This window comes from Strigops habroptila, chromosome Z (genome assembly GCF_004027225.2).
Source record: "Strigops habroptila isolate Jane chromosome Z, bStrHab1.2.pri, whole genome shotgun sequence".
NCBI classification, from domain to species: domain Eukaryota; kingdom Metazoa; phylum Chordata; class Aves; order Psittaciformes; family Psittacidae; genus Strigops; species Strigops habroptila.
The window spans coordinates 74,323,766-74,456,543 of record NC_044302.2 but is presented as its reverse complement, the minus strand read 5'-3'; the positions used below and the strand labels follow the sequence as shown (position 1 = coordinate 74,456,543).

Below are 132,778 nucleotides of genomic sequence, written 5' to 3'. Positions count from 1 at the left end.
TACTTGAGAATTATTTCTACAGATAATCTTTGCTTGCGTGTAGGCTTTACATACATATTAGTAACTCAAAGACAAAACATCATAGTGATGCTGTAAATAAACTACATGCTAGAAACTTAAAGACCAAATAGCAAGGGTGTTGTAGTGTCAGATATTAATATTGTATCACAGAACCTGTAATAACCAGATTAAAACCCATGTGATTTATAAGTTGGCAAATGTAGAATTATTGTCCACTGAGGCATAAACATTAGTTGCTACAATAATGAGAATATCTTTCCAGGAATTTTTGAAGATCTAATGTCATTCAGTCATTAAAAACCTTGCAAAAAAATGGCTGGTAATCGGCTCAGTTAGCAAACATATTAGAGCAAATATCAAAAAAGGAGACCCCAAAGCCAAACCAAAGTTCTGCTGAGATTTGCTACTGCTACCAAAGGCGATGGTATCCCACAGTGCAATGGACACAAGGGAAAGGATGTGGGCACTTGCAACACACTCCAATCACCCATTGTACTTCTGATTCAGTGGCACATCCCAGCCTGGAAGGGGCAGCTGAAGACTGAACAACAGCATCAATTGTCATCTGCTTTTTGGAGGTCAGGAAACTTTCCTCTGCCAGCTCCTCCCAGTGCTGACAAACATACCAGGCCATCGTCAAAGGTTTCCAGATGCTCTCCAGGGATGTCAGGTGGGGAGCAGCCCCGGCCCTGCTGTGCACTGGGATAATGGCTGCTTGGCAGGAGCCAGGGCTGCGGCGTGGGGGTGGTGGATGGTGGTGAAGACAAAGGAGCAGCAGCTGATCCTGACAGGAGGCTCTTGCCATCAAAACGTCCAGGGCACAATGTGAGATCCTAATAATAAGACAGTTATTATCTACCTCCGTGTGATTATCTTGTTATTTACAAGGAAAAGCAGGCAGTGCATTTTTCTGCTTTAAAAGAAAGAATATAGTTTTTTATTCATCAGCCATTCATCACATTGTTCCCTTTTTAATGACTGCCAACTGAAAGGGACTACATGAAGTCAGGATTCCCACCAAGAAAGATAGCAGCCCCACACTGGATTTTCTGTGGCTTTTGTTTGACATCTGACCAAACACTGACATACGTAACAGCAGGAAAGCTCACCACTGACATCAGCATACAGTGGACACGTACTGTAAATACTGCCATGAAACAAAGCAGCATTACCGGTAACAGAAAAAAAAATTTGGTTATATAGTTGTCTCCCAAATCTCAATACTTGCCAAACATTATTGTAATGGAGCATTTTGAACGTGGTTTTTCTTCACCACTCTTCGAAACAATGAGTTTTGCAGTTGCAGATCTCTGTTTCTGCACTTCGGATAACTTCATGGACATGCTTGGATCCAGACCCTGCCTCCTCCTTTCTTTTCACGACTCTCTGAAACAATGAGTTTGGCAGTTGCATATCTCTGTCTCTGGACTTTGGATAACTTCTTGGACGTGCTTGGATCCAGACTCTGCTGTCTGGTTCACCTCCAACTGGATATGGGTGAAATATCTCATATTTGGTCTGGATTTCAGCAGAAACACAGTTTTTTACACTCTCAGATTTGTTTAATTTTCAGTCTCCTGCTGATGCAGTAGTAAATGTAGTCAGCAATTCCTTTCTTTAAACTGACTTACTCAGCCAATAAATGTCACTGCACAAGATATCCCAAGCTTGACGCAAAATTGGAAAGAATCAGCAAGCAAAATCTCATCAAGGAGTGCTAACCCCTGATGGTGTTTGGGACTATGGTCGCAAAAACGCTGGTGACAGGTGCCCTCCGTGCAGAAAGGCCAGAAGCACCTGTGCCCTGAGAGACTCCCCAGAGGCTGACTGATAGCCCTTTGGAGCACACCCCCAGCCCGAAACCTGGCACCTCTCCACAGCCTCTGCCTGCACAGTGAAGGTGATGCTTAATGTAATGTGGTGGGTTGACCCTGGCTGGATGCCAGGTTCCCACCAAAGCTGCTCTATCACTCCCCTTGTCAGCAGGATAAGGGAGAGAAAATATAACGAAAGATAAGGACAAGGAGAGAACACTCACCAGTTACCATCATGGGCAAAACAGACTTGACATGTGGAAATTAATTTATTGAAAATCAGAAGAGTAGGTTAATGAGAAATAAAACCAAATCTTAAAACACCTTCTCCCAACCCCTCTCTTTTTCTTGGGCCCAACTTCACTCTTGATTTCTCTACCTCCTCCCCACTGAGTGGCACAGGAGGATGGAGAATAGCAGTTGTGGTGGTCAGTTCATCACACCTTGTCTCTGCTGCTCCTTCCTCCTCACATTCTTCCACTGCTCCAGTGTGGGATCCTTCACACATGAGACAGTTCTCCACAAAGTTCTCCAACATGGGCCCTTTTCATGGGCTGCAGTTCTTCATAAATTGCTCCAGTGTGAATCCTTTCCGCTTGTCCTTCCTATGGGTGAAGTCCTTCAGGAACAGACTACTCCAACGTGGGCTTCCCATGGGGTCACAGCCTTATTCAGGCATTCACTCACTCTGGTGTGGGGTCCTCCACAGGCTACAGGTGGATATCCATGGAGGATGTGGACCTCCATGGGCTGCAGGGGCACAGACTACCGTACCATGATCTGCACCATGGACTGCAGGGGAATCTCTGCTCCAGTGCCTTGAGCATCTCCTCCCCTCTTTCTGCACTGGCTTTGGTGTTTGCGAAGCTGTTGATCTCACATAATCACACTCCTCTCCTTGGCTGCAGTTACTCTGTTTTTGTTTTTCCCCCTTCATAAATACATTATCCCAGAGGAACTACCACCATTGCTGATGGGCTCAGCCTTGGCCAGTGGTAGTGTGTGCATCTTGGAACCGGCTGGCACTAGCTCTGTCAGACATGGGGGAAGCTTCTAGCAGCTTCTCACAGAAACCACCCCTATAGTCCCCCCTGCTACCAAAACTTTGCCATGCAAATGCAATGCACGCAAAGAGAACTCATTTCTCAAAGATGCATCCAGGGGCACTGTGTGGGTAGCTGAAACACTCTCTAGGAGGTGACAGAGGCAGGACTGCGATATGATTTCTCTTTCTTCCTGTGATGGTGGCTACTAACATTTTATACAAGAAAGTAAAGGGGTGGTGCTTGAGAGTTCACTTGTTAATGCCAGGGAGGCAAGATAGGTCAATGTACCATATAATTTTGTGCAAACACAAGCTGAAAGGGATAAAGCAAAAAACCAACTGTTTGAATTTCTGAAAGCAGACAAAGCAAAACCAACCGAGCAAGGAAGAATTGCAGGCAGCGTTTAAAATGACCAGGCTACTAATACAAGTTACAGTATCTTGGGAATAAAATGTCAAAGAAAACAGTAAGCTCTTGCTGAACAGAGATTTTGTATTAACTGCATTCACACAGCTGTTACATGTACTTCTGCAGCTCTTCTAGTGCTATAAAAAAGGTAGTCACTCCATTAGCTTTGAAATTTCAGGTCCTTGACACATCTGGTTATACCCAGTCCCACTCAATTCCTCAACTACTAAGATCTTAAAAGAGTGCTTCAAGATCAGGCTCAAGACAGCTGTCAGGAACTGCAAATAATGAAGAAATATTTTAAATACAGAGATTTTGTTAGCAATAGCAGTTTTTTTAATGACAAAGATCACAGTCACATGATCACTAGTTTAGAATAGTTCATCGATACAGGTTTATCAGATTATCAAAGTAATGAATTATCAAAATACTGTTTACCTTGTACCTATGTGTAAATATAAGAACACCTCTTACAAGTGCAGACAGTGTCTCTGTGCAAAATGAGCAGAATAACATGAATTTTTAAGTCTCATGTATGCAAGCATGTGTGTCAATTTTCAGAATGGGCTACTGAAATATATTATTAAAATGCTAGTTTTTGTTATTTGGCTCTTATGATTTAAAATAACCTATCTGACAAAACTTGACATCACCATTATTTGATTTATTATGGATCTAATCCAGGGAATGAATAGAATAGCATGCTATGGATCCAGGTGTGGGATCCCTCATTAGAATCCCCTTAGAAGCTAGCCAAAGGGAAATAACGAACTTGCATCAATAAAATGGCAGTTTGATATATTCTAGTAAATGCATGTCTCAGGAACTTTGAATGGTGGGTTTGGATGCTTATGTAAACCTCCTTCTTTCTGTCCCTGCTCAAAAAATTGACTTTTCATTGAGTAGCTCAATTTCTTAATTACTGGCAATGCAGAAATACTGGAGCTTTATTTCCTTGGTACATTCTAGCACCTTTACATTCCAACAAGATGAGATGAGAACAAGTTAGATGCAGAGTTTGCATCGTTTTTACACATTTCTTGCAATTATAAAACTTAATACCAACATAAAAATAACAATACATTACACAGATGCAAAAATAGTAATGAAAGACAGATCATCAACTGCTGTCCATTTCCATTATTGCATGAAAATAATATCTTCCCTTAAAGAAAAACGTTTAAAAAAACCACCATTCAAAGCAAAACCATTTTACCACAGCTCCACTAAGCAGAAATGAAAATCCTAGAGTGAAGATTTCTGACTATCACTGGTCATGCTTTGCCATGACAGATGATTTGTACTCCATGGAGGGTGTTCCTCATGAACACAAGATTCCTGTTAGGTTTTCATTGTCCTAGCTATCACAGTCCTTCCAAACTCCTCTGTTTCTTAAAGGGGATTAGTTATAGGAGGAAATGCACCAGAAATCTCACTTTACAGATCCTTTGTTCTATGCATTTCAAAAACACTTCAGGCAGAGAGATATGTTTTTCTCATATTTGTCCATGTTTATGTCGTGCTAAGAGACACAGCCACATGCAAAAACTGTGTTCTGCATTTAACTGAAAGAAAAAGTACTCAAATGTCAGCCAGCTACAATCTATACTGTAATGGATTCAAAACAGTGACACTGGCTGGAAAAAGTAATGGAAGATTGATGTTCCTACTATTAGCGTATCGAGAAAGTGATAAATGATCATCATCTGTCAGATACTTATGTTGAAGGATATTTGTGTCCGAGTAAGCAAATGCAGAGTCTTCCTTCTAGAGTTTTTCTGTTGTTGCTTGATGTTGATAAAGCATTAGCTCTTGGAGCAAGCCCCAAGACTGGAGGCAATATGTCAATATACAGAAAACAGCTAAAGAATTTTCAGTCCTAAGGCTAATTTTAGAATATCTCTAGTTGAAAATATTTTTGATTTCCATGCGTTTGCTTGTGGATTTTCTGTCCACTCAGAAAATCCAGTACAAAATGAGAGGGGGAAAGCTCAGATCTTTTTCTGACTTTTATTTATAACCATCTTCATCATTACAGGTCTCTCTAGGTTTTAAACTGATTGTAGGTGAGTGTTTTATGTTTGACTGCTAAACTGGCTGCCTGATTTTACAAAGGCCATAATGCCTCTCTCCCTTGACATCATCACCCTTTGCAAGCCAGAACCCTGCCAGGCTGATACTTGTGGAATGATCCTATGACCCACTGAACGGAAGCAGATCCTGTCCCTAGCCCATGTTGCTGGTGGTAGGTGTTGATCATGAATATGCCCCATTCTGCTTGATAATCCATAACTTGCTTCCTCCGTTGGGTTGCAGGACAGATAGGCACCAGTCATTGAAAGGGAGAGAGTAACAAAGTGGGAAATCAGGCAGAAGCTGGGAGAAAAAAGTTAGCTTGAAGGTCAATGTTTATTATTGTTGCTGCTCTTGCCAATGAACCTAGCCATGGAATTAGGTTGGAATAAGCGAACTAATTTCAACAAAAATTTCCTTCATTTTTCTGTTTTCAGCCTTTGAGACAAGTGGGAATCTTAAAAGCTCAGGCTTTAGTAAAGATTAAGCACTAAGTAGTTAAGTGCCCAGCACTAAGCCCACTTATGCGGTGGTAGGTTGGTCTCCAGGGGCTTTCCTCTACCTGCCCAAGTGTGAGATGGTGTACAGCACTGAAGAACACGCCAACGCTTTTTGATGCCGACTTGTTCATTACTGCAGTCACTGTGAAGCACCTTTCCCCTAGTCTACAACCGGTATTTATCAGCAAATGCTCATATAGAAAGTGGAAAATGCTAGGTGATGTGTAATAGACATGTAATGCCTCGAGATTGCAGATCATTTGCTAGTTTATGAAGAGACTAACAGGTAGAGCTTGAGGTAAAAGCATATTAAAACAAATAATTTTAGAAGCAAATGCCAAATCACAAAATCTATTTGGCCTCCCAAATCTCAAAAAATTGGAATGGGATCTAAATGTTGCTTTGCCCTAACACGTCTTTGCAAATGGAAGATTATCATGCTCTGAATGAAAGAAAGTAGCAATGTGTCAAATTCAGGGCTTTGAGCAAATTTTCTGATAAATTTCTGAAACCTTGAGGAAACCTTTCCCAATGTGAGCCCATAAAACGTATTGTCTTGTACCTATTATTTTATTCTATTAAACCAAAAATACAAAAATAATATCATTCCGTAGTTTCCATTTTAAACATAATGAGCCAACTTTTCAAATGAAATCAAAAGGTCATTTGCAAAAAAATACAGAACAACTCTGTGGCCAATTGTTGTTCAGTTACCTTGACAGCATTTATATAGCAGGTAATTTTTCTTCCAGATGGGCAATTATGTATCACACAGATACAGAAATCCAACTGTTACTAGACAGACTGTAGCTCTTAGGGATTTGGTACCTTTCTAACTAGAAACAAAAGGCGCAATAGAAAACTGTCTCCCTACTCATCTTTTACTATTAAACCATACATGAAATTACCATTATGAGTTTCTTCTGAAATCAGCTTTGGCTCTGGCAGTTCCTACCAGACAGAAGAATTTTATCCAATAACATTTATTTTCTCAGAAATTCCACTGAAATTCCACTGCCAAGTCAATCATTCTCACCAATATGCTTCTATACAGATCCTTCTCTCTTTTCCCTATAAGGAGTTTCTTCAATTTTGTTTGATACCCATTGATCAGAGCGGTATCAGGCCTTACAAAAAACCTGTAAACAATGCTGTGTATTATTGAGCAACACCTTCTGCTACAAGAACTCCATAAGCCCTGCAGCTGCTGCTGCAGGTGAAGTGCACGCACTCTCATACCAGCAAGGCTTTCTTAAATAGCTGTGAGGGCACACAGGAACAGCATGGCTTCTGCTCCCCATTTGGGGCAGACAGTGATGCTACATTCACTAGGTACACCCGTCGGCCTCTTGACTTCTCCTGAAGCTGCCAGTGCCACCATCCTCACCCTTTTTCAGCACAAGGGTGTTACATGCCTTTCAGGGAGTATTGGGAATCACCTCCTTCTGAGAAATAGCACCTTTCAAGTCACATTAGAAGCCATCAAAAGAAATTTGTTTCTGCATCGGTTGCTCTCTGTTCTCCCAGGGCCCCTGGCCAAGGCTGCAGAACCAGCTCCTTGCATTGTGGGTCCTTCCTGCACTATCTCCAGCCCACTAGGACAAGGGAAACACAGCCTCTTCAGGCTGCAGCAGCTTCCTGAGTGCTAATGGCACAGCTTAGATAGAAGATCCTCTCATCAAATGTATTTTCTACTTTTCAGACAAGCAGAATTGGCCCATTTTCTCAGGACAAAGCATCACGCCATGCATCGTCCGTATAGCAAGCGTTTGCTAACATGGTATGCGTGGGTCAGCAAGTCAGTTATTCTCTTTCCTCCCTAGCAGCTCATTTATAATTAATCATTTAGAATGCAAGAGCCAGAAGGGAGCAAAGGCTCTCTACCTGGCCATGAAGCCCCCACATGCTTGTCCTTTGAAGGGAGGAGGGCAATGGCAGTGACCCTGTTCCAGGTGAAGTCAGTCATCAGAGGACTGGGGGTACACACTGATGCAATCCTGGGATGTTCTCACAGCTGCTGGCACGGAGCACACTGCAGAAGCAGAGATAGAGCTTGGCCCAGGAGCAGGTTTGAGATTTGCCCTTCTGGGCAATAAGCACTCGGCTCCGGTTATAGGAACGCCTTTTGAAGAATTTCCAGAAATTAAATGAATAAATAATGTACAGCAGTAGATTATCATAGCAGGTGGCAGACACGCCACAAAGAACTGTCTAAACCCACCTCTACACTGGCATTGCTGGGGCTTCACTAAAAGCATTCCTTCTTCCTCCAATATTTCAAAATTGCCTTATATTACAGTCCTCGCTGATACTGAAAGGGAGAAAATAATATATATTTTTTAAATGTATTTTTGCTTTGGCATCTAAAGAGTATCAAAAGGCAGAATGAAATCTGCTGCCCAGCCCCTACAGTACCAGCCATTTGGAGGGCTGACTATTTCCAGGGGCAGAGAAGTGCAGGGAAGATGAAGCTGAAGAATTAGTAATTAGCATGGATAAGGTTGATAAATATGCTGAAAATCTAAATGGCAATATTATGATACAGATCAGTTCTGCATTTATGCTGATTGCAGAATCATTCCCCATGGTTTTCAGCCACTGAGCCCTGGCTGTGGGGAAAGTGCACTGCCCTGACTCTTGATGCTGCAACCCCAAGTCGTCTGGAGCACCCAAAAAAGCAGAGGCCTGACAGCAGGGAGTTATTTCTTCTTCCTGGTTATTTTTTTTTATGGTTAAAAAAAGACAAGGAATTCTTCACTTGGGTGAAAGGCAGAGGTGGAAGCCGGTGCCTGGCAGCATTGCTCTGAAAAACAGGCAGAAGGTTTAATCAGTGACCGTTATGTGTTTTGAAGCCCTTTAATTTCTATTTTTTTTTTGCCCATTATCAGACTTTAGAGCACCAAGATTTTGCCAACAGTGTGTGATATCAAAGCAGGAAGTTCTGTCAGAGGATTTGCTTGAAGGCAAAAGGAAGGAGGGCAGTGTTCTTTAATTCTATGTCTGAGAATGAGCAGTTTATAGTGTCTGCATATTTAATGTATCTTGCAATGTTCCTGCTTAATTCCAGCCTTGCTTTGGAAGCAAATACAGGACTGATCATCTCAGTTGTGTTCAAAAGGTTTCCATTTCTTGACACCAGCTGACATTTTGTGAATTATTTACAGTGAGAAACTGCAGCATGCACTACATCCCTCCTAATATCTTTTCAAGATGACGTCTGGCTTTCCTGACATTGGAACAACTCATCCAAAGACAGGATGCAGAAGCCGAATTTGCCTTATGGACCCTGAAATCAATTGCTGCCATTTTATCAATCTACAGAGACACAGACAATGCAATAAAGCACACTGAACCTTTGAAAATGAGTGAAATCCAAAGACTAAATTTTTTCTTAATTATCTGATCAGGAAACTGCCAAGCTCACAGTGGAAAGCTCTAGAAGACAAATAGGTACAGGCTCTGCTGTGAACATCTTCCTCAAAAGCTTCAAAGCTTCAAAACTGCTGTACCAGAGAAGACACAGCCTGGTTCAGCAGATGCCCACAGTCACGCTGCTATATGACTTCCATGAAAAAATGGTGAGCTCCTATGGGAGACGTGGACAGCACTGCCACGTGAGACACCAGAACATGTATCAAATAACAACAGAAACCCAAGGGTTGCATGCTGAGGCACAGCACAGATTAAGGACATCTATCCAATGTGGCAGGACTCCATCCCTTGCAGCTCTGTCGAGCAGCCTCTTGGGCCAAACCTGGGGGCAGCTGAGCTCCTGACTCTTATCCACAGTAATTCACTTACAGGCTCAAGGTGAATATCATCTTGTGAAGGTGGCTGCACAGTTCCTTGTGTATCTATCTTGCCAGTATGGATCACAAAGATAGACCTAATTATTTTTGTGCTGCTTTTCTGCAAGGGTGAAGAAAGTTTTGCATAAGAGGGGATTTGCTGTTAATATTTTCTCTTGGAAGAGAGAAATTGCATAAGGTTAATGCTCAACCATGCCTGACTTCAAGCAGTCACTGGAGCATTTAAGCACAGATTTTCATGTTCCTTGTGAGACTTAAGCTAACAGAAGATTGCCGAGCATACTTTCCCAGGTCACCCAGAAAATCCATGGAACAGCTGGGAGCTGAGCAGTGAGCTATTAGGTCTTTATAGACATACAGGACTCTCCCGTTCTAAATACATGTGAAATCCTAATCTGGAAGCCCATTTCAGGCACATGCTTTAGAAATACAATATTTTGTGAATAACTTGGCATTACATGTTGATCATTCAAAGCTTGCTATGCCCTGAAGAAGACGTGCTGTGCAGTGCAGCAGCAGCAAAGGGCATTAAGGTCATATTGATTTTGAAGTGGTTCAGGAAGGGCTGAGGTGCAACAGTCACTGTGCTATTAGACCAATAAAACAGACCAAGGTATAGGCAGATTGCAAGCCTTATCCCTTTGAGGTGAAGATGAAGGCCAAAGCAGGAGCTTTTTGGGTAGCTATTGCCTGTCATATATGAGAATCTGGGAAATCAAACTGCACATTTGCCAGAGTAAGCACATTTGAGAGGGTTGTTCCTTTGAATAAGACTGGTGCTTTGGTGATTTTGCAGCCTGTTAGGCTACTGTGTGGGAAACTCTTGTGCTCAAACTATACCGATTCACTCGTATCATCTGTAGGTTGATTCATGTGTATCATCTGTAGGTCAAAAGAATAGAAATTCTCATCAAGAAGGTTCATCTCAGCCAATATAATATGAAGAACAGAGTGAACTACCTGTCTACAAAAGACCACACAATGTTCTTAAACCTGCCTAAAATGCATGCACAGCCACTATCGCTGTGGCATCTGATGACACTTGCAATACTACTTCCATCACTTAGTCCTCTTCTACAACCGGAGAAACTAAGGCATTGAAAACCCTCAGTTACAAGGGAATATCAAGCTTCAACTTTAGCCAGCAAATAAAAATACACAGTTACTTCCTTTATAAACAGGCATTTGCCTCATTGGAAGCCAGCTCTTTGGAAAATAGATGCTTTTTTAAAATGATGCCATCAGTGCCTTGCTCACAGTGATGTAGAAAGTCGCTCATGACACCTGCAGGTGTCTGAAGGTACGGGTTACCATTTTACTCCAGGCCTCTGTTCTTTTCAAAGTGCCTCTGTTTTCCAGCTGATAGCATTTGCTTAAGTCCCAGTTCATGGTGACTGAGAGGTTTAATGGCTGAAAAAATGGCCTAAGGGTCAGAAAAATCCAGCTTGGCCCGCCCTCAGTCACTGCATTGATCTGAGACTGCGGACAAGAGCCTGACCTCTCCAAGCTGTTTTATGCCCTATAGTGAAGTGCAAGTATTGTAATTGATGCATCGTTTATAAATATAATCAATTTTAAAGAGCTCAGAGCCTCTTGGATGAAGCCACTAATAGCAAGCAAAGCTGTTATTGCCATTCTAAATATTGCTGAAACAAAAGTAACGCTATAAAGAGCAAAGACCTACCTACCAGTCTGACTAGGATTTCTTTTTGTACACTCCTGTTCAGAAAACATAAATGAAAGTTTATTAAATTTATACCTTGCTGAAGCAATAAGTTGAGGCTCTAGTGACAGCATAAAGTGAACACTGTCCTATATCCACACAGAAGAATGTATGTGTGTGTACATGTGTGTTTTCTATGTACCTGAACACAAAAGCACATGGGTGCAACAAAGCAAATGTACAACATTCAGCACAGGTCAGATACCAAATTTTACACACAATATGCAGGTATATAAGGAAAAGGGAAAAAGCATTAAAGAACCCTGAGCAATTTGGCCAGTAAAATGTGCTGTGGTCTTCTGGGCAGTGTTTCAGAGAGCAACAGAACTGATTTAATTGGTCAGCCACCCACACAAAACTTTAAAAACATTTTCTGTTCTTTAACTAGCATGTCATCTGTAGACCAGTTCCTTTCTGGTGAAGTGCAATCTGTGACAGTCCCATATTTTATGCATAGTAAACCTCCTGTCTTTCTGTAAATCTGTCCATCTGGTACAAATTAGAGACTACGTGAAGGGAAATTTTGTCTCGGTTTTTTTTATTCATGAGGGAAGAAAACATAAATATACTTTTTCTTTTTTGAAACTGGACAGGGACAAAATAAGGCAAAGCAAAGAAGGGAAAAGAAAAGCACAGCATTAAAACTAAACACAAGTGAGGAGAGAAAAAAAGAACTAAAATCCTACCATCTCACACAGCACACAACCAGAAGCCATTTCACATCTTTATATTCTCTCAGCAGCACAAATACATTTCACATACAGAACCCTGGGGAGAAATTACTAGAGAGAAACTCCGCGGAGTTATACACCAGCTTACCACTTGGCTTTCTGATCTGCCAAAGTGACTTTTTCAGTATCACCCATCACGAGACATCAGATGCAGATTTAATGGCCCAAGCCCCAGCTGTCGCCACTTATGAAAACAGGATCGGGCTCTGCACATGTTATAGTGCAGGCTGCAGAACCCTGGCAGCTCACTCCCATACAGCAGAGCTATGTAAAGGAGCTCTATATCTTGGGCAACTCAGCAGAAAAATCAGCTTTTTCTGAAAAATGTAGTCTTTTTTTTTTTTTCCCCAGAATAGATATCAGTAAAGTGCTAAATGATGTTTTGACAACACTGTTAAAGGATTGCTTTAAACCAACTGTTTATTCCACCGACTTGCTAGGCCTGGAAATAGAAAAATTTGCCTGCAATTTCATTGTATTGGTAGCCTATCGCCTCAGTCCAGCAATCCCTGAGGAGCACTGAGTTGATACTGCTGGGCTAAGCCTTAGCACTTGAGACATACCCAGACACTTCACTGATAAACGCAATCAGCCCACAATTATATTGATTTCTAATGCTAAGGACATTGCTGTCACTAATACAAGTGCCAGCATCAGAAAGTTACCGAGCATCTCAGAAATAATTCATGCTGATGACAATTTGCTCGCATTGCTACAATCTGCTAGAGGAAATATTTCAGGAGCTCAGAGCTGGCAGAGGAGATGGGGACATTGCTCCCCCACAGTGACTGCGCCAAGAGCTGCCAACGCTGCTGCAGTGTTTCACTGAGGAATTAATGCCTTTTTCCCTTTCAGGCAATGCAATCATCAGCTCTCAGTGTCTGTCACCCAGACAGGGAGAACAAATACCAGGCTTTGCAGAACAGCTCTTGGAAAGGCTAGCCCCGAACACGTGTGCTCCGTGGGGGAGTGGGGCCTGCTGAGCACCCAGTGGAGCTGTAGTAAAGAAAGGGGATGGGCTTAAGCATCTCACATGTAGCTCTTCACGAAGCACACAGTGGGGGAAACACCTTCTCATGAACACACAGAGCTCTCCAAATTGTACCAGGCCATATATGCAACTCTTTTTCTGAAGATTCTAAAATCAGGTAGGGACACTGAGAAGTACAACCAAATTAAAAAGGTACGATGAAGAATGGCATTCTGAGTATGAAAACATCAACTTCTGTCCATATGGGTCTCATGGGTTTGATTTCTTGCCCCATTGCTATTGGTAATTACACAAACATAACAAGCGCCAAAGCTTGTGGAAAGCTGCATTTATTCACACTGCTGTTTGCTGAGTTTGGTTAGTTTGTTTTGCAGTTTTTTTGTCCCAGTGTTTGACAAACAGTATTGCAATTGCCAAGGATTCTGGTGAGAGCCGCAACAATGCTTCTGCAATGCCATGCAGTGTAGCCAGTAATGGTATTAGTTTCATAGACGAGCATTTAACTGCTGCAGTGCCCTTTAAATCAATGTGCTGGGTACACACATTAATATTTAATATTGAAAAGCAGTAAAACAATGTAGCAATGCTGAACATAAATAAATGCATTTAATTCAATATAGTTACATCAAAGATGAATTTGGCCTACTGTATTGACTTTTGAAATTAAAAACAGAAGCACAAATAATCGAACTGCTGGAAGAAAAAACAAAACAAAACAAAACAAAACAAAACAAAGCAAAGCAAAACAAAACAAATATGGTGCCATGGGATAAATAAACCCAAAGACTGAAAGGATCACTATATGAAAGGGAAGGTTAAAACATGAAATACAACACACATATTTTTGTGTAGGCTAAGCTTTTGGAAAGTACTCATAAATGATGCTATGGCAGTACTTCACTTACAGAAAGATATATGTTGAAGAAGGACGGCAAAAGCCAGCTTTTGATAAGGTGGGTAAATCTCAGCAATAATCAAAACAAAGTATACCCAGCAGTTTGAGGCTTTTGTTTTAATAAGCCCACTGACCTTGGAGTTTCACAAGCGCTTGTAAATTAGCTCCGCATCATCTCTGCTGCATGAGGCCAGCCTGTGTGTGCACCTATTACCCACATAATGAATGTCAGAGAAGCAGAATTCAAATTCACACTACAGCCAATTAAAGCTGGACTGGAAGACGTGCCAGGAGACTGTGGAGCCACTGCAGCTCCCTGCTAGTTATTGGCGAAACCTTTCACCCGTGGCCTGTGCTTTCAACTGTGGGCCCACATGCAACCCCCCACAAGTTCCCAAAGCAAACGCACTGTACACCATGCTTTTTCCCCATCAGGCTTCACCAAGGGCTTGGTTTGCCAAGTGCTGCACTCAGAGGGAACGCAGACCACAGCACAGATGAAGCACAAGATGGCTTCTGGGCAAGCTGGTCCCAGCCCATGAGCACTTCCTGCTTGCTCGAATGCTCAGCCCCAGGAGAGAAATCCTGTAAAAGTCAGTTTGCACTGAAACAAAACCAACTCAAGCCTTCTAAAAAGCCTCAGAGTCAATGTGTTCAGAAATAAACCTGAGGATGCCTCAGTTGTAACCCCTGCATCACCACACACCTTCACTTTCATGCTTAATACCTGTGAGCAGGTTCCTCTGTTTAAACAGTGAATTACTGGGAGACAGAAAGCCTTTCCCTAGTCAAGAAAAATATTCATATCCATCAGCTATATTACAGTTTGCTTCCCACAAAGTTAACAACCCCTCAATGTAACTTACATGTGCAAGCTTCCCATCCCCAGACACCATGCAATATCTGCAACACCAAACTGGTCAAATATTCCAGCTGCTCCAAAACATTCAGAATTTAACTCACAAAAGGCACTGGGGTCTTTGCATTCATGCTAGAGCTTTTCCCCTGCAGATGCTAGAAGGTTCAGTGACTGATGAGAGTGGGATTGCAGAACTGAGCAGCAGCAAACATGAAATAATCAGTGAAGACAACACAGTAAGCAGCAATCTCTTGTAAGACTGGTTTAATCAAAATGAAATACCTTCTCTGCTCCAGACGTAACACTTGATCAAGATGGCATTGTGCATTTGGATCACATTAGGGTGAAGGAGGGAACTGCTAGGGAGTAAGCATCCCTTTCCCTATGGACTTTTCACAGGGAAATGTCATCAGTGACTCTTCTTCTACAGCTATATTTCGCAATAGTCCAAGCTGTGTTGCACAGGTTGCTTTTCTGAGGAAGAAAACAGCAGTACAAAAACAGTACAAAAGCATCCAGGAAAATCAAGGTACTTAGAGTTTCAGATTTCATGTCCCTGCATTATGATTCAGTATTTCCCACGAGACAGGATAGTGATGCCTTACCCTGTGGAACACGAGCAGTGACATCTCATGCTCAGTGACAGCTAGAAAAGTAAAATTTGCATCTCTTTCATTAACAGCAGCCAAGAGGAATTATGTACAAATGGATAAAGGCACATTCAGCTTGTATTGGAGACTAATACGTCATTGCTTTCTGGCTATATAATCTCCTACTTCCATATGTCCATCATAGCCTCATGTCTATACACAGCCCCAGCAAAAGTTTGTAATGCTTGGCATTGCTCCTCACTAGGAAGTGAAATTAAAGGAGTATTGACACCTGGACAATGTAAAGAGGGTGGTCAGAAGTAGACTTGGAGGCTGCTGAGAAAGGACAGAGAGCAGAGGATAAGAGCTGCCTTTCTGTAGGCTACTACTGGGAGGAAGAGAGTGTTACTCATTGCCTCAGACATTTTAATGCAAGTGTTCTTTTCTGTAGCCCCCATAAAGTTTTAATATCTGCTTCACTTAGAATGACCACTGGGTTTTGGGTGGACCATGGTGGTGCCAAGGTTGGTGCCCAAGCATAGGATTTCCCATTTTTGGCCTGTTCTAACTGAAATGGAGAATCAGAGAATTCACCATGAGATAAGAGCAAAACCAAAAGAGATCTGTTGCCCACTCATGCACACCTGTGAGGCCAAGGACTGCCCAGGGCTATGGGCAGACACTTGGGGGTAGAGGAATGTTCTTACTTTATCATCTGCAAAAATAATGTTTCCACCCCTATCTCCACAGCTTTTGGCAGCACTTTTGCTGAAAAAGAAAAGCCTCTCTCTAGTCCTGCTCTATTCCCACAGCTTCTCTGCCGGTTTAAGGACCCTGATGTGTGGCCTCTGAGGCCGACCCTTGCTGGAGCACTGGTAGCAGCAGCAGGCCTGGGATGGTGATGGTCTGCGTGGTCTCACCAGGTCCACCTTTGTGGCATAATGCTGGGGCTGGCATATGAAGGGGGCAGGGAATGACACAGGAGGCTCTTATCTCGAGGATGTTCAGACAGTAGCTGGGGAATGAAGTTAGCACATCACTGCAGAACCATGTTGAGTCCTTTATGCATTGGCTGTATGAAAATGATATCACAGTTTTTCAAATCCAAAGCTTGTTTTCATAACTTTGCAGTTCCACACTGGCACACAAAAAATGTCTTCATCCTAGGCCAACAAGCGGGCCAGATGCCTTGACTCCTCCATGTGCCTCTTCCCCAGGAGGAGCCATGGTATCATACCCAGGATCATCAGCTGTTGATGCAGTCTACTGTGTTTTGGACAAACTTCGCAGAGCCGCAACACACAGGTTTCCCAGTGCAGGCGGGGACGGAGATTTTCACCAACGAGTTTGCTGTCCTGTGTTATTACTTCCATTGGTGCTTTCACTGATCTTAAGTTACTGTATTTTTGCCCTGTCAAAGTGCAGTGACCCATATTAACCTTCTGCATGCAAATCAATAGTCTACTTATTTCCCTCTGTGTGTGCTGCCTTCAGTAACAGATTGGTAATGAGGACAGTTACATAGACAGAAACAAAATGATTAGGTCTTCATCTCAGAGGGCACTATTGTATCTGGCCCACTTTTCTTCCCTTTATCTCTGTTCTTCAGCATTGCCTTTCCCAAGGATCAAGAAAAAGGAAAGGAGAGGATAAGACTGTCTTTCTGAAATCTGGCCCATTGCAGAGTCTATGCTAAGGCTCAGATACAAACGTAATTTCCGGTACTCACACACAAGGCTACGTTGCAGATAATTGCTTGATTTAGGTTTGACTACTATACCTAAATGATTTCCTAAACTGTGTCGTGCTGTGGGGCCGTGGTGCCTAGCATCTGTTGGCTGGACATGCTTGAGCACACGCACTTTGGGAGTGTCAGATTTTAAATACGCCTTTCTCTCCAGAAAAGGAAAAAACTAAACAAAAAATTGCCTGACATGGCAACGAAACCTCAGAAAGAAATCTTCTGGAGGGAGCAGTGCAGAGGGCAGAGGGAAGGTTAATGAAATGTGTGAGGCAACAGAAAGAATTTTGTGTGTTTCCCAAGTGATAACTGGTCATTTACACTGAAGCAAGTGAAAAAATTCAAAGGGAATAAAGCCTTAGACACCAGACATTAAATTAGAATTACAATGGTGGACCAGAGTTGTCTCACAATGAAATATAATAGAAGTTAACCATCTGATTGCTATCAGGGCAGAGCACTGATTCCTCACAAGATTTCTCTCTGCAGCACTGCCCCTTTGGTTCATAGGTTGTCTAATTCACAACTATTATCAATGGGAAAACAGCCTTATGCTCTCATTATTGTTATTTTAGTGCACAGACTTGCACTCCTCCTTCAAGGCGCTGGTGGACAACGAAAGTACACCTATTGCTGCATAATCAGGCACGATGTCCTTGTCTTCACAAATACCACCTTTCTTTAATGCTGTCAACAAGAAGTGCAGGTCTCATCTAAAATGTGTTCTTCAGAAAAAACTCATGAAGTAATCTCTGCAAACGATCTTTGTTCTCATAGAGTTTGTATTAGCTGCTGCGCATTGAAAATAGTTTTTGCTCTGTTTCACCTGGCTAATGAGCCCAAATCATTGCTTTGGCCACAGCAACGTTTAGACTCAGATTGCTGGAGCAAATTCATTCATCTAATGTCAAAACCAGTTTCCCAACACTGTGACAGTACAGTGGCACAATCCCTGTACTCTGCAATGCAGAGCACAACCTCTGTTTTCAGAGTCAAACAGTGCTGCTGTGACCCTGTGACCACCAGGGAGAAGCCATGGCAGCCCATCTCAAAGCCACACAGAGTGACCATCACTGCCCCCACCTTGGGGACCTCCACTTAATGGGCCAGCAAGACTGCTGCAGCTGAGGAGAGGGAAAATGGCGTTGACAGGGGTTGTCCAGCTGTCACAAACAAGAAGGAAAGCTCAAAGCTCAGCTAAGGGGACACTTGTCAGACCCACGGTTTGGGGCTGTAGGGTGTCTCAGGACCAGGCTGAGAAAAAGTGAGACACTGCTCCATCTACCTGGCCTCAGATGGCCAAATACAGAGCAGGATCATCCACAAGAGAGACCCAAACATGGTGGTAACACATGAACTCTAATACTTCACAGGTGCTTTTGGCAGTAATTTCACTCTCTATGTTTTGTAGACAATCATGCTGATTGTCTCAAGAAAAATAATTGAAAACAAGTGATAGATTCAAGGAAGTACCAAAGGAAGGCTAAAAAGAAAGAAGGATAAGATTTTCTTATTATTCCCACATACGCTTATATGAAGAATGGAGTACTTTAAATTGTGAAACCATTTCCTAAGCACAGTTTAGCTCATGAAACTCATTACGCAGCTTTAATATTTAATAAGCATCATTTTTAAACTAAAGTTTAAAAAGGAGAATATTTTAATTATAGCAACCTTCTTTGGAACTGTTTTGAAATTTACTGGAAAAAGACATTATAGAGGAGCTATGTGTTTCTCCACCATTAAAGGACAGAGCTTTGCAGGATCCAAAACAGTAACATTGTGAACACAGATAAAACGGCAGTCACAGTGAAACATTTTATTCAAAGAGCCATGAGTTTTGGCAATGTTGTAAGCTTTCATTATTGAGGGCACATGTGAACTTCCCATCAAATAGGATTATAAAGTAACACCTTTTCTAGATAATTTAGCACCCGGACCTTTTCATCTGTGCCTCAAAGCTTCTTCAATTGTCACTGAATACTGGATTCAATGAACAGCCCATCTAATATGGCAATTCCCAAGCACCTATTTCAAGCAAGTACATTAAAAAGGAATGCAAATCCAACCTAGATTCTGCTTAAAGAAGCTGGTTTTGTTTGACTTATTTAACTGTTCCGTAATAGTAACTATAGAAAATCATAGAATCATAGCCAATAAATTCTCCTTCCTTTGCCCTGAGAGTTGGACCATCCCAACATGTAATTCCCTAACAAGAAGGTTACTTTCAAGGTATTAGTCAACACTGAACATCCATTTAGCTTAACTACCTAATTGTATGATAGCTCATGTTGTTATCCATGTAGCTGTTACAAGATGCTTGTCTTGGTCATGTGAATGACAGGGAATGTGTGAGAGCTTTAGTTGTGCTTCAATCTTCAGTTCTGCAGAAATTTGAAAAATGTGTAATAATAAAAATCACACTTTCTTTGATACTTGAAAATTTAACACTGAACCCACGAAATCCTACTGGCAAAAATGGATAATGATCAGATTAGTTCACCCAGAACAGAATGCCTTTATTAATGTATCCAATCACACAGAAATGCTTAAGCTGAATATTTAGTCGTCTGTATAAAGCCTCTGTGTAAAGCCTTCATAAACAATTCCTAGTGTTACATTCATTACTTCTACCACACAAACCATTTAATTAGTGTTCTAGCATATGTCAAATATTTAGAAGACCTTTTAGCTTTTGCAGTGCTATTTCTGCACAGACATAACTATCACAGAAAATACTGCTTATTTTACTACATGCTTAGGACAGCTGCTTTTAAATTTCATAAAGTAAAACACTCCAAGAGCCATTTAAATACATTAACATTGTATTTAAAACATATAATTTCTCTCAGTTTATACTCTTCTTGACCTGAAGTAATTTTAGATAGCTTAAAAAAAAATGAACCTTTATTTTCAAATTCCATTCTTGAGCTGGTAGTACATGGATTGTACACATTTCAAACAATTCAGCTCCTCATTATTCCTGAAGGCTACTCCTCCACAGCAGTCATTTTTTTCCCCAATTAGTGCCGTGGTGTGGCAGTTGTGCTGGTTGGAACAATGAGCCATGTACTATTGTAATACTGAGCAATACTGAGCCGCAGTGCTGCTCCTCTTGGTGCTGGGATCCATGAGAGCTTTGCTGTCATTTGCCTCAGAGCGTTCTAACTTCCATCATGCTGTGCTATTGGGAAAACACAGCAACAGGGATTTCTGGGGTGAGACCCCCAAAACCATTGAAAGGTGTTGGAAGAGGGTGGAGAGAAAGAAAATTGTCTGAGGAAATTAATGAAGTATCTGCACTACATTTTATTATTTGCTGTGTATAAGTTGTAACTGTCTTTACAACTTGGTCATCAGGAGTTTAAACCTTTGTTCTGCTTGCATATGGTTTTAACTTCATTGTAAGTTTTATGTGATACCCACATAAGGGAGCCTAAAGGGCAGATTGTTTTCTACAGCAGCACTGACAACAGTGTTTGGAAAGTTTGGAAGCAGGGATATATTTGCCATCAACTTAAAAAGAGTCAGTTTGAAGTATGCTGGTGGCAAACCCTAAGCTTCAATCGGCAAATGAGTAGTCCCTTTGTCTTGAGCAATTGTCTCCTACTTGTTGGATTTGTTTCTTACGATAAAAAATCTTCACTGATAAGAAATTGTTTCCCAGAGCAGAACTAAATTGCACATCTGAAATGAAATCTTCATGTTTGAGATTTTGGCTGTTCAAACTGCTTTTGCACCTGTGATGCTCATAATGAAAAAGTATGCAGTGAAGACTTCTGGGATGGGTCACTAGTGGCAATGTGAGTACTAGGGCCTTGTGGATATGGGCACGCCATTGAAATGACTCAGACAGAAGGGTGCCAGGCAGGACTGTGAACACCGCTGCAGTCAGCTGCTTCCAGCAGGCTTGCAAGCTTTTGGGGAGAGACCTTCCCAGAAGTTGATGCAAATGTTTGTCCAGGAGCAGCAGCTGAGTAGCAGAGGAGAGCTGGAGCCACAGGCTCTCACCACTGTCCTGTTACACTGCTGTCATATTGCTGGGCTGCAAAGTCAAACTGGGGGCAGAGGGGTGAGCTTCCAGTCTGTGCAGAGGTCTCCGGTGAGGTTCAGCCTAGGATGATGCTAGGGTCACAAGCAACTGTGGGCATACTTCGTACAGGAATAACTTCAGTCTCCAAAAACACCCAACATCTGAAAAGGATTTTCCAAATAGTTCCTGCCTGCTGAAAATAAATCCCTGAGGACTAATCTATATAATTCCACCTTTTCACATCTCAGGCTAGTTATATCCCATACATTTATCCCGAACTTAAATACTGCTTGCATTAAGCCAGTAGTAGTTCGGTATGCTGGGTGTAGAGATCAAGCAGAGTGAGAATGACCTACGGTTAAACAAAAGTTCTATTTATATATTATCAAGTGACCAGGTTAATCTGTGTGTACATTTTGAATGTGACAGTCATTAGTATGCCATAGCAGTTCAAACTAACACCTTTAAAGGAGGTACCACATTTTCTGGAAGGAGCAGAGAAGTGATTCTGCACAGATCTATGAGGATGACAATAACTGCCATGAGGCTTTACTGCAGCTTCTCAATTATAAAGCACTATGAAAATGGAGCAGATTATAAAAGACATTCCAGCCTAGCTTCTAGCAAAGCTTGTGAATGGGTTCCTGCTAAGAAATGTGAAAATGCCGAATATGGCAAAGTGACTAAAGAAGAAAGAGTGGATTATAATGCTACTCACAGTCATTCCCTTGGTGGTTGATTAAATAATTTTTTTCGAAGATTTGCACATAGATGTACGATACATTTCGATAATACACTTCTTTTACATGTTGCCTATAATTTAGTACTCCCTTTTTCAGCTGACCATAAAACTAGAGACTTGAGTCAGGTGCACATAGTTATCTCTGTGGTCACAGTTGTCTGAAACTCTGGAAGTAGCCAAGTTTTTTCCCTGTGTGCTTCTTATTGCAGAATTAAAAAATAGGTGGTCAAAGGGTTTGGGTTTTTTTGAGACAGGAGAACTGAATTATGAATTTTTGTATTTGCAGAAATTTTGCTACAGCCAAACAGTTTGAACTTTGACAATATATGCAGATGATTTTGCAACACAGTGTGAAGAAATACTTTCCATTACAGATTAATAGCAAAGTGGGGTAAATTTGTTTCTAGATAACTGTTCTGTTTAGATACTAAATTATGCAGCAAAATACACCATATATAGTAGTAATTTGATGCTAAAGACTGTAACAAATTCTGAATCACTTTAACAGAAGAGTTTCAAAGTTACGAAAAATTAATTTTGTCAAACGTGAACATGTACAAATACTAAAGCACTCTCTCACAAGCCAGTTATGTCTACATCCTGCTGCTGAAAGGCTGAACATACTTACCAGCTATTATAATTTACTTCTGAATATCATGTCAGTTAGAAACATCTGGTCTTACATGCACTAACATATACAAACAATACATTTACTTCAGCATATCATATGATATGATTTGTTCTATAGTCAAGGAATTATTTGCCTGGAAACTTAATGCTCAACAGGGAATTAGAAAGTGATTCCATTCCATCATATATTTGATCTCAGGCCTGATAGCAGATTACAAGATTGAATTAGCAATTGAAACAGGCTAATCTTGCTCTATTTTTCTCTTATTCTTTATTTTGCAGAAAATTATGGTAGCAGTTTAAAGTCTGAAGTTGACTGGCAGTCTAGATGGCATTTTTTTAAGATCAATGGTATTGTAGGCTGAGAAACATACTAGTGTTTGCGCATGCAACTTTTAAGACCTTTGTACCTCTTGTACTCCATTGAAGTACTATTTTAAATAATAACCTGAAAATTACAATGATTGAACTTTCATTCTGAACAGCAGAAAGTTACATTGGTAAGATGTGCCTTGGAACAGACAGCAAGCAAGAATTGACATTCACCTTAGAACAGATGACATATAAAATACATGCATTCATTCCATCACATTCAACATGGGACGGGTATCTGACAAACTATCCTCTTCTCTGATCCTGTAGCACCCACCTTATGGCCAACCAGGGCAGACATAGTCTAAATTTGATCAGTCCGCAGCAGGAACTTGAAATCTGCTCTCCAAACAGAAGGGGTAAGGTCATGATTCCCTCACCCAGAAGCATTAGGTACCCCTTTTCTGTGGCTGGGAGACATGGCCTTTCCTCCCCTAGGCAGACTGCAACCCACAGGCTCCACCAACAGCATGCTTCTTCGCCCATGAATGTTTCCCATTTCTCTTCTTCCATTAACACCCTGCTGGAAGCCAGTGACAGGTGAGATAACTGCAGACTGTTGTCTTGGAGCATCTTCAGTTCCATACAGACCTTTACTGCATCAGTTATTCTCTGGTGGCACGTTCCCAATTTCCTCCTAAACCCTGTGGAACAAATACCTCTCTTTGAAACAGAAAATGCTGCACTAGTGCACATCAACAGCAGTTGAAGGCACTCTACCAGGCAATTACTGGGTCCTGAGAACTAGAACTGTTAGTAAATATTGCCTTGTGCTTACCTCAAAAAAAGCTCAATTGACTCAAAATTACACCTGAGGATCTGGCCTGTGGGCTTTGGGTCAGCCAGCACCTCAATCTTTCTCCCAGATGGGAGAATCTATAGGATTTTACTACCTGCAAACATTACTTCTTAAGTGTTTCCACAGATTTTGCTTTAACTGTAATCTTTCCAAATGCAAAACTGTGCACTCATGGTCAAAATCATGCAGAAGTTTACAAGAGAACTGCACAGCAGATGTGAGGTTACAAAGTTCTTTCTGATACAACACTGCTTGTCGCCAGTAGACATAGTTCATTCATTTATGAATTTTATAGACATAGGTACATTTTCCTATGGAGATTACCATGACAGGCTTTTTCCCCCACCCTCCATGAGACTGCTTCCAGTGGCCAGCAGTGGTGCTTACTGCCACAGTGATCACAGCCACAGTCACTCATCTTTTTCCTAGACTGAATTTTCAAAGTTTGTCCCTGAAGGGGACGTCTTCGAATAGCTTAGTCAGAATTGAATTCAGCAACTCACTTTTGACCCTGGAAAGTAGAGGACTTGAGTCAGCAAGTCTGTAGTGACCATGTTCCTACTGACTTCTTCACTTAAAGCAAAGTTACGGGCAGTGTGATGTTAGAGAGAGTTACTTAATCATGACATTAGAACATCTCCCCTCACTTATCAGCAAACAGCTTGGCAAAGACCACAGCTGATGTTGCAGTTACCTTATGAGCTTTCTCTAAAGCTAAAGCAGAAATTCAGGCATTCTTTTTCTGCTTTAGATGTAGTGGCATTTTAGAAACAATGTTCCTTCTCTGACAGTATATCAATAGATCCATTTGTTTTCCCTGGAGGTTTGTGTTACACCTAATTTAAAACTGAATTTTTACAGAAACGATGCCTTTCTCGAGCAAGGGAAAGACGAACTTTGATGCTGGGGCTTTTCTACGCTATTGCTATTCCCTACAACTCAGTAATGAGAAGCCCATCGTAGCCAAATCCGAACACTACAGCCAAGCACAAGCTGTTCTTTTGTTGCTGCTGTGCCCCTTATATTTTGAGCTGCACTACTGCCCAGCACTACAGTGCATATGCCCACACAACTGCTGCCAGCTCCTGAGTCACTGGGAAATTAAAAACAAAGCTGTGATTGAGCAAAATAACAATCAACCCAGAGAAGAATATAATATGCAACACAGAGTAAACCGCAAGTAACTCAAAGCCCAAAGGACAATAAACATCAAAGAAAACCACCACTTTTCTGCAAAAGGATATTCTTCATTAAAATGGCATCATCCATCACCAGCTGTTACAGCAGTTAAAATGAAAACAGCTATGAACACATTATTATTTCAGATGCTACTGTTTCTTTCTTCCTACACACAAAAAGATTAAACTAGGTAACTGTATTAGTGCTTGATTTCCACAATGCATTGTACCTGCCAGCCCAAGATTTAAGAAACTCACTGAAAGTTTCTTAATGTGCAGGCTTCAATTGAGTCTGGCTTTGGTCAGCCTGTCAGCTACCCTGTGAAATCTCCAGCTCAGAGGTTTCAGCTCTTTCGTGATTACAGATGGCTTCCAGCGAGCAAGAGAATTTTAACCCTCCCCTTCTCTGGCCATCTTAGCAAAGCAGGAGAGACCAAGGAGAGAGGGGACTTGTGCAGAGCATGTGGTTTATCCTTCCTCTCACAGGTCGGTTTGCGTTACCTGGGGAGCTTCCTTTCTGAAGACCCTGAAGGAACCAAAAGGGCTTCCACCCTCACTGGGAACATGCCTGGCCAGACCGGCCTGCTGTTCCCAGCCATCAGCTTCTTCCACCGCTTCCTCTTACTGAAAGTAGCACAGACGTCACCTCGTACAGCAAAACATAGGAATTTACTCTCACACGCTCTCTAATTAGCCTCAGTGGAGAGTGAATCTCAAAATGTCAGCTCCTTCAAGCAGTGCTGACCTATGCCAGCTGAGTATCTGCCCTCTAAAGCCTCTCAACGGGACATTAATTATATCCGAATGTGACATTCTCCATCACAGCTGCCTGTTCAAGGAGAGTTGTAGAGTAAGGGCTGAAAGGGGAAGTAAGTGCAAGGTTGAAAAACTGAGTTCTTCAGTGTCTAAACATCATGTTCAGGATATTTCTGTTTTAGCAGGTCCTAAGTCAGGAACTGGGAGCCCACTGTGAGACACAGCTGTTTCCCACCCAGGTACAGAGCAGTCTGTAACACTGGACATACAGCTCTGGTATTTGATGACTGTCTTTTGAGCTATTATGTTTTGCTTAGAGGTTTGAGTAATGAACTCTAAGATGGGACAACCCCCCTACTCTGTCCAGAAAGAGCAAAAGAAAGTAATACATAAGGAAAGCATTTACAGGATTGTTCCTTTATTTTTTGATGTACATTTCAGAAGAAGAATCTCCTCTCAGACCTCCTTCATGCCACATCTTGGTGACACATAGCTTCCACTGGTCCCAGTTTTGCATCAGCAGTGGCCATCACCAGATGCCCAAGCCAACAGCAATTGCTGAAAGCCACAGCTGGGCTCCGGTACTTATTACCCAGCTGACTCTGTTTGGCTAACAGCTCTTCAGAGTTTGCCAGTCTGTCGTGCTTTGCCACTGTCCATATGCAGAACCACCATGTCCTTTTGGATCATGCTCAAAAGCATTAAACAAGGACTCTGCTCCAGTGATCCTCTTATAAAGCATATTCTGCCAGGAGCTGGTACAGGCAATGATACCTTTTCTGTAGCATCTTGCACATTTCCAGCTGCCGACCAGTGCGAAGAGTTTCTCTGTATTTTCTCCAAAACACAGGCAGCAGGGCTCAGCCGTCCCTGCATCCCTCTGTGTTCAGCATCCACCCTGAGCAATTGGGTAGGGAGAGGGAAAAGAAACCTGTCCCCCGCCCCGCCTCTGCAGTAGGTCCATGCCTGCCTCAAGCTCAGTAACAGCTAGGTGGCACTCAGCTGCTTCTTGGTGTGCCCACAGCATGACTGTTGGCTTACAATGGGAGACAGACCTGAATGAAAGAGCTCAAAGCGAGAGCTGAATCCCCCAGAGACCATGGAGCCCACTGGCCTGGGGGCTTTCTCCCATGGTGACAGCAAGGCTGAAGGTGCTCTGCTGCAAGCTGAAGCTACAAAGGTTGGCAAAGACCATCATGCTTCTGAAATCAGCTATCTTCTCTTCCTTGACTGGAGAAATTAAGGAGACAATGCAGGTTTTAAAAAAAGAGAAACAGAGAGAAGGAACTTCAGTGCCCCGGCAGCAGAGCTAAAGCAGATGGTGAGATCTGATGGGGCGGGAGATAACCATGAAGATGTAACAACAAACCATGAGCCCAGACTCCTATAGAATAATTACTGAAACAGAATGATCAGTCTAAAATCAAGCAACATACTCACTAAGGGTGCTGAGAACACAGGCCCAGCAACCATCAGGAAAGAAGTGGCTGGTTAGTTTCCATGGACTGTATTTAAATGGATTTTTGGTGTCAGTTTAAAACCAGTTTAAAACCCCAACCTATTACTTCCAGCTTGTGGAAAATTAGGCTGGATAATGGCCATTTATGCTAATACATGCACAAATCCCCTTGCAAAATACAGAATGCCCACCCAAAACCACCTGGACACCCTGCTGGGGGAGCAGCAGCAGCAGATGCTTTTCTGTTCAGGACCTGAAGGCTCAGAGCATTAGCAGCCAAGATTTGCCTGGGCCCCCATTCAAGTAGGGTAATTTTTATGGGAATCGTGCCCTCTGTTGACGGAGGTGAAACACTTCACCGAGATGCTGCTGCTAGCTGCAGCGTGGATACCTTAGTACGGCGCATTCTTACTTGGGAAGAGGTTGGTTTTGTTCATTTGGTTGGTTGGTTTTTAATGGTAGTTTTTAAGTAAACCCATAACAGACATCTCCTGACAAAGGCTGAGCAGGAAAGCACTAACCTGAATAAAGTTTTTCTGATCACTACTTACTAATATTCCCTGCTGCGATGAGCAAAAGAGCAGGGCCATGTGTCTACCTTCCTCTGGTGTCCAGGCACCTGAGATAAGACAAGCAGTAGCTTGAGAAAGCATGAACAGACAAGGCCATGCGCTGCTGCATATGTGAGTTGGTGCATTTGCAGGGTTTCAGTGTCTGAATTAAAAAATGGAGCAGGAATGAGAACAATAATAACAAAACTGAATTTATACCATAAAATGAACTTCACAAAGTATCTGCATTTTATTGTTCTTTCAGACATTTGTCTTTTCTGAATCATGCTTTAGAAAGCGTGATCAACAAATCAACAAATACTGTCTTCCAAGAGAAATCAGAGGCAGTGAAACTGTACTTGTCTTACCAAAAGAAATATGCCATATTTGGCATACAGAATATGCCAGTACGGCAATACAGAATACCCGTTACTTTTCCCTTAAGCAGTATTCTTTAAGTAAGGATATCTAAGCATACATGGTATCCCTCTGTTGTTTCTCACTCGTCTAACCAGGAGTGCAAGACTCCATCTTGCCTGATGTCAGATGTACCGTTAAGCCACCGGGGCAGCCCCTCCAAGCACTCTTTTTGGCTTTCTGTCCTGTAGCTTTTTCTCTCCAGACCCACGTGGTGTGCTCATTAGGGAGGTTTCTAGTGGCATTCACCCCAAGGTTTTTTAAAGTCTTGCTGTTTAGTGCTGAGGTCCTCTTTACTAGATTTTTTTTCATTCGTTTATTCCAGTTACCATCACACCATCATTTTCTTTTTCATGTTTGTCACACTTGCTGTAGCTGTAAGCCACCCTTCCCAGCAATCAGCCATAGATGATTTATTTACTCTCCTCTGACACCTCTTTTTTTTTAATTAAAAAATATTAAAGAGTATTGCAAGCACTGATTTCAAATCTTGATGCAGTTCTTTGATTTGAGTTTCAAGCAGATTGGGCGCAGATTATGTACACACACTCACACTTGCATGGAAAAAATCTGAGGAGTTTTGTAAAGACTTGCTATTTCCATCTCAGAAGTGAATAGGATATTTGTTATCAGAGAACAAGACATAAGACTTGGGGAAAAGCTAATGTGGGTCAGACTTACAAACTTTAAAGCCAGAGACTCTGTCATCTGCCCAGTAACAATACTGGCTGATGCTCAACAGAAAGGGAAAAGTCTTGTAAGGATCCAAGAAACTTTGGAAATGTTAATTAAATGTTGAAGTTAAGATTCTAAGTCAATGCACTTAGCCTGACCCCTTGTTTACATTGCTGCCTGTGCCTACCAGGTGACACAGCTGTCTGTTGTGCAGCAACAATAGCATTCACAAACCTCAGCATTTCTCCATAAGGAGATGATATTAATCACTTAAGCCTACATGGGTTGTCCATAGAAGGAGGTTAGCAGGGAGGCCAATACCTTCACTTCTTTCACTTCTTGCCTGCCTTGTGCTGGGGTGGTTGGGGCTGCTGCTACGTAGCTTAGGGACAGGCCCTGCTCATCCTATTCAGAGAAAAAACACCAGGCATCACTAACATGAAGGGTGTCATATTCCTGCAGGTTTGCCATAGCCTGAAAGGAAAATGAAGACTGATTCCCAACCCTTAGACACTGCAATACATACATAGTTATGCTAGATCACTGCATTACAGGCAGAAGTGTACACTGTGATGACAGCTTCATTTGGCACATAGAATGAAATTCAAATGAAAAAAGGATCCTAACAGGTCACCATTGCAACAGGATGCTGCAGTACTGCTGACAGCCCCATTAGGAAGGGCCTACTGCTCTCAAACCACCTCCAATGTCATAGGTGTTTTCAGAAGTGGGACAGGAGCACAGTAGGAAGGGATTTGTCCATAGGAGACTATATTAAATGCAAAATTTCTTGGTTTCTTTCTCAATTTATAGAATCATAGAATCATAGAATAGTAAGGTTTGGAAAGGACCTTAAGATTATCTAGTTCCAACCCCCCTGCCATGGGCAGGGACACCTCGCACTAAACCATGTCACCCAAGGCTCTGTCCAACCCGGCCTTGAACACTGCCAGGGATGGAGCATCCACAACCTCCCTGGACAACCCATTCCAGTGCTTCACCACCCTCACTGTAAAGAACTTCCTCCTTTTATCTAATCTAAACTTCCCCTGTTTAAGTTGGAAGCCATTACCCCTTGTCCTACCACTACAGTCCCTAAGGAAGGGTCCCTCCCCAGCACCCTTAGAGACCCCCTTCAGATACTGGAAGGCTGCTATGAGGTCTCCACGCAGCCTTCTCTTCTCCAGGCTGAACAGCCCCAACTCTCTCAGCCTGTCTTCATACGGGAGGTGCTCCAGTCCCCTTATCATCCTCGTGGCCCTCCTCTGGACTTGCTCCAACAGCTCCATGTCCTTTTTATGTTGAGGACACCAGAACTGTACACAGTACTCCAAGTGAGGTCTCACGAGAGCAGAGTAGAGGGGCAGGATCACCTCCTTTGACCTGCTGGTCACGCTTCTTTTGATGCAGCCCAGGATACGGTTGGCTTTGTGGGCTGCAAGCGCACACTGCCGGCTCATGTTAAACTTCTTGTCAACCAACACCCCCAAGTCCTCTGCAGGGCTGCTCTGAATCTCTTCTCTACCCAACCTGTAGCAGTGCTTGAAATTGCCCCGACTCAGGTGTAGGACCTTACACTTGGCTTGGTTAAACTTCATAAGGTTGGCATCAGCCCACCTCACAAGCATGTCAAGGTCCCTCTAGATGGCATCCCTTCCCTCCAGCGTATCAACTGAACCACACAGCTTGGTGTCGTCGGCAAACTTGCTGAGGGCGCACTCAATCCCACTGTCCATGTCGCCAGCAAAGATGTTGAACAGGACTGGTCCCAACACCAATCCCTGAGAGACACCACTCATTACAGGTTTCCAACTGGACATCGAGCCATTTACCACAACTCTTTGTGTGCAGCCATCGAGCCAGTTTTTTATCCACCGAGTGGTCCATCCATCAAATTGATGTCTCTCCAACTTAGAGAGATGTGTTATCTTTTATTTGTCAAGGATGTGTATCTTTTATATAAAAATGTATATAATAAAGTAATATATTCACCGTCAATAGTTATTACAGAGCTCACCTATGTTTGTTTAGAATAGATAATTACTATATATCATGGTATATTGAGCACCACTGAACATATACACAGTCAGAGTAGTCACCTCACAAATACACATACTGCTCTATTTGCGAGAGTTTGAAATGAGAAGAATATTTAGGGTGGGTGTGTGCTAGAGATAAAAAGTGATTCCTCTAAGCCTTTGCCTGAGAGGAGTCTGATGAAACATACTTTCCGTATTCTGTAATACCTGGCTAACTTCTTTTAACCTCTAAAAAATAAGATCATCTCTGGAAGTCTAAAGATCACATACATTTCATTCACTTAAACCTGAATTTTCAACCCCAATTTCTAATCACTTTCAGGAAGTTTGATTTTAAAGTAAACTATTTTCCTCTCTAGCCACTATTTTTCTCTCTAGCCACAATTCCTATTCAGGCCCTATATCAGGAGCAACAACACAGGCAGAGCACAAAACACCATGATTTGTGCTGCTTCCAGCTCAGCAAAACCCAGGAAGCAGTGGGTTTCTCTAGGGACTGGGCCACCCGTGAGGCTGCCAGGCCAAGGAGATGTGGTTGCAGATGGAAAAACAGGATTCTTCGATACTCTGTATTTTTTCAACACAGCTTGTGCTTTTTCTACACAAGTACTGACCTAGTCCTGCTTTTGCATTCCTTAGTGGGAAAACACAGAGGAAAAAAGCTAGTCAATTTATAAACCTTATTGAGAAAGGACTGCCTTTCTTGTACTTTCATGCAGTACCAAGCAGGCTGTCAGATCTGAAACACAGTATTCAGAAAGAGGTAGTTGTATTACCAGATACATATAAAAAAACACATATGAAAAAAAATAATCTCATCTTTCACTCAGGGCCCTTAATGATTCAGCACCCTCCTCAAAAAAATATCCCAATGATTTTAACACTGGGTTATGAACATGGGCCTCCTCCTGTGTTTAACTTAGAACAGGTAAGGCTTCTCTGCATCAGTTTTGCACGCTGCTGCCTGTGTTGTAGATGCTGCAGGGATCAGATCCTCCCACCTTTTTCAGATGTCACCATCACGATTCCTCAAAGAAAAAAAGGTAAAAAAAATACCTACCAGTATTACTAGTGCTCATCATTTTCAAGAGGAGATGAAAAAGCTGACTAAATCACTTCTGGGACAGGTTTGATCCAAAGCCTTTCTGTTTTCATTCTCTGTGCCCTTTGCTGACCACACAAGTGGGTGAGCACATTGAGAATCACCAGGTACAGGGAGCCCTTGCCACCTGCTCCCCATTTGTGTGAAGCCAGGCTGGCTTCGTGGGCCAACACGCTCCTGGGAGGCACGAGGAACAGCCACATTCCTACGTCAGGGACTTCCTGCCCTCACACCCTGAATAATTACTTACATTTTCCTTTGAGAAGGAAATAGTCTCTTGGAACGACAGTAATACACACCAATGCCCTCACTGACACATGATGGGAAATATTAAGTACCAGCAAGCTTCTCAAAATGTAGCTCTTTCTTTCACTTTAACTTCATTAAAAGCGCAGGTGAGTAGCAATGGTGCCCACTACACAGTGTAGCACAGACAATATGTTAGGTAACCTTTCAAAAATGTTCACTTTCCAATGTCACCACCTAATCATGGTAGCTCACGTGCCCAGTTAAGTAACACATAGAGATGCTGCGGGTCAAGTTTTTGTTTTGTTTTCTTAAGGCAGGCAGAGATCTTGAGAAAGGTCAAAACAAGAATTAGTCCAAATTCAAAATGCTGGTCTCAGAAACCCACAGAGTTAGATCACTTTGGGATTTGGCCTCAGTTTGCACTAAAGCTTGGTCTGTAACCTAAGCTCTGCAGCAGCTGAAATGTTTACTTTTTCTCTGGCTGGCCCTTATTATAGCAATTTGGTCAAACACCAGGACAGGTGCAACAAGAGCAACACATAGAGGTGCCTTGAGCTGGGATTTGATCACAGACATCTGGTGTCCTCCAGCCTGAACTCTGCTGTGGCTGCAACACCACCTTCTCGTTCTCCACATTGCTCCAGGGCATTTTTCTGACTTGATTCCCAAGCCACCTTCTGTAGTCTCCCCTGACACGCATTACCTGTGCTTTGGTGTGATGTCCCAGCAGCACATCACCAACCTTTTTGTAGCAAAGGCTCATCAACAGCATCTGGAGATAGCAGGGTCTCTCTGTTGTCAACTCCTTGGTCAACATCCACAAACTATAGGGCTGGTGGGCAGGGGTAAGACAACATGGGGTTTTGGTTTGGAACATGGGGTTTTGGTTTGGCTTTTTTTTAGTTTAGGAGGGGTTGTTTGTTTTTTAAGAAAAAATGCTGTCTTTCTAACTGAATTTGGCAGCTACTAGATTCCAAGGAAGAAAAATACCATCTTCAAGCTGTAACAACCCAGGAGCTAAACTTGCTTCGTTCTGTCTTCGTAGTAAGAGCTCAGTCTGGGGCTGAGGGCAGGCAGCTCCCCCATCTCCATGGCTTTCTGGCTGTGCTTCTGCTTCTTTTTCCTTTGTTCAGTTTCAGGTGTTCTTGCATACACATTGCTGAAACTGTTAAAGTCACCAAATACCCCCTTCCTGCCCAACCAATCTGCCTTTTCTTCTTTCAAGCCCTCCTTTAATAACCCCCTTCTCCATGACTCCCCCATATCAGCTTATTCCATGACCTACCTCAGCGCCTGTCTCCTGAGATACTGCTACCTGCTGTGTTTTAACTCTGTAGAGCTCAAAGAACTTTTCTTTTTAGCCTCACATGCCAGTATCTCTGGTTATTCCTATTTGTCTTCACTTTCCACAGTCTCCACTCCTTTTACAAAGTCGTCATGAGAAGTGCAGATAGTGCTTGACCTGAAGTTGTGCCACCTAGTCCTCTTCCAGAACTAATGTCTTCTGAACAGTGATCTTCAGGGGGAAAAAACATCACCTTACCATCTCCTACATGCTTTGGACTACTAAAACTCATAGAGCAGATGTTTCAGTGAGCTATCCACAATGATGCTCAGGTCAGAAAACTGTAATTACATTCCAGATGTATGAAACATGCATAGTAATTAACTTTGACAGCTTTTTGTGGATTAAAGTAATTGGGACTTATCATGATGTTTGCTTAGTTTTTCTAACCATCTAGTTTTTCTAACCATTTTTCTGTCCATCAGTCAAGTTCTGGATAAGAGGAAAAATCAGCTTTCTTTGAAATACCCAGTTCCTTTCTTCTGCAGGCTTTATTGAACGATCATCATCGACACTGCATTACTTAACTCTAAGATTTAAAAGTGCAAAAAAGAAAAAAAGAATGGATACCCATCAGATTTTGCAAAGGAGCTTTAGCAGCTCCAGAAACATCTGTTATTACTTAATGTAGTGGCAACAGATATACCTGCAACTCCATTTTGTCCTGCGTATCGGTAAAGCTTCTATGCATTATATGCTTCTACCAATTATTCAGTTTGCAGTTGCTACTTCAGAAAACATATCTAGGTAGTCATAATATCAAGGAGGCATTCTGAAGTGACTTAAAAGGGCCAACACTTATGTTATATTTTTATATACAATGAACTGTTAGGTTCAATAGGCCCATGTGCTGCTCTAGCAATCACGTTAGCAAAAACTACCTCTAACATGCAAGCCAGCTACTTATAAAATGGCAGCACTGCTTATTTGGGCATAATCTAGCAGTGATGAGCTGCAGTTTCAGTGTGATTCCATACAAACTAGACTTTTGGTTTCCTTTGAATTTGGTTGTCTCACTTTAGTGCCAAAATTTGCCAGACACAGAATTAATTCCAGATTGATTTATGACCTGAAATAAGTCGCAGAGCCCAAATAAGACTTCTAAGCTGCTGAATGTGGCAGCTCTGCTACATAAAGGGCGTGAAAGTGTACCTCAGTACTGCAATCCGAGCAGATATCTCAGTGAAGAGCTATCCCACCTCACAGTATTATTCAAGCTAAATGAGAAATTCATATGGTATAGAAAGGCACCATATATATGTGATATAAGTGATATAAGAGAGTACTGCTCAAAAATTCTTTAGTATAACCAGACCAGGATGGATGAGGCTTTGAGCAACCTGGTCTAGTAGAAGGTGTCCCTGCACATGGCAGGGAGATTGTAACTAGATGATCTTTAAGATCCCTTCCAACCCAAACTATTCTACGATTCTATGATAACCAGAGGTGGTAAACTCTGGCATTTGATTTCTGTGGACCACTTCCTATAAAGATATGTTGGAAAGACAGGAACATTTTTCCATATGCACAATGAAGCATAAATGACTATAGAAGCACAAAATGCTAAATTTTGGTTCAATCAGCAATGTGTGCATACAGACCACACAAAGGACTGGGGAATGCCTTCTTTTTAAGCTGTAAACCATCAACTCATATTTCTATTGACATTCTTTTGAATTCTTAGTTAAAGAGTATTACCAGTGCATTTGCTGTGCCTCTCGTTCTGGATTACTCTTCACACTCCAGAAAAACTGTAAGAAATGTGTATTAGGACTACACCATACATGTACAAAGAGGTTATATATAAATCACAGGTACTGGGGAAGATTTATTCTGGTCTCCACAGCATAGCCTTGTAAACCCACAAGTAAGAGCCTTTATTTAAGGAGGAAGGCACTCTAACTGTGCCTTATATTGTTGTTTCTAATATATTCAGAAGTCAGAGTGATTACTGTCATTATGATAATAGGTTACTTCAATGAAATCACGGAAGTGTAAACACAGCATGTATTTATAAAGTACTGGGGAGGTGTCCAAATTAATTCAGGGCAGGGCAACATTTGAATAAATTTTATCTGAACACTTAATACCTGATATTTTAAGTAGTTACGGCAAAATTACATGAGCAGGTTCTGCTGCCATTCAGTGGTAGTTACTGGTATAGCACTGAAATAGCATGTAGAAAAGGATGCCAACACTGCCAGATAGGAAGAGTTCCTGTGAGAGAGGTCTATATCTGTTTTAGAGTCTCGAAGAAGACTCTAGGTCTAAAGGTTTAAAAGAAAAAAAAACAAGTAAGTGTATGATCAGGGTCTATTGCAAGCAAAAAGAGTCCTACCACAAAGAGATTTTCCCTCTCCCAAGCTTTCCCTGACACAGGAAACATGAATCTTCTCACAGACCTGCATCTATTGAAAGCCATGAGGATGCATGTCTCTCTATTGATGAAGTAGCAAGGCTGCACAATTAATCTTTTGTGGTCCGAAGAAGATCACACAGAAATGCAAAAGAACTGTGGCTTTCTGTTCCTCTTATCCCTAGTAGGTCAGGCACTACTTCTTTCCAAAAGACCACAGAGGTTGCTTCAACACTTAGAAAATTTAGAAAAGCTTGTTTTCTAAATTCAGAAGTTTAGAAAAGCTTGTTTGTCCAGGCTTGTAACAGAAAACTCGCCATATGCCATAGGGATGGCAACCATCTCATTCCAAACCCACTGCACTGCACAAATTTGCAATAAAGACACTACAGATCAAACCTTCAACAAAGCACACAAATCACTCTGCAAGAAGAACAAGGAGACGTACTTTTGAGACAAGGAAAGTTATTACTGCAGCTAACCAATTTGACCCCAAATGATTGTCAAATGACCCTCTTCCCAGGTTTGGCTTCAGCTGGAGCTAATATTAGAGCAGAGCTTCATATCGGGGCAAAACTGGTCTTAGAGCTGTTGACTTATCAAGACAATCAAGAAAACTGCAGATGACAGAGCAAGGAAAAGAGAAATATTTCCTAATGTGCATATGCCATATAAGTATAGCAAAACACAGTAAGCCATAAGTGGTGATACCTCACATTGGTGGCTAATGCACCTGCTCACTCGCTCCTTTGATCCCAGGAAGTCCATGGCCAGGGGTAGCCCTCATTGGTGGGAGACACAGGACGTGGCTCCTGGCTCTTTTCTTTCTTTTCTTTTGACTCTTTTATAATCCTACTGTTGATTACGCTACTGTGAAGTAATGGGGGAAACTAGAGACCACCACCAGCACCCCAAATCCTCAAAGTTGCGTTACAATATTAAAGAAATCTTAGGGTAAAATGCAGCTGCTACTCCTGGGGTGGAATGCAGACAACATGCACAGAATCTACCCTTCAATAGTTCCCCAGGCAACCCTGGGACCTTTGCATCTGCTGTGATAACCTGAAAGGAGAGTGGAGTGAAGACACTGCAGCCGGGCTCTGGGTTTCTCTCTGCAGGTATGGGAACATGAAGACACCATCCATGTACTGATAAACCACCTAGCAGCTGACAGACAAGGGAACCAGGTGTTGCATCCTCATCCCATCCCTCTGTCCTGTTCAGGAGTCAAAGCCACAGTTAGGCCAAAGACAGCTTGTTTATGGGCAGCAATGCCTCATGCCTTTCTACTCCAACTAGAAGACACACTGCTTTGCCCTGCTTTTGCTCCTGTAAAGCACATGGCTACGGTGTGCACCTGGAAAAAGCAAAACCCCTAAATCACTTTGCACAGAGCATTCTCCCCTTCCCAGACGTCAGTGAAAGACAAATATTTACCTTGCAAGTTAACACATGCCACCTCGCCTTCATCACTGCAGTGCCATGAACCTTGCACAGAACTGAGCCCTTCTCAAGCAAAAGTCTTTGAGAGGCAGGATACTCTCATCCAGCCAAATTGGGAGCTGAAATTCCTGGTTTTCCAGAGTTTAAGAGCCTGCGTGCAATTCTGCCTTGTATCCACAGATGTCAGCAAAAGACCAGCACCTCTGAGTTTTACGGAGGGAAAAAAACACGGCGTTGGATTGAGGCACGGAAGTGTAACGTAGCTGAACTCCAGGGCTTTAACCCATCACCTGGAAAGCATGCAGTTGAAAAAAGATTTCAGAAGACACAGTTTCCTGCAAGCTCAGGAAAGACAATTCCTGAAATTAGGACAACTAAACAAATCAGCAGGGCAGGTCCCTTCCACAACGACCTAAGCCTTTCCTTTGTGCCATGAAACTCTGCCTGATTTCTTTTTACTCGTCAGGCAAGACACCTCCAGCTTCCCCATCCTGTGAGTCCTGCCACGCACTAAATTCCTAGTGTGCTGTCCCTTCCCTCCACTGGACCCGGCAGGTCCAAGCTCAATTTCTGTCAGCACTAGATAACTTCTGCCTTATATGTGTTTTTCCACACCAAACACATAAAGCTTCTACTCAGTTAAAAATATACAGAGTGCCTTCAGCAGCCCTTCTAATTAGGGCTGCCCAAACTGTTATTGCTACTCTGAGAGCTCTTACAGAGTGAGGGAGAGGAGAGCTCATGTATGAGATGAGAAGTGCCTTAGATGCAGGTGTTTCACACTCCCTGCTCGCAGCACACACTTGCCCCTTGGTGGCACCAAGACAAGGCAGATCTTAAGGAGGACTGTTTGCAGCAAAAAGAGGGGTTCATGCTTGCAGCTGTCCTTGGGACATGCAGTCAACCGAACTGCTGCACTCTCCGTGGAGTCTGCCTGTGCATGATGTTGTGGAATTTGCATCTTTGTGATCTCCATCCAGGCATGGTGCTCCTTTGGAAACAAATGCAGGATAAAGCATCCCCTCACAGGAACAACCTGGGGCCATTTGGAGATACAGCTGTATCCTGATACACAACTCCTACACAGGAGCTACAGGTGTAAAGCAGCTCCTTGCTGTGAGGGATAAGAAGGAAAATAGTCTTTCCCAAGATGATCACTGCTCTGTATTGGCCTAGCTGTATAAGCAAATGCTTACTAATTATTTACCTGTGCAATAAAACCATGTCGTGCACCCCTTCCCAAGTGGTGTGCATGCACTCCTCATCACAGCTTCCCCACATAAAATCCTCTCTGACAGGGAACACGCTGTGGTGCTGAATCACGCTCCCTTGTCAGAACAGAGCCACAGGTCAATCTGGGAGGCAGCTACATGGCTGCTCCGGCCATTTTACTGGCAAAGTTTTATGTCAGAGATGTTATTGCAGGAGATATTACAGATCCTATTTTGGTTTGGTTTGTTCAGGAATCATTAGTCAGGTATAAGGAGACTCTGCAGTCATCTACACACAACGTAGAAGCACTAGGTGATCTTTTTTTTGGCTAACACCTGTGAAAAGCATGTAGGATGTAATGAGCTGTTAAGCTGAGCACTAGAGTGCTCACCACCTTGGGGGGGCAGGATGGGCAGGCAGGTACCTGGTTCTCTGACCTGTTAACAGTCCTGTCTCACCACCTGGCTGCCTGAGCCAAGGCTATGCAGCTGTGATGTACCAGAGCTGGGACTTGCATCCTTGGCAGCCAGGCAGCAAAACCTAGAGTGGGAGAAGCTTACAAGAGAGAGACAAGGCACTGCTTCTGATCTCCTACCTCTGGGAGGAGTAAAAACTTTACTAGTGTTTGTGTGGGGCAGAGGGTTTTGGAAAGTACAGTCAGTACTGCTTCTGCGGCAGATGGCCTTTGTAGCTACTGTGCTTGCCAGTATCTGAGCAACTTATTACTTACTTGAACTGAATAATAAGTATTTAAGGAGTTATAACTAGATATTTTTGGTTTTGTTTTAGCAAGCTTTCTGTATAGCCGATCTTGAAGAGAAAGCTACCCTGAGTTCTGCAGGAGCTGGTAAATACTGTTCAGCCTTGCTTATTGAAAGGATGGCAGTGTTTTTATGTTTTAGTTCAAGAGGTCTCTGGACTCTGCACTTAATCAGACAGGGTTTCTTTTGAAGTAAGGACTGAGTTAGGATTTATGGGTTGTCTGTACATAGGAGGAAGAGATAGTGGAGAATCTGTCAGCTACTGCTTCCTTTTGCAACCCATGAATATAAGCCAACCTGACAGCAGGCAAACGTCACCTCTGTGTAGACAGGAGGCATATGAGCAAAATAAATTATTTTGTGAAAATATGGTGTCATTTATTTTGCATTCATGTCTTGGAAAATTGTTAGTACATGCATGTCAGTTGCATTCTAAGTGTTATGGACATACGCTTTGGGGTACGAAAGAAATTAAGTTCAAGTAACTTTCTGCTGTGCTCAGTTTCTAGTGCTGCTTTTTTCCAAACGATATGGTTATTTGAAGGCAATAGTTTTATTGATGTATGTCTGTGGATGGCTGTCAGAAGAAGTCATACACAATGGCTTTGCACTGAGCTGCTGCACACCAGTGCTGATATGCATGATCAGAGATGAAAGCACAGAGGTAAATTTGCTACAGTAGTAGCGCTTAGACGCTTCCTTTAGCAGCCTTCTGTAAATGCAATAATGATTATTACCTGCTCCTGGAAATATGCAAAGTATCTGGCATTTATGTACCAGACGGAGACTTTTTGTTGATTTTGAAAGCAATGGAAGTACATTTCAGAACTCTGAAAGCATAATACTTCATGGTACCGAAATAGCGAAGGGAACAATAAAAATGACTGTTGCCAGTTTATTAACAGAGGTGTTTGTTCATCCTAGGAATTCACAGAAGTGTTCATCTCCTTTTTGCTGAAAGTGTCCTGTGGCAATTGCTATGGACACAGGCTGAGAGAGCTGGGGTTGGAGACTGGGAACACTTTATTGTGGCCTTTCAGTGCTTAAAGGGGGCCTTCAGGGACAAACTTTTTAGTGGGGCCTGTTGTAACAGGACAAGAGGTAATGGTTTTAAACTGAAGGAGGGTAGATTCAGACTAGATATAAAGCAGAAATATTTCACAATGAGGGTGGTGAAACACTGGCACAGTTTGCCCAGAGAGGTGGTGGATGCCCCATCCCTGAAGACATTCAAGGTCAGGCTGGACAGAGCTCTGAGCAACCTGATCTAGTTGAAGATGTCCCTGGTCATTGCAGGAGGATTGGACTTGATGACCTTGAAATGTCCCTTCCAACCAAAACTATTCTATGATTGATTGGTGCTATGATTCCAAGATGGTGCAGCCCCCAGCACTCTATCCACTGCAGGAGGCTGTTGGACAGTACAGTTGGGCAGTACAGTTTTGCTGGGGTTTGCTCCTCACCATGTGGCCAACATACAGAGCCACAAAATTTGTATTGTGAAGTTAAAAGGGTTCTTAGTGTAATGATGGCTAAAAGTGTTGTTATAGAAGCAAATGTTCCTGGCTGCTGACACAACTGCTGATGCTCTGATGAATAGTTCCATGTCCACCCAGCCCATACCTTTCAGCCGATGGGCAAAGGCAGATCCTCCACTACCACCTGGCCTCTCCATTTGACACTTTGCGTGAGATATAGTTTGTGATTCATGGGCCCATTCTTTTAGTTCATGTAGTACTTTTTTGGGATTACATTAGGTTCTTTTTCTTATTTGAAACAAAGAGTTCACTATTGGGTCCCCAATCAACCAGTAGGGTTAAGTTGCCTAACCCAGCTCACAGCTTTCTCCAAAATCCTATTTCAGATTTAGTCTGTAAGAAGTGGGTGAGATATAAGCTGATCAGATTCAGCTGCAGCATTTGTTAGCTCCAGTCCCAAGGCTCTGCAGGCACACTAGGTCAGAAAATTAATTTTTCATAATTTCTGTTACAAGTGGAGTAAGTGGAAACGAGATCCTCTGTGGACTTTGAGGTTATAATGTAGGGAAATTTTCAAGAATTTTTAAGAATTACTATGAAAAGCCTGAGCCAAAGCCTGCCTAGTTAACAATAGTCTTTCTTCGCATTTCAGAGATTTAAAAAGCAGCATCCTCATGCACATCCTAAGCAACCCTGATATTATGAATCATACACTTCTAATGTATCACTAACATCTGTTTAGTTTTGTAATAAGGAACTTGACCAACAGAGCACAAACAGGATCTTTACCAGCCAAAAATATACAGGAAGTCATCCGCACGGGAAAAATAAAAAAAAATTAAAAAAAAAAAGGAAAAAAAAGAAAAAGTCTACCATATAGCCCAAAAGCTTGAACATGGACACACTTTGTAGTAGTCATCTACTAAGATTTCTCAACCAGCTACGTACAACTTACATATTCCAGACATCATCTGCCTGATTATTGTGAAATAAAGGGAAAACAAAATTCAGACCTTTTGTATCCTACACTTTTCCGTTTTATTTTAGTAGCACATAGAATTTCTCTTTTAGTCCTTTTCTTGGGGCTTCTTTATTTCTTGCTTTATAAATCATTCTTAAGGCTAACCACTTGGTTTCATCTTCTTTCCTACCTACCCGCTTGCTCTATGCAACTTAAGTACACATGCTCCTTCACAGTTAATGAACATGGATGTATTTTGGTGCCGAAAACCCAGTATCACGAATTCAGTCTCAGGTTAAAGAAACTCTTTTTGGGCAGTAGAACGTAACAGTGTCAGCTTTGCTTTCTGTGGGTGGCATGTGCTTTTCTGCAATCACAAACAGCAAGAGGGTGGAAGAGAACTCCAACTTAGATAACATGTATTTTAGGACTATTGGTTATAAGCACAGCTCTCTCACTGTTACCGTTCTACTCTCACTTATGTACTACATGCAGCTAAGGTGTTTTATCCTGTATTTGGTCTGTTGTCTCTTCTGTTCAAGGATATTTTTTCACCTCATGTTTGTGCAGTGCCTCACACTATTCATGTGAAGTCAGAGTTATCAGCTGGGAAACTGCACGGGGTGAAAAGGTGCCAGCACTGTATGGAAATATGGATTGAGAAATGAGGACTTCAGGTTAGTAGGAAAGATAAATAGATTGAAAATTTATCAGTAATTTTTTTTTTTTTTTTTTAAAGAATATTATGACCTTTTCTGGTTGCTTTTTAAAGATGAGGACTAGGACTGTGAACTGAAACCTTTAGAACAGACATAAACTTCCATTTATGGAACATTATAAAACGATTTAACTCTCAATTTATTTCACTCACTGCAGAAGATAAAACATTGCCATGTTCAAGTTTTTCCAAAGCCATGGATTAAGGCACACTAAAACAGTCTCTTTTATTTTTTTCTTTGACCTGGAGCATTTAGTTTAATTTCCATCCTGCTAAGAACAAAATCTTAATTAAAATGAGAAACCTGTTATGGGGGAAGGGCTTGGTTTACAAGGCTGTATTCTGCATACAGATGAGTAATTAGACTGTACTAAATATAGTGGTTTGCTTTTATGCCTTTACCAGTGCAAGATGACTTACTTTCATCAGAGAAATATGCAAACAGAGCCTTAACATTAAAGTTGTCACTGACAGTTCAAGTTTTGAGTTACATCAAAGGAAATAGCTCCCACAGTGAGATTATGAGTTGCACAGTCCAGAGCTTGGCTTTGTTATTGCACAGCTGAGGAGATGGGGGGAAATCATTAAACTTGCATTAGAGGCAAGTAACAACACAAAATTTCATTTTTTCTCTTCTAGACTGATCCTCCCCCAGTAAAAAAGAACTGAACAGCAACAAATGTTCTTTAAAAAGAGTATGTTTCGTTCAGCAATAATGTGTGAATGACACGATATAGCAGAATTAAAATTGAGGTGTGAAAATGAAGACATATTGGATTTGGGGACCCATGCGGAGTGTGTCTGTACTGGAACGGCTCCATCCCTACCACTTGGTTGATATATAACCAACTTGGAGGAGTACAGAAGTACAACCTTCCTCCTGTCAGCAGATCTGAGACATGCGAAGTAATACGCTTGTCAGAGCCACAAGAAGCTGGACAGTCCCCAGTTCTGGTCTGTGTTCAGAAACACACCTTTCAGGTGCATTTGGGCTGTTTTACCGTGAGAATCAGGCAGGTCTGGTGTGGCATCTTCCCCCAGGCCCCTTGAACCAGTGGAAACAAGGAGGCAGAAGCACAGCTGTCTCCATAAGGGGTCACTGCTGTGTGAAGAGAGCAGATGAAACTCACAGAAAAGTGGGAGGAAAGAGAACAAAGGAAGACATGCATGAGCAGGAAGGAGAGGGAGGGAGGTAAGAGACAAAACGCAGGGATAAGGGGCCTGAATCATTAAAGCAGGTAAGGAGAAAGGCATCTCATTCTGAAGGTGTAACCCTTGCCTCTGTCTCACAAAACATGTAAGAAACAGTCCCGACACATACAAGTAACATTTTTTTACAGGAGATCTTTACAGCCTGCAATAAAGCACACACCAGTTGGCTTGCAATCTAGAGCCTCCTCCTTTCAGTAGGAGTTGGGGTGCCTGACCCGCTTGCAGAGCGGTTTGAACTGGAGGCATCAGAGAGCCTTGGGATGCACGTCAGTTCCAACTGCAGCAGTGAATTCCCGCAGGTTAGCTCAGGACACCTGGTATGTTTATCTTGCCAGCTCTGCACTTTTATTACTCACTAGAAATGCTGCCAAACCAAAGGCAATGTGCTGATACCACAGTTTTTCTTACTCATAGTTAATATTGGACCTACAGGAATGAATTATTATGATAACAATAAACATTTAAAAGAGAGGGTGTAATTGGCAGCATGTAATACTGTATTCATGGTGAATTCCTTTCTCTTACTGATTTAGCTCACCTGCTCACTTCTGTGGCTTCTGGGATTTGCACTTGCAAAATTTTTTGAATACTTTGATTCAAGGAGTTGCCTTACAAAGAGAAGCATCTAAAGAGACTCATCTTAGTGCAAACTTGAACAGCATTTCGAATCACGTTGAGTTCAAGACTGGTTTTTAATGAAGGTAACATTGAAGGATATCTCTGCAAGAACCAAAAATTAATCTGTTTTCCTAACCAAATGAGCAAGTAATCTTTGTGAGATGACTTTGAGGATCCAAATCCAGCCCCTATTTGGCAGATGTTCAAAAGTTACTCACTCACTCATCATCCCACATCCGCAGCACAACCCTCTCCGTAATCCTGCAGAGAATAACATAAAAACCAATGCACTTTCTCCATGTTTAAAAAAATAATTCAAAGCTCTGCTTTTCAGCAAGTGGATTGTGGTGATTTTGGAAGAACCATCTCTTAAACAAGCGTTTCACAGAGAGTAGCTGATCATTTTGAGAGACATACTATAACTTCTGAAGGCAAGGCAAATTGCAAAAGAAGGAGGTACTGAAGAGTAAGTCGAGAACAGGAGACTATACCAACTTTTGGCAATATTCAGGGTCAATGCTTAATGATACAGGGAAGCAGGATTTCCTTTTTCAGTAACCAAGAACAGGATCTGTAAGGTTCAGGAAAGTGCATTGCAAGCAGACAGGATGAGGTCAATTCGAAAAGTGGAAAATAGTGAAAAATGTTGAAAAAATAGAAGTATTGGATACTCTCTGCTCTAAAATGTAGCTATCTTCATTGAGCAAATAATATAATATAAAGAAAAGATAGTCTGCAATGTTTCCAAAGTCAGGTGTCCTATAATAAATCAGCTGTTCAGCTTAAAAATAATAAACCTACTTGCACATACTGTTTGATACTAACGGAAAGGTTACACAATAGATAGCAACATGTCTAGGATTTGTTTAAACGATTCAGCTAATGAAGGTGGACAGCAGTATCTTACATTATTTCATTTCAATTTTATGGAAAAATATTGCCAGCTAGCTTTCTACACCAATAATCATCAGTCCTCATGACAAAATTGTTATGCTAAACAGTAGTGTGCTGTTACAGAAGAGCTGCTGCTAGAAAAGAATATGAATTAAATATCTTGTTGTATCTCATGGTTGTCATGATAAATAATGGCAATTATGTTCAAAGTACTAGCTACTAGGTTGCTGCCTTTTAGGTAATGCCAAATAAAGGAAAGACTTAGATCAGAAAACACCTGTGGAAGTCACCTAATCCAGGCTTCTGCTCCAGGCAGGGCTAACTGCAGAGCTAGGTCAAGTTACCCAATTCTGAAAATCTGAAAGGGTAGAGGTTGCACAGTTTCTATGTTGGAGTTCCACCACTCCCTGCTTCGTTATTGCAGCTTTTACCTGTCTGCTTTTTTAACTTCTAGTGTTTCACTTCAGAGAAAAGTTTGGCTTTCTCTTTTCAATAAGGTCTCTCCAAGTGATGGAAGGCTGCTTTATATTCCCCACTTTGTCCTGCTCCCATGGGGCTGAACAAGCACTCCTCCCATAGCTTTTTCTCATACACCATATGCTCCAGCTACAGCTATTTGAATTTCTCTTACCTAGACTCATTCAACTTATTGACACCTGTTTTATAATGGATAGCTAAAATTCAATACTTTATTGCCTTTAAACTTGAAACTTTGGTGGTTTCAAATAACAATGCAGCAGCAATAAAGAAATAATTTGGCTTTGCAAAAGCGATTGGGTAATAGGCAGGAAAAGCTGGGAGAAGGTGGAAACAAAGAACAGGTGGGAAAGAGAAAGTGAGTATGAATGAGAGCTAGAGAGCAGAACTTCTGTCCGAGAAATAAAAAACCTTATACAGAACGTAGCTGTGATCTGTTTCTCCTGTGGGGGTACAATCAGTAAGTACACAGATGTCAAAAGGTGAATTTCTGCCCTTTTCCCTGCCCCAGCTGCCCATTTCTACCTGCTCCTCCACTTGGGTCCAGGAGCTGAGCAGCTGCAAGGTGAACCATATCAGCAGGAAAAGGAGAAACAAAATAGTTCCCTTCTCAATTCACACTATGGCCATTTGAATTTGGGTGCTGAATCAAATGCGAAGGGAGGGAAAAGGGGGCTGGGAAGGACACAGGGCTGTCACTGTGAGCTGGGAGGTAGGCACATATTCCCTTGAGTAGTAGTTTATGCTGACTGAAAAGCGTTATTCCAGAAGCTCAATTACTTCAGCACAATGTTTAATAGGAGCTGAGGAGTAAATGCACAGGGCTTCAATTCTGCTTATCCTTTGAGTTTAGATTATTGAAGGTTTTGAAGGATACATATCCCTGTAAAATCCAGGTGCTGAGTCTGGACAGAAATGTAGTTCTGGCTATGTGCAGTAACAAAAATATAAAGACAGTGCTCAGCAGCTGCATTTTCAGAAGAGAAACCTCTGAAGTTGTACTTTTAATAGTTTTTTCTCTGCTTCAGACAAATGGATTCAATGATTAGGATAATAAAGGATAATAAAGATAATTAGGATAATAACGAAAACAGATATCAGGACTGTGAATCATCCTACTTACAAGATCTAGTGTGGATCAGGTGGATAGAAACAGACATCAGTGATTGACATGCATGTTCTCAGGGATTGTCTTCTGCGAAGAGGGAGATGGGGAGGCAGCTCCTAACAAATCACCTGGGAAAATGAAGCACTAGCCATCAAGCTAATGTGAGGTGTCCTTCAGGTGTATGGCTACAGGCTCCAGTTTTTTCTTCCTCCAGAGAACAAACATCAACAGCAGAAGTAAATTAAATTGCTGACACAATGAATTGGAGACCAGGTTCACCTTAAACTTTGCAAGTAAAATACCTCTTATGCTCTCCTGCTTTGGAGGCTGTATGCTAGGAAGGAAAGAGGAAGACAGGCATTATTTCTGTCACAGACAACAGCATTGTTTTAGTTAGAGTATGTTGTATTGGTTCACAAGACAATAAAGTGTCATTCAGGTTCATCTGTTAATATCAATAAGTGAACTTCATAATCCTTATAGGGTTTATATCGTCCTCTTACTGAAGCCTGTTTATGCAAAGTGTCTTGGGAATACAGGACAAGGAAACTAGTCACTGTGGTGTGAACTCATTGGCATTTAGTCCGTTGCTATTCGGCTATTTTAATAGCTGTTACATTTTTTCCCTCCTGATTGTGAAGTGAACCAAGAATTCCCCTCTTCTAAGCCTACTCATTTCCAGGCTAAGTTTCTTCCTGGCTATTTTGAACATTTTTTTCTCTGTGCTTCCATCAGTAATAATTTTAATAGGTTTTTTTTCCCCTCTTGGTGTTCACTTGTTGATGTATTTGTAGACAATAACCATATTGCCTCTCAGCTTTCACTTTGCCAAGTACAACATGTCCAGCACTTTCAGTTGCTTCCTGTACAACAGGCTGTTGATTCACCTGTTTACTTTATAATGCTTCTTTGCATCTGCTGCAGACTCAATGGAACCTTGACCAGGATAGCATAAGTCATGCATGGCAGCATTGCTTTTGAGTAAGGATATTAATGCTTCTGCATTCCTGCAGAAGAGAGCTTTCTTGATGCCTGCTATGGTCATATCTGCCTGTATTATGGTTATGTCATCCAGCCATGAGTGTCATCAGCAGTACTGCAGATTTAACTTCTCCCCTCTTGTGAGGCCTCCTCTCTGTAAAGTGTTTATCTTTTTCTGCATTGCTCTGTTGGTTCCTAGGAACTTGAGTCAGCCTGGTACAGCATACATTCTCTGCCTCTTATTCCCCCCCCTTTTTTTTTTAACTTTTCTATTAACTTGATATTTTTTTCCTGTGCCTTCCCTTCCTTGGGATTTCAATCAAAAGCAGTGGCTTTCTTAGCTTCTTTTTGAGTGTCATCAGGTCATCCACCAGATCAGCAGCAAATACCTTCAGGATCTGTCCAAAACAAAAATCTATATTACGTACCATAGTCTCACTAATGTTGACTCTGCCTCCAGCATCACCACCAGCTCTAGTTCTACTCAAGGTTTCTAGTTCTAGCCCCATCAGCTGTACTGCTTAAAATCTCTCTAAAGTTTATACCCCAAAGAATAAAGGGTTTTCTACCTCTTCCCACTGTGGCTATATATCCCAGCAAGAGGTAAGCAGTAGGGTGCTGGACCATGAGCACGGTTTCTACCTCCTCTATAAAGCAACTGGAGTTGACGCATTTGGACCTCCATGCTGTTGCAGACCAGGTTGTATCCTAGGTATGTATAGATGAGTCTGTATCACCTCCTTAACCAGAAACAGTGTTCACTCTGCTTTTCTGCAGCTGATGATAGGGCTCAGCCAACGACTTCAAAAGAGGCCCACTCTTTTCCTGCAGATCATTGGCAACCATCCAAACCAATGCCTCTTCTGAGGTGGGAAGTGCCCATTAGCCCTAAGGGTAAGGCTGGTGACCTACAAAGGAGGCAGAATTGGCATGTGCATTCTGAAGAGCATGACATGTTCCTATATCATATATGGAAGGGATCTTCAAATCATGACAAGCAATGCCAGTGCAGTATTCTGTATCAGCCTACAAGGAGAACAGAGATCCTTCTTGGATATTTGAATTTAGTGAGCTTTTGCAATTGGATTATCGGCGGCTGGTAGCGCAATCCAGATCCTGCAGTCCTAACATGTTTCCCTTTGAATCACCAGGGAGGTATCAGTATCCTGCACTCCATTTTCCCTTACAGCAGCCATCTAGATGCAGGTCTCCTTGCTTTGTGCATTGATGAGCAGTGCTGTGTATATACTGCCTGCCAGTATCAGCAGTTCTAGTTTCTGAACTGGAAGTTGAAGAGCACTAGGACTCTGCTGATGCTCTGCTGATGTTCCTAGGTCCAAAATGCAGACCTTCATCTCTGACCTTCACCTTCTACTAGGACTCTCCATATTACTCTGCCCTCTCTTTTTCTTTACGAGAACGGCTGACCCATTCTGCCTCAGCCATGCCTGTTCATTTGCATGAAACTGAAAAATTTACACAATGAAAGCTTTATGCATGCTACCAGCTATAGATTTCTTCCATGTGTTTCACCAGCTACTGCACAATTGTGCTAACTACCGCTTAGGCCACTGCACTTACCCCTTTATTTTTTTATTTAATTTATTTTGATTTTCCATTTTCTTGTGATTTCCAACTCCCTCATTTGCTTGGGCAAAGCAGATATGCTGTAAGTGCTGAAAACCTGATTCTTCATAAACCTGACTGCACAAATGATGGACTGTTGAGGTTTCCTTGAGTTCTGAACAACTTACTTGGTTCAGATCAAAGGTGGGTACACCACTGTAAATGAAAGCACATACCAAAGAATGCACTGAAGTTACAGAACAAAAATACAGCTATTTGTAATTTCTGACACCAGATTCACTCCTGAGAATAGTTGCTAAAAATTATATGAAGGCTTTGTTACCTGGGACTGTTTGTTGGTTTTGTATGAAACTGTGTCACAGGATATTTCCTTGAAACTACAGCAAGGCTTTTGCATCATTCCTACTTAAAACTTAAAAAGTTACACCTGTAACAATTAAACTCTAACTACCTGTTAGCATCCAATATTTGATTGTACAGCTTAGCCAACCTCCTGGAATGATGGAGGTCAACTAAGAAGAGTTTCAGGCAGTTCAATCTAATTATGTTATAATATTTAACCAAATTTGAAAGCAAATACGAACTCTTGTTTTATTATTAAACCTTCTAGTACCACCAAAGAACTAGCTGTAAGGGTTTTGTGCTTTGTTAGAACAAGAACTATCAGCAGTTCCTTCAGAGTTCACTTTTAATCTGCTTTTGACAAAACTGAGGAAGTCTTACAGCCATGGCTGAAGACCTGACTTTGCTCCTGCTCCCAATGGCAAATAGGCACCAGTGTCAACAGGACTGTGCTTCAGTGCCTTCCTCAACGTAAAACTAAAGATAAACAAATGCCAAGAGTAGTTCTCACCTTTCCTAGAGGAGGCAGCACAGTTCATATAGGCAATGTCATATGTCAAATATTTGCATGCTTATCTGAGCCCTGTTTGGAAGAATCTATAGAAGCTATATGTCTTGCTTTGATTTCTTGCACAAAATAGTATTTTACCTTTAAGTTGATAGGAATGCATATGCTGTTCAGAACTTTCCCAGGCTCTTGGATATCATGCAAGATGTGATATTTTAAAAGATGTGAGTATAAGAGAAATACAGCACGTTTGTATTTTCACTGATAGAGGCTTCCTTTATAGATTCTTGCAGACAGAATGATGTCCACTGGTATCTTTTTTGTCACAGGAAGCTAGTGTTCTGATTATTACAAAAAGAAACTAGAACAGAAGCCACCACATCTTCTGAGAACCCCTCATGTTCATCTCAACATGATTTGATAAAAATCAAATTTCTCCGTGATTTTAAAACTGAGTATCTAACTTTTCCTTATTTTAAGTGTTAGTATTTATTGCTTGTTTGTTCTACTCACTTCTGAGTTAGACCATTCTCAACTAATTGGGGAAATTTCTCAGTAAAAATGCTATAGCTTACTATTTACAAATTATTTCAGCCCTGCTCCTTTAAAGAATATATATAATAAACTGAACTCTGTTTCCTTTATACAGTTCAATTAGTCGTTCACAAATAGCACCTAGACCTCATAACACCACCATGTCTCCAAAGACAAAGAGTTTCCTTGGTTGTGCTCACACATCTCGATTAGCATAGATATCAGCAAATTCATAGGCTGGGAACTAGCCTGTGAAATACAATTTTGATGCTCACATTGCTTCTACTCTTATTCATTCCTAAACACTACTATGATCTCAAAACAATTGTGATTAATTCAGGTATGATACAGAGAAAAGACTATGTCTGCAGAGCTTAAAATCATTTTCCATGCCCTCAAGTGCAAATTTTTAATGAATACTAGAATTGCAAAAGAGAGGTATATTGATAAAACTGCACTAAATTATTGACAGGAATGTCAAATACCCTTTGAATCATTTAGGGTGCTAAATGTGACAGAAGAGAAAAACAAAACTGGTTTTCATTTAATTAAAAAGAATACATTTCGGACTACAGCAAAACATGTAACCTTGAAATTTCCGGTAAAATGTGATCTTTCAGTAGCAGCAGCACATGGGACCTGTAATATGATATTATCTTGTATCATGTACTATAACATGACATGCAGCTGGTACTGCTATATCCCACATATTTCCATTAAAATGTCTATTTTTAAATTTTCAAAGTTTAAAGTTTTCCATTTTATTAGCATTTTCTAAAATGTGGGTTTGTTTCAAAAATATCCTTAAAATGTGTATGATATCACTAATTTCTTTTTGAGTTGCATAACTCCAGCAACTGGCTTGTGAGAAAACTGCCTTACAGGTTTCAACAGGATACAGGATAAGCAATGACCTTTCCAAGTGGCATGCAAATTGCAAAACAGTCGCAGTTGTCAAATCGTCCAGTGGAACAACCATTAAGTTAATTTTCAATCGCACTTCCTAAGAAGTGCTTTTTGTGTGTCTGGACTGCTACCTTTTGACCTTGGTCTGCAGCCAGTTCTACTCAGCAACCTTTACACCGTGTTAGCTATTCCCCTTTCCCACCTGACCCTCATTAGAAGCAACTTTCTTCCTGTTTTCTAAGAGACATAGGAAATCTGTTCATTCAGCCTTATGCAGTCCAAGACACTCACTGTCAATAAGACAGTCAAGCTGCAAAATGTTAGGGTAGTTGGAAAAAGCCAACAACAACATTACAGAAAATCTTAAGTGGCAGAAAACAGGGAAAATAATGCAAGCCTGAAAATCAAATGGCATTATGGGGCTATTTCATATTCTCATTTTGTCTTCCTTTTTCTCACATACCTACTATGCGAGATGCAGTAATTTGAAATCAAGCTTTTTTTCTCAAGGATGAGATACCCATAGCCTGTTGTCACGGACTTAATTGACCTCTTGCAGAGAGCATTGTACTTCCACAGCTTGAAAAAATAGGAAGGTGTGCAAATGTGAAACAACTGGCAGATATACAGCCTCCCCCTAAAAGAAGGTCCTTTATTTCTTCTTGTCCCACAGCATCACAATGGACTAACCCCTCATTCCCGGCCACCATCTACATTCCCTCCATCTACAGCTGGGGCCACTGTTGAGCAGTCCCCAGTTCACTGCACCTTTGAATTTCACTGCAAGACTTCTCCCCCCTGGCTCTGCCTTCACCATGCTGTGGAGCCAGCAGCTGCTGCTGACAGGTCTCGCTTGCTTCTCTTGAATTTTGTGGAGTTATTAGGAAACTGGCTGGGATAGAAAATTGTTTTTCTGAGGCTGAAGTTTATCATGCAAACCAGTTCTTCCCACCATGTGAGGTGTAGCCTCATTGGCTTTTTATTTTTCTGAGAGTAATTTAATTTTTGTGACTTCTTCATTAGAGGTTTTTCCTAATACCTCTTTTTATCTCTTTTGCTAGAACAGAAAGGGAATGTATCTGAATTCTTAAATGTTTTCACATAGACGTAATGTAACTTCCTGCCCAGCTTTTCCTGTGACAATTAACTTAGCCTGCATCATCACAGATATGATGCTGTCATGTTCCAGCTGTAAAATTAACACACACAGAGCAGTGCATAAAGATCTATAAACAGAAAACAGGAACTAAAATGTGTTTACATCAACACAATTATTTCAGTGAGTACGGTGTGGTGGCAGAAGGACAAGTACTACAGAAGATGTGAATTACAATAACTCCTTGAACTTTGGATAGCAGTCATGAATATCTCAGTATTTCTATTTATGTGTGTGTGTAATCTGTATGATCCAAAACAGCAAAAAACCAGAAGTAAGAAAAATTGGAAACTGAGTATAGGTGTTCTTGTGTAGCTTTGAGCACTGATCCTTTTGAAAATCGGTCAATAAAAATTGCTGGAAGAGAGAAGAGAATGACGGTAAAGGAATTGGAGTACAACTGAACATGCAGACAAGATGATGTCCTGTATGACTATGTCCTTTTTTGACATTATGATTTCTTTCCTTTTATTTACTAAATCCATTGATTATTATATCACACTGTAAGCTAGAATTTATTCTTTTCCAAAGAACAATTAAAAATCTCATGGCAGTTGAATAATGCGTTAAAAACAGACGGAGACCAAAATCCACTGAAAGATGAAAACGTGATTAAGAAAGAAGCGTATTTTCCCTTCAAACTTTAAACAGGGAGTTATGAACACTGTCTTTGTTGTTGGGGTTTTTTGGAGGGGGGGGCAGTGTTCAAGACAGACAAATATAAGTCTCATTCATGAACCAGCTGTGTAAACCGTTGCAAATTTTAACATGTAATGAATGCAGCAGTTCAGTATGCACTCCAGAGATTACAGTGGCAAACGAACAGTGCAACAGGTTTCTGTTTCCTTCCTTAAAGTAGGTTTAAGATTGCAAACTAATCTCAAAGAGCTTATGATTATCTCAAAGAGTTAATGAGTATCTTAAAAAATACTCATGCTTCTCTTCATTGTCCAAAGGCCAATTGATCCTGAAGTGTATAAAATATCAACACATGAAGATGAGAAACACAGCTGAGCGAGCCACCAAGCAAACAGCAGGCAGGAACCAAGTGCTGTGTCTGCTGGGAAAGATGCCAAAAGGTGTTTTTACCTTCATTCGTCTTTTAGTGCTCTTACTCAGTTTCTCCACTATGTGTCTGGGAGTCTTGTGCATTTCCACAAGTTCCTCTGCCTGCAGATGTGGAAATAATGAGCTGGTGTTTTATTGCCTGTTAGCTTTGGGGTTCTTTCTCCTTGTGGCTGGCATTTTTTGGAGCACTTTCCATGAAGTCTTGAAATACAGAGGCCTCAGCAGCATCTTCATTCTAAATCCCAGCCTTAGAGAGCTACGTGTCAGCACCATAGACAGGTATGTGTTGCAAACTGCTGCTGATGAATTGGGAAGAAGGGATGCTGTTTTGTAAACACACTGTGAGACAAAGCAATACAAGGTTTCTGCTAAATAAAAAAAAAGTAGCCATTCTATTATATTTCTCTGGACACAGCTGTGGTCTGAAATTTGATTTGCTAGAGAAAGCAGCAATGTGTGCAAACAGCAATTTGTGCAAACAATACATAATGTAAGGTATTCTACAGGAAACTTAGCAGGTTGCACAGAGTGGTCCAAAGCCATGCATGGAGGCAGCAGGTGCAGCTATGCTGACTTGACGGGGCTTCTGCAGGAGCATCATTAGTTCCATTTCACCAGACAATCCCAGACGTGCTGCTGTGGGACAGGTGCTCACATTACTTACGAACAATGAGGTATGCAGAAAGCTTCAGCTCTCTATGTTTTTTACCGAAGTGTTCTTGTGAAAAGACTGATACTTTGAGAAAGAGAGTTTCTTAAACTGATTGGCACGAGGCCTGACAAAAGTCTTTAACAGGCTCACTGGATGCACATTATTTTTCCCTGGCTGTTGTGGAAACTGCACCAGAAATACTGACAATGGGTGCTCTAAAGGCACTTAGAAACAGCACCCAGCAAATTTTGGTTAGATAAGCAGAAGCACGCAAAATGTATTTTAAAACTGGAAAACCATGATTATTGTAATAATAGATAACTCACTAATTTAACCTACTTTGGACAATGATCTCTTTCTTCTTCAAATCAAACTTTTCTTGGACACCTGTTGAAATACTCACAAGCATGAATGTTTGTATGCCATGGTTGGGAGCTCCTTGTGGGGAAGGCTCATCTTTTTAGAATTCTGAGTTTTAATAACACATTTTGTAGAAAGACACAGGTAATTATCCCAGCTATGCCTGCTGGTTTATATTAATATATTCCATTGATCTAAACCTACTTAGGTTTTCATTTACAGTTTAAGCCTCATTGAAACTTTGGAAACATAACAGACAAAGCATCTAACCAAGCTCTCTGAGACAAATCACATTTCACCATGTGTTTCTCTTTGGTTTGCTTTTTCTCAGGCCTGACTTTTATCCACCCTCCTATGAATACAGCACAGATCCTGAAAAACAGACCAGCCCATTGCCAGTTGCCTCTGCACTAAAACAGCAAGAAGTCTTCAATATCCCTCCACCTCTGTACAGTGAAAGCAGCGCAGAGTTCATCAGTGAAACTAATGAGCAGGAACAGCCACCACCATATGAATTATTTGCACAGCAGCTACAGCAGCAGCAAACAGCTGATCAAAAGCCAAACCCCGGAGGGGAGTCAAATTCTCATCCATCCACAGAAGATAACAGCTACCAACAGGATGCACACTGCTCAGAAAGAGCAACGCCTGCCAAAACACCTGAGACAGGCAGTGGTCAAAATCCTGCATCTGTGAAGCAAAGAAAACTGGAAGAAGACATGTGTCAGTGATCCCTAAACAGTATACCATGCAGGATGAAATTGCCCAGGAAAAACATTGACTATTTGTGTGTTTGAGTGGAGGTAGAGGGGATATATATAAATGTGTTCAGTATTTCAATGCAGAATGAATCTCCATAGAGATACAAATGATCAGGCTGTATCTTGTAATAGTCAACGTCACTGGCAATAGGAATTTCCTATGCTGCAAGATAAAAGCATCATGCTGTAATCAATCTTAAATGCCTTGTGCATCAAAAGGGGTTTTGTCCGAAATTATTTGTGGTTTTGTAACATTAGCTGACTTGGGAAACCTACTAACTCAGCTTTTCTTTGGAAGTTTTAAATTATTTGTTGTAACTGATTATTTTTGTATCATATGCCTTCCAAGTTACCTGTTTTATTTTGGGGTAGTAATAGCTGGTATTTTACTATTGAATTCATGAATAAATTTTGTATTTAAAACAAATGCCTTGCTTTTGCTTGTATGATACGAGGTGTTCATGATTCAGTATGAACACACAATACAATATACTTAGTACACTTCCTAGCTACTAAACAGACAACCCTGGTCATGCCCATAGCTCGTAGGTGGGAATTAGCAGTTGCAGGAGGAAAAATCTTCTCCGACTATAATTGCACGATGACAAGAAAAATTTGACAGAGGTTCACTCGGATTTGGACCTGTAACACTGACTATAGGTGTTATGCTTTTTCTTAGAACCGTAGTACGGTTTGGTTTGGAAGGGACTTTTAAAGGTCACCTAGTCCAACCCCCCTGAAATGAGCAGGGACATCTTCAACTGGAGCAGGTTGCTCAGAGCCCTGTCCAGGTTGACCTTGAATGTTTCCAGGAATAGGACATATACTACCTCTCTGGGCAACCCGTTCCTGTCTTTGTTGCAGAACCAGTGAGACATGAAAATTACTATACTTTCCAGATGCCCACATACCCCAAGGCAACAACTTCAGCATTATGGCTATATATACATTAGAAATGCAAGCCATGATGGTGATATTGAACATTATAAAATCATTCTTAGACTATGTTCCCTTCCCGCCTTTACCTTCTTTTTCCCTGTTTCCCTCTCTAAAACCCATTGTTGTGCTATTAGTATTCTTTTATCAAACCTATCTCTTTCCAGCTGAATCCAGCAATTTGACCTCTCCTAATCCTCATCACCTGCTGCATCTTTCTCTGTCCTGGGTCAGCCCTCTGCTAATGTTCCTTGAGATAGTTCTCTCTCTCACTGATATTTCTGAATTCCTTTTTCTCCTCTTCCTCCAGCATGCTGGGAGTGTATCTTTGTATTGCTGGCTACAAAAAAATCTGAGGTTTTGGGAAACAGAAATACTGTCCAAGTAAATGTTAGTGCAATCACAGCTGAACAATGCAGCAACCTTGCAATTTCCGGACTTGATGAAACTACTAATCCAACAATAGCCACAGAAGGGTCTGGGTCTCTCATAGCACCCAGATACTGTGATATTAATACAAACAGTATTAGTAATGGTTTTCCCTTTGCTAGATGTATCATCTGGTTTTAGGAGCCTTGCATTTTTGCATAAGCTTACCTATGCTGCTCTTTTCCAAGCATTCATTTTTCATATTACTAAGTAAAAGACCTCAGGAAAAGCTGTACGCTTTATGAGATTATGGCTACCGTCATTCCCGAAACACATCAGATATAAAGATATACACTGTACTTCAGCCTTACAAAGTTTTATTTGTCTTCTTGTAGAGAAAAGCAATTAACTGGTACAAAATACCAGTTGTTACATATTATCAATATCCATTCATAAAAAAGGGATGGTGAGTGGATGTGGGGTTAGACTAGTTCTGTTTGACAGCTATTCAAAACTGCACACAAACAGCCATTCTCTCCATTTCAGTGCAGAGGCACGACTATTGCTTCTGAAGCCTGGGACGAAGGTCAGTACTGAGATTTTAAAACATATCCTTTGTTCACAAAGACTGCCTTCATGAAAGCAGACTGCCACCTACTGCAGCTGGTGCTCTAGTGGCTTTCTGATAAAAGCACCAATATGCCTCTTCACAGTCCTGATTTGTTCCTCATGAGTCTTCCCATTGCATCTTGAAAGACACCTGGCTTCAGTACATCTAATTTTCAAAGTGCAAGTCCTAGTCCCAGAAGTTTGGGAAACGGGACACTTTCTAGCATAGCTAGTTCACCATGTGATCAAAAATTATTTCATTGCCAGAGAATGTGTAAAAGATTTTAGAAGTTCTTGGACTGCCTTTCAGAATGTTCTTTCCTGCAGCCCAGTAATTTGAACTAAGTGTCATAATCCAGAGTATGTTTGCCCATGTCTGATCCAGTAGTTAAGAGCTTACTATCCTGCACCTAGAGGAGGTTGATCTATAAGAAAAATGAAAGATTAGTTAAACAAGATTTCTATAAAGATGAATATTCTTACATTCAAAAGTAGATGTCCAAATTGTGTGAGAATGCCCTGGATGTCTCCAGAAAAATCTTTATAAAAAACAAACAACTTTTACTTAAAATCTCTTTTGTTTTATGGGACTACTCAGTGGTAAGGTAGAATACTATGTGAGAACATTAGTACCTGATTTGTTTAGAGTCAATTAAGTAGATAATGTAATTGTATTAAAGGCATTTTTATTAGGATGCTTGAAAGTGCAGTGTCTTGTCCATGATTACGTATTAAGACAGAAATACAGCATTACTCTTTATTGCGTACTAAGTGCCGTGGCAATTTTTTGACAGAAGTGTTGAATCAAAACATTTTCCTTTGCTGAAATATTACATAAATTGCACTAAAATTTGACAACCACAATGAATTGAAACACACTGCAAAGAGGCAAGTTGTACCTTGCCACCTTGACAAATGATAAAAGTGACCACACTGTTCCCAAGGAAGCAAAGCTTTCAAACAAGTGACATGCATAAAGTGTTTGTATTCTTCTTCAGAGCACAGTGTTGTAGCTAGAACTGAAGTATCATTTCACAAGCAGAAAAATGCTGATGTCCATATCCCCAGTATCCTTCCCAGATCTATGCCGGGATGTCTATTCTCCCTTTGCACTCCTCAGATTTTTTTCCCATGATCCACCGTTACAAATAATCTAATGCAAACTGCGTCCAGCTGGTGAATCAGACAAGTATCTCTATTTAATCCATCAGCATTTGTTTTCATTTCCTCTTCACTACACGCTTCACTTACCACTTCGAGGTAAGTGGAGCATAAGTATTCCAAAGACTTACAAAACTTTCATAATAACTCTTTCATGAAAAATTGCTGAACTTGCAGTGATTACCTCTCAAACATAGTAAGCACCAATATCACCTCCTGACATGAGGAATATTGCAAAAGCCAGCCAGATTCCACTCCCGACATATTGCTGGAAGGTCACAATCAGCTTCTATAGCACAAATGCTTTCTTTGGAGGAAAAAAAAAAAAAACAGTCAAAAAAATCAGGAAAATCTAAATGCACAAATCACATTGATATGCTTTAAAGGCAGGGGTAAAAAAAAAAAATATGGGATAACTCCTTCTTTGGGAGCCTGTGTAAGTGTGTATACAACACTGCTGCCAGCGTGCATCTGTGAGCAGTGGGAGAGATAGGAGAGGAAGAGTGGTGTCAGGTGCGGAAATGCACCCTTTGCAAAGCGTAGTATACAGCCCCATATGCCTCAGACATGCTCTGTATACCTCTTTGTAAACCAGCAAGAAGGTGACAAGGATCCCAAACAATATTTACCAAGCATGTCTTTGTTTTGCAACTTGTCCCCTCTCTTCCTAACTGAAATCTCCCCAACTTTTACTACAGCATTCAAAACCAAGCAGTTTTCCTTTTCTGTCACATTGTTGAGAACAGTTGAAGGTTAAGGCCTCTTTCTTTGGTTATATTGTTAACTGAAATTAAGATATTGCAGGTAAAACAAAATCAATACACTACTGTATTTGGAGATCAATGCAAATGAATATGCTCAATATTATATTGAATTTTTCTTCCCTCCCTACCTCTATCCCCAAGAAAACTTTTATAATCATACAAGGCACAAATGGCTAACATGTTTCAGCAAGATCCTGTCTCTTCCTTGCTGCTCCTCTTTTGGCCCTGGTTTAACAATCTTCTGTGGCTTCAGGTGATGACAGTGGGTCCCTTTCGCCCTGTCCTCTCATGAATCTGAGATATTTTCAGTGCGATTGCTATAAGAGGACTCAGCACAGCCTAAAGAAAAGAAATACACTGAATTACATAAAGCAGAAATATCAACGTATTTATAAATTCTCCTTTTAACTGCATTATATAATAATAGTAAATAATTTAATAACAAGCAGCACTAACACAGCCAGAGTGTCTGTATTGTCCTACTTGATATGACATGATACTCAGCATTAGTATCATGCTGAGCATATGTTTTATGAAGTGTTACACTGAGTATACCTAAGCTGTGCAGAAAAAACAGTAAATACACTACATTGATAATTTCTCTAAGTAACAGGAATTGTGGAGCTCTTGCAAAATCTGCTGTACAAAACAACCTAGAAATCAAAAAAGTAGTATTATTTCTATTCTGATGAGTGGAAGCGATGTAGATGAGATAGATACTTTTTCTGTGAAGTTGAGAGTCACACGGTAATGTAACAGTTACCTTAACAGAAATCATAAAAGTGTGTTTTGAGTAATACCACCTGTAATTGTATTAAATAAGACAAACTGCAACAGAAGCAGCATGAACTCTGAAGTTTCAAGCTACATACTTTATTAAATGGCCATATGTACAAAACTGCCCAGATAGGTGAGTGCACATAACGACTATGACAGTACATGAAAACCAAGTGAAATATATTTTTTCACATGTCAACTAAATCTTTTCTTAGTTAATTAAATGATGTGCAAAGATAAATTGGCAGAGCTGAGTTTTCAGTGAAAACCTTACTTTCAGAGAATCATGTATTTGATTACCAAACTAGATAATCCCTCGAAGGTTTCCCACTGTTGCCTCTTTCAAATAAACTACATTCTGACTTTAAGCCCTCCAGGTTTAAAAATCAAATGAACAAACCAGTAATTCTGGAGAGCTTAAATTTACAGGAATCTGTTTTATAAGCTTAATATAATCAATACTTTGAATTCATTTCAGCAACCTAGGAGTCTCTAATAGAATGAGGTGTTTGCTTTATTTATACAAATGGTCACACAGTTAAATCAAGAGTGAAGAGACTAACTGGGCAAGCAGAGTCAAGGAATAACACCATGAATGCTACTGGTGTCAAATGAGTTTATGATCAAACTTGGTTATGCACAAGTGTGAGCAGTCTGACATGCTATTTTGTTCAAAAAACTCCATATTTGCAGATATCTATCTACTGAATTATTACTGAAGCAGAATACAAGTCCATTAAAGTCAAACATGCTCAGAGAAGATTAATGTATGGAGCACAAATTCGCATCTGTGGCCAAATGCTGCAAAAGTAAATATTAAAATGTGCCAACTTAATAGGTCTGGACCATATCACTTGCCTCCTCTAGCAAAATGGATTAAGGAGAACTGAAAGAAGCTTCTGAAGTCCCTCCAGCACTCCTGTAAGAAACCTCTTCCTTATACAAAAAAAAGTACAGGAAAATCTAAGAAGCCACCCTACTGACCAACTTTACTTGATCCTGCTTTCTTCAGCAACAAATGCACTCTGAAGAATAAAATTAAAAAAAAAAACCAAAACCAAACAAAACTCTACACAATGCTTTGAACAAAACACAAAATCAAATGAGTTTATGTCACAGCCATTTACATAAACAATTTGGCTGCTGCTCTTTCACCAAGTTGTTCCAATTACTACTAAATATTCTGCTGCTCACAGTCACACTTCTCAACAGAGAAAGTCCTATTTTAGTTCTGTCTTCTCACACTTCAATTTATCTACACTTTCTTCATCCCTCAGGTGTAAAAAAAAGAAACCCAAAAGTGGATTCTCTTTGGAATGGCAAGAGCGGGGCAGAATAACAAGGAACTAGAGCTGTGTATGCCTTTTAAAAACTTCTTTATCTGTGCAATGAATCAGTTTACATTTACAGAGTTTACATACAGAGTTTACATTTTCGCTGCAAAAGATAAATCCCAGCCAGCAATCATTATAGTTAACATGACTCTAGAAAGACTTCTGTATCTTGAAGAGATTTTTAAGATTTAAAAATGTTGGGTCTTATATTCCAAAAAACAGATGTCTTTAGAAAGGTTTATGCTACAGCCACCCATCCTACAAGTTCTATGCAACGCAGATAGCCTTGGTTCATAATGGAACAAACTGGACGGGCTCTGTTACATTCACAGCACTGGTGGTGTTTATTACCATGAAGTAGCGTGCTCACCAAAGGAAACCGACCTCTCTACTCTTGCGCATAGTCTGCCTGCTAACTCAAAATTACAATAAAGGTCAGGAGGCCAGCTGTTCTGCACCTCACAATACAGAAGGGCAGGCATGAGAGCTGAAAAAGACAGGAGGAAAATGTAAACTCTGTGGTGCACAGAAACATCTATGTTTGCAACAGATTAGTTCTTTTCTAGTATATCCAAGGAGCTTTAAGTGAAGATTAGGTTTAATTAATTAATTTCCTTGATTCATGAAGTATTTTATAATCACTGTCACATGAATTACTTTTTCCTATGTTCCTTTCCAGTTCCAGCTGATGTAAAATTTGTCCACTGTATGGCTTTTGGCAGAATCAGAAGCTAAATTACCTGAATCACACAAATACGCTGTGTTACTTAGAGTGTGATCAAACAGGTGGAAATCTCCAGTCCTCTCAAAGAAAATCTTATGAATTTTAATAGTAAAGGCAAAACTTTACAGGATTTCTCTGGACAGTGCTGTATGTTTTAACAGTCAACCAGAGCCATGCTAAAAGACCAATGACTAAAAGAGGTAATAATTCTCTAACAAACTACACTTGTGCTTAGGGTTGTAAGAGTGTCATGACAGAACCATGTAGAAACCTTAATCTCTAATTAGTGATACTGGACAAAAGGACTTCAGGTTACTGATTTCAGGCCCCTGCTCTTGGACAAACTTCCCATTATAAACAACTGCTTTATATAACCATTATGTATATATATACAATCATACATAATCATAATCCTTTCATATACTGACCTGAATATCAGTTTGGTTTTTCCTCTGTTACTTGCCATTCAAAAATTGTCTCAGAAATTCAGTTTTTGATGACAGTCTTTTGACCAAGCTACTTTTCATCCCAATTATTTTTCTTTTAATTGGCTTGCCTTTTTGGACAAGAATGCAAAGAAACAACTCCTGCCGCAAAATCTTTGCTTGGCTGCTGCTCATCTAATGATTCTGAAGCTAATTAGCACATATTTCACCAGTTTTTGGGAAAAGTAACTGCAGCATTTGTGATTTACTGCACCCTGTTAAAGAGTAACTGATACAGTCTGCATAGGTCTATGACAACACTTATTTATTGCTATTGCAATTCACATAATGAATAATAAAATACTGCAAACAGAGCTAGTTAATCCATATTCAGAACAATTCAGATTATTATTCACTACACTGTTCCCAGGGTAAACAACTCAAAACGACTCTGCATAACGGCTCATTTCTTTCTTGGTCTTCGTATATGAAAGTTCCTGTTTGAATATTATCCCAGTTCAACAATATATCCAGGTGGCTAGACAAAGGACAAGAAGATATTAACCATGTGTCAGGATCTGCAAATAATAAATAATGAGTTGATCCATAAAATTAAGCTATAAATGAGCCTAAAGGTCAATAAACCCTTATTTTAGTATTTCATGCCTATTGAACATATCTCTAGATTTTCCATCTGCATAAAATTTAGCATAGCTAATAACTCTCTTAACCTTAGAAAAAGATAAATTCCAATGCATAAAGGTTCAAGGCTTCAGAGAGAACTGTTGTTTGTTATAATGAACTGAACTTCCTGAAATTGATATTTTTATGCCTATTTGACTAGTTAAACCCAAACAAATAATCTTTTGAAGGAAGTCTTCCAGGTAGCTGGAAAGCAACTTTCTCAGGAATGCACAGCAATGAGGGGTATCACCAGTGACAAGGAGCATTAACAGAGTGGTCTTCCGTTCTAGGGGAACATTAAAGTTTTAGAAAAGCTTTGGACATTGTTTTCAAGACTTTGTTTTAGAACTAGATTGCATCACCACTATAAATTAAATAATTTCAAAATGTTTACATAGAATTGTTTTTAATATACTTTATCCAGAGCATGATGGTTAGTTTTCTACTCTTGATTTTCACTCCTGTTGATACTGGCTTACAGGAAGAACTGTATTACTCCTGGAAAAAACGTTGCCACTCCTTATCTTTCAGGTGACCATGAAGCTGCTTCAGCCAATTTCCTTCAACGGTTTGTTCAACAGCCAGAAGCCACTGCTATTCACATTTATCTGTGATCTCAGACTTCTAATTATTAGCATATTTTACTGCTTTATCTTGGACTCCTACATTGTTAATCAGGCAGCTGGCTATGCTTAAATCTAGGTGGAAAGTATTACCAATTAATTGTATGAAAGATGTAACTAAAAGAAGATTTGGGTCACCCTTACATTCATTAATGGCTACTGTTTGGCCTACATATAAATTGGAACAAAAGGTCCTTATAAGCCTTGCTTCTCTCTGGTTACAAGAATGCTGTTACGGAAGCTATAATTTTTCTGAAGGAAAATATACACTTACAGGCAATAAGGCCTGAAAATCAGCTTTTCCTGGGAGACTCGTGCAGAGCTACAAAGTATGAAGAGAGCTTTACTTGAGGACCACTCACTTGCATGGCTCCCTGGGGCCAAAATCACAAGGTACAGGTTTGAGCAGCCCCAGTAGTCTTTCAAAGAATGTTAGGCTTTCTGTTGGGTATCAAACAAAGTTGCTCCTACAGCTAGCACTGTCAATTAGTTGAACTTGAATGATATTGAGCATTGTTACAGATCTTTGTCCAAATTTCATCCTGGGCAAGAGTTCATCATAGAAGGAGCTCAGGTTGAAAGGGACCTTGAAAGATCATCAGGTCCAGCCTTTTGTGGGAAAGGAGTTATGGCCATCCAGAGGACATACAGCACCTCTAATGTGAATGATTAATTCTGTCCACCTCAATTCAACTGTTGTTTTAAAAAAATATATACTTGTATATATTACCTTTACAATATGTCTCAGTTAACACTTAACCCAGAAAGTGCTGTAATTTCACACTGGTGTTTCAGTACAATATACATATCTCAGCATGTATATTGGAAGGAGTGGTTTAGATTTCTGCTTATCCATGGAAGATTCACTATCAGCAGTTACACCGTCAAAGAGAACAGAAGCAAACTAGAAACACTTGAAAACTGCCAAAACTGCCAATTGGTTCATCAATTTTAGAAATGGCTTTGTTTGGAAGGAAGGTAGAAAAAAGGGATGCTGATATGAGGCAAACTCAAGCCAGTTACCACAATGATTCCACAAAATGGCATGCAACTTCCAATATAATTGAGTTGCCTATCAAGATCACAGTGATTTATTTTTTGTGAAAAAGAGCCAAAAAGGCACTTTTGCCTTTCATTTCAGGTGACTGGAACTTTCATTTGACTGGAACTGTCGCCAATGCAAAGCATTCATCTTCAACTTGACAATATAATCAGTGGAAAGAAGGTACTGGAGGAGGTGGTCCAATAAGGAGAAGCAACCACGTATTTACTTAAGCAGCCAATCGTCAAATAATTTTATGTCTTGGTTTATGACATAAGAAGAATGGAAGAGACTTTTTCACAACCAGCTGCTTCAGGCAGAGTGCAATGATACAGAAGACACATGTAGTTACCTACCTAATTGCAAACATCAACTATGCTTAAAGAAAAACAAGCATTTACACCAAATGTAACAACTTCCTTAAGTACTACATACAAGGTATATACTTTACATACTCTTTACATCAGTGTTGTTCTTTGAGTAACTGATCACTTATGAATATGTTGACTCTGCCTCTATTACTGAAAGTAAATAGGAAACAAAGTACTTAAAATTTCAAATCTATCACAACTTGTCTAGATACATACGTCAGTATGATTCTCAAAGCAAACTAAACAACAAAGGAATTACAAACTATGCCACCCTCCCCAGCAACGCTTTCTGCTGTTTGCTGTCACTCTCTTCCACATATTCCACTGAAGATGATCAAATATTCTCCTGAGAAATTTTTAGTTATTTTTATACTAACATGAGGATCTCCTGAAATCAGTTTTATGTACTGTCTTGAAGTCCATCATCTGCCTGTGTGATATAATCTATCACCTTGCAGATCCTAATGCTCTCATGTTGTTGGCAATGTATCCAGCCAGGGCAAGGAAAGAAGAGCAGTGGGAACTGTGCAATGCTATACAACAAGAAACCAGAGAAAGAATCTACTGTATTAAATGAGATAAAACTGCTGTTTGTCATGTGTTTCCTGAGTCAGTCTGGATGTTAAGATACCTGCCTACACTGCATAAATGCAGGAAAGTCCCTGCAACAAGTTTCAAGGCAATGAATGACATTTCTACCCTTGGGATTATCTGTTCACCAGTGAATATCCTGGATAAACAGCCAAAAGTGTCATAATCTGACAGGCTCTAGTACATAAATAGTAAAAAAAAACCAAAACCCTTCCAGTCATTTTTCTAACCCTAGGAATAAGAGACCAGACTATGAAAGCCCTGAGGGCAGTGATAAGCCCTGCTGGCCCTGCCAAGTCTCTCGTGAGGACTCCCCCTCACTGCACCCTGCCCATGGATTCATACAGTTCTTTTCAACCTGTCCTAGGGGTGTTAGTCTCTGTCTGAGCTATGCCATAGGAGTGAGTGTCTCCAGATTCGTCTCTGGCTCTGCTACCTGGATGGAACTCAGACCTGTGCTATAGCTAGCTTTTCTCCCTGGAGGACCGCTTGGTGCTCCTATCACCTTTTGCAGCAGCCCCATTTTTGCTGCTTCACAGGCAGAGTTTCTGTTGCTGGTGAGATGACTAGAACTTGTAGTGGATTTTATGCACCTCTCTCAAGCAAATCCATGCAGAACAGAGATAAAAAGCACGTGCAGCGCAGGACATTCCTCATTTTCTGAGGATACCTCTGCTGCCTAAATCTAGTCTCTTTACAAGCGGAAAACTTACTGAGAACGTTTGTTATTTTCCACTCATTAAAACACAAAACAAAACAAATATTAAAAATGTGCATTGATTGTTGGTTACTTTAGGAGACATAGAAGCCTAAGCTCTGCCAGCATGTCACTTCTCTCACATTGCATACCTTGTAACAAGTAAAATAGAACAATCTGCTGATGCAAAAAGGATTCAATTTTAAAAGGCATATTCTCATTGTAATTAAATAGTCAAAAGTTTAGGTAGATGAATGCTACAAGTATATACTCTCTTGGTTTCTAGTATTTTTTGTTGGGATTTGTTAGACAGGAAACACGTTCAGATCACACTTTTTGTGTCAGATATCATAATGTTACTATAAGTACACTGCAAACCTCTAAAATGAATGCTTAGTTTGTTTCTTATCATGACTTGTTACCATTTCATCTATGCCTTGCCTACATAGCACAAAGAACCATATTTGAAATGATCACCTTAATTGCAACTGATAAACAATTTGTGCTGTAATAAAATTTGGCACGGCTGTGGTGCATTGAACTTGGCTGCCCGCCAGGTGGCCACCATGCTGCTCTATCACTCCCTCCATTCTTCAAAGACCTTGGTGTCCCTTTCTCACACATATTCTCTCTCCACCCTCCCTGCTACTGTTGCAGAGTGGTTTTTACCCCATCATTTGATTGCTTTTATGCATTTGGCACCTCAGTCACGAATAAGCAACTATATGGGGCTTCAAACTACAGTGTTTTGATTTACTTCAAGCTAAATGCTTATCCTCTTCCATGAAACATCCTTAGTCCTCTCTTCTTGTATATCACAGCATGAAGGTGTTTTAGTAGGAAAAATCTGAGAGTTCAAAATGGGGTTTATGTTATGAATTGGTTTAGGCATTTCATGGATTACACTGCAACTTGATCTCAATATTCGCTCTTCCTAGGATAGAGTCTGGTTATAATATGAGGTAATTCTTTAGACAGCTACAAGTCTTCCCCTTAATAAGGAATCCCTACATCGTTTAGGCTCTGGCGGCCATATCTCCTAACTCTACTCTCATTGTGAGGAGTCCCTGGGGTGCTGTAATAAAGTGATACCCAGATAACCTGCTTGAAAAAATTTTTTTTTGTATTGTTCTATAACTCAGATTTGTTCTGTAACACTTGCAAAAAAAGAAAAAAAAGAAAGAATAAAATGAGCATGGCTTCTCTTAATAGACTAAAAGTCATTGCTCAGCACTTATCACCAGGCATCTCAGCCCCTGACATTCCTGTTGTGTTAGATACTACACATACATTGAAACTGTTGGTCCTGCTTCAAAACATGTACAGTCACATTATTGGGAAAATCATCCACAAACACAGCAAACAGGGGTCAAGGTGCTGAATGTTCCTTCTGGTTAAAGACGAAAACCTGTAGCCACTGCTAATACAGAGGAAGCGTATCACTTATCAACTCATTATAACACTACTGCGTTACCTGTGGTTCCTTATTGTGTTGGCTAGGATCCTTTTCGTAACTCTCTGCATAGATCCGGAGAGTAGCTCTCACATGGCTAGAAGCACTCATTCTGAAGATAAGCCTGGAAGCATCTGAAAAAATAATCCGCAGCCCCTACAGAAGAAGAAGGAGCAGCATATATGTAAGGTGGGAGCACGTTTACAAATCACAATCCACTATTTAAAATAAAGAGTGAAAGGAAGAGTCATTTCGATACAATTCCTCTTTCCCTGTAACTTTAGACAACTCACTCATTATTCTTTTTTCTCCCCTCTGAAGTCTAGAAATGATCTTGTGTATTTCCTCCTGCTCCTCATAACAAGGACTCTCTTACTGCTGGGGTTTTTTTTTTCAGCTGCTTTGTTCTTGTTCTGTATGGCAGAGCAAAAAATTAATGGCCTGAGAAACTCTTATAAGATCAGCAAGGATCAGTGGACTAAACCACAGCTACACAATCTCAGGATCAAAAATCAGTTGTCAGTAGTGAATATAAAAGATAGGATCAGTTGCTACTCCTCAAAGACCATGCATCAATATCTGATTACAAAGAATTTCAACAAGAGTTTGTAGTAAACTTGGGAAACTTAACATAAAGTGTTAATTAATTTCAAGTACACTAATTAATGCACATTAACTGTGTGCAGAATAAAAAGAATTTATTATTAACTGTGAACTAGCTCTTTGTTCCCATTTTCTCCTCTTATCTTCTTTTCTCCTCCCCCCTTTTATACCGTATATATGAACACATTCTTCTACAGACCACAGGCAATATACCTGGATCCACAGTCGACAGACTTTCTGTACGGGAAGGCCATTAAGTCCAAAGGACTATATTGCACAGTTAAATAGTTGTATTCAATCCTGTAGTATTTCAACCTTGTGCCAATTCTGCACTAACACGCAGCCTAGTTCTCTTTCTGTAATAAGTACCCTTAAGCTAAGTGCCACCTCTGATATGCCACTGAACTTTATTTCCCCTTTTAGACATGCTGTTATTAAATGCCTAGCGCATAAACTGAAGTCCTTGCTACTTGTGTTTAAGGGACCATTAAAAAATGAAAGAAGAGAATTTAAAGAGAAGCTTTATTTTCTTCCATTTTTATCAGCAGCTGGAGAAGACTTTGCTGTTAGCAACACAGTGCTCCAATTTTCTAATAAGTAGAAACCTCTGTTTCCTCTGGTATATGTCAAAACATTTCCAGCACCATGTAAAGCATTGTTTGGTTGATAATCACAGAATCATAAAGTAGTTTGGGTTGGAGGGGACCTTTAAAGGTCATCCGGTGATGAGAAGGGACATCTTCAACTAGATCAGGTTGCTCAAAGCCCAGTCCAACCTGACCTTGAATGTTTCCATCTATGACCTCCCTGAGCAACCTGTTCTACTGTTTCACCACCCTAACTGTAAAAAATTTCTTCCTTGTATCTAGTCAGAATCTATCCTCTTTTAGTTTAAAACCATCACCCCTTGTCCTATCACAACAGGCCCTACTAGAAAATCTGTACTCATCTTTCTTATCAACCCCCCTTTAACTATTGAAAGGCCACAATAAGGTCTCCCTGGAGTCTCCTCTACTATGGGCTGAACAACTGCAACTCTCTCAACCTTTCCCCACAGGAGAGGTGCTTCAGCCCTCTGATCATTTTTGTGGCCCCTCTCTGTACCCACTCCAACAGGTCCATGTCTTTCCTGTGTAATGCCAATTAACAGTAGAAAGTACAAAACAGGAAAATATCCCACATGGACAAAGGGTTGGATTAGATGGCCTAAGAGGTATTTTCCATCTCTCATTTTGGTGATACCACGAAACTTTTTTTAGCTGCTAGTATAATTTTAACATGTGTTGACAACATAAATAAATTTATCTAGTAGTCTCAATACGTACAGCAAAAGTGACAAACAGAAACAGTTTACATTCAGAAGATTGAGCTTTAGAGCTTGTTTTTCTAATATTTTCTATTAAACCAGCTTTGTAATGAGATGGTTCAATTGATGCTGATAGGAATTTTGCCACTGATTTCAATGGAATGAGAATTTAATTTCTGATGCCTACAATTATATAGGCAGTTTGTTAAGATCTGATCCAGTGAGCAAGGGGTTGTCTCCTGCTGATTGCTTATTGCAGTTTATGACAGTGAAACGAAAAAAGATCAACTGAAGAGTTCCACAGTTCTGGGTACAGTTTGTTTCAAATGGTTGTCAAACCCAGGACCAGCGGGTCAAAGTACAGAACATTAATGTCAATCAGCTTTAAGAGAGAAGGAAGGGAGTCTGCACAAAATGAAAGAGTGAACATCAGAGCATGCGAGCATCTTCCTCTCCAAAGACTACACTGGCATTTTATATGCTCCTGCCAGGCCTAGCAATTCCCACAATGACATGACTAGCAAGACCACTTGAATACCCTTTCACATACTTCACGTTTATCTGGCAATAATAACAATAAGACAATAAGACGTTGTTACTTGGTTTAGCACACCTGAAGTCTCACCACCCGTTACATTACCAGCTTCAAAATAAAAAGGATTTACAAACACTCCCCATAACTCTTCCTTCCATAACTTGCGACACAAAATGCTCCATCAAACCACAAGAACCTGTAGTCAGTTTGATGTCATAGTTATTTTCACTTGGGATGTTTATGCAGTGTATACAGACACATGACCAGCATTCAAACTGTTCACTCTACTATTTCTGACCTTATTATTTTATTCATTTTGCATTTCTCAGGGACATGCAACTGACAGCACCTATTTTTACACATGCATGATGACAGCTAATACTTGTCTCAGACTAGAATTCCTGCCATACAGCTGAAAATACTCTGTAAAAGGGAATTACAGAGACACAGTGGCTGTGCTCCTTAAAATATATAATAATATATTATATTAAAAAAATAATCCTATGTGCCAGGAAGAAATGTGCTAGGGAAACAATGGCCTTTAGAGCTGGACTGTGAAAGTCAACTTTCAAACTCATGATATTTGTGCCTGGAGATTTAACTCATTTTTAAGACAGCGTACAGCAAAAAATCTGACTTTAAACTGTCCCTTGGAAACAGTGAGTTAAGCATTAGCAAAGCTTTTCACTCAGGAACACCACAGAAAGTAATGAGAGCTATTAAATTTTTATATTCCTCACTGTTTTCTGGAAACTGTATCTAAAAACCGTGAGTTGCAAACATTCTTAAAGTCAAAAAACCCAGCAAAAAAATCCAACACTGTCACCAAATAAATATGAAAAAGTATTGCCTGGAGGATAACCTGTGACTCAGCATCTTGTGCAAAGACTAACTAAACCAAACAGATTTTGCCCGCTTGTTGCAGAAACCCCAGTCTAACATAGAGACACTTTCCTTTTTGACACTTTTGAGCTTTTGACATAAGCAAGGTCAAAGCATGCTGGTGAAGCTGCAAGCAGCCTATTTACTGTTTGTCATGACAGTATTTCACCTGACATAAGTTCCATTAATTTAAAGTCACATATTTGCTTTTTACTATATAGGAAGTGTTACCTCCATGAAACATAAAATTTAATATGCAGAACTTATAAAGCAAAACAAGAGGAAAAGAAAGAAGAGTAACACACTGAAAAGCCCACAGGACAGAATAATTTACAGTTTTAATAAAACAGGCACACTATTTGTCACTAACAAGAATATAATTTTCTTATGGGAACAGACTTTTTTTTTTTTTTCTGGGAGGAAGCAGATTAAAAGGGTCAGTACAGCTCTGAACATCTGCAGATATTTATTTTAGGCAAACTGGGTCTGCTAATAGATATTAATGGAAACTCTGAACCAAAAATATGTTCCATGGTTAACCCACTGACTTTGAAGCTGATGTGATGGAGATTAGCTTCACAGGGATTTCTCTTTTACATTACAATCCAGTTAAACAGCCTACTGATGTATCTATGAAGCAGTCAGAAAACTAAACCTACTACATATTGTACTATATGGTACAATATGGTTTGGTTTCCAGTAGTTTGTTTTGGGTTTTTTTTCAGTTACCAATTTCATTACTAAATAAATAATATTAAATTAGTATAACACCTTAGAATGAACAAGACCAAGCAGCAAACTTAAAGCAAAATACCTCAGCATTTTGAAAAACATTTTTGAAGTATAATGCCAGAAAGGAACATCAGTAGAAAGTCCAACCTAGCAGCAATATATCAGACATAGAGATGTATACACAAATTAGGAGCATGTAAAATGGTGTCCTGGGTTCAGCTATAGCAGTCATTTTTCTCCTGCTTAGTAGCTGGTGCAGTGCTGTGTTTTTTAACTTTCAGCCTGGGAACAACGCTGATAACACCGATGTTTTTAGTTGTTGCTAAGTAATGTTTATTCCAACCAAGGACTTTCTCAGTCTCATGCTTTGCCAGGGAGGAGGGGAAGCCGGGAGGAAGCAGAGACAGGACACCTGACCCAAACTAGCCAAAGGGGTATTCCATACCACAGCACGTCATGCCCAGTATATAAACCGGGGGGAGTTACCCGGAAGGCCCGGATCACTGCTCGGGTCGGGCTGGGTATCGGTCGGCGGGTGGTGAGCAATTGTATCCTCTCCCCTTGTTATTTCACTAATCGTTATTATCATTGGTGGTAGCAGTAGTGGTTCTGTGTTATACCTTAGTTGCGGGACTGCTCTTATCTCAACCCGTGGGAGTTGCATTCTTCCCATTCTCCTCCCCATCCCTCCGGGAGCGGGGGGAGGAAGAAGGAGGGGGGGGGAGTGAGCGAGCGGCTGTGTGGTTCTGAGTTACCGGCTGGGCTCAAACCACGACAGTTCTTTTTGGCGCCCAACGTGGGGCTCGAAAGGTTGAGATAACGACAGACCTGACCAGAGTGTGTTTAATCATATTTGTGATAAGCATTCATTGTTACTACTCGTCACAATGGTGATTATTTGGCTCTCAGACTTGTTGCGCTTGATCTCAGAATTTCAGCATGTTGTACCTTACTTACAGCCACTATTTGCTGTTTTAGCGTTTATCGGTGGGGGGCCTGGGCTAAGGTTCTTGTTTCACTGTACTTCATGGTAATGACTTGTAATACAATAGACTCATTGATCATGAAACTGGTCTGGTTTGTGCTTCCAGCGTGGCCATCACCACTATACATTGGGAGGTATATAATGAAATATTTTAGCAATTGCATATCTTTTTTTTTCTCCGCGGGGGGTAAACTTACGAAGGAAGCATTCTCTTACACCCCCGTTCCCCCACCAGCCTATTTGCAACAGCAGTTGAGAGTTCTGAAGGTTTTAGATGGCCTTTGAGTACCCTTGAAACCTGCCTGCTGATTGTGCTGGGGATCAGCATGTTGGCAAACATATGGAGTGTGTTTTACCCACGGCCATCCCGTCGTAGGAACATCCTATTTCGTTTAATGTCAAAAATTCAGCAGTATCAGGTTCGAATCTGGTCTAGGGTTAGACGACGATATAGGAGGACCACCAGGAGATTTTCCCTGAGGCTGGACAGTTATGAGTGGCAGGGTGTGTGGGATAGTATGGGCAAGTACCTAGGCCAGTGGGCCCCTCCAGTGCTTTGGAACTTCACCACTGAACAAGTGCAACATCCAGAAAAACTAGTAAAACACTTAAACGAGGTGTGCTGTCGTCCTGGTTATACCAGAGAGGGACAAATTTTGGCAACGTGCTGGGGCTTGGCCTATGCCTACAGAGCCCTGCTCAACACTATCCAGCACCTTCAAAGGGAAAAAAATGTCTCTGGATCTGATGGCAAAGCAACAGACAACGCAGCTATGCCAACTACAAGCACAGCAGCTACTCAGACCCTGACCACAACAGTCAACACAGCTACTCCAAGTACAGCAGCTACATCAACCCCAGTGACAAGCACAACAGCTACTCAAACCCTGACCACAACAGACAACGCAACTACTCCAACTTCAAATACAGCAGTTACACCAACCCCAGTGACAAGCACAACAGCTACTCAAACCCCGACAGCAACAGACAATGTGGCTACTCCAAGCACTGCAGCCACACCAACCCCAGTGACAAGCACAGTAGCTACTCAAACCCCGACAGCAACAGACAATATAGCTACTCCAAGCACCACAGCTACACCAACCCCAGTGACATGCACAGTAGCTATTCAAACCCCGACAGCAACAGACAATATGGCTACTCCAAGCACCGCAGCTACACCAACCCCAGTGACAAGCACAGTAGCTACTCAAACCCCGACAGCAACAGATAATGCAGCTGTTGCTGTTACTCAACTCCCAAGCACAACAGCTGCACCAACCCCAGCAATAGACATTGCAACCACTCCAATCCTAGTGGCAGACACTGCAGCCACTCCAACCACAGTGACAAACACTGCAGCTAAACCAAATGTCCAGTTTGTGACAATGTCTGTTGCACCTGTAAGCAAAAGCAGACGAAAGGCACAAAGAGCAACCCGCGAAGCGAAGAAAGATGAAGACCCAGTGCCATTACTATATGCAACAGCACCTGAACAAGAGTTACTACTACGTGGGTCAGAGGAAGAGGAAGAAGAAGAAGAGGTCACTTCTCGACCCCGGACCTCAAACGAACTACGGAATATGCGAATAGATTTCACCCGTCTTCCAGGGGAGCACATTGTCACCTGGTTGCTCCGGTGCTGGGACAATGGGGCCGACGGTCACGAACTAGAAGGTAGGGAAGCCAAGCAGCTGGGATCACTTGCTAAGGAAGGAGGAATTGACAAAGCGATTGCAAGAGAGAAGCGAGCCCTCAGTCTTTGGAGGCGGCTCCTGGCAGCTGTGAAGGAAAGGTTTCCCTACAAAGACGATATTACGAATCGCTCAGCCAACTGGACCACGATAGAGAAAGGCATCCAGTCCCTGAGGGAATCAGCCATTATAGAGATGATCTATCGTAGGCCGGATTCCAGGAACACATCCGTAGACCCAGATGAAGTCGAATGTACACGACCCATGTGGCGGAAACTTACACGGAGTGCGCCATCATCATATGCCCACACATTGGCATCAATGACCTGGAATGACGGAATATCACCAACAGTGGATTTCCTGATTTGTCAACTCCGAGAGTTCGAAGACAATCTCACCCCTTCCATCATTTCAGCTGTGGAAAAACTGTCCCAGGAGTTCAAACAATTGAGAGACGATTTATCCGATCTATCCAGCTCTCCACGCGTACCAACCCATGTCTCAGCTATTAACAGAAGGCGCCCTACTGCTCGAGAAAGAAAATATAGGAGGTACACGCCACGGGCCACCCTATGGTTTTACCTGCGGGATCATGGAGAAGACATGAAAAAGTGGGATGGAAAACCTACTTCAGCTCTGGAGCAACAGGTGCGTGAACTGAAGAGGAGAACAATGGTCAAGGATGATCCTCCTAGGAAAGCTGCTGCTCCAGTCTCTGGCGAGCAGTTTCCCAGATGGAGCGAAAGAGCTGATTTTACTCCAGCTCCTGTGATAAGGAATACTAATCCCTTTCTACAAGACAGAAGTGGAGAATTTTGTGATCACTATTAGAGGGGCCCTGCCTCCAGCCAGGTGGAGGAGAGGGATAATCGGGTTTACTGGACTGTGTGGATCAGATGGCCTGGCACATCAGTCCCACAGAAGTATAAGGCTCTAGTAGATACCGGTGCACAGTGTACTCTGATGCCATCAAGGTATCAAGGGGTGAAACCCATTTCTATTTCTGGAGTGACAGGAGGATCCCAAGCGTTAACTATGCTGGAAGCTGAAATCAGCCTGACTGGGAGGAAGTGGCAAAAGCACCCCATTGTAACTGGTCCAGGGGCTCCATGCATCCTTGGCATAGACTATCTCAGGAGAGGGTATTTCAAAGACCCAAAAGGGTATAGATGGGCTTTTGGTATCACTGCCTTGGAGACAGAGGAAATTAAGCAGCTGTCCACCTTACCCGGTCTCTCAGAGGATCCTTCTGTTGTGGGGTTGCTGAAGGTCGAAGAACAACAAGTGCCAATTGCGACCACAACAGTGCACCGGCGGCAATATCGCACCAACCGAGACTCCTTGATTCCCATCCATAAGCTGATCCGCAGACTGGAGAGCCAAGGAGTGATCAGTAGGACCCGCTCACCCTTTAATAGCCCCATATGGCCAGTGCAAAAGTCTAATGGAGAGTGGAGATTAACAGTAGACTATCGTGGCCTGAACGAAGTCACACCACCATTGAGTGCTGCCGTACCGGACATGTTAGAACTTCAGTATGAACTGGAGTCAAAGGCAGCCAAGTGGTATGCCACAATTGACATTGCCAATGCATTTTTCTCAATCCCTTTGGCAGCAGAATGCAGGCCACAGTTTGCTTTCACTTGGAGGGGCGTCCAGTACACTTGGAACCGACTGCCCCAGGGGTGGAAACACAGCCCTACCATCTGCCATGGATTGATCCAGACTGCACTGGAACAGGGGCAAGCTCCAGAACACCTCCAATACATTGATGACATCATCGTGTGGGGTGATACAGCGGAAGAAGTTTTTGAGAAAGGGAGGAAAATAATCCAAATCCTGCTGAAGGCCGGTTTTGCCATAAAACGGAATAAGGTCAAGGGACCTGCACAGGAGATTCAATTTTTGGGAATAAAATGGCAAGATGGACGCCGCCAGATCCCCACAGACGTGATCAACAAGATAACAGCAATGTCTCCACCAACTAACAAGAAAGAAACACAAGCTTTCTTAGGTGTTGTGGGGTTCTGGAGAATGCACATCCCAAATTACAGTCTGATTGTAAGCCCTCTCTACCACGTGACCCGGAAGAAGAATGATTTCAAATGGGGCCCTGAGCAACAACAAGCCTTTGAACAAATTAAACGAGAAATAGTTCATGCAGTAGCCCTTGGACCAGGCCGGGCCGGGCCAGATGTGAAAAATGTGCTCTATACCGCAGCTGGGGAGAATGGTCCTACCTGGAGCCTCTGGCAGAAAGCTCCAGGGGAGACTCGAGGTCGACCCCTTGGCTTTTGGAGTCGGGGATATAAAGGATCCGAGGCCAGCTACACTCCCACTGAAAAAGAGATACTGGCAGCCTATGAAGGGGTTCGAGCTGCCTCAGAAGTGATTGGAACTGAAGCGCAGCTCCTCCTGGCACCCCGGTTGCCTGTGCTGGGCTGGATGTTCAAAGGCAGGGTCTCCTCTACACATCATGCAACTGATGCTACATGGAGTAAGTGGGCCGCACTAATTACACAACGAGCTCGAATAGGAAATCCCAGTCGTCCAGGAATTCTAGAAGTCATCATGGACTGGCCAGAGGGCAAAGATTTTGGGATGTCACCAGAAGAGGAGGTGACGCGTGCTGAAGAGGCCCCACTATATAATGAACTGTCAGAGAGTGAAAAGCAATATGCCTTGTTTACTGATGGGTCCTGCCGTATTGTGGGAAAGCATCGGAGATGGAAGGCAGCTGTGTGGAGTCCCCTGCGACAAGTTGCAGAAACTGCTGAGGGAGAGGGTGAATCGAGTCAATTTGCAGAGGTGAAAGCCATCCAGCTGGCCTTGGACATTGCTGAACGAGAAAAATGGCCAGTACTTTATCTCTATACTGACTCATGGATGGTGGCAAATGCCCTGTGGGGGTGGTTGCAGCAATGGAAGCAGAGCAACTGGCAACGCAGAAGTAAACCCATCTGGGCTGCTGCGTTGTGGCAAGATATCGCTGCTCGGGTGCAGAACCTGGTGGTGAAGGTACGCCACGTAGATGCTCATGTACCCAAGAGTCGGGCCACTGAGGAACACCAGAATAACCAGCAAGTGGATAAAGCTGCTAAAATTAAAGTGGCTCAGATGGACTTGGATTGGCAACATAAGGGTGAATTATTTTTAGCCCGGTGGGCCCATGACACCTCAGGCCATCAAGGCAGAGATGCAACATATAGATGGGCTCGTGATCGAGGGGTGGACTTAACGATGGACACTATTGCCCAGGTTATTCACGAATGTGAAACATGTGCTGCAATTAAGCAAGCCAAGCGGTTAAAGCCTCTCTGGTATGGAGGACGATGGCTGAAGTACAAATATGGGGAGGCCTGGCAGATTGACTATATCACACTCCCACCAACCCGCCAGGGCAAGCGCTATGTGCTTACCATGGTGGAAGCAACCACCGGCTGGCTGGAAACATACGCTGTGTCCCATGCCACTGCCCGGAACACTATCCTGGGCCTTGAGAAACAAGTCTTGTGGCGACACGGCACCCCAGAGAGAATTGAGTCAGACAATGGGACTCATTTCCGGAACAACCTCATAGACACTTGGGCCAAAGAGCATGGCATTGAGTGGGTATACCACATCCCCTACCATGCACCAGCCTCTGGGAAAATCGAACGGTACAATGGGCTGTTAAAAACTACACTGAGAGCAATGGGTGGTGGGACTTTCAAACACTGGGATACACATTTACCAAAAGCCACCTGGTTGGTCAACAGTAGGGGATCTGCCAACAGGGCTGGCCCAGCCCAATCAGAACTTTTACATACTGTAGAGGGGGATAAAGTTCCTGTGGTGCACATAAAGAATTTGTTGGGGAAGACAGTCTGGGTTATTCCTGCTTCAGGTAAAGGCAAACCCACTCGTGGGGTTGCTTTTGCTCAGGGACCTGGATATACTTGGTGGGTAATGCGGGAAGATGGGGAAGTCCGATGTGTACCTCAAGGGGATTTGATTTTGGGGGAAAACAGCCAATGAACTCAATTGTACACTGTTGCCTGCTCTATAACACTTTTATAGCCCACCAGCTAGATATCTTCAGGTCGCCAGCCATTGACCCTGACTTCCCTCCGATCATCACCTCAACAAAGAATGAATTTTGAGGAAACCAGACGAGCTCAGCAGTGACCAGATGAGTTTGGCGGTATCATCAGCAGGCAACAACCCAACACTACGTACCGTCCCTCCTGCCCTGAAAGACTATTACAAGAGATGGAGCCTGACATCATGGACTGGATGAGTTCAGCAATTTTACAGGGATTGGTCCATGGACTAGGGAACGATATCTTTCTCTGTGTGTGGGTGTGGGTGTATATATGGGACAGGGGTGATGGTGTGCTGAGAGATGTGGGATCTGAGCATGACGTGAATGGTATGGAATAAGGGGTGGATACTGTCCTGGGTTCAGCTATAGCAGTCATTTTTCTCCTGCTTAGTAGCTGGTGCAGTGCTGTGTTTTTTAACTTTCAGCCTGGGAACAACGCTGATAACACCGATGTTTTTAGTTGTTGCTAAGTAATGTTTATTCCAACCAAGGACTTTCTCAGTCTCATGGCTTTGCCAGGGAGGAGGGGAAGCCGGGAGGAAGCAGAGACAGGACACCTGACCCAAACTAGCCAAAGGGGTATTCCATACCACAGCACGTCATGCCCAGTATATAAACCGGGGGGAGTTACCCGGAAGGCCCGGATCACTGCTCGGGTCGGGCTGGGTATCGGTCGGTGGGTGGTGAGCAATTGTATCCTCTCCCCTTGTTATTTCACTAATCGTTATTATCATTGGTGGTAGCAGTAGTGGTTCTGTGTTATACCTTAGTTGCGGGACTGCTCTTATCTCAACCCGTGGGAGTTACATTCTTCCCATTCTCCTCCCCATCCCTCCGGGAGCGGGGGGAGGAAGAAGGAGGGGGGGGGGAGTGAGCGAGCGGCTGTGTGGTTCTGAGTTACCGGCTGGGCTCAAACCACGACAAATGGCTATACTTTCACTTCAAAATGCTGTGATTATCACAATTTTTATTTGGTCCTCTATGGACTCTTGAGAGTCTCCTACGCACAGCAGGCCCCAGTCATTACTCTGACAGGAAATACCTTATTGCTAATACACAATTGAAATATTCTGAACATAGAAGAATTTTTGCTTTATCTCTGGAGATACTATCTAAAATAACTTTTTTCCAACTTTTGCAATGCCTGTTTCCTGACCATTGCTCAGACTGAAATGAAAAAAACCCCCTAAGACCACATGCAGAGCCCTTTGCATCCCAAATCTATCACAGGAATTAGAAAATATTAACAAACTTATAATAAAAAACCTCCAGGGCTTTATTCTGTGAATCTCAGAATGTAAGAATGCTTCATTAAAGAGCTCAAAGTTAACCATTATAATGGGCAACTTGTACTTCTCATCCTTCCAATTTAGATTTCACACAAAAATGCAACTGGTCCCATTTCTGGCTTGGAGGATCCTCAGAAGCAGCACTGTTATGTGTTCACGTGTGCAAAGGCTAGCACAATAGGGCTTCAAAAATGAAAACAGTCTTCATGAACAGCAGAACATTTAATTTAATTTTTTGCCCTATTATTGCACTGTGATAAACAATATTCATGGGTTTCAATACTCAGAATTCATTGGAAGCTAGAGTCTCATTTTTTTCTGCCTATTTTGTTGTTGTTGTGACTGTTTTCTGAACCTGATGATTAATTTTCATGTAGCCAGCTTCTCATTAATGATATCCAGTGCAGTGGCACTGAACATAAATTTCTCTCCCGCCTCCCTGTGTGGAGACACACTTTGAACAGGTTCCTAAAAACATAGCTGGAAAACATGCATGAAGCTCATGACAGTCAGAAAGAGGCATCTCCATTTACATGAAGAGCAAGGTATCTGAGGAAAATGGCAGCAGTGCACTGTTGTTTCATTTGCATGGATCAATGTCCTCTCTTATTTTATTGTGTTTAAAGAATCCTACTAAGGCTGTAGATACATGGAGCTAGGAATGTGTCTTTGCCAAAAGACATACTGGTTGAACTGTAGTCTCAATAAATACGTGCTTGTCCCTATGAAAAGACTTGATTTCTGGTTTTATGGGCTCACTTTCAGAGTCCATCTGAAAACTGGCCAAGTCATGTTTTTCTGTTTGTGATATGATTAGCAATTATATTCCAATTTAGGGCAAGGGCTTTGGATGAAAATTTAAGGAAGGAAAAGTGCACTGAAAATTCACAAGCTGCTTTTTAAAAGTACAAGAGCTACAAGTCTGCCACACCTGTAATTTTCCAGTGGACTTGGATATGACAATATCCTCATGTCTTGTTTCAGCACTAATATGCACTAAGAGAGTAGTACAGTGTCAGGTGGGCTGCTTATATTTTCTGGAAGCAATGATGAATGGAAACTCTAAAGACTCTGAGCAGAATGGCATGACAGTAGTTTTAATGTCTTGTAATATCATTTGCTAAGGTTTGGTCAGGTCAAGTAATTAAGAAACCAGAGAAACTGGGACAATAAAAATAAACAGCATAAAATCAGAACACAATTTAATAAATTTTAGCTTATATTAAAGATGTTTGGATATATATTTATACCTGGCTAAAATACATAGTTTTGAGCACATTGTGAATTCCAGAACACTGAAGGCTCAGTCTGAACTGCAGTTCTTGACAGCTGACTCATCATGGACAGAGCCCAGAAGGAACAATTGGAAGGAAGAATTGGTCATTTGGGCTAGAGAAGCCAAACATGCCCACATATGGTACAATCCACTGAAGTCTTCTGCGTGCTATTGGCTACAACACATATTGTGCCTTAAATATCCTGTAGGTCACCAGGAGCAAGAAGACATTTCTTTTGTAGCAAGGAGAGATTTCAGATAGAAAATAGAAGCCTGTCTTTCTACATGACATTTTGCATTGTTCAGGAAAGAGAACCCTCCATATATGCACACTAATGTCAACAAGGAGTCCATCCCCTCCTACACTCTCTGTGACACTATTGCCTCCAGTTATGCACAGCAAGTGCGAGCTAAAACAGAGGTGAATTACCTTACCCAGACTGAGTTAATTTTAAGCGGGAAATGTGGTATTTATCAGAGCAAAGAAAACATCATCCTATAAATAAGAAGCTTGTCAGCTTAATGTTAGAAACAACTGTTACAGAAAATGACAGTTACAAAACTTTGCTACTCCATCACTACAGCCATACCTGTCTTTTGGTCACAGTGCCATCCACAGGATCTACATACTCAAAGCTGTCCGTTCTTTCCACACTGTAGATATTGTTACCCACAGCAAACTGCTGATGACTGAATGATTTGTCAGTGATCAAAGCTTCCAGGTCTCTCATTATAAAATATGCTGTTCTGGGTTCCAGTGCTTCATAATCAAACCTTGCACGTAAATAAAAAAAGTAGAACCAAGAGGTAAGTCCTCTACAGCTGATAAAACAGTTCTGCTTTCACAGAACTGAATATACTCATAATTAGCAATTTACTGCTTCAAAAATCAGATGTGGACTATTGAAGTACTGATTGCAAATTAAACAAGCAACACATGCAAGTCCTGTGCAATCTGACCATCATGCACGTGTACCACAATTCTACACTGTACACAGTTCTGAGTCAACAGAAATTGTTTAGAAAATGCACAGTTTCTAAAGTAGAATAGAAAATGGCATTGATACACAAGAAGCTCTCCAAGATTAAGGACACAATCAGTGCAGTACTCAACAGCCAAGGAAAATAGAGAAAACTTTACTACAAGTTTGAGGAACAGCTGTGTGAAAAAGACCTTACAGATATGTAAACTCTTCTGGACTAAGTCTATTCTGAGAGAAAGGGAGATGCATAAGATAAGGTATAAATGACAGTTAGAATTCACCCTTTTGAGAACTTAATAAAAATGAGTAGATGTTCAGATCTTCGGAGGAGTTCTTCTCAATTAGAAGTAGGTGTATATCCAGTTCTCACTAAACCACTGCCACACAGAAGCACGTACAGAAACAAATGCAGAATTAAGTCTTCCTGGGATTTTGATTTTCTTTTTAAACACCATGTAAAAAACTATGTCTACAGATTCCACAAGTAAATACTTCAAATCTTCCTGCCATTTGATATCAGAAAATTCTATTACTCATATACTAGGAGTGATGTATATGTAAGTGAATAACTTCTGCTGACACTTACTCATCAGAAAAAACCTGCCTAGAGAACAGTGGTAATCCATGGCAGATTTTCATTCTGTGCATACAGCTAACACACACCTAAATGCAGCTGAGCACAGCTAAACAAGTCACGGTTGCAGCAGAATTGTCCTATCAACTGTGTAAGTTCCTGTGCCTTTTCCTCACTTTGCTCACCTGCAGTAGTAGTGTCGGCCAAATTTTGCCCAGTGATCCCTGACAATCTCTTCCACACTCTGCTTTCGAGCTGCTAGGATTGAAAGCCAAACCAGCACAGCCCATAGTCCATCTTTCTCTCGAAGGTGATCAGACCCTAAAGAAACATATATAAAGCATGTTATTTGGTATCACTGCAAATCAGAAAACAAGGTAAGGGAAAATGTCTCATTTAACTTTTTATGTCTCATAACAGTAATCAATAGTACTAACCTCAGCAACTCTGATACCTTCCAGATGGACAATCAGAACTAATGTTTGAAACGTAATTTATTTGTATATGACAAAGTCCATGCTCCTAAAGTTAAATAAAAAATGTACAAGTGCTTGAATAGTAATGGCAGTAGTAGGAAAACATTTTTAGTCATGATTCCCACTCACTGACATACAGTGTGTTTTCACACCTCTAGTACTGTTTCCCAGAACTGGGCTAGATATGAAAACCCCTGGCCATGAACCAGAATGTTCTGAATTATGTGAGTCATGTTCAACAGCATCTTCTTATCTCTGCAGATGTTCATCTGTCGAGCTGCAGAGAAAGAATTTTCCCATTTCATTAAAAATGAACATTTCCAGAATGTTGATGATCTCCCATCAGAAGAAAAAACAAGAGCCTGAAAAAGTGTTTCTGGGGGGAAAAAAAAAAACCAAAAAACAAAACCTCACAACAAAACACAGACACACACACCCTCACCCAAAAAAAAAAAAAAAAAAACAAAAAAAAAACAAAAAAACCCAAAAAAAAACCACACCACATTTTTCCCCTTTCTATATTTCTCCATACTTTTCACTGGTAAAGATGTTTGCATGCTCAGATCTAAATCCCTTCCTAGGCTTATATTTAAGAAGAGAGAAATTGATCCAACAGTGGAGACTAGAAACAATTTTGGAATACCCCACAGGATTTATTTAGCACATACTCTAAGATATGGGAGGCACAAATTCAGATCTACTATCTGAATTCAAAGGGGCACAGACTTCATCTTGCACTTCCCATGCCCAAAGCCAAAATGCCAACTTATAGTAATAGGCTGCTCTGCAACAGACATGTAATGTATCTTAACCAGAAACATTTCTATGAGGCTAAGCTGTGCCTGTTAAAACTGGAATGTATTAATCAGAGAAAAGTTTCAATAAAATCAGTATTTTCTAACAAAAGACCTTCATGGAAAGGTTCTTGGTCAGCTCAGCAAGTGCCTTCTCCTTTTGGGTAATTTAGAACAAACTTTTGTGGCAATATATATCTAAACCAGATTACCGAAAAATCACAAGGAAGCACGCATGAGAATTAACACAAAGTAAAATGCAAGAGAGCTGACACTGAGTAGATATTGATGATAACTACAGGAGCTAATAGAGTCAAGAAACTTGAAGAGACATTAAATATGTAGTCAATGCTCTGGCATAACAATACTAGATTTGTTTCAAGTTTGTTTGCTGCAACCTTATAATTTTCTGCCTAATCACACATTATTGAAACCCTGAGTACAAACCAAGTGCAGAAATTCAGAAGTTTTGTTTCCCCCATGAATTACCCAGTGATCAGGGAGGCAACCAGTTGAACTACCTGTGCCCTTAGAAGATACTTTGAGGAATCTAAAAAGTCTTGGTTTGAAAACCCATTCTATGAAATATTATCCTTCCTCAAACACAAAACTCCTATGGCAGCAAGACTGCTTCACAGTGCTGTGATTTTACATAATAGCCTTCATGGTCTACAGTCATCTGTGTTTTTGCTACCGGAAGAAGACATAGTTCTCATAATAAAATCGATGCACTGTTAATCATGCGAAAAACTGTCAACAGAAAATTAAAGACATATAAGGAAAACTGCAAGACGTGCAAAGAGCCATGGTGACTCCTAAGGTTCAGTCTTGAGGTCCACCCTCCAATCACTGCTGCTGCTTTGGACTTGGCAGTCCCTCATCTTGCAGGGACTTTCTGCCACTTTTTATGTGCCTTGATCTCTGAGCTTTCTGCAACAATGGCAGTCTCCTAGTACAACAGCTAGAGCTATGGGCAGTCCTTGAGGGACTGACTGCTATAGGAAGAGCAACAGCTCACTCTGTTCCCCACTCTAGAGCTCTGAGTGCTTTGAAAGCATGGAGTGCCAACTAATCAGAGGGAAAAGGGCAGGGTTATTTATGAGCTCTCATAGCTTTCTTAATAGCTTCAGATAAGGAAAGAAAACACATGTCCCTCCATAGGAAGTCAGTCCTTTGAACAATCAGGTCCTCACCTTTTCTACTCACTCATTGTGAATAACATGTTAAATCAGCTGAAGGATGCTTTTTACAGAAACAACATCAGTACGTCCTGTGGATAATGAAGTCAGCTTACTCACAGGCAAAGCAGACAGCACAGTCACAGTAATTTTTACTGTAGCCAAGAGTCTGTTCCCAGATAATGGTGCAGGCTTCTGCCACTGTCGTCAGAACAGAGACCGAGAATAGATCTGTCCCTTCCAACCAGGGTCTGTCGTTCCTCTGGTAGCAGCAGGAAAGTCCCCAGGTCACCACAGGGTCTGTGGAGTCCCTGGGACTGGTAGCACTGGGGCTCACCACGGGCAGCAGGGCAAGGCCCAGCGGCCAGGGCCCACCCCACCGCGCCAGCCAGGAGCAGGGCAGCCAGTGAGCCCAGGGCAGCCCCAGCCCTGGCCATTGGGCACCTCCCTGGGGACAGGGATGGGCGAGGGCCAGGCCAGGATGTGGGACCATGGATAGACCTGGCTCGGGGAATAAGTGCATACACATATCATACTTCTGATCCATTTAGCAGCTTTGGCATGTGCTGCATCCTTGTATGTCCTTCAGAAGGACATACAGATTGCTGCTTCTCTGGAAAGAGAAAGCATTGGAAGAAAGTAATTTGGAGGCAAAAGTTCGGATAGAAAAGCTGGAAACAATCCAACTGTTTCAGAATCAAAATTCACAGATTAAAAACACTAGCCTGATGTGAGTACAGGAACAATAATCATGTGTGCCTAAGAAGTGTCTCAGTTCCTTATTCTTAGGAGGAGGAAAACTGACAATTGGGATTTCTCGGAAATTGTTTCTTCACCCTCTTTTATTTCACCACCACATCGGTCAACTGGGTTACTATATGCACATATGTTGTTCTGTTTATTGCCCATCTTTCTTTTAGCAAATTAAAATCTGTAACTGCAACTCTGTTAGTTAACTCTTGTTTTCACCTACTGTACTGTCTGTTGTCTGTAGATGTCTTTGCTCTCTCACTTATTCCTACTGCCCAGCTCACGCAGGAGGGAAGGAGCTCATTTTGCTGCCCCACTTATGTTAACACCATTCTGCTTTGCTTTATAGATCATACAGTCATAGAACCATAGAATGGTTTGGGTTGGAAAGGACGTTAAAGATCATCTAGTTCCAACCCCCCTGCCACAGGCAGAGACACTTTCCAGTAGACCAGGTTGCTCAAGGTCCAACCTGGCCTTGAACACTGCCAGAGATGGGGCAGCCACAGCTTCTCTGGGCAACCTGTGCCAGTGCCTCAGCACTCTCACAGGGAAGAATTTTTTCCTTATGTTCAATCTAAATCTCCCCTCTGTCATATTAAAGCCATTCCCCCTTGTCCTGTCACTACCTGCCCTTGTAAAAATTCCCTCTCCAGATTCCATGTAGGCCTCCCTTAGGTATTGGAAGACTGTTACAAGGTCTCCCCGGAGCCTTCTCTTCTCCAGGCTGAACCAGCCCAGCTCTCTCAGCCTGTCTCCATAGCAGAGGTGCTCCAGCCTCCTGATCATCTTTGCGGCCTCCTCTGGACTGCTTCAAGCACGTCCATGCCTCTCTTGTGCTGGAGGCCCCAGAGCTGAATGCAGTACTGCAGGTGGGGTCTCACGAGAGTAGAGGGGGAGAATCCCCTCCCTCAACCTGCTGGTCACGCTCCTTTTGGTGCAGCCCAGCACATGGTTGGATTTCTGGGCTGTGAGTGCACACTGCTGGGTCATGGTGAGGTTCCATCAACCAACACCCCAAAAGTCCTTCTCCTCAGGGCTGCTTTCTCTCAGCTGATCCAGCATCTGCTGCTGTGGATCTGCAAACGCAGAGCTCTCTTGTGCAGAGGGATCAAGTAAAAAATGCCTTGAAACTATGTATTCATGAGACTGCAATATTAATAGCCCTCCCAGCTTTCTAAGGGCTCTCAGCAATGTGAGGATAATTCTCACTGATACATTTAATTGAACCACCCAAGTAATAATGAATTCTGGACTCTGTTTAAGGAGCTGAAGCTAAAAGAGACAACAGAACAGGAGTCAACAAGTATTTTTCTGATTATTCTATTTAATTTGCCATCAGCAAGGCAAATTATAGTAACTGCAACTTCTTCAACAACTTATTTTTAAGTTAATTGTCACATATTTCTCCACATAACAGTAGCAAAAGTTATTTTTTACTACTGCAACAATCGCTATGGCCAGACTCAGAATAAACAATCCGAAAAAAAATCTGAGTATGCTCCTATCCATTAAGAAGTACTCAGCTTAAACAGGCTTAAACTGAAGTAAAGTCTTCTCAGTAGCCTGAGAAACGAAGTAAGATCATGCAAAAATATTCTTATTAGGGTTTTTCTGATACCGGAAAGATGTTGGGCATGCAGGCTGTTTTTTATATGCCTAACTTCTGTATCTGATATTTCCAATTCTGATAGAGACAGTGAACCCTAAGGGTCATACGCATGAAGAAAATGTAATTGCTTTTACCTAAATTAGACATCTCTGTCTAGCATATTACGTTTTGTAAATGTGATTTTAAAATAAAAACCTCACTGAAAAGCAGATATAAACTCATGGTAAATCATTTTGTTTGCACACAATTTGAGCCTTCCAAAATTATCATCCAGCAATCTAAAACTTCATGATACTTTAGGCAAATGGAGATTTACAGGCATTCTGCTCTGTCCCTTTATTCAAGTTAATGAGATTATTTTAGATTTGTGTTACTGTAATAGATAGCACCAAACAGCTCTTTTAAGGCTTCCATTCCTTTCAGCAGCAGCACATTTTTGTATTTTCCACTGGTTCTTCTTCCACATAATCTTGCAGGACAAGGCAGCTGATGGTAATGGAATCAGGAAATTTGGAAATGAAGCATGCAAATTATGAAATATGTAGCCATTACTGAAGTGGCTTAAACTGCAGAAAGATAAATCAGACACACAGCTCTCCTAATCCTGATTAATAGTTTGTTGATGAAATTCAGAAACTAATTGCTGTTGCTGACGCCCTTCTCTGAACTGTATCCTGGACATTAGTCATACCACCAGAAAGCTACTAATCTCATCTGACAAGCTCCCCACACTGCTACAAAAATGGAAGAAGTTTTTAAAGTACTGGTTGAGCTCCAAGATCAGCTGCCAGAAAACAAGTCTGGGAAACACAGCCGTATGGGATGTTTTCAAAATCTTTTGTCCTTTTATAGCAGAAAAATTGATTTATTTACTTGCTAGAGCAAAATCCCTTATGCTATAAAACCAGGGCTCTGTATTACTTGGAAATTCCAGCTGGGCTGGATTACCTGGATACACAGGCAAATGGGTCTCCAGTGCTGTTTGGTTGGTTTGATGATAGACTATGGATCTGTAAAGCCCCTTTCTCTTGCACAGAACAGCAAGTTTCCAACTCTGATCAGCTATATAGTAGATTTATTTAAATATTCCATGCTGAAAGCTAAAGAATTGCCAAGTTTCAGCTCTCTAAATAGATATTATTGAGGGTGAAGCTGTAAAATTGATTCAAATGCCCAATACCGGCAGAAACTTGTGAAGTGTCACACAGCTTAGGACATTACTAAAAAATTTGCAATAAGGTAAATATTTATTGCTAAAACCAGCTCACATTGCTAAAGTATTGGTCATCCACAGTCCAGACTGCGTTTTACAAATAAACCTGCTGGTATATGAGATATTTTCAGACAGCTGCATTGAATTGAAAGATGATAAGGAAACTAAGGCAGGAAGAGAAACAAACTTTAGGCAACCTAATGGTTGCATAATTGCCCTATAGGCACTGTCATGATTCATCTACACAGCAACTACACATGCATTGAGGACCCAGTTTAAACCCAGTGCTCAAGTTGTCTGGATGCCATGGTATTGAATCTTGAGGGCTCAGATTAGCCTTTAAATGGCACTAGTCTAGATGGGAGGTCAGGAGGCTTTCTGCACTTAAGTGCTTGCAACAAAGCCCACCTGACCAGAAAGTACCAGGATGCACAGATCAGGTATCGGTGTAGAGCTGCTCTCCATGCTGGCCAGCAATATGTTGTTCAAGCACCCTTAGCATTTATCAGGTATCTGAAGAATTAATGATGGGCCAGGAGAACCAGATTAAGACAGAAACACAGAGATCGCTAGGAATGCAGACTTGCCTGAGGTCAGGAGATGTGAGCTGACAAAATCGGAAGAGAGGCTATAGTACAAAATGCAACTGTTTCAGGGCCCTACAGAAGGACACTAGCTAAGGAAAAAAGTCATGAACAGAGAGAAGCTAGAGAAATTATCTTGCCTACCTAGAAGAACAGACAAACTCCAGAGGCCCTTCCTTGACCTCTATGAGACACTTGTCCCTCTTCTCCAACTTCAGCAACCACCCAGCCAATACTCAGGGTGATAAAGTTAGGCCAACACAGACCACAATGCCCTCAGTGTTTCAGCAGATCAATCCCTGAAACCACCTCTCTTGATTCCTGATCTGCAGGGCTAAAGTTCACCAATGCTTGGGACAGCCTGCTTAGCCAGACCTGAATATGCCTTTTCACTGTGCATGGGAATTTGTGCATGTGAAATCTGATATTTGGCTTTTTTTATAACTGAACCATAAAGTTTTAAAAGCAAGTCTCCTCGAAGGCGACAAGGCTTCTATTAAGCAACCAAAGATTATTCCCTTCTCCCTAAGACAGAAAGCATCTGGATGAGTTGTACTCATAACAGCAGAGGAAGATGGTGGAGGAGCCTTACTTGCTTCTTCTCAAGCAGAAACAGGCCTGAGGCAGTGGCAAATAGAGGCCACCCTCCTTGCTTTACATACATGAACAGATAAAACTGCATGCAGCAGGTGATGCTGCACTGTGGGCTAAGGTGCCCAGATGTACTTCAGCCGATGGGAACTCACCATTGACCTCTTACAAAGTCCTTCCAGTCAAACCCCACACTTCCCTTTCTTCAGCATGATGATAAAGGCAGGAGATTTTTCCAAATAATTTGGGGGCTAATGAGGTCATACTGATGTCTCAAGACCCACCCACGTTTCATGGAAATATCTGCACTTAGATGAGCAGGAGGAGCTTCAATATTTAGAGGGAAGGGTTACAGAACTGGCCTGGTGAAAAAGCAGCAAAAAGTAGTTAGTTGGAAATTCCCTATTCCAGACCTCTTACGGGCAAATGGAGATGTTGTCTAACAACATACCACAACAAATGTCAGTACATTCTGAAAGGTACAAGACGTTCCTGTCCCTCTCTCCAACTTAGAACTCACTCAACAACCTTGCAGAGCACCCTTTGAAAATACATATCTAAAATATACATTCAAGGCAATACAAATCTGTGTCAGTCACAATTAAGCCAAGGCACGCTAATCATGGGACACTGATTCCCATTCACAACAGGCAGAAAATAAACATTCCTTATTAATTTAAATTCTCTTACTTTTTACAGATAGACATCTGAAGAAATCTAACACAATTCTGGTTCTTCCATCATACTCCATTCAGATACTTACAGTTAATGACAGGCTAACACATAAAGTGGCATATCTATGGCTTACAGGTATCCTCATTTTAAAATAAACAGTATTCTGCTCTAATTGACCTCAACCAACAAACTTAATACTAGACTTAACTCAATCAAAGCAAAATGAAATTTATAACCGGGTTTTACTGCTTGATAACTTATTTTCTATGAAAAGCTGTAGCCAAAGAACTCTACACCAAAATAAAGAACTCCATGGAACTCACATTGAAATATAGAATAAAATATTAACCAGGCAAATGTTTAAGTTATTCTGATAAGTGCCAATTCAAATATACTTGTAATATAATCCTACTAAGAAATACAAAGAAGAACTAATTTCTGCACCAAAATGCAGGAAACAAAAAAAGAAACACTGAAATTTATTCAGTTTTTCTCAGGAAGCAAGACCACGCTTGTGCAGATAAACAGACTACATATTTTAATTGTTTGCTCTAATGCTTCCTGACAGTACTGAATTCATGAGAGCTCAAATCTGTCTTTCATTCTGCATTCTACTGTTTGACTGGTTCTTGAGACAGGTAAGGAAAAAATGCTTAGGGAGAACACAGATGCTGACACACAATTGAATTTCTTATAATGATTATTTTATCTGAGTTTGATTAGACATATCATTAGACACACCAATCCTCGTACTTTGTACACGGCATACTCTTAGGAAAAACAATGTGGTTTTCCCATACAGGCAAAATCCCTCCAAATGCTGTTGCAGACTGTGAAGAGACTATTATAGTGGAACTAGTGAGACCTTTCTGGATTATGCTCAAGTCAAAAGAGAGTGCCAGGCACCTCCAAAAGCTGTCTGTACAGCGGTAAGATTGCCTATGGATTCTGAATGTCCATCCTCCACATTTTTCATACCTCGAGGTACTGGACCCCACTTGCAAGGAGACTCTCAAAGTGTGAAAAACTAACAGTTCACTGTTCCAGCACAAGACAGTTAATTTGCTGATTCTTTTGGCTGTGACTTGAGGCACCCAGGAAAGTCAAAAATTGTCATTAGAAGTCTGTGGAAATTGTTGATTATGTATTACTTACCAGTGCCAAAGCTTTCCTCTCCACAAAGCGAGCAACGTCCAGAGTCCATGAGATTGGAAAAATATCTCCATCCTGTTGGTGTCTCATACACAGGAACCTTCATTACTTTTGCCACTCTGGAAAATACACAACAAAACATCACATGATTAAGATGCTGCTTCATTTAAAATATGGCCTGAGATCAGTTGAGGAATATTCGAGGTCTTGCTGCATCTCCTTACAGCTGGGCTACAAATAAAATAAACAAAAATAAAAAACCAAAACACAACAGATTAACAGCACCATTCAAACCTGATCCTTGCCTCCAAACCTGACTTCAACAGAAATCCAGGTAGTTTATATACTAACCAGTATTTTGGGAAACAGTCAGTTCAGTAGGCTTTACCAATATCTTTCTCTTATTACTGAGCAAGAAACAGTTGTACCTAGAGATATACAGTTCTGTTATACTAATATTTGAATGAAAGTTAAAGCATCATGTTGAAGTACCTTCCTTTACAAAACACAGGGTGGCCAACATTGTTATGCTTGAAAGACACTTTTGCTTATGTTCATGTGTTCAAAGACAAAACACGACAGGAATGTTTCCATGATGCAGCATCTTGTCTAAAAAAGCTTTCCCATTCACAACCTGAGTCTGGACTTACTTTCCGTCTCCTCTGATGCACCTAGATGAAATATTCCCATCAGGTGACTGGCCTGTCAGCATTCGCAAGAAACAAAATGAACCACTACATAAGCCGGATGTGCTTTCCCTTTCCCAGGTTGTGAACTAGTAATCATTCGTTATACGCTATAGTGAAAAAATCCTTTTTTGGACAAAAAACAAGAAAGAAGACAAAGAAAATCCTCGAAGGAACCCACTACTGAGTTGGGGTTTATGCAGAAAGAATATTACCATTCTTGCTTCTAATTATATTTGCTTCTTTTCATTGTGTGCCTAGGAGTTTCAGAGCCAGCTGGTTTTCAATATGACAAATAAGACTTGAGATACAGTCCAGCAATCTGACTGAGTAAAAAGGATCTTATAATCTCCCTAGGACTGCTGCAACAGTCACACCTAACAAACACTCCCTAAATTCCACCTCCACAGAAGACGACTCGATGTGAGATGATTTCCGTAATTTTAACTGCAGCCAAGCCCAGGCAAAGCAGACCAATTAATGTGGGATTCAACATGTTTAGCACAAACAACCTAGAAGTTACAGGTCAAGGTGAAAGCAGTCACCTTTGTGATTAGCAGAGAGACACCTGTTTTCAGACAGTCCACCACTCTGTCTTAATAGGTGCATAAGGCAGAGAGGATGAACCGTCCAAATATGCAAATATCAAACCTTTCAAAACCTGGTACATGAATGTGCCTAAATGACAGTTCAGCCCTTACATATTCTCTATGAAATCTGCAAATTGCTAATCAGCACTGGCATTAAGTCTCCAAACCCCCCCTTTTTTAGCTAATAAATTTTCATTGCTATATAAGTCTCTTAATCAGGCTAGGTGTCCATTTTTGTACTTATACATTACATCTAAAAAGAGTGGGACTTAAATGACACAGAGTAAGAATTGCTGATAGTTATTTTAAAAGTGATAAAGGGGTACTTGGAGAAAAAAATATCAAAATGCTTAATCCTGAACTTGGTTTTCATGTCTCTAGTTTAGAGGTAGGGGCAAGTGTACACCTTCTAGTGTTTATTCAGCAGTAGCTATATCATTGGCCCTTAGAAATGTTGCTGCATAAGGGAGGTTATGCAGCACAGAGCTGAACAGGTTTCTGCTCAGCTCTGCAAAAGTCAAGAATATAAAAGGATTTAATCTCTGTGTGACAGTAACTACAGGCTGGGAACACAACCATACTGCCAAAAAGTAGAAAACAATCAACCAGAAAAACAATGGCTAACATGCTGGGAGAGCAAAACCAATTCTCTTGAGGTAGCCTAACAACACAGCAGGAATATATCTGCTTGCAGAAATGTTCCTATATCCTGGTACTGGCTTTGGAGAAGGAAATCCTTTCCCTTTCACTTTTCTGTATTCCTCTGCTCTGGGGACAAATAGCGTTGGACAGATCTATCCTGACCAGCACCAAATGCTTTCAGTATCTGTAATGGTTTCTAAAGATTTCTATGCACTAGGCTAGCACCACATACTAGGTATAAATACAGGTCTTGATTCTGTTGGCATTGGGCTTACTTTAAGCTAAGCCTTTCAAACAAACACATACATATAAATATATACAAAGTTTACAGTGAAATATGACAGATTGTTCCTTGCAATTTTTTTTTTTTTTTTTTTTTTTTTTTTTTCTTGATTCTTAAGACTTTAACAGAGTAAATAGGAGAACACTGAAAAATAATCATACTCCATTTTAATTGCCATTTTACTGAAATAAAGAATCATCACTGGAAGTCTCAGTAAATTCAGAAAGTGCCTTTAGGCAACCTATAGACATTTAAGGCAAATTATTACCCCCAGAAACATGAGAGGGGTTCCTACAAGATACAAAAAATTCTCAAAGCTGCAGGATGAGAAAGATTATGTGCTGCAACAGATTAAAGAAATAACAACGCAAACTACAGGAAAATACCCTCAGAGGAAGGAAACTAATATTCTGTAACTGGCAAATTACTAGGTCTTCAAAGCCAGGGAAAACAGAGATTAAATGCAGGAGCAGGGAGGGATTTTCAATGCTCCTACATCTTTCTAAACAGTGCAGAGAAAGTAAAAAAAAACCCAATCCCTAAACTTAATTTATGAAACCTTTTTTTTCACTTTAGATTCACCAATCTGCTTTCTTGTAGACAAAATGACAAAATCAGAGCTTTCAGCCACTGTTACACCAAGTAGCCAGATTTAAAAAAAAACTGAGACAAAAGGGTAGCATTCCTTGTGGACCAAAATTTGGAAATTAGTTTCTATGTACTACTGAAGATTTCCAGCACTACCTAATGCAGCATATGACTTCGTGACAAGCTTGAAAGTTGCTAAGGAAATATTTTATTATGCTAGGCAACTAAATGCTCAGGATCAGGGTTTCTGGAACTTGTAATTCTGCCAGAACAATTGCTGCTGGGTTACAGTAAAGGTTTTTATCTCTAATAAATCACAGATCCATTAATTACAACCTATGATGGGTTTAGCTGTGTACCTTCACAGGACAGTTCAAACAAGTATATATATATATACAGCTTTATAAGTTTCCCTTCTTTCTGTATGTTTACACTGGCATCCCTACATTTGGAGCAGTAAAAAAGGAAAATGGTTACCATAAAGATTGTGTGCCTATATGAGACCTCTTGGTCAGACAGGATACTACTTCTCTCAGAAAGTGAGTTTTGGAACTGGTGCTGCAGAGTTTGTATCTTGCAGAGGTCTCACTCATCAAAGTAAATTTTATATGTCATATATATATATGTACACACACACAGTTTTTTATATATATATACATAACACATTGTCATCAAGATACTGATGCAGTAGTGTTCCCATAAGGGCAATACCTCAGTCTCTGAGTTCTCTAGGTCTCTAAGTGGCAGTATTACCCGCCGAAAGGCCCAACTTCATGAATGGAACATAGTTCCAGAGCAATTCAAAATAAAAATTGGAAAGAAAAAAAAAAAAAAGCCATATGATACATTCATTTTGCTAGGCTATTTGAAGTAAAGGCATTCTATTTATGTTTAACCACACAGTTGATATATCTGTGTTTATATGTTCCATGGGTATGAACTATGCAGAAGGAATACAACAAACCGTGGACATTCTGGTTCTTGTCACCTCAGACGTTTAATGGGACTGACTTCAAATAGTATTTTTGCTTTGCCTTCTTTCAGCGTAAGTGCTCACTACATCAATGAGATTACGCAATGAAGTTTCTTCTGTCTGTGTGTAGCACTAATAAGCTCTTGCTAGACTGGGAAACGGAGTATTTACGCTTGGACCCAAACTGAAGGGCAATCACCTTAGTTATTCTGCTCATATCAGAACTAAGGGTATTTCTGGTTCCAGTATGCCAAAATACTAGTTTAGGAGGGAAAAACAAAAAAAAAAAAAACCACAACAAACAAAGAAGAGCAGACTGTACTTTTTGCAATTACACACATTATTTAAAACTATATATTGTAAATTTAAAAAAAGCAGAAGCAGCTGTTTTTAAATGGGGAGATAATAGTGAGTCACAATAAGAAAATCAATTCTTGTAAGGTTATATAGTTAAGTTTACCCTCCTACTGTACGATTTCACTCATTTTTATTTTGAAGAGCTAGTCCCACACTACCTATACTGACCAACAAATTTTTATTAAAATATTACAACACATACATTGCAACAGTGAGAAGCAGTTTGAGTTATTTCTTAACTAGAAAGCAGAATTATTGAAGTATTTAGTACCAACACAGAACTGTTAAGCCAATTCTTGAACTCTACAATAAGTCTCTCCAAAGCACGAGCTGGCCAGTTCATAACAAAGGTAATAATGAATATAATAATAATCTTCATAGTGAAGATTAGGATTTTTGAAGATTTCCTGCCAGAAAAGAAAAAAAATTATCAGCTAATTCTAAAATTGATCTTGAAAGCCTTAATAGACTAATGTGGAAAACTTAACTGTTCTGCACCAGGCAACTGGACTACTTATTGTACAGCTGCACATTTGAATATCCCAGATCTTCTTCCTTATACTTCATAGCCATATGCATGTCACCTAACTAAGAAACAAGAGGGTACAGCATCCTTGATAGCCTAGATGACTTTCCTTGAAATTACAGTAAAAATATCCTGCTTAAACTGTGTAAAAAAGATAACTTTCCACTGGGGGAAAAACCAAAATGTTCTTTTATTTTAAAAAAGTTAAAGGAATATTCTAGTGCAACTTTCTTTCAGTTTCCAGAGGAGACAGCACACTGTTTTTCATAGACAGGATAATAAAGCAAAGTGGTCCTTGAAGGTATCTCCCAGTCACTGTGGTTTTGCACTAGCAAAACATCACTCACTTCAGCAGAATTACCCTGACTTAAGCTAATGAAAGCCAGAGGGAGGTTTGCTCCGACCTAATCTCTACAATGCCACAAAACATCCTGATGAATACACATTATTCAGATGTAACAAATGGCCTGTGGCAAGCTGACTTTCTTGTGCCTAGTGAAACTTTTATAACTTCTGAGAACAGACCAGTCAATCAAACAACATTATTACCCTGCCAAAGTAATGACGCTTGTTTGCCACAAAGATAAAGGTCACAACACTGGAGGAAGGGCTTTCTTTTGACAGGTCTCATGAACTATTGTAAATGACTGGCTGGAGTTTTGCACTGTAGGTAAAATGCTGGCTAGGGTAACGGCAGCATCACATTCAGGCTGGAGTCTTAAACTGGAGGAAGAAAGAGGTATTAATGAAAGAATCACTAAAGAAGCAGCTATTGCATGTCCTTGTCTCTTATCTTCTACCACTTGTAGGTATCAGCTGCACATGTGAAAGATGCACAGACACCTGAGTAAGGAGGCTTCAAAACACAGAACAGTGTTCCAATGGACACTTTTTTTATAATCCTACTCCTCTCTGTGGAACCAGTGCTGAGGTAGAGGTAGACAAGGTGCTGTAATTTAGAGAGCAGTGAGCCTGATTCTGCAAAAGGATAAGCACTTGCAGACCCTAACAAACAGGAACTGAAAGAATTTGTGGGACAGACATGTGGGCCACTGAAGGACAGTGTGCGGTAGCAGCATTTCACAAGAGATCAACCTGAACTTTCAGAGTTACTAGCTATAGAAGAAAAAAGGTTTCAGACTGGATCTCCACTTAAAAAGGTACAGAAGGCCTGAAGCATATAACACTCTGGACGCTTCTGAGATCAAAATAACTGATTTATGTTTGCCTACATCCATTTTCCATCCCTTTATTAGAAATCTTGCCTTTGCCATTCCGTACCCATATTGTACAGTCTTTGCCTTGATAGACTTTACTTTAGCATACCTGCAACCAGATCTAAGATTCCATAGTTTCATTCTTTTGGAGTACTAAGATAAGATCTAGGACTGAACTCCTATCATGCTTCCACAGTTTCTCTTCCATCCAGTAATTTACAGCTAACTCATTCCCTCTCCATCATTCAAATTTCTTTGCAAAGAAGTGATCTAAAAACTTTACTGAAAATTTAGACACAATATTAATTGCCTTTTTAGTCCGCAAGTCTCTATTCCACTCCTACTAAATGATGTTTCCACTTGTTCTTGCTGTAGTCTCTTCTTGTTGATGTTGAAGACATCTTTGCTACTTCATTTCTCAACTTTGGAAGTCTAATTCAGCTCACCTTTGGACAGTTCCCTCTTCATTCTTATTGTTTCTCAAGATGCAGGAGCCATGAACTAAATGGTTTTAACTTTTTTCTTCAGTCTCACCTGTAAGTCTCTCCTGTTTAACTATGCAACTCCAACAACCTGTGAGAAATTCACAGCAGTAGCAATGACAGCACCAGCACTGGCATCATTATGTGAAATTGATGTTCTGCTCCTGGATGTTTTCACTCTGTCTGCACCACCTTCCCTTAAAAGGCTTCAGCTGCATATTGTGCAAGGAGCAGAGCTAAAACAAGAGTCACCCCCCTTATATGGTCAAGTCTTAACAGTGTTACGCCTTCCCAGTCTTTAATTTACTAAGCAAAAAGCAGTGGAATGCTAAGGCCTCACACACCACAGATAACTAGGACGTATCACTAAGATAAGATGTAAATCGCCATGGCTGGCAACAGGCTATCAGGAGCACAAGGCACAAAAAAAGAATAGTAGGCAAGTTCCTTGTCTTTCTGTTTTCTAGTATGCTAAATCTCACTGAGAAATACCATAGTAACAGAAATCAATAAACAAAAAAACATGTGAAGACACTTTAAGCTACAAATGATCTAAAACCAAAAAAACATTATTTGCTTTTCCTTCCTCCCCAAGTTTTAACTCTAACATCCTTCTGCAAGTGGACTAAAAGTACGATGAATCAAGGTCTGCTGTTCAGGGACAGTTTCTGTCTTGAAAACTGCTAACTTCAGGTGGATTTTTTTGGCTGACTACAGTTGTGAGGATGGTTATGGATTCTAATAATTGCAGAAATCATCCCCTGGTTCAATTCAGGACAATTTTAATTCAGGACAATTTTAATTCCCTTTCTATCAGTGGAGGCTCCTCTGCACTCACACTACATAACCGCAGTGCCAGCTAACTGTTCTGATATCCTCACCTGTCTCTCAATCTCATATCGGCCCTTCCCCATGTTTGGAAGATATCAACAGCAAAACTCAAAAATTATCCCAGCAGAAAGTTAAAGCTCTATAAACACAACCTACCTTGCTCATGTGTTGCAACACACAGCAACCATACATACTAGAAACTTACTTGAGCTACACGGGACACATTAATGTTCAGAACAATCACAGTACTCCAAGGACACGAACTGTTGTGTGGAAAATCAGCCCCTTGCCTTTAACTTTCTAAACCAAACTTAGTATCTCCCTTTGAGTCATTCAAGTTCACTGGACTTTTTCTGTTTCCTGGTGGAGCAGACTTGAAAAGGCTGTACCATCACAAGGATGGTGCAAACACTTATCAGGCAACTCGGGCTCAAACACACACACGCTGGGCTCCTGCAGTTATCTACACTCCTCGTTGCCACCTATAGGCCATGGTGTGAACACACACCTCTGTCCTTCATACCATTAAGTTTTCCTTGACACAGACTCTGTAATACCTCAGTCAAGTGTTACCAGCATCTTGTGCAACATACCAAAAAGACAGTACATTTTTAAGTACTTGAGACAATTCACAAAATAATGGTAAGGTAATTTCTGTCCCAGTCCCAAGAGGCAACTTTCTGATTCAGTCCCAGGGGGTAAAAAAATAAATTCACATGCCTAACTTCATTGCCAGCTATGGAGCCATGGGAGCGCTCCAGAACTGAAATGCATTTGTAACTAGGCCAATAGCTGCTCGTTCTGCTTCAGATCTCTGAGAAAGGGCTGCAGAATGCCTCTGCCTCTTCCCTGCTCTTCAGGGAGTAAGTGGTCAAAGTAAAAATAGCCAGCACAGCTCCTTGCTGAGTCTGCCTTTGCCTTCAAAACTAATGTGATAATCCTGTCCACTATATGAAGGAGGTGCAAGGATACTTTTTATGGACACTGTGCTTTAGCCTAGTCTCCTTAATTTGCTGTGGAGTGAACTGCCACTGATGCAGAATTCACTGGCTAACAGGGACAGCAAATGCGCATTTAACAAATACACCACACAGACGGCAATGCAAAGCTGAATTTTTCACCCCATATTTGCAGGTGCTGCAAGTAAGTTACCATCATAGTGACCAAGATATAAAATTACTGCCAATGTTAAAACTGTCAATAGCATGCAAGTTACATACGTATTATCACACTGAGATTGTTACCATACCCAATTTGAGGCATTAAAGAAGTTAAAGCACGTTTAAGAAGTTGCACGAGAGGAGACCTCATAAAGAGGCTTTAAGGCCTTGACTACAGCTTTGGCTTTTAAGTTCCTGTCTGAATGCTGGATGATAACGCAGAGTCCTAGCAAATGAGATTCCATGGGAGAAAAAAGCTCTCTGAAGAGCTAAGTGCTTAATTCAATTTAACTGAAGTTTGTGCATATGGAAACTAAGAATTTTCTTTCTTTTCAAGGAAATACAGCATTAAAGAATTCCTGCCATGAAAAACTGGACTTTATCAGAAGCCTCTGCTTCAGGAAGGAAACCAGCCATTGAGCCTACAACATCTGTTTCTGCTCAGCCAGACTGTCATGGTATGGACAGTGCTGTCAGCATGAAAAGCACTGTAGCTCAGACTATAAAACACAAAATTCTTCACAGTCGCCACAAAAAAAAAGAAAATCCCCTCTGTGAGCTTTTAAAAAATCTCAGCACTTTGACAGAGTTCAGCATAGAGCAGATGTTCAGAAAAGAATCAAAAATGGACACAACAGCTAGAAGCTAGACTTTTGCATAATAATAAAAAAATTAAATTGAATAAATACTGATTCAGTGGTCTTTGCTATGAGTAGAGCTACTAACAAGTAGTTTCTTAAAATTGCTTTCAACAAAGAAATTCATCTGTAATAAAGTATATTAGTAGCTCAAGAGAAAAAGAATTCTTCCTGGTTTTTTTTTAAAGAAAAATTTATTTAATCATTATAAGAAACCTTTAATTCCATAAGAAGCACTTGTGCTCTTATTACTGACAGTGGAACCAGGTCTTAAGTGAATTCACTACTAACTGCTAGAAATTATTCTCAGCTCTTTTTACTAGGAAGTAGTTGAGTGTAAAATTCTGTTTCCAAACTATTAATAATTTTACCCTTTTGAACTCCTCACATGGCCATGATGTCCCTTTTTTTTTTCTCCCATGGAATTATACAAGTCAGAATTAATTCACTGTTTAAAACTAACCTAGATTGACAAACTGAATACTTGTATCTAGACTGAGTTCGCAAAGAGCAAGGTTTTATTCTGAGTACAGTATTTATACTAGTGTCCTTTTCTGGTGTGTGTGAGGAGAAACAGAGGCATGATGAGACAAGAAGAAATGATAAAAGAGACCAGGAACAAGTCTGCAGCACTTCTCAGGTGCAGCTCCACAAAATTCTTAGCCCAAATTTTTGCGGGAGGAGAGGACTAGAGTGGTTTAAGTCCTGCTGGATGCTCACCAACCTTAGGCAGCTCTGAAGGTGCAAATGACAGTAAAACATACATCATACTGTGCAACTGATCATGGATCAGGCAACTATAACCTCACGGCAAAGAAGCTATCTGTTAAGCAGGAAGCAGTCTGATCTCATCAGTGTGGCACTGTGCCCCCTGTAGTTGGTCTCCTTGACAAGCCAGGTTTGGTGCATCGCCAACATGCAGGCAGTGGGACTCTAGATAATATCTGTGCACTGCTGTGCACTGTACCTTGTGGACATGTGGGCTTATCTATGTTTCCATGAAAAACACTGTACTGAGTGAAATAGGCATGATTCAGGCTTTGCTGTATTGCTGCATTGCTGCAATGTATTTCGCTTAGCTAGAGCAGTGTTCAGAATGTTCACAAGCTTTCTACGATTTCAAACTATAGCACTGTCTGTGGACACGCAAACCAGCCTTCTGAGTCGTGTTCTTCCTACCCCATCCACTTCCATGTCTTCTTATGTCTTTTCAGCTCTGCTCCAGCATGCCACCCATGCTGAGATTTATGAAGAGAAGCAACGCAGGAGGTTCATGCTAGGGGATGCTGACTCAGTCACAGCACAACTTCAATTTCTCCTTTACAGGACAACAAGTGTTTTATACAAGGGCTCACTGCCAAAAAGTAATGAGGATAGTACATAATAAAATGGGGGAAAAGAGAAAACATCAAAGTCATGGGAAAATTAGGAAACATGGAACAATTTTTGTGCTAAATTTCTTTTTTCTACATTCAACATTCATTTTTTTTAAATAAACTTTTACAAAAGCTTTCGTATTTCCATTCAGATCTCTGGGTTTCTCATGAGCCCAGAAGTTAAGTGTGCTTGAGTTTTTTTCTGAACTGGTGCCAAGAAGTAAAAGTCAACTATTTTGCTTTATTGTATGAAGCACCCATTATAAAGCAAGACTGGTTATGTGTACTGTAAGACCTGTTTCCAAGAAATCTGCTAACAAATCCAGTACCTTGCAGGCAGAAACAGTGCCCTTAGGAAGAGACAAAAAATGATGCCAAGGTGGATAGGTCTGTGTAAATAAAGATAAGTTGAAAGGTTTATTGTTTTAAAGGGAGGGAAGATGTAATTTCAAAGTGAAAAAATGGATGTGTTCATCCTCTTGCTTCTGGTTTCTCCTCATTGTGTACATCTATATGGAAAAACAGGATGCTGTGGACGCACAGCATAAAGAAGCCCAACTATTCTTTAGTGAACTGAAGCTAGATGAAATGTTTGTCTGTGCTGAGACTATAGACGCATGTGTTCCTCCTACCTAGGTCTTGCAGGCCCCTCCTTTGCCTTTAACCAGAAGTACCAACAGGAAATTCTGCCCTTTATATGACTTTATTTAACCTTGTACTCAAAGCTCAACAAATAGATTGGCCAGGTATCAGTCATCACTAATGAACGAATTGTAGCTGAGATGGACTCCAAAGCTTGTGGGAGGAAGGCCACTTTGTCAGATCCACATGGGAAAAGAAAACCTAGAATGAACAGTTACTGAATGCTAAAAAGTTATTTTTCTTTTCTGAGTCTCTGCCCATATGGATTCAACTCACTTATGATGACTTCCCAGCTATCTCTCAAGTCACAGGGTGATGTTTAAAAGATCCTAAAGATAGCTGGTTAAGTAAGGAGCATGTAAAACAGCTCTCAAATTGGGGCATGAGCAACAGGCAGGAGGAACTCAGTAGACACTTTTCCCATTTTATCTCAGGTATGGGAATACTCTCAGGCATGCTAAAGCATTGCCAAGACTCTCATCCATTCATTAGTAACAAATTTTAATGCGCTGAACGATCCGTTTGAAGAATTTCCAAAAAGATAACTGCCAGGCTTTCCACAACTCTTTCTAGTGAAACAAAGAATATACTTATCTGGTATAAACAACAAAGTGTTCTGAAAACATATGACATGTGGAGCTTGATTCATCCTGCATTTGATGGTGGCTATAATGACAGAAAAGCAAGGGTCTGATGGGTTAGTTTAAGCTGCAGTTAAATACTGTTACAATAAACTCAGCAGGACATTCTACTAATACTTCATTCTAGTGAGCTACAAGAACCTAAATTCACTCTCTGATTATGCAGGCTCAGTGATACACACCACAAAGACAATTTTTGCAAAGCAGCAAAGTCAGATTTAAAATGGATGGGGAGCATGCAGCTCATAGACTAGTAATAATGTCAGTAAAAATCTATAATTGGCAAAAACAACATGAATCAGGCCTCTTAAGCATTTCTAAATGATAGGAGAAAGAGCAAAGCAAACCATGCTTGTACAGAGTTTTGACAAAAAGAAGCTAAGAGAGCTTTAGGTGTACCTGATGGGGAACTAATTAATTTGAACAAGAGGAAGCAATCTTACAGATCTATCAGCTCACAGCAGCACTCGTGAGAACATACAGGTTCATGATTTCAGACCACAATTTCTTGTGTTTCTGAAGAACTATCTCAGCGAGATTCAGGCAACTAGGAGGGGTGTAGAATTAGCTGTTGATCCTGGAAGATTCAAGAACCAAGAGCTGGTGTGGACCAGTGCAGAAGGGCTGACAACCAATGCTATCTGGCATCATAAGGAGCTCTCCTTATGATTGCGTCATCCCCAGCCTTCCCTGAGAAATCAATCTTCACATGGATAGAAGTATATCAAGAAAAATATGACACTGGATGACTGCAGAGGTCAAACAATCCAACAGACTACCCCCGCACGGAGTGATCGGCCAGTCAGGAGCAGCTGCTAAAGAACTTAATTCTCCAATTTACAAATAGATCCATATAAGCTAATTTTCTAACCCAAGCATTCAGTGTATGGAGACATTTGCGATACCTCTCTGAAATCACAGAAATACTTTGCAGGCCAGTCAAACCACCTGTGATGCTTGCACAGTGACATTAAGTAAGGAAGCTCTCTAGCATACTACAGGAGATTCATAGGATGCTGTGAGTGTACCCATCAGAGGAACAACAAGATTTACTGTGGAAAAAGAGATAGGGAGCGGCACCTGCAGCATGCCACCTGCAAGTTCATCCATAAATAGAGTTCTGTCAGTCTCAGGCAGAGGGAAAGCAAATTCTGCCACAGTACTGTGGTGTTTAGAGGTAGAAAATAGCCAAAATGTGGCATTTCTCTCTCACTTTCCCTAGATGGAAAGTACACAGTAAAAATTAAGAGGAAAACTAAAAAGCTTGAACAAGGAGCAAACAACAGGGCACTGAAAATCCCATAAACAACATGAATTACAGTGACTATGGATGTCTTTTAACCTATACTACCTATAATGATAAGTAATGTTTATGATATTTCAATAAAAGGACATACTCATATATGATATTGCTGAATTTTGGTAGTTAGTGATGGAAATAAATACACAGAGCACAGGTTTCCACGGTGCTGTAGAAGTCCTACACATATCACACCTGAAATATGTACTACCAAATGAAATAAACAAGAAAGAACAATCCTTTAAGGAAGTTTACAGGCTGTGGCTTAGTCCACACTGTAACATTTTGGCAACCTCATGATGTTATTTTAGTGGTACACTTGAATAGCAAAACCCTAATGAGTTTCATCAACAGTAAAGGCCATATTTCTCAGAAACTCAAATGAGTGATATAACCGATATAAGTGATAAAACCATGAATATTCTCACTGGTCTCCCAGCCAAATCAGCTAGGGTGAAAAAATATTTATGCATTATACTTACAAGCTATATATATGTGAAATTACTCTTCAATATAAATAACACAGACACACGCCGTGTGTAACATGCAAGATCATGAAAATGCCACTGCCTTTTGAACTGTACATTTCCAGGAACCCAAACTTACATGTTTGAAAGCTTCTAATAAAAAATATTACAGTAACTGATGTTTTTTTCAACTGTTTCTCTTGGTTACAAATGTATTGGAAAGCTCGCACAAAATGCAGCCCGTGTAACTCTTTCTTATTATGGGATTGTTTTCTTCAGTGTGTGGGATGCTAACAGGTGTACTCATCATGATGTTCCAAACCAAATGCTGTTCTCGTGTTTCTTTAGCCATCAGTTTGAGATCCAAATCCAAAAGGCATAACCTAGCACCCGCTTTTGTATATGTTTCAAAAGTCAGCTCCCAAAGGAAGTATAACCTTCAGGACAGAGCCCCTCTGACTCTCTGCCTTATGAAAACTTCATTGTCCTCTTCGCACATGCTGTAATAGAATGACTAGAAACAGCTGTTGACATATAAAATATCTAGATATGGCTGCGCTAAAAGCAAGGATAAAGCAAGAGACAAAAGGTGCTTTGCTAAAAACAACTAGTAAACACAAGCGTTTCTATGAGTATACAATGAGGGAGAGATGTGCTTTGGCAGCAACATACCCCAACAGAATTTTGTTTTTCACATAATAAAACCCACTGGCACAATGCTCAGAGTCCCTGCGAGGTGAAATTAGAATCATAGTATACCTCAAGTTGGAAGGAACCCATAAGGATCATCGAGTTCAACTCCCTGCTCCTCACAGGACTATCTAAAATGAAACCATATGACTGAGAGCGTCATCCAGGCGGTCCTTGAATTCTGATGGGCTTGATGCCGTGACCACTTCCCTGGGGAGCCTGTTCCAGTGACAAATTGCACACACATGTACTGTAGATCCACACAGAACCTGAGGTTTGCAGAGTTCATACTACTAATGAAGAAAAGTCCAACCATCTGGCAAGCATGTGGCCATGCTCTCCAGATGTACTGCAGTAATCCCTAAGGTTATTCATGCCCTTCCTGGCTGAGACACAAGAATCACTTTTCATTATTATTTCAGCATTCATGCCTATAGAGTAAGTTAACTCCTCCTTGTCAGTAAATTCAAGGACAAAGGGAACGGATGGCAATAGGGCATGATGACTTCTAGCATTTTCAGTGAAGTTTTACATAACAAATGTAATTCCTTTAAAGATTCCAAGCTTATTTTAGCCTCCAAATTCTGCCATGGCTCAGTAGCAGAAAGATTATGCCTTGTTCTGGGAAAGATACTGTCCACTTTTTTTTATGATGACAGCTGATTGTTTAAGGCAGTCTGCGTCTGTCCCACTCCCAACACTATGGCTTGTGACTAGTCAAGCTCTCCAAGCAGAGAAAAGGGTTTTGGTATATACACCCAGAAAAACAGCCATCACTCCTATGCTGTAGTATGCTGTGTTAGCAGCCTGCCTTGTTACCGGTTTCCTGAATAATGCAGGTGTGAGGACAATCTTCTTAATGCATAGAAAGAACAGAAACAAACAAAAAGACTCAGGTTATTTAAAGCAAGCCTATCCCTTGCTTTCCTGAAAAGGAAATTCACCTACCAATAGAAGACACAACTGAGCACAAAATGACACAAATTAATTTCTGTAAGCAGGCTTTCTCCCATTAAGGATTTAGAAAAAACTTTCTATTTAGTGCAACAACGGAACGTCAGAACGGTCTGTAACATATTCCTCTGTAACTACGAGGAAAGAAAACAAAGCTTGAACCAGGAACTACCAACACTCAAAGCTTCCACACCTCCCCATCCTCAAACAGGGACATGTTCTATTGCAGCCTCAAGTCCTGCATGATCACTGCTGCATACAAAACCTGTGAGTTTTCCAGCAATAAAAATGGTCTATGAAGGCAAGAGGGAATAAATTCTTTTATTCTGCAGAAAATGTCAGGAAGATGCAATTATACCAGAAAAGAGAAGGGATATCATAAATGGAGAGAAGAGAAAGGTATTATCCTTACATCCTTCTACAGCTTCTTACTGAAGTGAGCCTCAGTAATGTCATCACTAATGACTGGCAAGACCTGTGGTCGTTTACACGAAATTCAATAATCCTATCAACTAAGCACAGGGTAAAGACCCTCCATTAACTCATGAGTACAGGTGGACTATAATCATTAGCCTTTTTAGGCTTATTACAATGAGGTCAGCTGGTTCAAAAGGTACTGTGCCTATGCTCATTGACAAAGATGCAAAACAGATGTGAGTATAACCACAACATGTGGTACAAAATTCTGTATTGACAGCAATTCAAACTGGGGTTTCAGTACTCTGAATTGTCTCAATATTAGAGAAACAATAGCCTTAGGTACATATCAGAAGCGTCATTTCTCCAGTTGGATAATTCCTTAGCTTAGAAGAAAATAAAGAAGTAAATAATTTAAGGCAACATCAAGGTTTTCTGTACATCAACTTGCTGCTACTCACGGTAACTACAGAACTGCAAGAGTGCAGGCAGTCTTAACCTTGGTAGCATGAGGACTGCCCAGCAAAGGTCTCTTTGTAGGGCCACAGCATTATAAAACAACTCAGACTGGAAGTGACCGTGGCTGGTCTCTAGCCCAAGCTCCTCATCAAAGAAGGGTCAGCTATGAGGTAAGTTGAGGTTGCTCATGACTTTATCCAGCTGGACACTGAACAACTTCCTTGCTTCAAATTATTATAATTGTCTCTTGTCCTCCCACCATGTATAGCTGTAAGTCCATCCATTCCGCACAACTGTCCATGTTCCCCTGGCTGCCAACTCTGCCCTCCAGCATACCAACTGGTAGCCACCCCAGCTTGGGGGGGGTGTGTGTGTGTGTGTGATCTGCAAACTTCGCTAGAGTGCCTTCCATCTGCTCCTCCAGACCACTGATAAAGATGTTAAACAGGACAGGTCACAGAACAGACCCCTGCAATACCCCACTTTTTACCAGCTCATTAATCAATAGCCCTTGAGCCTCGTCACCCAAATAAGTTTTTACCTATCTAGTTGTCCACCCATCTAAATCATTAAGTAGTGAGTTGGATACAAGAATAACGTGGGACACAGTGTCAAAATCTTTGCTAAAATGGCAGTAGAAGACATCTGCTGCCCTAACCTTATCAACAATTGCTTTATCGCCCAGGCAGTCAGGTTGGTTAGACATGATTTATTCTAGAAGCTCCCTAGTTATGCCATTTAGATTCAGATTTCCTTCCTTACACTAGTTCTGCTTTTTCTCTTTTGCAAACCGTTCTGTGGATTTTAGAGAGTGAGAATTGGCAAGCTCTCTGCGTGGTTGTGATACTTGGCTGAGGAGGGCAAGGAAGAAAGCAGTTTCACAACTTCATAACATTCATAGAAATAGAGAAAATTACTATAACTTCAAGTAAGATCTGTTCTAACAGGAGTCTCAAACATCTTCAAATAATGTGAAGTACCCTTGCTCTGTCAGAGGCTTACAGAGACCTTCAAAATACCCAGAAATTCCTGTCTTCCTAATCTGTAAACAATCACAGTAACTTAGCAGATTATTATATTCTAATACACATAAGAAGTAGAATTTTAAACACACAGTTTTGAAATTCTGTGCCATAAGTTTTCTTTCAAATCAGTGGGAAGCCTTCTCCATGAGGATCACCCATTTAAAAAAAAAATCCTATGATGGGAGAGGTTGCTCTTGGGCTGATACAAGCATGTTCAGACACACTAATCCACGTGGGAATCCTCAGATTGTCTGAATTAAAATGCTTTTTAACTTTTTTGTCAGGACATTTCTAGGAATTCCTGTTGTTTATTCACAGCTGTACACTTTTTGACATATAAGACAGATGCAGCACTAAGAAAACTGTGGACTTTTTGTTACCCAACATCTATTGCAGTGCAAGGCCTGCTCAGAATGTTTTGGAAAAAGTTTCTTTTTCTCAGGTAGTTTTTCACGTTTGGCATATTAAGCCTGGACAAAAGTCTGTTTGTTTGTGAGAACTGTGAATAAATGTGTTTCTTAACAAGACCAATCAAGTTTACAGGATATATTTATGTCCCACCAAGCACCAAATCTTGCTCTCTAACTTTAATAGGTAAACTGACCTCATCTACAGCCAAAGCTTAAGCTAGAAACAGAGCACGCTCTGCAGTTTTCAACTCATCTTTTCCTTTTGAATTAAAAGAGCTTTCAATACACCTTTCCGTAATGAACTACTGTTCTTTGTTAGATATACAGGTTCACAGAGGACATATATGGCTATTTTTAATATTGCAATGTTATTTTTAAAGTTACAAATACTGAGCAAATTTCCCATCACAGTGCTCGAAAACCTTGTATTATGCTTCAAACAAATTATATTAATGAAGGTTTTATGCAGTTGTCCTTCTGCAGCATTCCAGAACAGCACTTGTCCTTCAGCTCCATCTAATGTAAAAACTGCCTGTATGTGACAGGGACTCAGTTTGACAGAGGTGTCTTAAAAAATCCACAGCAAGCCTATTCTAGATAAGAGAAAGTGAGACTGACTTATCCTACCGAAGGAAGATAAAAACAGTGAGGTCACAACTGGCATAACTTGAACAAACCACAGTCACAGAGGGACTGCAGTATCCTCCATGTAGAAAGATGTATTTATAACTTGGAGAAGTCTTTATGTTGGTAAAAATCCTTAATTTGCTTCTCTAGTTCTTCCAGGTAGGAAGGAGAGACAAAAGCAAACTGACCTAAGCAGAGGATGAAGAAAGGACCTCTTTTAGGCAATCTCTACCAAACAGCCAACTCTTTATTTCCTATTTCTTACAATGAAGTAAAAACTGGAGCAATGTTGCTCCTCTCTAAACAGTAAGAGAAAGCAACCCACCTACTAACAAAGAGTAAGCAGAAATCCACCCTTTGCCGTTGCCATAATTGGGAAAACTTTGTTAGGCAGCTGGACAAAATAATTTTAAGAAGACAGTTAGTTGAACTAATATTTTTCGTCCTGTCTTTGTGTCATTCATTGATGCTTATAATGTTTGAGGCTCCTGTCTTAAAGGAACAAGCATACAGAGGCACACAGAAGGCAAAGAATGAGCAGGCAACAGGAGGGGACAGGAAGCTGAAGAGAAGGAGGCAAAAGGAAGGAACTGGAGGATGAGGCAAGTGGAGGCAGCAAGGGGAGAAGGGTGAGACAGCAGAAAACAGGAAGCAAAAGGAGAGGAGGAGGCAACAGGAAGAAAAAGGAAGGAGGAGAAGACAGCAAGAGGAGGCAAAAGGAGGCAAGCAAGAGGGGGAAGACGAGAAGGCAACTGGAGGCAAGAGGAAGAGGAAGAAGAGTTTGAAAAAAAGGAGCAGGAACTGGATCAGTAAGAGATTAGAAAAGAGGAAGAGAGGGAAGAACACAGGAAAGTGATAGATAAAAAGAATGAAGATGAACAAAATCAGGAGGAAGTATTTAGCAAAAGCATAGAAGAAATAAAAGCTGGAAGAAAAAGAGAAGAGCAGAAAAAGGGGGAAAAGGAGTAGCAGAACGAACAGGTGGAAGAAGAACAGGAAGACTAGGAGAAGTAGTTGGACTCAATGATTTCAGAGGTCTTTTCCAACCTAAATGATTCTATGGTTCTATAATTTAAGCAAAGTTTCTTGCTGTGCTTCAGACAAAATGGACACCACTCTAAATCAGTACTATGATTTTAACAGTTTTCTGCTGCCAGGGTCAGCCTCCTTCTTCGCACCCAAAGCAGCTTGTTTAGAGCTCATCACATCTCTGCCCTTCTGCCTGAAGACATTTCTTTAAACAAGTCAGAACAGTCACTGCCTCTGCAGGCTTCCTTAAAACCTGAGCCTAGCTGACCATGTAGTAAATGGACAATCAGAGACAGAACACTGATGTGTTGAAGTTGCATTAAAAGATGGGCTACCAGATGTAAATTGGCAGGGTGCTGCAGGGTAAAGTGCTTAGATTTTTCTCAAGATGAGTATAATCAAAGCACCCACATGCTGTTGAAATGACCTGGCCGTAGAAACAAGGTCCCAGATAATGCTAGACACCGTAGTATTCTCTCAACAACTCTCTTCCCATACTGAGTTGACTACTATTTTCCACACCCACTCAACTTCATAATTCCTACAGAATAACTTCTGTTCACCCTTGTGATTCTCATTTTGTAGACCATTAGCTAACATCTCAGTATTTCATTTCCTTTCCTGTTATGCACACATCAGATAAATCAGAATACAATGATACAAAAAAAGAATAGTTTGTTGAACAAGGTACATAGCTTCGCATTCCCCAAAAGAAAAAGAAGACCAACCTAAGCATACATATCACTAAAGAATTGAAGTCTGGAGGCGTACTGCCACAATCCTGTTGATGTTGGAGTGTACTAAAGCAGATGTTTCCTGTCAAGTGTTACCTCCCCCTACAGTACATACTAGTATATTCCACCAGTCCCTTCAAGGAAACACATGTAAATGTTAAAGATCTTGACTGAGTTCTCTTGTAATTCACTGCTCCATTTGTTAGTGCTGTATTCCTAACCAACATTTAGAGTCCTATGGATTATTGTTTCCCTCTGTTTAAGTTTAATAATGCTCCTTGAAGAGCTATAAAACACCACATCATCATGCACACGAAGGAAAAAGCATCAGATTTTTAAAATCCTTTCTTTCAACACTATGTATGAGTTTATTTATATAGCTAAGGAAAAGCTCTAGTTCAACGACTCAGGCTAAACTGTGGCCACACAATATAGACGGACCATGAGAGGTGTTTGTCCTTTGCCCTCTAGCAGAGACTTCAGGAGAGAGGCCCATGACCTCCAGAGACAGTAGCCAAGTGGACACAAGATGATCCAATTCCCTCACATGAGAGCTACTCATATTACCAAGGTCCAGAAGCAGGCGAAAAGAGACAGCTGGGTACACTACAAGAAGAAGATCCATTTTGTAGACACAAATCAAATTACACCTTTCAGACAATAGCAGGGCTCTGATGACTGAAGAAGTGTTATCCCAGAGACACTGTGATGACACTATCAAATACAATGAAGTGTTTCCAGCAGAATTCAGCTTTCTCTCATGAAAAAAAGATCGTTTAGACCATCATTATCTCTGTTTCTCTACTTTGGTAACATTCACTGGGAAAAGATTTTCAAGCGCTTTAATTTTTCATGGACTAGTGACTGTATTACTGAATCTTAGTTAGATGTGCTAGAAGTTAGTATTTCCTACCTTCTTCAGGAAGACTAACAAATAGAACCTAACTTTCTTTTGCTAGGCACTATTTCTGCTATCCTATTGCACCTACTATTACAAATGTTGACATGTCATTTTCAATCATCTTTATTTTAACATGATTTCTCTATTTCTAGTGTTAGAACAACCAAATACAGAAAGAAGGAATATTGTCACTCAACAGCACAGCAGAAATCTTTTTTTAAGTACAATTGTTTTTTAAGTACTCTGTTATTAAGTGCTTTCCCTCCCTTGTTTTAATCAAGTGTTGTTCTTATTCCTGTCCATACTATTACATGATGTAGATAATGGCTGGCCTGAAAGTCCTTTTCCTTTATTTATTTCTTTACATTCACTAACAAAGAAGACTTTTCTAAGTATTTTTAAACAACCATTCCCATCTTTGTCAGTGACATGGACAGTGGGACTGACGGACTCTCAGCAAGTTTGCCGATGACACCAAGCTGTGTGGTGCGGTTGATATGCTGGAGGGAAGGGATGCCATCCAGAGGGACCTTGACAGGCTGGAGAGGTGGCCAATGTCAACCTCATGAAGTTCAAAAAAGTGAAGTGCAAGGTCCTACACCTGGGTCAGGGCAATCCCAGGCAAAGCTACAGGCTGGGCAGAGAAGAGATTCAGAGAAGCCCTGCAGAAAAGGACTTGGGGGTGTTGGTCAGTGAGAAACTGAACATGACCTGGCTCCAGTGTGCATTCGCAGCCCAGAAAGCCAACCGTATCCTGGGCTCCATCAAAAGGAGCATGACCAGCAGGCTGAAGGAGGTGATCCTGCCCCTTTACTCCGCTCTCATGAGACCTCACCTGCAGCACTGTGTACAGCTCCGGGGCCTCCAACACAAGAGGTATGTGGACCTGCTTGAGTGAGTCCAGAGGAGGGTTATGAAGACGATCAGAGAGCTGGAGCACCTCTGCTATGGAGACAGGCTGAGAGAGTTGGGCTTGTTTAACCTGGAGAAGAGAAGGCTCAGGGGAGACCTTACAGTGCCTAAAGGGGGCTTACAATAAATCCAGAGAGGGGCTTTTTACCAGGGTATGTTGTGACAGGACAAGGGGGAATGGCTTTAGACTGAACAAGAGTAGATTTAGATTAAATACAAGGAAAAAATTCTTCACTGCGAGGGTGGTGAGGCACTGGCATAGGTCACCCAGAGAAGTTGTGGGTGCCCCATAACTGGCAGTGTTCAAGGGCAGGTTGGACAGGGCTTTTGAGCAACCTGGCCTAGTGGAGGATGTCCCTGCCCATGGCAGGGGGTTGGAACTAGATGATCTTTAAGGTCCCTTCCAAGCCAAACCATTCTATGATTTGACGATTAAAAGTGACCTGCTTAAGAACTACTAACTGTGATTTCAGAATTAAGCTGAGCTCTTCAACGAGTGAGTTCAACACTGGCACTTATAAATTAAGCAGATTAGGTAATTTTGGCCACCAAAGCATGAGAATGTCTGGACAACATCATGGCATTTTTATAGAGAATTAGAATTCAGGTATTTTGGACTGTCATGTGTGTAAATGAGTCACAAAACAAAAGTGACCAACTCTGAAAACATGTAACTTTTAAATCTTCTGGAAAAAAAAAAAGACAACTGCAAAATGGAAGAAAAAAAAAATTTCAAGTGTCCTGGATACAGTCTGCAAACTTTATAATAATAAATATTTGTAAGAATGGCTGGCAAAATATTTATATCCTTCTATCTTTATCAATTGCTCAGTTTTATTTAATAATCAGACTTAGCTACACAGAACTAAATAAGGCAGTCATCACCATGAGACAATCTGTACTCAGAAGGTCAAGCAAACATTGTCAAGAACACAATTCAAATAGTCACAGTGTTATTGAAGGGGACTTCAGAACATTCATACATTCTGACATATTTACTGAACTTTAAGGAAAAAAAGACAGACAAACATATTTAATGTCACGGTTTCTTAAAGTCTTCCAGGAATGCAGACACTCTAGGGTTTATGTCCAAAAATGAGCCTTTACTATTTTATACAGTATTTCAATATAATGGTAGCTTTCACTTAAACAATGAGATTTTTGGATCTCTAAACAGAATAAACAAATTACTGCAAACCCTGACCTAACCTTAAACTAGACCATCTACCTACAAGTAAGTAATAGTTCTCTGAAGACTTTGTCAAGTGTTAAAGGAAGCTGCTACCTCTGAATTTAGTAACTTTCAGAAATGTCCTCATTAGGGAAGCACCCTAATACCCTTGTTTTTCCAAGAGCAATCATCTTTTTCATACAAGCTACATTTCGCTTTGAAATTACTGTTTCCTGATTAAACACATTTAACAGGGCAACAGGCCATTCTTGTACTAGTAAAGCTATGCAACCAGATCAACACTGAGATACAACTGACGCAGTGAATGTTCTTCCACACAGAATATGTAGAACAATAATACTTAGCTTAATCCTCTAATGCCAATCTTTACAGAAAGTGTAGGCCTGGATGAGACTTGTTCAAAATTCATCTGCTGCTGCATGTATATCTGCTGGATGTATATCCAGCAAATCTTTTCAGAGCAGATTGGACTTGTCAGAAATAGCTTTAGGCATACTTTTAACCTGCCCTGAAACTCAGAATGGATTTCATGACTGCCTGCAGCCTGTTGCGGGACATTTTCTATCTTAATAGATGACGTATTTCAATGGTTTAAAGTAAGGTGGAGGTGGAGGGCTGGTTGTTTTTGTTCTGTTGTTGGTTTGTTTGGATTTTTTAAGGCTTGTGTAGTTCTGAATTAGTACTTTATCTCTTTTAAACTTCCATGAATTTTGAAAAGGGCTGTTACATCAGGCTGTAAATAATTATTTACTAAGAAAAAAAGTAAGTTATTTGGAAAAGGAATTTCAAGTCAAGTATTTGAAGGCTAAGAAAGATTTATCCTATTTAGTTCTTTTCCAGGCTGTATTAACCTATTTTTATCTAAGTAAAGGTTTGTAAAATTAGTTTAGGTAAGATCAAAACATGGTCAGAACTTGTTAAAACAATAAAGTACATAAAGACTGTGAAAATTAGAAGCTCTTATCAAAAGACTTCCCAATTTTGGAATTGCTACATAGTACAAAACAGAGAGATACCTAATGTAATGACCAAGGTGATATGAATAAATGTTTCATCTTACTTGTCCAGGGCTGTGCTGGTAGGCATGCTCCTGCCAAATCCTCGGACACCCATATGACAAAAGTATGGAATGCAAGACAGATGGGCAGCAATTATAGCCAATGAATCTGACGCATTAACAAAGAAACCATTTTGGCCAAGGATCATGTAGCGGTCCTGGAGAAGAAAACAAATTCAAATAAGCATCTTAAATTCCACGTTTTGGAGAGTGGTAATTTCTTTTATTAGACCTACTGCAGGCAGGAGAAAAAAGAACAGTCTTTGGGTTACTTGCATCCCTCTTCAAGCAGGATAATTTACTGGCATTATCCCAGCAGGTTTATAATCTTGCTGTCACACCATCACCCCCTCCAGCCTTGCAAATCAAAGCTCCGGATCAGACCCTAGCTTCAGCCTCCTACATGACACTTCAGTAGGTCTGTTCCTGCCAAGGAATGCTTATGTAGGAGAATATTTTTGCCAATGACACGCACTATATAGGGAATAGGAGGGTGTTTTGTGTTTACTGACAACAGAAAACAGCTTCTGTTCTTCGGAACCTTTTCATCTTTCTCCTGCCCTGTCAGGACAGAAAGTTATTCCTGTAACACTTTACTATTTATAATGCCAATAATATGACATAAAAAAGAACTCTAAAACAAACAGTGATTATGATTCAGTGCTTTATTTAGCTAAAAAATCCCTCAATTTATAATGTTAACCAAAAAGGACTTAACTTAGTTACTACTGACTGTGCCAAGTCCGTATTACCTATATATGCTGTCTCTTCCTAAACAGGGAATAAAAGTGTTACAGCACTATAAGATTAAACCAGCCTAATATTTAAAGAATTCCCATTCTTCATTCAAATCCTGCTTGATTTGCAGTCATCTACAGAGGTAAATTACAACATATATGTCTGATTTACGGGTTGCAAATGCTATCACCTGTACCTGACAGCAATACCACTTTCAGCTTCAAGGGCTTACTGAAAAGCAAATAAATTATACTTACATATCCCACATCTGACCCCAGACAAAGCAACTACGGTGAAACCTCCAGAGAGATCAAAATACTTACTCCATCAGCATCAAAAGCAGCTCCAAATCCATACTCGCCACCTCTCATAGCCTCCAGCAAGGCAGTTGCATATGTTAAATTGGGATCAGGAGGCTGTCCACCAAAATCCTCCAGAGGAATACAGTTTATGGCAGAATTTGCAGGGGCTCCCAATTCATCACACAGGATTCTTCTCACATAAGGTCCCATAACTGCAAAACCAGAAATCTGCCATGCAGTCACAAAAGCGTATGCTTGACACTCAAATTTTTCACAGCACCATGGAGACTTGATACAAAACGTACTTTGAGCAATTCTATACATTTGTCCTAGCGACAAAACCCAAACTACGATTTCACAGAGGAGTGTGTGATTGTCCCCCCAGTAAACATCAATTGGCAATTTAGCATTAAAATAATAGTTTCCCACTAGTGAAAGTGCAAAAGTAATCACTGTATGGTGAAAGATGCAAGTTTCATTTACCCATTATTAAGTACAAAAGATATCATGCACATAGAGAGTTTTTCTGACTAGAAAGATAAGATGTTATTCTATGTGCCCTGGAAGGCAAACAACAGTTTAACACGTAATAGCAAGGAAAGTAAACAGTAAGGGAATACAAATGGGAAATACACTTACCTCAACATTCCAATTCATGTTAAAATTACAATTGGTTTTTGTCCATCGAAGAATTTTACCACATTTTAGTTACTACCATGCAGATAATAAATAAAAACTTCCTCAAGACTAACTTCAAAATAACTTCTTTATTTTGTTAAAGATATGGCCAACCAAGACGCCAGCTCATGCTGTTATACAGCATAACTAGTATTTGCATTTGGTAGCTGAAGGGACTGTTAACAACTGACTGAGCTCTCTGCATCTCTGAGGCAGGTGTGAACAGGTCACTCAGAGCAAAAAAGAATTACACCATGGTGCTCTCTCTTTCTCCTACTTTACTCCCAAATCTTGCTAACTGGAGCAACTGTAATGCGAGGTAAAACTATATAGGAAATGTGTTCAAGAAAATGTAGATGCTAATTCTGTAAAATTACAGTAAAAAATAATTCAGATTCTTATCAAAAGTACACTCGTGACAAATTACTCTTTTCTATGTCAGTGTTAAATTATCAACACTTACAGGCATAAAAGCATACTCCAGAGGTGCAGAGCTAAAACCAACTTTGGAAGACAGTTTGTCCACACACATGTGGTTCTCTTTAGTGTTTACTGCATCTCATCCAGAAAGCCTTTAGATGTGATGCCACAACAAACAAGCCCCAGCTACCCTTGGTAGATTGCTCCAGTGGTTATTCACTGTTATCCATAGGCCTTCACTTCTTTATCAAGAAAGATAAACATCTTTGCCTAATAAGAGACCTAACCAGTTGTCAAGTTTGCTCTTGTTACTAGCATAATGTTCAAATCCTTTCTTATTACCTTTAACCTTACTAAAACTCTGACTTTTATACGCTGTACTTTTATTGGGCAACTACTGTGGTGTATAGTCTTTATTGGGAAGCTACTGCAGTGTACCTACAATTTTGCCCTGATAACAGCTTAATTTCATACCTCCATTCATGGCATCAATCCTTATTTTGATCTGGTTGGGTCCGGTCAGCAAATTTCTAATAGCATTGAAGTCAAAGATATTTCGAAGGAGATTGAGGTAGATATCCACAGAATCCACAATTTCCACTAGAAAAATCAGGTAGGAAAAAAATCACTACAGTCTGCATATGGCAAAATACCTCTTTCAGCACACTTCTACCAGCCACACAATTCAATTAAAATCGAAGCATGCAACCTCCACATAACATGGAGCCCATAGAAGCAAAGTCAAAGACTTTTACTGGTTTCAGTGTGACTACCATCAAACTTTAAGGCTTGCAAAGATCAACAGTTTTGCCTGCTAAAGGACTGCAGAGATAATGTAAGTTGACACTTCCTATTTCACTGAAAACATTCATGAGAATACAATATATCAAAGTAAACTCTATTTGTCATTCACTAAATCACTGAACACCTTTTCAAGCTAAAAAAGTGTATTCTCAAAGGATGGAAGATGTCTATGCAAAGTTGAAGCCACATGTTCTATTCTTCTACCTGACAGCACTATGTACCTGCAATAATCCATCACAAGAGGCATACAGCCTATTCTTCACAGTTCTGGCAGCTGGAATATCTGTCTCCAGTTTGTTGTCAAGCTACCATTATACTTCTGCATTTTATATCTCATTGATTTAGAAAAGTTAGACTCAGATACAATACCTGTTTTTTGCTAAGGTCATGATAATTTGAATTTTAAATTCATAAAAGCAGAGAGCTACAATCTTTTCAGTTCTCTTGAATGTAAAACCTTAAATTAAAATGAAAGTAAGTCTGTCATAATGTTACAAACAACTGTTAAAAGCCATGCTCCTCAGTCACCTTGGAATGTATTACTTTTCCTGATTAAATCAAAAAGCATATGCTATAAAAATATCTTTTTATCTGGTTAAAGGAGTGTCTTGAAATATTACAGTTACAAGTTAAATTATAACTTAGAAGATCAACCAGTTTTGCTCAGAAACACTGACCTCGTGCTAATGCTCTTCTTTAGGATAACATGAAAATGACACAGACATTCTTTGAGCCAGAGCAGAACACTTAGAATAGATCACAACAATACACTTGACTGGAGGGAAAAAAAAAAAAAAAAAAAGGTTCTCAAGGCTAAAAAACAGCCTGTAAAACCTATCTGGAAATTAGTTAATTCTATGGTGTATGTTGAAAGTCTCAAGGATTCACTAAAATTACACTACTGTATATCTTCTATGCCTTGCTCCCAACAATGTTTAAGTAGGCTCTAAGTTTTACGTATATGAACAAATACCTCAACTTCAGTGAAGCTGCTCACACACGTTAAGATAAACTGCATGTAGGATTAAAGTCTGAAACTTGTTTTAGCTCCTGACAAACCCAACTGGTTTACTCTCAGTTGCTTCAATACCTCTGTAGCCTTGATTCACACAACTGAAAAACTGATTCGATTAGTTCATACAACTGAAAAAGTAGAAGTTTTAAACACATCAGAATTATTCTCATTCTTTCTGCACTTTTATTCTGCGTTCAGGCCTGCATAAACTATAATTATTCATGTACTTATAAGCCAATTACATTGCTTCAGTAGGGATCCCTGGCAGCTCTATTGTACCAGGCTGATGTATTCTGGGAAGAGATGATTGGGAAATGATTTTTCCTTAGAAAAACGTTCAGACAAATTGCAATTATTTTAAACCTATTTTCATACTACCTTTAGGGCGGAGAGGGGTACTTCAATTTCATTTAGAAAAATATAATTTACAGAGATTGAAAAGTTGGAAAAGCAAAATTTTAAACCGTGGCAGTCATATCGTTCCAGAGCGGTGCTGGAGCTGAATTTTCTTTGCTTTTTGTTTGCCTAAAAAGCTGAGTATGTTCTTTGCAATAATAATAATTAAAAAAAATCATAATTTAATGTTTTTTAAACAAAAACTTTATTTATCAGAATGTATGTTGTCTCAAAATATAAAGTTTTGGTGGAAAACAAACTAGCCTTAATTTTAGGACATTAGGAATGAGGAAGAGTTCTTGAGACCACACAGTTTTACAGTATGTGAAATAATGTCTGGACCCCTTCCTTTGCTTTTGACTCCTTCAGGACAAAATGGCTGTGTTAGCTCATTTTAACCCAAGTGTAGGCATAAAAGTATTCACATCTTTAAAATGAAATGTGTTTAAGCACTCCCTTTACATTTGGAGTCACTAGATGTATATTGCCTTATACATCCCACAACTTTTCAGAAAGTGTGAGCAAAGAATGAATAAACTGAGACTCTCACAAACACTTTTGTCGATTAAGACTTCCATGAACAAACCACTCCTAGTCCAAAAATGTTTGTGTTTGGTGTTTAACTACTAGCAAGCCTAAGCACAAATATTTGGCAATGGTATTTGGCTAAACAATGAGGCCTCTTTCACTTAAAAGTCTGTAACTCAGCTTCCTTACGTGCAAAACAAAAGCAATACTTACCCATACGCCTAAAATTTTGATAACTTGTAGTAAGGCATCTTGAAGAAATAAAGTTATGTTTAAATAATTACCCATTATCATTCTGCATCAGTTCTAATATCTAGAATCAATGGATATAGCATGCATAAAAGCACGTGTTGATACCTCTGAAAGGTTTGAATTTGTTCTCCAGATCAAATTCTTGTCTTCCTAGGCGTGACAAATCAACTCTGAGATCAGGACAAATGGCATATTCCTCCAAGGTTTTGCTGATTTGATAGATTTTATCTGAAACTATATCTGGAGCAGGTCCTATAAGAAGAAAAAAATGTGGTGGATAATTTTTATTAAATGAAGGTTCCCTACTTAAAAAGTGAGTGCTATAATAAAACGTAGTTTTATTATAATTAATGATAATTAATTTATTATAATTAATTAATAAAACAAAGTTTTCTGAATATATCTGAGTTATTAAGGAATAAACCCACAGAAAGAACTATGGTAAATGAAATCTGCTCTTTCAGTGTAACACAGGTTTAAAATATTTGTTGAAAAAATGTAACACAAATATACTGCATTACTTGCAACATTTTGATTCACAAAGAGTACTTAACTCAGTCATTACCCAGAGCATGGCCGTGAGGGAACCTAAAAACCCACAGCCATCCTTCTTTGGGTTTACTGCTCGAAGACTACCCTTTTTTGTTCTACATGGAGTCTCAACATATACATTAAAAGAAAGCCTGTCTTCAGCAGCAGTTTCTGGTGTTTCACAGGGCTTCCTGCAAATGCACACTTGTAAAGGTGACACAGCTTTGTGTTTCACATTATTTCATTAGATATAATTATCACTTTTAAAAGTCTTAGCATTTTGACAGTGGTGTTCTATTGCAGTTTTCCTTCAATGGCTTAATGAAATACATCTTTGTTAGAATTCAAAATATCTTAATTGCTTAACAAGCAATTATGACCTGGAGCAGTTATGTCATTCAGAAACAGAAATCACATCTTACTTGTGCATTACTTTTACTGCCAAATCCTGAAGATTGGCTCTATTTTTAAAGATTTACTGTCAATCAAGTAAGAGCTGCAGGCTTGATGCAAACATTACCGGATGAGCTATGCCATATGCAGTGTGAGAGTTGAGCCTGAGTGACAACAAAAAGCCTTTGTGGGCCACACTTCCACTCTGAAAAATTACTTTGTTTATTCTCTTTTACATGATCTCTCTCCTACCCAAAGCCTCTGTCTGTCTTTCCAGTGCCAACTTCCCACTCCTCTATAGCGCTAGTATAATCAGTGCAGCTTTGCCATGTCTATTAGTGTGTTTCATCTCAGATACATTGTACCGGATGGTCCAAGGCTCACTTAACTCTTCCTTTTGGCTTAGAAAACGACTTCCTACTTGTCTAATCCAAACCCATCCAAAGGGTGGGTTTCATTAGTTCCAGATCATTCTTGATAGATGGATGTACTGTCTACTAATATTGCCAGCTAAAGAGATCCCCAGTGTTGCTCTGCGTTATCTCCTATATCTATAGAAACAAACCGCTTCTGCCTGGACTGGATCTGCAAAAGAGACTGAGCACAGCAACAACAGCCTTCCCTAGGAGCTTGTCGTAGTGCCTAACCATTCTCTCAAACACCTTGCCTAATAATGAACCTACATTTTCTCAGCTGCAACTTAAACCAATTACTTTTCATTACATCCCTGCCAATTATCATACGTAACTGACCCTTGTAACCTGTGCTTGAGGAATGTTTCATATTTAAAGCCTAATAGCCTGTTTCAATTTTCTTTAAAAAGGCAAAGCACATTAAAAAGAATGCCCCACCAACTGTTAACCATTAATCAAACAGATTCTAGGTATATATGGTATTTGAAAGTTTATAGAGTGCTAATGCATCTAACAGTTTGGCTCTGGTATGACAGTGCTGTGACCCTGGCTTTCTCACTGTCTGACCTTACACAGTCCCTTTAATCTCTCTGGGATTCAAGCCTATTCAGTTTATAAAATCACACTGGTTTAACCACGCACGTTTTTCAATTAAACAAGGAACAAGAGAGAGCATCCCCTTCTCAAGTTCATCCACTTTCAAAATGGGGAAGGAAACATTATTTTTGAAGCACTTTCAGTTTTTTCAGATGGAAAGCACTTTACATGTGTGAGGTATACAAGATGTTTTATGGGTGTACACAGATCTGTAACATAAAACATACTTAATGTGTAACATACCTACATATGTTACTTTGCCAACTTTGGAAAACAAAACATTAGCTATATACAAAACTCCCATTATTCAGCAGTGTAATTGAAATAGTTAAAATGGTACAACCTTCTCCCTCGGTTAGAGGAGTTATTTCCTGGGTAAACATGGAAAATGCTTCCTTCCATACAAGACACTACTTACAGCACTTCTGAAATCACAAGCTTTAAAGTAAATGCCAAGAGGAGCAACACAGAAATATGAGCACAACAGAGCTCCTTCATAGGCATCTTTATAAAAGGATCAGAACTGTTACAATGACCTGGCAGACTACACAAAATGCTATAAAAATGGGATGGCAAACTTCTTGTTTACAGAAATCTTACAGCTACCACAAAGACTTTCAATGAACATTGAATGCTTATTGTACAGACCCATGTAAAAAAATACACCATTACTGAAAAAAATATAAATAAAAAATTATATGCATATGTTCTTCATAGTTTTACCAGAATAAATGAAAAACACACAGTTGAAGTCAGCTATTTATCCTTGTCACCATATTTGCATCTGTCCTGGTTTAAACCACAACATCATCACACCAAGACGCAATGTTACAACGTGTTATTAAAGAAACAACCAACCTTACCTCCATTGGCAACCTCGAACTTGACTCCAAACTCCCCTCCGGGTCCCCCAGGACTGTGGCTAGCTGTTAAAATAATTCCACCAGCTGCTTTGATCTTTCGGATGATACATGAAACAGCAGGTGTGGATAAGATACCGTTCTGTCCAATAACCAATCTGCCGATCTAGGTGGAAAAGGAAGTCAAAGTACTCTGAATGGTACTAGACTTTTGAAAACTAGTAAGTACACACACATGCATATATAGGTACACATAAATAGGATAGAAATTGTAACGTCCTAGAATGGAAGTTATTCTTTTGCAGAGAAGTATACATACATGACTTGGTTGCATGCTAATCTGGAGCACTGACAAAAAATATTGTATCCTGGCACATTTAATCCCAGTGGCTTGTATACTGACAGTAAATCAAGAGCACAGCCGTGGCAGTGATTTGCAAAGCTCCCAGGCATAGCGGTGGGCTATGATCTTGCTAAGAAACCCTTTCATGTATCCCCACAAAACAGTAAATCCCCTCAAATATCAATATAGTTTAGGGCTGACTGTTTGGATGCAGTTTGCAGGGTTGGGGCTTTAACTAGCATAAAAGAGAACACCAAACAAATTGCCTGTAATGGAGCAGCCTTTCAGTCAAATCACAAATTTCACTACATACTAGAATCTGTAGTTTCTGTGAGTCACATCTCTGTTACCAAGACATCCTTGGATGTCCTTCCCTAAGGAAAGTACTACTCCTCCTTCAGCCACCAGTGACCCTTTGGCTATTTCAGATGAAAAGGGAGTGTTTCCCAGGTCACAGCTGAGCAGGGGAAGTTCCCACCATTCTTAAAGGGAACAAATGTTTTCAGGTGACATTATTAAACACTGACTCAATGTGTTTGGTATTATGTGCAGTTCCATTGCAAGGTTCCAATTTCAAAACCTTGCCTTCATCCTCTAAACAGATACTACGGTTTCAGCTTAACATAAATAATCTAGGAGCCAGCAAGAAATGTATTTACAAAGAAATACAGAAGAGTTCCAGTTCCTGGGAAACAGGCAGATACAAAAAAAAGGAGGGGAGAAGGGGAAGTTAGTGTCACAGATCAGCACTGAGGCAGCTGCATATGTAGCTTAAAAGGATACTGACAAAGTTGGGGGGGGGGGTGGTGTTATATCCTCACTTAAAAAAAAAACAACAAACACACAAACCCCCACACACACACTACTGAGTAGTAGTTTAGGAAGGGGCAGGGGGTGCAGAATACTGAATCCTTCTCACTCACTAAAAGCAAACTGGGAATTCAATTTCAGATTTCCTTCTCTAGCTTGAGAAAGATTTAATAGATCTACTGTCTGTGTGGCAAAGCAACAGTTCAGGAGGTGTCACTACCTGCCTGATTTCTATAAAAAGCTGTTTCTTCATACATAGATGACCTTCTTCTGGGGCCAGTGCTTGTGTAAGGCCCTTAACAGTTATTTAGAAGTTTCAAATAATTTCAGAAAAGCAAAGGATTAATGGATGATTTATTTAGCCTGGTTTGTGGACTATTTTAATTAAACAAAAAAAATAATAAAAAAAAAATTCTACATTGAAATTATCAACTTCTAAAGTAATCACAAGTTACTTTCTTGCTAACCCTCACTAAGCATGAACTATGGTCAGACATTTCTCTTTCACTGAGAATTACAAGATCTGCTTTTCTGCTTTCAAATGTAAAAAAAATTATGCAGAATCACACGTTCCATTAGCTGAGATTTCTGCCTCAAGATCTGATGATAGGAGACTGCCTACCTTGTTCTCTTTTCACAGCTTTTGCGGATAATTTTGAAGCCTATGGATTGCTAGAAACCAGGAAAGCTATAAAAATTGTAAGTACCGTTAACGGAAAATCTTCCAAGGTTCATTTGACTTGCTCTTGTTACTACTGGGCAAATATCATGTTTCGCTGTCTTTTTTTCTCCCATGCTAGAACAATTATCCGGGAAATGAGAGAAAATTAAAGGAAAAAAAAAAGTTAAGAAACAAATAATTTGTTCTATTATAATGAAAACATTTTCCAGGGAAAACAATACCTCTTCCAGGGGAAAAAGGGTAAATCAGCAAAATCCACATTTTCTGTGTCTATTTCAACATACTATTTTAAAGCAGTGCTTCCACTGACATGATCAGTCAGTTGCTGAGGCTGGAGCATATGTACAGTTAACACATATACCACACAGCCGAACCTGATTTCTGCTCAAAATGGTGGTATTAAACGATTCTGTTTCCTATTTATACCATGTCTCGCAAGACTGCTGTATTTATGCTGTCATTTAACCATTATTGCCAGTTGTTCTGAAGCGCTACAAAAACATCGACCATTGGGAAATGGACTTCAACAAACTCTCTTTCAGCCTACACAACAGTTCCCATGTACCTTTATTATGGAAAGAAAAGCATGATGAAAATAACTACTGAAAATATGTGTTTTGAATATTGTCTCTCCCTTTTTTAAACTATGAAGCATGTAGAAAGCTAGAGCAGTGACTCAATTTTCCAAATACAGCTGTCAGAAATGGGTGCCAGCTCTTAAACAGTATTGTATATGGGTAAGCAAAAATAAGATTACAGGAATTACATTTGCAAAATGCTTCAAAACAACACCACTGAAACTGTCTAGAAGTACTTCAGTATAAATGCCTTTATACTTGCATACAGGCTTATCATGAGCTCATGTTCTCTGTACTTCTTAATCTAAACTAGTGAGGTTTAGATTTTTGCCTCCATGAACACCTAAATGGTCTTTTAAGTAAGTAGAATACTTATTCAGAATGCACAAATTACCTGGCACTATCTCTTCACCGTATTTTCTTTTTCTTCCTGTTCAACAGGTGTTGCACAAACCAGTTTCCCATTTTTCTGATGCCAATATTGATACGAACAGGAGCAATTTGCTTTGCCTTCTGCATTTTCCAGAAGGCTATTATTTCTGTACTACTTGGAAATACTCATTATTACACTAATTTCCATACTATAGAAATAGTGCAATATTTAGCATTCTATGTTAAGGATGCTGAAAGTGAAATTACATGCATGATACACATTTTATTTGCAGTGATCACTGCAAAGAGCTTCACCTTATGTGAAGGTCTTCAGTGCTTTTACAGAACATCCTGAGGACAGTGCAGACATTAGAAATGTACATACGTTACCCATCTTCCTCAGCTCTCTTCATTCCAATGGCAAGAATGCACAACCTCATCCTCTCTTGGCCCAGAAGCTGTTAATTTTGTCTCTGAACCAAAAACTAAACTGTCATTTAATTAATTGTAAGTAAGGAACACTCAGATTTACAGACTTCTAGCAATCTGGGCTAAAACAGTAACGAAATCCTGTCCATCTACTGTCTCACAATTAAAGTTCCAGTAATATCCTTCTGAAAATCTTGGACAGTTTCATAGCATGGAAAGATTATCTTTGGAATTCAAAAAGTTGCACAGCTAAGAGATCACAGGCATGTAACATCTCTTCTAATACTGTGCCCCTACGCCATGTTCTATTTTATTACTCTGCTTTTAGCAGCTATAGCAGAAACAAAGATTATGATCCTCAGCAAACTGTTACAGCTGAAAGAATAGTCACTCTCACTGGTACTTTACAAGGACATTTTTATGCAATATTACCACTTGCAGCTGTGCATTTTCAGACTATTCAGTTGATTATCATGGAGTCACTTAATGCTTTTTTAATTATTTTTCCCAGTAATCTCTCACATGCCTCAGTCAATTAAACTTGAAAGAACGTGAAGCAAGCAGATTATTAACCCGGTCAGCATGGGACTGTGCCTTCCTATCTTTTGCTATTGTCACCCAAAGACAACTGAGTGCCACACTCAGCATAGAAGTAGATATATGAACCATATAGGTCAAGGGAAGGAGGGCAGATTTGCATGGAAGAACATGGAAATAAAACCAACATGGTATTATAAAGAAGACAACTGGAAAACTCTTTGCCATCTCAGACTTTTACAGCATTACTAGGAATACTCTGTGATCTCTCTAGGATGTTGCTATGACTTTCAATATTCAGGGTATGACGATCAGTTTCCTATCTGCCACTGAGACACAAACACAGCAGCTTCTCATTCAAACCCACCCTAAACTTTGTATCAAAAATGAAACACCACATCCAGTTGATGGGTCTAATGGCATACTTGCATTTAACTTGTAGTGTAACTGTGTTATAAACATGGAACCTTTTATGCAATTCTCTCACAAATTAAGGTCACGCTTCTCGTGACAGGAATCAGGTGAAAAGGAAAACAGAGCCCCAGATACTCTCCTAACTCCCCACTTTGCCAAACTGCTTGTTGCAACCAGGAATGGTAAAGGACCTCTGTCTAGCCTTCCTCATGCTCCCCCGTCCTCCCATGACATGCAGTCCCTTACCCAAATGTGTTTGCTACAGTGGTGTGACCCATCGAAGGATGACCCTGGTTAGCCACTTCCAGCTCTGAACAGAAAGATGTGGTGGAGCATGTGCTGGTTAGGGTTGCACGTCACAGAGCAACCTGTAGCTGTTGCCACCAGAGGAAGCCAATGCAGGCTATAGCCGTGGGGTGTGTACCTGCAACCCCAAGCTGGAGGGCATGAGCCCAAAGGACTGAAGATGAGAAGAAGGCAGGCCAAGCACGGGCAGCTGACTGGGCAGGGGGCCTCATCTCATTCCTTGTACCGGGGCCTATGCCAACTGTGCTAGGCTGTTAACACAGGGGGAATGCGGGGTGAGTCACCAAATTAGAACAAGGGGAACCTAGCAACTCTAAAGGGCAACACATTTACAGTTGATAATAGAAAATCCCTTTTATTTTTGTACTCAGCAGGCACAATTAACCATAACACTTGGTATGCGTTTTCCAGGAAGGAGATTCAAGTTCAGTTTATCAGCACTATGTGGCTATCCTGCTCCTGGCACTTTGGGGGTAGCTAAAGGGGTGGCTAAAGGTTTTGAATGCAGCTTCAAAGCTTCCACACATTTCACTCAATCCTGCCTACACCAGCTCACTTCTTTCCTTGTGATACTGGCTACATGTCTTCTAATGACATTAACCTCATCCAAATGGAGAGATGTTTACCCTCAGGAGTATTCCCTTCTTTTCCCTCCACTTACATAATGCAGCACTAAACAGTGCCTTCACGGAGGTTCAGATATTTTCCTGGCAGATGTATTTTCACAATCAAAGAATAAAACATACAAACAGTATTCACTAAGTAAATATGAGGCATTTACAGTATGCTTGATTGAAACAGGGGTGAGTTTGCAGGGTTTGGGCTTTTGAAACAGTGGTGAGGGTGAGCAGGGTACGGATGGTAAAGAGGGGATGGAGCATTAGCATATGAAAATGGGAAGCCTTTTCAGTATCAGGAGCACCTCACCAGCTGGCCTGCTGAATTTGTGAGGACTGTGACATTAGTAAGAGTATTATGCTTGAATTCAGATATTTGTGGGAACTGTGAGCAGAAAAGCTTGGGTCGTGGCTTCAGAAAACACTAGAAAGAAACTGGGTTTCCAAGAAACTTGCAGTAACTTAAGAAAGCGGAAGCACTACTACAGCACTACTACAGATCTACTAAGACCTGATCTTCAGGGGAAATAGAGCAAAATGGGGAAGGCTCCAAGCAGCAATAAAGAGGCAAAGTGACAGGAAAAAATAGTCAGGAAGGAGTCCTGAATACAGCATAACCTGGCTGACAAGCCTCTGCTCTCCTAAACCCTAAACTTCTTGTCCTCCGCAGCACCTCGGTCCTTGTGGTCACCTTGTGGCTGTAACCCACTCCATAGCTCCTACCGGTGTGCAAGGGCAGGCAAGGACCTCAGCCTCAGCAGGGCAGCTCTTGCTGCAAAACTCGCTTTAGCTGTTGCTGCACTTCAGCCCACCACGTCAACAGGTACAATTCCACTGGCTCGACTGAGCTACACAGGGGAAGGGGGTAGGGAGTGGCACTCCTCCGGACCCATCCCACCTCCCTCGCAATGCTGCTTACACCAGCGGGGTCCCGCTGCTCTGTGCTCAGTCCATGCACGCTCGCTCCCCACTGCTGCGGACAAACCACCACCACGCTACCTTGGCCAGCGTCCCCTCCTTCACCAGCATGCCCCCCGACAGCCCTCTCACACCTGCGGCCACATAAGCCCCGGACCCTACCAAGCCCCCTTGTGAACAGCAAGTTTGCAAAACCTACCCAGTACGTAACGTAGCCAGCCCCTCTGAAATTTCACATATCACTCAGTGTCTGCTTGATAGTACCAGTGAAAACATGCTTTAGAAATAAATTTAAAATACTCATTATTTATATCAGGCTGGCGAACCCTTACAGCTTGTATGTGACAATAAATAAGCAGGGGAAATTCAGACACATACAGAGACTCACTTCAAAGTTGAAAGATCTTCTGGTTATAAAACAGGACTGCATTTAAAGAACTGAGCTTAAACAAAAAGTAAATTCACTACCAAAAAAAAAAAAAAAAAGTATATATATATCACAGCAAATAGTCTGTGATTCTATGATTCTATGATCACTTCTTTTGCCAGATCTGGAGAATTAATTTAGCCATCATAACGAGAGGCAGCAGCTTCAATTCTGCTTTGAAGAAGAGACTTAAAAGTCTACATCATCTGGTATTTCCAGCTTTCTGTACATACACACTGACACCTGAATGTGCACGTATTTACGAGAACACATCCCTTTTCTTTCTGAGTTCTCTCCTATTTTCAATACTGCACAAGAAAAGCTGTAACCCGTCTGATCACACAGCTATTTGCCACAGTTGTCTTCTTGCATTTCATAATTTGTTCTTAAGACGCAGCCAAAATGATGAATTCCCCTTGCTTCAATAACACCGTTCTCCCCGAGTATTTTTAAAAGATCCTGAGCAGTAGATACATACATCTGATACATTCGCCTCCCGCATTTTTAATTCTGCTACATTTTCTCCTCCAGAGCCAACCGTGTTTTCAACTCCCACTCCTGCCTCACTCTGAACCGACCCGGTACGGCGTGTCCAGCAGCCTGCCGGGGTGATGCACAGAGACACACGCCGCCACTGGGCGCGCACACCCCCGAAATAGCCGAGCGCGAAGGTAGCATCGGTATGACCTGTGTACTGAGCGCTGCCCGGGTTACGACACTAAAACCTCCTGCCCCGTTCCCGCGGGGCGGCTCCGCGCTTCCCCACCGCGGGCAGGAGCCCGCGCGGGCAGAGCGTGCGGCCCCGAGGGGACGGCGGGAGGGCGAGCGGCCCGCTTACCCCGTTGGCCGCGGCCATCTGGACGACGATCTCGATGGCCGTCTTGCTGAAGTACCTGCCGTCGCTGCCCACCACCATGGTGCAACCCTGGCGGTCGCGGAGGTCGACGGAGGACAGGAGGCTCTGCACGAAGTTGGGCAGGTAGTTGCGCTGGCTCTCGAAGAGCGCCGTGGGCCGCCGCAGCCCTCCGCCGCCCGTCGGCCGCTGGTCCTCGTAGGGCGCCGTCTGCACGGTGAGCACCGGGATGGGGGTCCGCTCCATGGCGGCGCTGCGCAGTCGCCGAGTCCCGCCGCTGTGGCCCCGCTGAGCAGCAACAGCCCCTCACGCAGGCTGCGGAGAGCGGAGAGGAGTGTCGCGGAGAGGAGTGTCGCGGCGCGGGGCCAGGCTCGGGCCGGAGGCGGGCCCGCTCAGCGCTCGGCGGCCGCCGGCGGGACCCCGGCGCCGCGGGGGAGCCGGGTGGGTGCGGGGTGCGCGCCGCCCCTCCACCGCCCCGCGGGGCCCCCGCCGGCGCTTCGCCGCCCGCGAGAAGGGCCGGGGCTTGCCAGCCTGCTGCCAGCAACGAGCGGCGGCCCCGGCCAAAAATAACGCTGGAAAGCGACGCCGGGAATCGCGGTGTCCTGCCAGGGGTGTAACTGGAGGCAGGCAGGCAGGGCGAGCCGGCGCGGCACACTTGCTCGGCACGATCACGGTCTGTCAGCGCCGCGGCCGTCCCCACCGACCCCCGCCGGGCTCGGGAGCAGCACGGAATACCGCGGCCGCCTCTCCCCTCGGTACCACCTCCCAGGTGAAGGCAGGCTTAGCGCCTGTCGCAGTGGTCAGTCGGTCAGGCCCCAAGTTGGGGCAAGACCGGGGGCTGGTACTGTCTCGTGTGAGAGCAGAACAACGGGCAATAAAAGCATGAACAAGTTCTTTCACTACTAAACTTTATGCAAGGGGAATCGATTTCCAAGTTTTTTGAGTAGTAAGCAGGCTTACAGGCGAGTTTGGGCTTTGTTTTTTTCACGTCAGGAGCCAAGTGCTACAGGAAGGCTCTGGCCTGATCAGGCTGGTTTCTATCCAGGCTTACTCCCAGTAAGGCTGAGAAACCCTCTGAAGGTGTCTTTCCCTTTGAAAAATTGTAAGGTATTTCATATGAATGTGGTGAGGCCAAGTACATTGACTTGATATTTTCACTCTGCTTAAATTAAATGCAGAGGTGGTGGCACTGGCAATTGCAAGGATGCCTGACATTTCCCAGTATAAAGGTTGTGTTTACAGGTGCTTATGACTGTCAAACATCAGCTGAAATTTTCCACCCAAATGCTTGTTTCACACTGGGCCCACACAAGAGCATTTTTACCAGGACAATTCTGTTGGCTGGAGAGATGGAAAAAGTAGTCATGTAACCTAGATGTCACTATGGTGCTTAAGAACCCCTTGATGTATACCTGCACCTGAGCAGACAGAAATAGTTTTGTAAGGCATTCTTCAGACTCTGCGAAGGAGTCTGATCATAAACTGCTCAGAAGCACGATGGAGTGAGTGTCACAGCTCAAGAAGAGGACGCGTCAGCTGTGTGACAGGAGGTGGCCAGCCAAACACAGGGTGAAATGCTTTCGTCTGTTT

General features: G+C 41.0%; 2 protein-coding genes across 6 annotated transcripts; one reads left to right on the top strand and one right to left on the bottom strand.

Annotated features, from left to right (window-relative positions):
- The first annotated feature begins 53,869 nt into the window (after positions 1-53,869).
- Positions 53,870-56,016, top strand: TMEM252 (transmembrane protein 252). Of its 2 annotated transcripts, XM_030469770.1 has the most exons (3): positions 54,059-54,147; positions 54,375-54,542; positions 55,212-56,016. In XM_030469770.1, the coding sequence occupies exons 2-3, from the start codon at positions 54,538-54,540 to the stop codon at positions 55,609-55,611; spliced, it is 405 nt and encodes a 134-aa protein (XP_030325630.1). In that variant the 5' UTR covers positions 54,059-54,147; positions 54,375-54,537; the 3' UTR covers positions 55,612-56,016. The 2 variants fall into 2 exon arrangements, with proteins under 2 accessions (XP_030325629.1, XP_030325630.1); XM_030469769.1 differs by lacking the exon at positions 54,375-54,542 and having other exon boundaries at positions 53,870-54,147.
- Positions 56,017-57,306: 1,290 nt separating this feature from the next.
- PGM5 (phosphoglucomutase 5) lies at positions 57,307-131,544 on the bottom strand. 4 transcript variants are annotated; one of them, XR_003989221.1, is made up of 12 exons: positions 131,174-131,543; positions 123,906-124,068; positions 121,214-121,360; positions 118,588-118,713; positions 117,037-117,227; positions 115,979-116,133; positions 92,173-92,288; positions 83,330-83,465; positions 82,178-82,361; positions 68,223-68,357; positions 58,901-59,819; positions 57,307-57,980 (listed from the first exon to the last, which is right to left on the bottom strand). XR_003989221.1 is itself a non-coding variant. In XM_030470592.1 (11 exons), the coding sequence occupies exons 1-11, from the start codon at positions 131,432-131,434 to the stop codon at positions 59,730-59,732; spliced, it is 1,704 nt and encodes a 567-aa protein (XP_030326452.1). In that variant the 5' UTR covers positions 131,435-131,543; the 3' UTR covers positions 58,225-59,729. The 4 variants fall into 4 exon arrangements, 1 of the variants encoding a protein (XP_030326452.1); XR_003989222.1 differs by lacking the exon at positions 57,307-57,980 and adding an exon at positions 68,495-68,614 and having other exon boundaries at positions 58,225-59,819; positions 131,174-131,544; XR_003989220.1 differs by lacking the exon at positions 57,307-57,980 and having other exon boundaries at positions 58,225-59,023; positions 59,609-59,819.
- Between the last annotated feature and the right edge of the window lie 1,234 nt (positions 131,545-132,778).

Excerpts from the sequence above, each read along its gene's own strand:
- TMEM252 (XM_030469769.1), top strand. The coding sequence starts at position 53,870 with ATGCCAAAAGGTGTTTTTACCTTCATTCGTCTTTTAGTGCTCTTACTC. Across the intron at positions 54,148-55,211 it reads CGTGTCAGCACCATAGACAG|GCCTGACTTTTATCCACCCT; the intron begins GTATGTGTTGCA and ends GCTTTTTCTCAG.
- PGM5 (XM_030470592.1), bottom strand. The coding sequence starts at position 131,434 with ATGGAGCGGACCCCCATCCCGGTGCTCACCGTGCAGACGGCGCCCTAC. Across the intron at positions 116,134-117,036 it reads CTGCTTTTGATGCTGATGGA|GACCGCTACATGATCCTTGG; the intron begins GTAAGTATTTTG and ends TTTCTTCTCCAG. Across the intron at positions 68,358-82,177 it reads GCACTGTGACCAAAAGACAG|GGGCTGCGGATTATTTTTTC; the intron begins GTATGGCTGTAG and ends CTTCTTCTGTAG.